General features: G+C 47.8%; 1 protein-coding gene across 5 annotated transcripts; it reads right to left on the bottom strand.

The window, feature by feature from the left end:
• Positions 1 to 15,575: 15,575 nt before the first annotated feature.
• On the bottom strand, positions 15,576 to 108,857 carry CADM3 (cell adhesion molecule 3). Of its 5 annotated transcripts, none has more exons than XM_088659225.1 (9): positions 108,378 to 108,857; positions 38,402 to 38,542; positions 34,737 to 34,889; positions 33,633 to 33,770; positions 33,222 to 33,392; positions 29,521 to 29,611; positions 27,399 to 27,568; positions 23,785 to 23,910; positions 15,576 to 22,530 (listed from the first exon to the last, which is right to left on the bottom strand). In XM_088659225.1, exons 1-9 carry the CDS (start codon positions 108,457 to 108,459, stop codon positions 22,412 to 22,414), a joined length of 1,191 nt encoding a protein of 396 aa, XP_088515351.1. In that variant the 5' UTR covers positions 108,460 to 108,857; the 3' UTR covers positions 15,576 to 22,411. The 5 variants fall into 5 exon arrangements, with proteins under 5 accessions (XP_088515351.1, XP_088515350.1, XP_088515354.1 ...); XM_088659224.1 differs by having other exon boundaries at positions 15,576 to 22,560; positions 108,378 to 108,812; XM_088659228.1 differs by lacking the exon at positions 23,785 to 23,910 and having other exon boundaries at positions 108,378 to 108,812.
• Positions 108,858 to 144,179: the final 35,322 nt, after the last annotated feature.

Consider the following 144,179-nt stretch of genomic DNA (forward strand, 5'->3'; position numbering starts at 1 on the left):
CAGATGGTGTGTTCGGCCTCAGCCTCAGGAGGATAGCAATGTCTTTGCTGTACAAATAGGCACTTAGACAATGCAACTGAGAAGCGTTGACCTTGTTTTGCTTTGGCACGGTCAGCAAAGACGTCTGTGTTCATGAGTTGGAAAATTCACCCTTTCCCACTAGCAAACATGGAGCACAATCTGCAGAAGCCCCATTGAGCTGAGTGGGTGGGGGGTGGGGAATAGCCGGGCTCTTGCACAGCTACCATTTAGTGGTGTGCACAGGGGCGCCCAATCCAGTTCAGGGCCTGATCCAGAGTGACTCCACTTTGATTAGGACATACCCACCTTGAACCAGATCTGAGCCATGAACTGAGTTTAATCAGGGTTAATTAGATATGTGGTTGGGGGAAGTAGCCTGTGTGTGTGTCCTTCTCTCCCCTTTCCTTGCTGCCTAAATCTGCCCCCTACCCTGGATCACTCTGGGTAGATCTGAGGTGAGCCAGAGTCACCCAGGGCTTCCTCATCCTGATGTGGCCAGATCTTAGGTTGACCATGTTGGCCTGATTTGGTTCAGGATCTGGGATTTGGCCAGATCTGATGCACAGCCCTACTACCATTCTTGAGCATGGCGGACTCTTCTTCATTGGGTAGCCACCTATCAGGGATCCTTTAGTTGTGATTCCTGCATTGCAGGCGGTTGGACTAGATGACCCTTGGGGGTACCTTCCAACTTTACAGCTCTATGAGTCTGTGGTTTCACCTTGGATCTGTACAGGATAACTTTCCAGTGCAATGCATTTTTTGTGTGTGCTGAGGAAGGCCTGGAGCTGGAGCTGACCCACAATTTCCCAGGAGACAGTTGTTTTTGCAAAAAAATTCAGACCACGTTCAGTCGTACATTTTGCTAGACGTAATACAGTAACCACTTAACTCAAGTCAACTTAATATTGCTTTTTTACCCGCTCAGTCACAGATTTTATTCCTCCTCCCTTTTTTCTTTTTGTAGGGAAGTCAGAGAATTCCGCTGGAAAAGGAATTGCTGTGGTTTTGCATCTTTGTGGTCAGCTGTGGAAATATAGTCCTGCTGATATGATCAGTATTTGTTCAGGAGGCTTTTAAGTCCGTGGATGATACATAATTAACGACTTTCTTTACATTGTTTCAATGTTTCCTTTACATTGAAATGAATGCAAGCTACTGTACATACTTACGTAATAGCGGGCAGCGAGATGAATAACATAGTATCTGGCCAAAGCTGAACTGCAGCGGAATGGAAACGGCGCCGATTGTGACGAATACGGGATGGAATGGAAATTGCAGCCTTCTCGCATATGGTGCGAGAGATATAGAAATAGCCATTTGCTTATGATCAATTCTTGCACATTCATTATAATCAGTAAAAATCTTGGAGCAGGGGGAGAAATCAACGGGCTTGAGTTGCGGCTATTGAAGAGGACTTACTTGGATGTCATCCGCTGACCCAGTTCCATGGCCAGAGTGACCACCTACTCCAGGCATCCCCAAACTTCGGCCCTCCAGATGTTTTGGACTCCAATTCCCATCATCCCTGACCACTGGTCCTCTTAGCTAGGGATCATGGGAGTTGTAGGCCAAAACATCTGGAGGGCAGCAGTTTGGGGATGCCTGACCTACTCCTTACTCCTTGGTGAGACCCTTTCTACCTCTTTACTCTCTGGAGGCATTTAAGAACAGAATAAGAGTTCCAGTAGGGATAACCTTGCTGTATCAGGTCAGTGGCCCACCTAGTTCAGCATCCTGTTCTCACAGTGGCCAACCAAACACCTGTAGGAAACCTGCAAGCAGGATTCGGGCAAAAGAGCCCTCTCCTCCCCTGTGGTTTCCAGCAACTGGAATTCAGAAGTGTTGCTGTCTCCAGCTGTGGCGACAGAGCTTAGCCATCTGGGGTAGCAGTTGCAATAGTCATCTCTATTGGTCTATTCCTCTTTTAAAGCCATCCGGGTTGGTGGCTCTCACTGTCTCACGTGGGAGCGAGTTCCATAGTTCAGCTATGTGCTATGTGAAGAAGTAATAATAATAATAATAATAATAATAATAATAATAATAATAATTTATTATTTATACCTTGCCCATCTGGCTAGGTTTCCCCAGCCACCCTGGGCGGCTCCCAACAGAATATTAAAACACGATAAAACATTAAAAACTTCCCTAAACAGGGTTGCCTTCATACGTCTTCTAAAAGTCAGATAGTTGTTTATTTCTTTGACATCTGATGGGAGGGTGTTCCACAGGGCGGGTGCCACTACCGAGAAGGCCCTCTGCCTGGTTCCCTGTAACCTCACTTGTAGAGAGGGAACCACCAGAAGGCTCTCGGAGCTGGACCTTAGTGTCCGGGCTGAATGATATGGGTGGAGACGTTCCTTCAGGTATACTGGGCCAAGGCCATTTCTTTTTTTACCTGTCCCGACACTTCCAACGTTCAGCTTCATGGGATGCGCGCGAGTTCTAGTGTTACGCGAGAGGAAGAAAAACTTGTAAGGAAACAAGTTGTCCCGTCACAACTCACTCTGCTGTTTGAGGCAGGGAAAGCACTCAAAGAAGACGGCAGGGTAACATGTATAATCCAGATATATTTATAGGTTTTTATCTTCTGAGATTAGCACAGGATATTTAGAAAGGTTATAAAGTAACATTGACATTTGTTGTAATTCATTTGCTCTCCTCCCCACACCCCTGAAACTTTTATGTACATACAAGATCACAACACAACAATCCAAGACCGCCATCCTCTCTTGTCCCCACTGCCCACCCAGAAGAAGATTTTGTGTGTCGGTGTGTTTTCTTTTCCGTTTTAGCTCAGTACAAATATGGCTTTTCTGTAAATATTGGGAGAGTCTAACTCCAACTAGGAAGCATAGAGAGCCTGTTCCAGTAGGGGGCGCCAGTTGCCACAGGTAGAGGATCAGAAGATGTTTTAACTACGGTAGTCCTGTTTCTCATTTCCACCCTCCAGCCTGCCTCTGGCTCTCTGGGAGAAAAGGGAAGACCTAGATGTGAAGCAGAAGTAAATTATTAGGCTCTTCCTCTGACCCATCTTGCCTCTCATCAGCCCTAAGAAAAATTATTCTATGGTGTGATTTATTTTTTTTAATAGCAATTATAGCACTGCCTCCATACAGATGTCAGCCCTCCCTTTGGACACAACCTGGTGTGAATAAGAAACAGAAACTGGAATGAGATTTATGCAAAAGAGCAGGCCTGATTCTTATCAGCAAGGTCCTCGGGCTGGTAGTCTGTCTGCTCCCCGCAGCAAACCTAACCAAATGGTGTCTTTTTATTCCCCTCTCCCCGGAAAAATAGAAAAAATGGCCTGCTATTTTTTTTGGCCGACGCTAGAAAACAAATGAGGTGGAGATGGTGGAACTTCTGGCATTGACCGACAGGCCTCATGGCAAATGCATCTCTGAGCATAGGTGTGGTGCATACATTGCCCTCCCCCCCACACCCTCCCTTGAAACATGCAAAGATCCCTTCCATGTTTGCTGCATAGAGATGGGCATTCCAGGGTTGGTGCTAGTGCTTGACATGATTGGGTATCCGCTGAGGCCCCAGCCAAAGCAAGGGGTGCCCACTGCCACCTCCATCGCAGAACCTCCCAACCAGTGGCAGAGCTTCATGCTCCACCACTGGGGGCAGAGAGCAGGTGCGCTGCCTCCAGTGACGTGGTGCGCATTCTGGGGGCGGGATAAAGTGTGCGTTTGGGGGGCGGGGCATGCCGTGCGCAGTGGCAGGGCACACGTTTTGGGGCGGGGCACGCCGTGTGCAGGGGCGGGGAGCGCGTTTTGGGGCGGGGCGGGCAGCAGCGATGGCGCCCCTGGGATCGCATCGCTCGGGGCGCACCGCCCCCACCGCCCCTATCTTCCCATGCCCCTGCTCCCAACCCTGCCACTGCCACTTCCTGTCCACTCTCCGAGAAAGAGGAAGAAGAAAATGTGGCATTTCCTTTTGCCTTGCTCCTGCCCCCTGGCCAGAGAGGTGGCCTGGCCTCAGAGTTAAGGATTGCCTCCTGGTGGCATCTTGCCCCCTCCAGAAAACAAACAAACAAACACTGGAGCATGTTTACTGGTCAATCATAAGACACGGTGTGTCTTCCCTTTGCTTTGGGATAGCACACCCTGAAAAATCTCTGGCTGATGCACCTCAGGAATGGGGAACTTGGTGCTGCTGTTGGACTCCCAACTCCCATCAGCCCCAGGAAAGCCTGGCCAGTGGTCAGGGATGATCACAGAGAGTTGTAGTCCAGCAACACCTGAAGGGCCACAAACTCCCCATCTCTGACGTACTTGCTCAAGAGGCGAGTCAAAGACTGCAAAGCATCCTAAGGTGGCCAAGCAAGCTTAGCTTTGGTGCTAAGTCAGGGCGAGAAAAATACCTAGTGTAAAATGACGGGCAGACCTTCAGTCTGAAGAACACACAGATCCACGGGCATTGCTCCCGGGCTCCACTTTGAAATAGGTGGGAGGCATGACTGGGTTCCGAGAGGGAGTCCCTGCTTGTATGTTTTCAAAAAGCAGAGTGCCCCCCCTCAAAGTAATGTACCCCTGCTCCCATCACACCTGGCAATGTTCATAAAATGTACCTGCCTAAGCGCATGCGCAACTGATGGCAAAATCTTTCAGATCATGAAAAAGTTCCAATATCCAAACTTGCAAATATTGCAGGATTCAAGTGAAGGGGATCTTAATAGGGAGGCACAACCTTGGAATCAGACCAACTTTTTTGGTGGGGGCTTGTGGAAGCTACACGATTGGAACAGGGTGCGAGGATTGCCTACCAGGACACCATGGATCTGGAACAAGCATCACAATGGACTTTCACTACCACCCCCTTGCAAATTTCTCTGGTTGATCTCTGTTGAATAAAAAAATGGAGTTGTTCCCCCTCCTCCAACAGGTACCCTTTAACATCCTTCAGCCCCGGCTTTCATGGCCGAGGGTCAGGGGTGGTGGGAGTTGCAGCGCAAAAACTTTGAAAGACACCAAGTTGGGAAAAGCTGAACTGGGTGCACCTTAGGACAATAAGAAGAGTTGTGGCTGGATCGAGCCAAAGGGAGCCCATCTAGACCAGTGTCCTCTTCTCAGTGGCCAATCAGGTAATTCTGGAAAACCTGCAAGCAGTACATGAACACACTGCCCCACTTGTGATCCACAGCAGCTGGCATTCAGAAGTATACTGCCTCTGACAGTGGAGGGAGAACATAGCCATTGTGGCTACTGGTCATTGATAGCCTTCTCCTCCATGAATTTGTCTAACCATCTACGGTAGGTTGATGGCCATCATCACCTCTTCTGGGAACAGATCACTTTGCTGAACCATGCACTGTGTGCCTGTCCTGACTCTCCCAGCAAGGTACCCCCAAGTTCTGGTACTATGTGAAAGAGAGAGAAGGGCCTCCCCATCCATTTAATGTTCTTCTGCGTCCATCCCAATAATCGCCACCCTGTTGCTTAAATAAAACCACCACCCACTGAGCAGAAGAAAATAGAACGCATACCCCGATGCACCGTCAGCCCTACTCAGAGTAGACCCATTGACATTCATGGACCAAAGTTAGTCCTGTCCATTCGTTTTGATGGGTCTACTCTGAGAAGGACTGATGGTGCATGTAGCTTATCTGGCTCGACATCGCTGGGACCGGCTTTCTATTCAACCAAAGTTGGGTTCTCGCCATTTGCCTTCAAGTCACCGAGCCTATGTAGACTTTCTAAAGCTCTTCTAGTTATCCAGCCAGGCTGGGAGGTTTACAGGGAAAAACAACACCCTCAACAATGGGCTTTGAGCAAACAGTGACAAGAGAACCGATGGAAAAAAGCAACAACCACGGTATGGCCGCCAGCCTTCGTTTTCCCCAACCTAAGCATTTCCTTTCTCCTGCTGTCACACGGCGGGTTCCATCTTCCTTGATGATGGGGCCTGTTATCCGTGAAACAGAAGCCTCGCTCCATTGGAGTGTCACTGGCTCCAATTCCCCCTCAGCTGCCCGCCTCCCCTAGTTTTATAACCAAAGTCTGGAATCTCCACTCCTAGCTTGCAAATCTCCCCAGCTGAGAAACTGCAGTGGATATTTTCTCTCTCTCTCTCTCTCTCTCTCTCTCTCTCTCTCTCTCTCTCTCTCTCTCTCTCTGTGTGTGTGTGTGTGTGTGTTGCAGAAATACATACAAACAACAGGCATGCTTGATATAAAATCAATGCACCACAGGCTGGGCCAAAGCAGACTCGACACAAACGAGTTTGTAGCCTCCGGCAGGTTGTGAATGAAGAAAGAAAGACAGCTGTGTCCCCAAAACAGCCTGATTCTCATATCAAAGCCCATGGCTGCAGGCCTTTGCGCATGCCCATGCACACACACACACATCAGCAGCTTGCCCTGTATGGGCTTCCAGTGTTGGCTGGTGCCCTTTGAGACTGGTAGGGCAGAAGGCAGGGAGTACAACAGTAGGGGGAGCCAGAGGGAAGGACTGGCAGAGCCAATTCATTCCAAGTCTTGCCCCCACCTCCTCTCTGCTGAGTTTTGTAAAGGCAACATTGAGACTGAGGAGGAGAAAGGTGACAAGCAGCTCCCACCCACCCCCCACTACCTGTACTGGTTATAAGGAAGAAGGCAGGCAGCTCAGGTCTGGCCAAGGGCAGACTGAGGTTGGTGGAGCAATGCTCCATTAGCTGTAGTGGACCAGCCTCCACTGTGGGCTTCTGGAGGGCTAGTAAAGTGGTTCGAATAGTCTCTCCCTTCTTTGAATAGTTTACAAATGTTTACTGGAAGCTTGAAATCCTACGACACTTCTTATTAGAACTGCAAACACATTCACATGCATCCACCACCTGAATATGGGGAGGGGGCACAAGGCGTCTTGTGTTCATGGGTGTGCAATGATGTGTATATTGAAGTAGCATTGAGGCAGATCATAGAAATTTCAACTCGGAAGGAAGATCCATCATGACGCTTATATCCAACTGAACATGATTTTTTGTTGGGTGGGTTTTGATCTACATGAGGGCTTCCCAAACTTGGGTCTTCCGCTGTTTTGGGACTACAACTCCCATCATCCCTAGCTAGCAGGACCAGTGGTCAGGGATGATGGGAACTGTAGTCCAAAAACAGCAGAAGACCCAAGTTTGGGAAACAACGATCTGCACATGAAGCAACCCTTCCGTGTCCTCCTACTTTCCCAAAAGAGACACCATTAGAAGAGAGAGGTCAACTGCGTACCAAGAGTTCCCACAAAAGACCAGAAGAGAGTAGGAAATGCATTGCCCCTCCCCAAAAAACGGACAAAAGAGGACACCAATTTGCATATGTTAATTTATGTGTACTTATGCAAATTTAGAAAGAATCACTATAATTCAAACAGAAAGTACATCTTAATTTAGTGGATAACAAGAACGGGACCAGCTCAGTTTGCAGCCTAGGTGTTCAGTGTTGAGGGACAACTACAAGACCTTCCCCTTCTTAAATTACTTTGGGTTGTCGCCAATGTTAGCCCTACTCAGAGTAGGCCCACTGACATCAATAGAGACGGCTAACTTAGGTTTCTCAATTCTGATGCCTCTACTCTGAGCAGAACTTCGTTGGCCACCACCTTTTATCTACAAGCTGGACTTAAGACCAGACAGCTGCTCTGCCAGGTGACTCCTTCAAAGAGAGGACCCCCCCCTGTAAAGTAGGACACACGACCACCCTGTAGTAAAGAGGTCAAGGTGAAGAGCCCTGCTCAAGTGACACACCCAAGGAATTCGAGTCATAAGCCAAGGGTGGGCTTCTAGCCTGAGGGCTGCATATCCTTCCAGGTGGTGAGGACCAAATGCCAGTGGTGGGCATGGCCAGAGGCAAAAGTGGCCAGAGCAACAACACGCGCTGTGCATTTTACAGCAGGCAAGTTTCTGCACACGCACAACTCACACATCCCTCTTCTCTATCCTCCTTCCAGGCAAGCAAGAAGCATCATCAGAGTCCATAGACACATCCCAGCCAGGCAAAAACAATCTGGTGTAAAGCAGGGCCAAAGAGGGCTGTGGCCCAGAGAAAAGGGGACATGGCCTGGGATAAGTTCTGGGGGGCTGCAATTGCCCCCTGGGCCTGAGGTTCCCCACCCCTCTGTTAGACGTATGGCATGGACATTGACCATTAAGGTGCAAGAGCAGGCAGATCTCCCCGTTGTGATCCAGAGTTGTGTGTCTCGGCCTACTCCTGTTCACCCATCACTGTGGCTTTGACCATGTGCTCCTAAGCTACTGTCAAAAGTGAAGGATACTGGGGGGCTCCAGTTGGGACACAAAACAGCCAAGTGAGTTTGGGTGAAGCTAATTGAGTTTTGGGGGGCCCTTGGGCAAAAGGTCTTCAGTAGTTTCCCTTCTGGAGTGGCCCAACTCTTCCTCCTTGTAGTCCCCACCTCCAGGTCACCTGCCTTTTTCTACTAAGGCCACATTCGCACCATGTAGTATTTAAAGAACTATGAATACCACTTTAAAGAGTCAGGACTTCAACCCCCGCAGAATTCTGGGAACTGTAGTTTGTTAACGGTGCTCAGAATTGTTAGGAAACACCCCCTAGAGCAGGCACCCCCAAACTGTGGCCCTCCAGATGTTTTGGCCTACAACTCCCATGATCCCTAGCTAAGAGGATCAGTGGTCAGGGATGATGGGAATTGTAGTACAAAACATCTGGAGGGCCGAAGTTTGGGGATACCTGCCCTAGAGCTACAATTCTCAGAGTGGTTTAACTGTCAATCCCTCTTCCCAGGGAACTCTGCAAATTGTAGCCCCGTGAGGGGAATAGGGGTCTCCAAACAACTCTTAGCACCTTCAACAAACTGCAGCTCCCAGAATTCTTTGTGGGTGGAAGCCATGACTGTTGAAAGAGGTAGCATGGGGCTTGAAATGTTTGGTGTGAATGTGGCCTGAGTCCAACCGATTCAGCTCTGTAGACCAGGGATAAGGAACCTGTGGTCCTCCAGCTACTGATATACTCCAACTCCCATCAGCCCCAACTGGGATGACCAAGTCAGGGGTTGTGGTTAATTCTGGTTCAGCAACACCTGAAGGGCTGCAGGTTCCTCACACCTGCCCTAGATGGAGAGGTGAATGGAGGTCCTTCTCCTCACTCCAGATACTGCTTGCTACTTAACAGTGTGGTGTAGCGGTTAGGGTATTGGACCAGGACCCAGAAGACCAGAGTTCCAATCTCCACCTGGCCATGTAACTCGCTGAGTGCCTTGAGCCATTCACAGCCTCTCAGCCTTATCCACTTCACAGGTTTGTCGTGAGGATGAACTTGGTAGGGAGAGAATCTTGAGCCGTTTGGAGGAGATGTGGAACAGGGATGCCGTAATGAAAATGAGGTAGAATAAAGAAAGTGGGTGACTAGGTAACAACAGCCGGTTTTAAGAACAGTAGCAATGTGGGGTGTGGGTTGGGAGTGGGCCCTGCCAATCTCTGATGCCAGCCCTGAGGCCATTGGAATAACTTGGGTGGGTCATTCTACACGTTCCTAGACTGCAAATGTGCCAAAAGCAGATCGGCTCCAGAAAGTGTGATATGCAATGATTGTGAGAGCTAATGGTGGTGTTGGACTAGGACCTGGGAAATCAGGGTTCAAATCCTCACCCAGCCATGAACCTCGCTGTGTGATCTTAAGGGGCCAGTCAGAATCTCTCAGCTTAACCTACCTCACAGGGTTGTTGCGAGGATAAAATGGGGAAGAGGGAGAACCTTGTTTGCCACCTTGAGCTTCTTGGAAGATAGGTAAATGATAAATATAATACTGCTACTGCTACTACTAATTATGCATACTTATTCAGGAAGGGGAAATGTTATTCCGATGACTAGAAAAATAGTACTGTTTTCATAGAACCATAGACTTGTAGGGTTGGAAGGCACTCGGGAGTCGTCTGGTCCAACCCCCTGAAATGCAGGAACCACAGTTTTTTGGACTTTGCGGATCCATCCTATAGAAATGGCAGGATCCTTCCCCATATTTTGTCTTTTTGTCCTGCAAATGTTATTGATCAGTGATTTTCTTCCTCTGAACATTAAAAACAATGGGCTGTATTCAACAAACGTTTACTCAGAGTTAGATGCATTGCAATTAATAAGTCTAAGTTGGCCATGGCCATTAATTTCAACAGGTCTACTCTGAGTAGGCCTGACAACTCAGTATTTAAAAGAGATGAGGTAGGAGAAAACTCCATTCTGCCTTTAGGCTATTCATTCATTGTGGGATGCAATCCAGAGAGCCGTGTCTCGTATTCTTGAAGGCTTGTGCATGACTAGTGAATCATTGTGCTCATTCCCATGAGTGACAGATTCCCAGGCTGATTCCTGATGTTGAGGTTTAAAATTGTGGTCTGGCTTGTAGCACAGGGATTTGACAACCGCCAGGTAAAAGAACCACCTGGTGGCTAAGGATGGAGTTTGTCCCATGGTCCTACAGATGGAGACTGTAGGAAGTAAGTCATTTCACTTTGTTCTTCACTAGCCAGACCTTTCCAGCTGTTTGAAGGTCTCTTTCCAGCTGTTTGAAGGGGAAGATTTCTTGTCTGAAATCACAGAAAGCTGCTACCTGTCAGTGTGGACAATCCTGAGCTAGACAGACCAATTACTTCTCTGGGCACCTCCAAATGTTGCACCACTCTTTAAGAAGGACATACAGTGGTACCTCTACTTACAAATAACTCTACTTACGAATTTTTCTACTTACGAACGGAGCTCCGTCCGCCATCTTGGATGCGGTTTAGATAGGATTTTTTCTACTTACGAATTTTTAGATAGGGTTGCTTCGAATTTTTTCTCCCAATGCATTCCTATGGGATTCGACTTACACATTTTTTCGACTTACAAATGTGTGTTCGGAACGCATTAAATTCGTAAGTAGAGGTACCACTGTATAGAAAAAATGGTTGGCAGGAGGGCCACAAAGAGAGCTCAGCAGGATGGAGAAAATAAGCTGTATGAGGAAAGAGAGAAGAAGCTGGACATGCTTTTCACACAGAGAAGAGAAAATTGAGGTGAGACAGCACTCTTCAAAAAACAGAAGGGCTGGTATGCAGAAGAAGGCAAAGATTTGTTCTCAACTGCTCCAAAGGGCAGAACATGGGCTAATGGGTTTAAGATGCAAGGAGGTAGGTTTCAGATGAACACTTAAGAGAGATCTATTGATGGTAAGAGCAGTTCCACCATGGAACCAATGACCAACGAGCCTCTTGAGAAGTTCTACCATTGGGGTTCCTGCTTAGAACAGGAAGTTGGGCTACTAGACAGCCTGCCAGGCCCTTTTCATCTCTATGGTGGTATTCTACAGTCAAGGCAAGAGCCCACTCTGTCACTGTTGCTTTATGGTTAATCTATGCTCCACAAGTGCAGGGAGGGGCAAAATCTTCAGCAGTCCATCAGCGGGGAGTCCTTTGGTCTGTTTGCTGACTCTGTCTAGCAACGAAACCCAGCCCCATTCAAAATCCAGCAACATCTCCCACACAAGTGTGGAATCTGCCGTTTTCAAGAATTGATACCGGGATTTTAATTTTCGATGGGGATGTGCTTAACCTCAAAATAGTTCAAGAGGGAGTTTAGTGGCTTCCTGGAATCTCCCGTGTATTTCGGTTTGATATAAAATCTCATAAGCCGTCAGCTGCCAAGGACTAAATGCCAACGTGTGTCAGCTATCAAATACTGCCAAACGTCAAATACTGGCAAAATGCTCTGTCATGGATGATGGGTGGAGAATATGAGAATGTTGCAAAGATCCCAGGAGAGAGTTGCGCAAACGTATCTCAACATACAATGGCATTGCCTCCCATTACAAACTGAATCACCCACTGCCAGGGTTTGCCCTCCCTGAAGTCTTGGGTCTGCTACTATCAACATCAGGAATCGGGGAACTTTTTCACTCCAAGGGTCAGGTCCACAACTGGCCCAGTTTGGCAGTGCCACTGACCTGTCAATCATCTTATGTCCTCTGATGGCAGGTTGTTCAAATTTCAAGTCAAGTGCAGGCATAGATTTATCTCTGATCTCACCACCCATCTAGAAAGAAACCAGGCAGAGGGCCTTCTCGGTAGTGGCGCCTGCCCTGTGGAACACCCTCCCACCAGATGTCAAGGAAATAAACAACTATTTGACTTTTAGAAGACATCTGAAGGCGGCCCTTCAGAAAAAGAAATACTGTCAAAGAGCAGGCAGAAGCTTATCTCTGATCCTAGTGCTATGGTGCTTAGTGCTAAGATCAGAGATAACAGATCTTTGTGCCTGGCATCATAAGATGACAGATATCTGACAGGTAGCGATGGGTGAATCTGTCAATTCTGGTTTCTCTCAGATCTCATCCACACTTTTGCTTGTCCCGTACCTAGAAAGCACAGAGTCTGAGCAGTTTCCTCCTTGCTCTGCTCCTCTCCCAGGGAAAACCCACTCTTCAGCTCTAAATCGGAGCAGACATCAATTAGGAGAAAACCCAAATTGCCATTTGCTCTGATTGAGTGCTAAAGAGCAGTATTCCCCAGGGAAAGCAGAGCAAAAGAGAAAGTGTGGGTAAGCCCACAGTTTCTCATTTTCCTGATCTTAAGTTCAGTTTTCCATATTTCCACATCACTTTGCAACTTTTTTTTAATTGAAAAGGTCCTCCTGAAAATTTAACAGCATTTTAATGCAATTTCTCCCTAATATATACGTTTGTATGCAATTTTAAACAACAGGCACATTTTTGTAAAGCAAAGTTCTCTAATAGTATGCATTTGGTATATTATTTTCACTAATATATGTGCATTTTGCACACAGTACTTGGCCAGAAAACTGCGCTGCAAAAATTCAGAGAAGTGTGAATATCAAAGGATGGCTATTTTTCAGTTTCTGCATTATGTGAATGTATTATGCGAATTAGGTAGGTTCCCCTTAAATGCTAATTGAACCAAATTTATCCTATCCCTGCTGACAGCTGGCAGGAGCGAACTTTGGTCTGTCAAATTTCAGCAGTGACCTGTGCGATGCCAAAATCTGGCACTTCCACCTCTCACCTTCCATTCTGCTCAATTCACTATGTCATCCTTGTGACATCCCCCAAGCTCAGTGCCCAGTGCAGTAGATAGGGTTGCCAGATTCAATAGAGAGCAGGACTTCTGTGCCTTTAATTGCCCTGCTCTCTTTTGAGTCTGGAAACCTTAAAGAGAAACCAGCAGACCCTTTGTTTAATTTCCAAGCAAAGGGTCTGCTGGTTTCTCCTTAAGGTTTCCAGACTCAAAAGAGAGCAGGGCAATTAAAGGCACAGAAGTCCTGTCCTCTATTGAGTCTGGCAACCCTAGCGGTAGAACTGGTCACACTGCCCTAAATCAGCCTCTGCAGCTGGTTTTGGATTTCCCCAAATGGCATTGCTAATCAGGCCAACAGGACTGAATTTCCCCATCCCTGATCTACATAATAGCTCCATTTTTTAAAATCTGAACGGCTCCTCTCTGGCTCCATTTCTTGGCCACACCCAACATATAACAAAGGGAAAGGATTTAGGAACTGGATTATAAAAGAAATGATTTTATATACTCCGGAACTAAGTATGAAGCTGAAGAAAATGTTCAGGGGGATAAGCAGATGGGGACTCAAAAAGAAACTTCCGCCATATGTAAAATGCCTGTCCAGTTTCTCCAAAGCAAACCAGATACAGATGTATCTGGCTGGTGGATGGAAACCACTGAATGCCACACCCCTGATCTGAATAGCCCCACCTCTCAGATGGCTTAGCCCTGCCCTCAAATCTGCATAGCTCTGCCCACATTCTGTTTCTAGGTGTGATCCTAGCATATGGTGGAATCTTGGGCTTTAAGGGTGTGTCAGAGTGCATGCTGGGAACTGGAGAAAGTAGGTTAGGTAGATCAGGAATGGGGGACCTTTGGTCCTCCAGATGTTGTTGACCTCTGGCTCTCATCAGCTCCACCCAGCATGGTCAATGGTCAGGGACGATGAGAGTTGTAGACCAGCAACATCGGGAAGGCCACAGGTCTCCTAGCCTTGGGAGACAGCAGGAGAGACCCCCTCAAATCTTGTCAGGTGTCAAGGCCGGTATTTGGTGAATATTCAGAGAATATCCAGTGAATATTCGACACAAGATTATTTGAAGGTGGGCAAATCCATTTCAGCTCCTGGAGAATGAATTGTGTAACTCAAAAAATGACACCAACATAATTTTTTTAAAGTTATTGGACAACAGGCTGGGAAACACCATTGAGCTGAATCTTTCCACGCTCAGCTAATAAAATGGTCAATAAATCTTTGTAGGTTTGCAATTTAACGGCTTGTCTCTAAGGAACGATCTCGTCCCTGTGTTTGAATGATATGTCAAAACAGAGACAATATTGGCATGTCTTTCTTTTGATTATATATATATATATTCTCCTGTGAATGGAATAGTAAGGCCTATCACACCTCACAGAGTTCTTGTGAGGAAATAAATGGGGTGGGGGAGGAATGCATCAAGTCTTGAGTTCCTTGGGGGAATAAAAATGTGATAAATCATAATAATAAAAAGTAAGGTTAGCCATAGCCAGGGCACTTTTAAGTTGTTGCTGCACCCTTGGCGAGAACAACCAAACTTATTATCTATATGCCCTCCTTTTCACCAATAAATATTTCTGTACAGTGATTTGAGGAAGGGCCTGGTTCAATCTCTGGCATCTCAGAGATTGCCTAGGAATGCCTCTAGGCCAGGCATCCCCAAACTGCGCCCCCCCCCCAGATGTTTTGGCCTACAACTCCCATGATCCCTAGCTAATGGGACCAGTGGTCGGGGAAGATGGGAATTGTAGTCCAAAACATCTGGAGGGTCGAAGTTTGGGGATGCCTGCTCTAGGCTAACAGAGATAGGTGGACCAATGGTCTGACTCTGTATAAGGCAGCTTCCTAAGTGATTAAAACGTCTGAAGAAAGAACAAGCATTACCCCACTGCCCACATCAAGGGAAATAATAGGACAACTTTGTTGTTCTCCATTGGTCAGACCCCTTCGGGAGTATTATGCCCAGTTCTGGTCAGCACAGTTTAAGAAGGATATTGACAAGCTGGAATGTGTGCAGAGGAGGGGGACCAAGATAATCAAGGGTTTGGAAAGCAAGCCTTATGAGGAATGGTTGAGGGAGTTGGGCAATGTTTAGCCTGGAGAAGACTGATACGATAGGTGATACGATATCTGAAGGGCTGTCAAATGGAAGATGGAGCAAGCTTGTTTTCTGCTCTTCCAGAGGGTATTAGGACTAAAACCAATGGATTCAAATGGCAAGAAAGGAGATTCCAACGAAACATCAGGAAGAACTTTCTGAAGGTAAGAGCTGTTTGACAGTGGAAGAGACTCCCTCGGAAGGTGGCGGACTCTCTCTCATGGGAGGTTTATAAACAGAGGTTGGCTGTCAGGGGTCCTTTAGCTGCGATTCCTTCATTGAACGGGGTTGGTCCCTTCCAACTCTACAATTATATGACTCTGTGCTATGATCACATGTCAGTTTTGTATTTCAGTTCACTCCTGTAGCTGCTGCATGGATTAGAACCTTTGTTTCTTGCAGGGCAGGACAAATGAATTCCACAGCATCACAGTTCCCCAGAAGCTATATATTTACAAATCTGAAATAACCTTAGTACTAGTTCATATGAGTGCAGTTATAGAAAGGTTTATACAACAGGAGTTACCTGCCCGGTTTCTTTTCATTGGCTCATTCCAATGTTTTCTATTTAAAAGAAACACAAGGCACCTGTGTGTTTTAAAAGTTTAGACAGCACACTTTTCATTTGAACGCTCCTAACAAAAATATTTCTGTTCATTTTGGGAACAGTCTTTTGCCACCTGTTACAAAGACCTGCCTGAGACAAACCTCCCTTGGCAGGTCGGTCTTATCAAAACAAGCTTTGCCAAGCTGGTGCTCTCCAGATACTTTCAACTACAACTCCCATCAGCCCCAGTTCAAAACATCTGCAGGGCACCAGCTTGACAAATGCTGTTGCATTATAAAGCAGCAGCAACAACAGGGTGCCTCCAATCTTACTCAGAGTAGACCCATGGAAACTAATAGACACGGTGTCCATGCATCCCATTATAAATGGTGCACGAGGGGCTGTCGAGTCACCGAGGCTTTGTTGAAATAATATTCCAGTTTGCCTGGCAGGAGGACAGAAATCGAGGCAGCTTAGTCACCCAGGGGAATTGGAAGGGGACAGAAAAGAACATTGGAGGGTTAAACGTGAAGGCATGACTCTGTTGTCAGTTCAAAGGAGGTGACTGCTTGCCAAGTGGCAGGTTAAAAGGGAAAAAATGCTAAAGGTTTTGTCAACATGCATGTTGGCAGGCAAAGCTTCAAACGACAAGTAATTGTTTCGTGCTGGAAGAGACAACACGGGCTTTAAAACTGTTGTTAACCCTGCTGAGCTGAAGATATCACCTTTAATTAGTGCAGTAAGAGCCCCATCTCTCTCTCTCTCTCTCTCTCTCTCTCTCTCTCTTACACACAGAGAGATAAAATTCCTTCTCTCTCTCTTTCTCTCCATCACAGCTCATTGCTACAGCACATGCCTTGCCCCAGGCTCAAACACCCACAGCATCTCCAGGTGGGGCTCAGAATATCCCCTCTGAAACCCTGCCAGTCTGTGTAGGCCAGGGGTCCCCAAACTAGGGCCTGGGGGCCAGATGCGGCCCAATCGCCTTCTCAATCCGGCCCACGGACGATCCGGGAATCAGCATGTTTTTACATGAGTAGAATGTGTCCTTTTATTTAAAATGCATCTCTGGGTTATTTGTGGGGCCTGCCTGGTGTTTTTACATGAATAGAATGTGTCCTTTTATTTTAAATGCATCTCTGGGTTATTTGTGGGGCATAGGAATTCATTCTCTCCCCCCAAAAAATATAGTCTGGGCCCCCACAAGGTCTGAGGGACAGTGAACCGGCCCCCTGCTGAAAAAGTTTGCTGACCCCTGGTGTAGGCAATACTGAGCTTGATGAAGCCAGTATAAGGCAGCTTCCCATGTTTCTATTTAATACAGTCCTTTCTCTGGAAACGCGAGGACTAGAATCTTATTTGGAAAATGGCCGCAGCTCAGGGGCAGAGCATTTGCTTTGCAATCACAATGTCCCCAGTTCAATCTCCAGGCTGGGCTGGGAGAGACATACCTATCTTTAATCCCAGAGAGCTAGCTGCTGCTGCTGCTGCTAGTCAGTATAGACAGCACTGAGTTAGATGCAGACCCGGCTCTAGGGGTAGTCTCGGTGGCGCGGGGTGCCAGGGCGCGGGGCCGGTAGGAGGGCGCTGCGTGCTGCGCCCGCCCACCAGGACGGGGGCGCCGGAGTGATCTCCGCGCCAGGGCGCCTGACCGGCTTGAGACGGCCCTGGTTAGATGCATCAATGGGCTGACTTGGTCAGGTTAGTTACTCTGTTCTCCTTCTCACGTGCACAAGGCAGATTTCCCCCAGCCGGACAAATCTTCTCACATGGATCAACCACATGGGAATCCAACCTAATCCATGATCTACAGGGTGATATCCAACTAAATATTGTCTAGCATAGACCCGTTTGAAATTGATGGGCTTAAGTTAGCCGTGTCCATTAATTTCCATGGGTCTCCTCTGAGTAGGACAAACATCGGCTGCAACCCCAAATAAATAAATGAATGAATAAATAGATCCCACCCCGTGCTGAGAACTCAAGATGCCCAGCAGTTATAGAAAGGCAGACCTTGTGTTAGAACCTCCATGTCCAGGGGCAGTCTAGCTCTAAAGAGCAGATTAGGGGAAGAGAGGGAACAACGGAGGGGAGTCTGCTGTCTTGTGGGCTTGCTGGAGGCCACTGACTGACATTGATACAGCCTTGATTCCATCTGCAGAGGTGCTGATAATCTGTTCAGTCACCAGGCGAAAGAAGGGAGCAGGGGAGATCCCACAGCGCACTATGGCTCTCTGGATGTTGTTGAACTCCTGCTCCCATCATTCCCTGCTGGCTGGGGCTGATGGGAACTGGGAGTCCAACAACATCTGCAGGGATCCGTCCATGGCTGGGGTCCGTCGGAGCGGAGGTAGGGAGGTATCAGTCATTTGCTTGATCAAATCAAAGAGCCAACACTTCCATCAAATTTCCAATCAGTTCAGAGACTGGCCGAGGCAGGAGCAAGATTCTCACCATTTCAAAGTAATGCACTTGCAGGAGGTTGAACTGGGTGACCCTTCCAACTCTACAGGCCTGTGATTCTATGATTCACCGCAGGAACCCTGGGAAGTTCCCACCTGATGTCAGCTTTTGAACAGGTGAAGGTGGACGTGGTCCATAAAAGGTGGGGGGAGGTTGTGCTGTGGACTGTGCTTTGAAGTCCTGATGATCAGCTGATTGCCGGTGCTTCAAAGCACCCACCAGCGCTTGCAGAGCAATGTGTGGTTTTCTTTAAGCCTGCAACAATCAGCTGATAAAGTTTGCTTAGCCTTCCACCCTCCTGCCTTCCTTCTCCCTGAGCCCCACTTTCCATAGGCACTTAAGAAGGTTCTCCTACAACAGCGGAGTAGGGAACTGGATCCAGCTCTTTACCTACCTTCCCTGCCACAGGCCAAGTTTACCACACCTGACATCACAGGTGAGACCCATTTCTGTCTGCAGGGTTTTGAAATCAAACCATGTAAGCGCAAATGCAACCAGCTGATCGCTGGCAACGTCAGAGGATCGCACACAGCTCTCGCTGCAAGCACTGGTGACCAGGGTGCTTTGAAGCCCCGGTGATCAGCTGGTTGCCAGGGTTTTCAAAACACAGCCCATAGCATAAATTCCCCGCCTCCTTCTTGGACCAGGCCCATCTTTACCTGTCCAAAACCTGACATCAGGTGTAGGATGGGCATAGCTGTCAAGTTCTCATTTTTTTAAAAGGGAAATTCCCTTATGCTGAATAGGCTTCCTCGCGAGAAAAGGCAAAACTTGACAGCTATGAGGATGGGTAGGCTTAGTCTGGTCAGAACAGCCTTGCAGGCAAAATGAAGAATGCTTGCAAACTCAAATAGGCCCGTTCTCCCCTCCCCCCATCTACTTCTACCCCCCTCTTTCTTCCCAATGTCTCAACAAATGAAACTGATTAGTAAAAATGTTATGAGAGACATTGCATATATTTCTGTAAATCAAGAAAACCTTTAATAATAATAATAATAATAATAATAATAATAATAATAATAATAAATAGGCCCATAGGGTGAAAGGATCCCATTGCTGCCCAAGACCAAACTGCCTGAGATGCTAGTTCTGACTTCAAGGGACCCTCAGCCAGAGCAGGATCTGGGCCAACCTGCTGACCTCTTTACACCTGACAACAGAACTCTCCTCAAACTGACCACTGGGTCCATCAGCTCCAGCATCCTCTAGTTTCTGTTTCCTGTTTGCCGCAGTGGCCAATCAGGTGCCTCAGTCTGAGAAGCCCACCATCAACCACCAGGGCTTGAAGGCAGCAACCCTCATTTGCCACAGATCCCCAGCAAATGGATATTTAGAGGTAGCCTGCATCCAAAGATGAAGGATCCATTCCTAACCTCTGTGGCCAGTAAGAACAAAAGAGGAGCCCTCTTGAGTCAGGCCAGGTGTGCATCTAGTCCAGAAATCTGTCCCTACAGTGGCCAACCAGGTGTCTTAGGATGGCCAAAAGTGGGTCATGAGGTCAACAGCTCTCTCTTGCTGCTGCTCCCAACCAACACTGACTCCGATCCTAGGAGTAGCCTATAGTCATCAGGACTGGTACCCATTGCTTGTTTTTATCCTCCTTGATTTTTTTTTTCTAATCCCCTCTTTCACTGCCATCATCGCTACACCATGCCAGAAGTTCCGCTGCATTTGGTTTGTCCTGAGTATGTTGCCAGTCAATATTGCCAAGCTAACTCATATGCTCGCTCCACCGGAAGAGTTGCAGTTCCCAGGAATGTCTGCAACGACTCTGACAACAGAAAGTTCTCTGCACATGCTCAGAAGCCCCTTTCTCCAGCCTGCCCAGTTGCCAAGGACAATCACCAGCCACTTAGCCTATCTTAGGTGAAACCTGGAGCAACACAGTATCTTCAAGACACGACATTGCAAGCTGGAAAGCGGCGTTTGGCTCTGTGTTTGAGATGTGCTGTGTGAACGTCACAGAACTACAAAACAAGCAGCAAAAGAAGCCATCGCTGGGACATGCCCTCTGCATGCATGTTCATTGCACTAAATACTTTGAAAAATAGACAGATGTGAACTCACAGAGCTAGGGCAAAAGATTTCACCTATCTATGCCCATTGTTGTGTTAAGTGTTCAGCCGCTACACTATTTCAAAAGAAGAAAAAAGAAAAAAGCAGGCACCTTAAAACTCGAAAGGCCTACCATTTTCATGGCAAGAACAACTGCCCTCCCCTCAAAGCCTGCTTTTGTTTCATTTTACAATCCATCAAATTTCTGGCCCTCCCTGAGGTTTCTGAGGAAATCTCAAAAAACCATGGCAGTAGTTGTGTGTGGCAATCGTGTCTCTGTGTGTGTGTGAGTTGGGAGGGAGGAGAGGCTTTTGTGACAGAAGGCAAAGTGGAAGGAAGAACCAGAGGCGGTTGTTCTTTTAGAGATCACAAAGCAAGATTCCATGATTTGGGGGGTGGGTTGGGGACAGTGGTGGGACCCCCCCCCCAGTTTTTATTGATAGTGGAAAGGCATTAGTTTATCTCTCTGTGGCGGTGGTGAACAGGGCATCTGAATCATTTGCAATGAGTGCAACTTTCAGATGTATGCCTGTGAGGAAGAAACACTGTTTCCGATTGCAGTGTTGGATCCAGGCTTGAATTCATTTGGCAGGGCGTGTATTTGTGTGCACGTTGAAATATCCACAGCTGATGCTCCCCTGGAGATTGGGGAACTGTAATTGCATCACTTAATAAATCTTGCTCATTCAACTCTCCCCACCAATGGGTTGATGGCATTGGGAGCTGCCCTTGAGCTATGGGGCACCCCCCTGGAATGCCTTGCTTCCTCTCTAACCCAAGGAAGACACAGGAGGGTAGCGGGTACCCTTTTGCACTGAGAAACTGGGGCTCCGAATCAAGAGAAAACCCCAGCGATGGGAGTCTTTTCTCTTTGAGCGGCCCCCCCTTAGAGGCATCTGGCTCTCGAACCCGCCCCCCTGTGACTGGGAAGCAGAAAGGACACCAGGGGAGTCTCAAAGCAAACTCCCCCTTTCTTCTGTTTTTTGCCATGGGTTTGGGTCGGGACTGCAACCAGCTAGCTGGCATCCCTTGGTACACGGACCACACAACGACATTCTCCTCTCGAAACAAAGAGACGCAACCGGAGGAACAAAATCTCGTCGAAGGATAAAATCGGCAGAGCTTTTCATAGCGAACCTGTCCCCCCAAATTTGAGCCTGTCCTTCATCAGCCCGGCTCCCAAAACCTTCCTGAAAGAAGACCATCACAGAGGAAGGCCTGAGGAAGTTGGAGGCGGCATGGAGGGAAATTCCCTTTGCTGTGTCCCCCCCTCCTCTTCCAGTAGGAAAGCGGGGGCTTTGCTTGGGGGGCTTTCAAGGCCCTAGAGCCAGCGCCCCAATTTTGATAAGCCCAGCACTCCCTTGCTCAGAGTTCAGCCCGCCTTGCTTGACCCCTAAGATGCAAGATTAAGGGATATCCTTTCCAATGCCCCCACGGCTTCAGTTCTCCCCACCCCAAACACAAGCGGATTTGATCCTTCGACGTCAAAACAGAAAAAGCAGAACAACTCTAAAGGAAAGCAAGAGATACACCATCCGAACCCCCCCCAACAAACCCCTACAGTGCCCCCACTTCAAGACATTCCAAACATAAGGGAACGAGAACAGAGGTTTTTCTCTTTTTTTGTAAAAAAAAAGAAAAAAAGAGTCAAAAACAAGAGTACGCCATCGAAAAAGAAGATAAAACAGCCTCAAAAGGAGCCGGAAGTAAGGAAGGAAGAAGGGAGGGAAAGAAGGAAGGAAGGAAGGAACGAAGAAGGGAGGGAAGGGAGGAAGGAAGGAAGAAAGAAAGGTATCATCACTCACTCTCCAGGTCTGTGTTTAGTGCGATTTTGGCAGCCGCGGATATGTAGGTACAAGCAAGCAGGAACAAGGGGTTTTGAGGGGTTCTCAATGTTCGGGTGCGTGTCCCCCCCCGTTTAGTAACAATGTTTTATACAAGTTCAAAGAAGCATTGTGAGCCAAGCTGATCTTCTTTCTCTCTCTCGTTCCTCCTCTGTCCCATCGCCGATCTCGGTCCCCCACCACCATCCCTCTGTCTGTCCGTCCATTCCTTCCTGGGCGCGAGAGAAATTCCTTTGACATATTGGTTGGGTGGGTTCTGTTGTCATTCAGTCGAGGTTGGGTTCCGATCCGCCACTTCCTCCTCCTCCTCCTCCTCCCCCCTGCTGCCCGGCCGCCAGGCCCCACCCTCCCCACTCAGATGAAATACTCCTTCTTGTCATCCCCACCAGTTTGACCGCCCTCGGCGTTGATAATGGCTGTGTCTGCGTCTGGGGCGTCGTCCGAGCCTTTGGCCTCGTGGGTCAGATAGGTACCTGCATAGGGACACAGAGAAAGAGAGGAAGCTACCAGAGGGGGTCATTTGGCTTGGAGCAACAGTGGAGCTTATTTTGGATGGCTAAGTAAATTGGGAAGGGTCTGTACCATCACGAGGGAACATGGGACTTGGGTTCACCCAATGATGCCTCCAAAAGACATGGCTTACATGCAGAAGATCAGAGGTTCAACACTATGGACATAGTCAGGGGCAGCAGCTGCCCCCCTAAATCAAGTAAGTAAATAAAAAAATACTTAACCCAAATTAGAAATGATCACAATATTTGAAATGGAAATGCTCGCTGAGGTCACTGTGAGGATGTTGTGGCCCATTCTAGTGACCTGACAGAGTGATAGGCGTGGTTTCCATGAACTAACCAATCGCGTTGCAGGTAGCTCGGTTCTGGAACAGGACAGGTGGGTGTCTTGCTGCCCCAACATAAATCCTGGCTACGCCCACGTTCAACGCCCCCTTTTGCAATATCTCCAGCTAGAGCTGGAGCCCAAGGGCCACGTTGCCTTCTGGACAACTCTTTGAGGGCCACATGCAACGGGTGGGCGGGGCCAGAGGCAAAAGCGGGTGGAGCAATGAATGCAATTTTTAAAAATCTTTGTACTGTAAGGTTAAGGGACGCAGGTGGCGCTGTGGGTTAAACCACAGAGCCTAGGGCTTGCCGATCAGAAGGTCGGTGGTTCGAATCCCTGCGACGGGGTGAGCTCCCGTTGCTCGGTCCCAGCTCCTGCCAACCTAGCAGTTCGAAAGCACGTCAAAGTGCAAGTAGATAAATAGGTACCGCTACAGCGGGAAGGTAAATGGTGTTTCCGTGTGCTGCTCTGGTTCGCCAGAAGCGGCTTTGTCATGCTGGCCACATGACCTGGAAGCTGTATGCCGGCTCCCTCGGCCAATAACGCGAGATGAGCGCCGCAACCCCAGAGTCGGTCACGACTGGACCTAATGGTCAGGGGTCCCTTTACCTTTACTGTAGGTTAGTTTCTGCACCAACAAACACACCTCTCAATCGCCTATCCAGGCCAACATTTCAGACATTTCCAAAACCCCTCAAAGAAGGCGTGAAGCAGGGCTGGCGAGGGGAGCAGCCTGAGCAGAGTGTGGATGCAGCTGGAGAAGGGTATGTGGAGTCCCGAGGGCCAGATAAGAGATGCCTGGAGGGCCGCATTCAACCCCTGCGGTCTACCCAGCCCTGGTTTGCAAGACGCAGAAAACATTTGTGCAGGTTTGCATGGAAATCTACCTTTGTGCCGGATCAGGTAGTGTCCCAGAACGATGAGGAGGATAAGGAGCAGGAAGACAATGACAGCCACTATTCCCCCAATGATGGCGTGGTACGTGCTCCCACTGTGGGTCATTGGGCTTGCATCTATCCAGAGGGAAAGAAGAAAAAGTTGGGGGATTAGCAGAGAAGCACCCAAGAAAATCCACACATCTCACGGAGTGGCTTTTCCTTCTAAGCACCCAAACCAGAGCAGCCGAGGCAGAAGAGGGAGAAGGATGAGGCCGGGAGGAAGGAAGGAAGGAAGCAGAATATACAGAGGGGAAGATGAAATATTTGCCATGCTGGCCACAGTGAAACTCCCTGCCCTCCATACCTTCATTACATAGTTTCTGTCTGAGGCTGAAGACGCACCTCTTTAACACCAGAGATACAGTATTGCATGCAGTAACTTTTGTGGGGGTTAAAAAATGAGACACCAATGCAATGCAATTAGTGTCAGTGTGGTGGTTTAGCGCATAAGACTAGGACTTGGGAGAGAAGGGTTCGAATCTCCACTCAGCCATGAAGTTACGTATAACCTTGAAGGTTACATATAACCTTGAAGCTTTTGCATGGTTTTGATCGGACGTTCCGCTCAAATGTTTTTTTCTCTTACTTATCATTACTAATGGTTTTTTCCCCTCTTACTTATCATTACCATGTTGAAGGGCAACTGAAGGCTGTAGTTGAATAATAGGCCCCACATAGGAATAGGTCTCTGTTTTCTCCCAAGTACATGAAAACAGCAGGCTCTGCCAAAATGCCTTGTTTGTGGTGGGCTTGTACTTAAAGAAGGTGAGGTCTGGAGGGTGGCAACATGAGAACGGGCCTTTCCTATAGTGGCTCCCCATTTGTGGAATGCTCTCGCCTGGGAGGCCCACCAGGCAGCTCCATTATATATTTTTAGGCGCCAGGTGAAAATATTCCTCTTCAACCAGGCCTTTGGCTGATAACAACAACAACAACAACAATAATAATAATTTATTATTTATACCCTGCCCATCTTGCTGGGTTTCCCCAGCCACTCTGGGCGGCTTCCAACCGAATATTAAAAACAGTACAGCATCAAACATTAAAAACTTCCCTAAACAGGGCCGCCTTCACTTGTCTTCTAAAAGTAAAATAGTTAATAATAATAATTTATTATTAATTTATTATTAATATCCCACAGGCTTTTAAATGGGAGCAGAGGAGTATTGTTCTGTTGTTTTTGCTTTAATTCTTTATCTTGTATTTTATTCTGTGAAGTGCCCTGAGATCTTGTGACGAAGGGCGGTATACAAATTTAATAAAATAAATATATACAATACATAAGCAACAATAGTTTGTGATATTTCTATAGCAAGCAGTATATAAATTCCCTAAAATAACTCTGATAAAAAAAACAATGACTTGTGATATTTCTGCAGTAGCCAGTAGTATATAAATTGCCCAGATAAAGTAGTACTAGTAACAATGATAAATAAGTAAATAACTATGACTATTTCTGCAGCAACCAAACATCCTGTAGGAGAGAGCAATAAAGTGATCCAAGTGTTAGCAAAGCCATTCTTATTCCTGAATCTGGAAAATCAGCCATGCGAGATATGGATGGATGCAAGATAGGCCAGGCCATGGACCCAAATATAAGACAGCTAAATCCTCTGCCGAGATGCCTCAGCAGGTGGCTCCCTGGTGGCTTCTCCCCGCCCCCCGCACTCCTGCCAATCAAGTGTCCATCCAGAACCCATGGGGGGATTATTTGGGAATGAAGATGCTCACTCAACACAGCAGCCTGAGTGAAGGGGTTAAGTGGTTGCTATGGCGACATAATCGGTGGACCTTTAAAGGTGGAGGACTAACTGTGGGGTGAGCAGGCAGGTGCCGGCAAGGCAAAGAAAGTACATTTGGCCCCAGCATGTGGGGGCCAGCACAGTATGGTGCTTCCATGTGTTCAAAGCACTTCGCACACGGAAATCATGCCATCTTCCTGACAACAATCCTATAAGGTGGGTCAGCATTATGATCCCCGCCCATAACGCAGATGGGGAGACTGAGTCCGAATGGATGCACCTTGCCTTAAGCTACCACAGCAGGATTTGAACCAGGGACTTCCTGATTCTTAGCGCAGCCATTTAGCCACCATGCTACACCAGGGCTGGGGCTGCTGAGAAGTCTGCAATCAGTTCAGAGTCTGATAGTGCAGGAATCGTTTAGGGAGAAAAATCACACACACACACATTTCAGAGAGCATTTGATTGATGCATCCTCGGGAACACAACTGCTTTTGGCCTTCTTACTGATGCCACACTCTCAAGCGGTTATTGTTGCATGCAGCAAAATTGGTCGAGGCACTAAACAAACATGCCAGATGCACAAATCCCTTTGCTCCAAAAAATAAAAAAGGCTTGTCTCATACCCCCCCCCCACCAATAGTGCATTTCAACAGACTTTTTATGTATCCCACCTTCCTCCGAGGAATCAGGCTTTCCTGCCTTTTAAGGAAACTTACAAACAGATTCAACTGTTGCAGTTTAGTTATTTTATTAGGTACTTTTGCATTGGTCCAGATTAATTTTTAATGGCCATTGCATTGTTTCTGGTAAATTTTTAATGAAGCTTATTTCGAGATTATATAATGTCAAATCATATGTGTATGTGTGTACACACACACACACACACACACACACACACACACACACACACACGAGATGCAACACACTCATGCTTTATATTTATCTTATCATGGTATGCGCTATTCATATGGTGTGTACAAGATAAGACAGCAAGGGAATTAAGATTAACATTTTTGTTTGATTCCCTTCAAATTCAACATGTTGGGCAATTGTTGTTGTTGTTTAGTCATTTAGTCATGTCCAATTCTTAGTGACCCCATGGACCATAGCACGCCAGGCACTCCTGTCTTCCACTGCCTCCCACAGTTTGGTTAGAGTCATGTTTGTAGCTTCGAGAAAACTGTCCAACCATCTTGGCCTCTGTTGTCCCCTTCTCCTTGTGACCTCAATCTTTCCCAACGTCAGGGTCTTTTCCAGGGAGTTGGCAATTACTGTGGCATTTTCTTTTCAAAATATGTAGTAGTAGTTGTTAGATCTCAAGAATATTCATGCCCCATGCTTGTATTAATGCTGCATAATACTTCTCCCCACCCCCAATACCCCCCTCTCCCTCTCTCTAATTTTGCCTGTAAATGTTTCATTTTCTTATAGTTTTAAAAGTTCAGTTAAAAAAAAATGGTCCCCCTGACACATAGGCAGTGTTAGAAACTCAGATATATAAGCTAGGCTCACTTGGTAGAGCATGAGACTCTTAATCTCAGGGTCCTGGGTTCAAGCCCCACATTGGGCGAAAGGTTCCTGCATTGCAGGGGGTTGGACTAGATGACCCTCATGGTCCCAACCCTACAATTCTATGATTTAACGCTGTTTCCCATTCTAGGCAAATCAGAGAGGAACAGAGTATTATTACAAAAATATAGTAAGAGCCTCCTGAGACCATTTCGCTCAGCATCCTGTTGACACCCTGGCCAGCCGTCCTGGGAAACACAAAGAATGTAGTCCTCCGACCAGCAGAGGGCGCCATGAAACAATGCTCACCATGAACATTCAGGTTGTATATTGCCGTGGAGATACCCATAATGCTTGAGGCATAGCAGATGTAGGTCCCGCTGTCGCTTTTGTTCAAGCTGTCGAAGACGAGGACGTTGTCTTGGGCCTCGGCTAGGGGTGCCTGAACCCCCTGCTTCTCCCACTTGTATTCCTGAGGGCTGTGAGGGAGGGAAGAGAGTCGGTGAGAGTCAGCAGAGCTTGAGATCAGGGAGATTGCACATCGCCCTTAAATGATCTGGAGGCCCCGGTTTATTGGGGGTCTACAAAGCTGTTCTATGCACACGACAAAACAGCAAGGCCTCTTCTTGCCTTGGTCTGTCTGGGACCGACGGGTGACCAGCCGTGGAGGCGGGTCCATTCGGGCAGATGGGACACTGCCCCACCAACCACAGTTTGCTCTCCACCTGTCTGCTTTCCTGCTTCCAACCAATCAGGAGATGGCACAGCCTGCCAGGTTCCTCCTCCTCCGTTTCCAGGTTGCTCTTGAAAAACTCAGCAGGCAGGAAGAGGATGGAGACAAAACTAGGCTGAGTTGGTGCTGCCTGCCATTGGCTCTGGCTCCACCAATCCCAATGGGCCCCAGAAAAGGACCTTTTCGGAGATAGCTCCCCCAGTGTGGGATGCCCCTTTGAAACAGCCTCACTAGATATCCTCATTTTCAGTGCCATCTTAGCCGTCTTGAGATAATTTAAACATTGCTGGTGTTTTCAGCTCTCCTCGGTGGCTTCCGTACAGTTATCCAGTTTTGTGCTGGGGTCGTTTTTTCATGATTTTATTTTAGAACTTCTCGTTTGCCTTTTAGTAATTTTTTGAATCATTAAAAAGATCAAAAGGACATTGTTAATGGGGTGGCCTGCCAACCTAGCAGTTCGAAAGCACGTCAAAATGCAAGTAGATAAATAGGAACTGCTACAGCGGGAAGGTAAACGGCGTTTCCATGTGCTGCTCTGGTTTGCCAGAAGCAGCTTTGTCATGCTGGCCACATGACCTTGAAGCTATACACTGGCTCCCTCGGCCAATAATGCGAGATGGGTGCGCAACCCCAGAGTCGGTCACGACTGGACCTAATGGTCAGGGGTCCCTTTACCTGTTTATACACAGGATAAGACCATTTAGAGAGCAAGTGTGGTGCAAATGCTGGAGTGGCCCCAGGAGACCAGGGTTCAAATCCTCTACTCAGCCATGGAGCTGACTGGGTGAACCTGGGCCAGTCACTGCTTCTCAGCCTAACCTACCTCACAGGGTTGTTGTGGGGATTAAAAGAGGAGAGAGAGAGAACCATGGATGCCACTTTGAGCTCCTCAAACAAAAAGGTGGGGTATTAAATTCCATAAATAAATAAATTTAAGTGATTGTTTAATGACCAGTGAGCAGAGCACATTTCACCTTGATCTAAACCACCTAGGAGGTGAGCCGGAATAACGTGATCAAGTGAAGAACAGTGGCTAGTGTCCATTGGGACTGGTATGACCGAGAGGTCAACAGTAGGCGGAGCCAGAGCCAAGGAGAGGCAGAGCCAAGTCATCCAAGTTTTGCCCCTATAATCCTTTTCTCTTGCTGAGTCATACCCTCCAACATTTCTCTGATGAAAATAGGGATGTCCTCTTCAACAATAATTATAATTATACCCCACCCACCTGACTGGGTTGCCCCAGCCACTCTGGGCGGCTTCCAACATATATGAAAACATAGTAAGACATTAAACAAACCTCCCTATACAGGGTTGCCTTCAAATGTCTTGTGAAGGTTGTATAGTTATTTATCTCCTTGGCTCGGGGGTTGCATACCTGCCAACTTTTCTCTGATGAAAATAGGGACATCCTAAGGAGAAGGGGGACATTCTGGGATCAAATCAGAAGCTTCTGTAAATCCGGGACTGTCCCTGGAAAATAGGGATGCTTGGAGGGTGTGCTGAGTTCTATAAAAGCAGACTAAGGAGGAGGAAGCTGGCTGGCGAAGCCACCCCCTGGACTGGATGTGAGTCAGGTGGGGGCTGGCTCAGAGCAGACTGAGGTTGGTGGGGCGCTGTCACACAGGCCCCAATGGACCAACCTTCACTGCACGCGAGGCTCCCTGCTGTTTACGCATCAGAGGAGAGAAGGAGACTAACATTGGGTTGCCTCGTCCATCGCAGCGCAGCCTCAGATTTTGTCCTTCTCGTGGGCTGTCAGGATACGATTTGATTTCAGCTGTTGGCTTGTCTAGGGAGAGAGAAACAGAGGAAGGAAGAAGGGAAATTGCTGTCATTGTCACAACCATGAATCGCCTGCAGATCCACCTTTGACCTGGTGGCGGAGCATCTGCTTTGCATGCAGAGGATCCCAAATTCAATCCCCAGGTAGGGCTCTTGTCTGAAATCCTGGAGAGCTGCTGCTAGTCATCATGGATGGGGAATCTGTGGCCCTCCAGATGTTATGGGACCCCCCCCCAGCAACCATCAAAGAACCACAGAGTTGTAGAGTTGCAACGGACCACAAGGGCCATCGAGGCCAACCCCCTGCAATGCAGGAATCTTTTGCCCAATGTGGGGCTTGAAAAGAAGAAGAGGAGGAAGAAGAAGAAGAAGAAGAAGAAGAAGAAGAAGAAGAAGAAGAAGAAGAAGAAGAAGAAGAAGAAGAAGAAGAAGAAGAAGAAGAAGAAGAGTAGTAGTAGTAGTAGTTTGGATTTGATATCCCGCTTTATCACTACCCTAAGGAGTCTCAAAGAAGCGGCTAACATTCTCCTTTCCCTTCCTCCCCCACAACAAACACTCTATGAGGTGAGTAGGGCTGAGAGACTTCAAAGAAGTGTGACTAGCCCAAGGTCACCCAGCAGCTGCATGTGGAGGAGCGGAGACACGAACCCGGTTCACCAGATTACAAGTCTACCGCTCTTAACCACTACACCACACTGGCTCCCATGACCCTGAGTTTTAGCAGCTCATGCTTTGGCAACTGAGCTATCCCAGGTCCTTCATGGCCAGGGATGCTGGGAGTTGCAGTTCAACATCTGGATGGCCACAGGTTCCCCCTCTGTGTTGTAGACAATATCGAGCTGTAGGGACCAGCCGTCTATCTTATTATATGGCAGCTTCCCTTGTTCCTAGGGGATCACTGCCATTACCACTTCCAAATCCTTAGCTCAGCCATTACCAGCCGGTTGCCCTATAATTTTTACCATATTGGTTTGAATATAAGGCTGCATTTCATCCCCCAAATCTGGCTTGTATTAAACCTGAGTGCAACCAACTGGTTGTGCTTTCATAGATAGAGAAGACATATAGTGCGGACGATATTTGAGGGCGGCTTATATCAAGACCAAAATGATATTTATTTATCCCAGGATGCTGCAGTATCTAGCCAGGTGAGCTGAGAAAAGAACCACCCACTTGTCTCTATGGCAACAGAGCAACCACTTTGGATATGGTAAATGGCAGTACTTAACTGGCCAGCCAAAGCCATTACCTTAACAAAGGAACTGGGTTGGCTGGTTCATCAGACTCTTCTGCTAGTTTCTAAACATCACTGGATACAGGATCACAGCTCTGGAAGGGACCCCGGGTATCATCCAGACTGACCCCCAATACATTTTTTAAAAAAACTACTGTTCTTAACATGCACAACAGAGCAGCTCTCAATTCACCAAAGACCAACTGAGGAAATACATGGATGGCCATGAAGGAAGGGTTCTGAGAGAGAGAGAGAAATGTGTTTTGATTAACACTCTAAAAAGAAGAGGCCCGTTGCCTCAACGGCATGACAGCCTTTCCGGCATATGGAGCAGCAAGATAATAAGAACAGAATGGATAACTAGAGCATGAGATTTCAGAAGAAGATGAATATCTGAGGAGCAAAAGGCTAGATAGGAGAAGAAGGCGTTTACAAGGAGAAGAAGGCGTTTACAGCAGAAGCAGAGATGAGGAGTTAGCAAGGGCCTAAATCCACGAAGACACTCAAAAACACAAATAAAAGCTTAGTCATATCCACTAACAGAGAGGACCACAGTGACCCATGAATCAAAATATTTCTGAGGGAAACAATAAATGTATTCATTTACATATATATTATATAGCTCTGTAACCTTAATTGTATTTTATCTTTTCTCCTTTCCTTTTCCTATTTAACTCCCTGTAATACTTTCAATAAAATATGAAAACAACAACAACAACAACAACAACAACAACAACAACAACAACAGGGAGGAGGGGAAAGTTCAGATCTGGGGGCCAGAGGTGGCCCCTGGCGCTTGCGACGCTCCCCAGGCCACACTCCCTTCCCGGTCGCACCCCTCTCTCCAGGCACAATCCTGGCTGGAACACTTCCTTGCACTCTTGTTTGTCACGAAGGAAGACAGAGAGGTGTGTTTGTGTAGAAACTAGCATAGTGTACAAAGGTGGAACTTACAAATTCATTGCTCCGCCTACTTTTCCCTCTGGCCCCGCCCACCACTGGCATGTGACTTCTTGAAGGTTGCCTAGAGGGGAATGTGGCCCTCCCTGCACTAACAGGAGCTGCAACAGTCAATTAAGTAACCCTTCACCCCCGGTACAAGGAGGGCTGATAACCTTTCTGGCTGGCCTGCAAAAGGGGCCCTTTTTACAGAAGGGCATTTGTCCCTCATTATCCTCTTCAATCCTCTCTAGCAGTGCCGTTTTCCCAGAAAAAAAGAGGTGCTGGAACTCACCATGAACACCACCCTCCTTCTCTTAGAGTAGCAATGTCGTGCAGGAACTGAGTTCCGGCAAGTTCCATCTGAAAAAAGCCTCGCGATCTCTAGGTCCACCAAGACTGGTAGCCCAGATCTCGGGTGAGGAAAAAGGCCCTTTCCAGCTCTGCTACTTGACGTCTTTGCAAGTTGGGGGTGAGGAACCCAAAACACCTCCAGATGTTGTTGGACTCCCAAATCCCATCAGTCCCAGCTGCCATGACCAATGCTGAAGAGAGGCAAATGAGCATTGTGGAGTCTAAGAACATCTCTGGAAGTCAAAAGATTTCCCATCTCTGGCAGTGCTTTTTTTTCTGGGGGTACTCCAGGGTATGGGCACCTCTTTGCACCAAATGTTTAAAGTGTGGCGCTTAACTGTAGCAACTTCCTGCTGAGTAACCACACCTTTTTTTCTAAAAGAAAAAGCACTGAATTCTCTGGTAGAGAAGGCAGAACAGAACTCCAGTTCCCACCTGCCCCACCAGCATGGCCAGTGGTCCAGCAATGTAGAAAGGGCCCCAGGTTTCCTACAGTTGCAGCAGGAGAAGCCAGGGCTGGGGGACCTTTGGGCTCCCCAGATATTGCTGGACTCCCATCAGTCCCAGCCAGCAAGGTGAGGATTGATGGTGAAGAATGATGGAAGCTGGAGTCCGACAACTTCTGAAGGACACCAGGTTCCCCATCTCAGCTTGTTGTTATTTATTTATCTATTATTAGCTTTACAGCTCAACTTTTCTCCAAGTGGTGTATACACTCTTCCCCTTCTCCATCAACAACCCTGTGAAGTGGCTTAGGCGAAAAAGGCAGTGACTGGTCCTCAAGATCACCCAGAGTGCTTCACCGCCAAGTGGGGATTTGAACCCTGGTCTCCCAGGTCTTAGCTCAGCACTCTAACCCCTCTAATATCTAATCTTAGCCCAACACTCTAACCGCTGCCCAACACTGTTGAGGTACCAGGGATTGAACTTGGGACATGCTGCTCGCAAAGCAGATCCTCTCCTGCTGAGCTATATCCCCCACTCCTACTTCCTGGGTTCTAGCATCAACCAGGTTCGGCCACCTTCATTCCTTTGGCCCCCACCCACCAACCCACCCACCCACCCACTCCATTGCCCACAGCTCACGTACAAAAGACTGCTAGCTTCTGGGAGGTGGATTTGTCAGAGTTCTGCAGGGACTCATGGTCAACTGTGCAGGTGACCTCCACACCATTGTCCTCTTTCCCAACGGTGAATTCTACGCGGCTGGTGACTGTGAACGTCTTCCCGTTAGCATCTTCTTCCACTTCCGGAGGTTCAGCTGTTTGGGGGGGAGGATGGAGTAAGAAGGGTTGAGTGGCCACAGGGAACTGCGGCAAAGAGAACAGTTTGGATTCTCGACCAAATGAAAGAATCACTCCTTGGTTCATCCAGGCTACGTCGCCTGGAGACAGTTTTCGGCTCACCGCGGGAGATTAACCGCCTTCCTTTTAAGCGATTGATTCAGGGGGCAGGGGACCCCAAAATGTCAGAGGGACAGGGCTGTAACATGGTCTCATACCTGACAGCAGCTTGTCCCCCTTATGCCACCGGAGCTCAGCAGCCGGCTTGCTGCCGGAAGAGAAGCACATCAGCTGGGCCACGTCTCCTTCTTTCAGAGGATCTGAGTAGCCAGAGATCTGGGGTTTTTGTGGGATTCCTGTGAAAAGGGAAAGAAACCTGGGACACTGAGGACTAGTGACTTGGTTGGAGAATCCTCAGCTATGTACCGACCCTTCAAGACGCAGGAGATGGAGGGCAGTAATGCATAGGGTTAGTGTCTAGTTAAAAAAAAACCATAAGCAACTAACGGCCGAAATTCTCTGCAGGAGTGGAGTGGGACCACACTATCCTTCAGCATTTCTATGGTGCAACCCCTCTGTAGTTCCCAGAGTCAGTGCTTTCGGCTTCTACCTCCCAGCAGCCCTCCTAGCCAAGGACCCTTGAGGTTGCACATCAGGTCTAGCCACTGGTCTCTTTCCACTGTCCCTTAGTAAAGGTAAAGGGGACCCCTGACCATTAGGTCCAGTTGCGGACGACTTTGGGGTTGCGGTACTCATCTCGCGTTATTGGCTGAGGGAGCCGGCATACAGCTTCCAGGTCATGTGGCCAGCATGACTAAGCCACTTCTGGCGAACCAGAGCAGCGCACAGAAACGCTGTTTACCTTCCCGCTGGAGCGGTATCTATTTATCTACTTGCACTTTGACATGCTTTCAAACTGCTAGGTTGGCAGGAGCAGGTACCGAGCAATGGGAGCTCACCCCATCGCGGGGATTCAAACCGCCGACCTTCTGATCGGCAAGCTCAGTGGTTTAACCCACAGCGCCACCTGCGTCCCTTAGTAGCTCCATAATTATTATTTTCTTGGTGGTGGTGGGGGGCTTGTACCTAGACATAGCACCCACCCCAGGAGGCCTCCTAACCTGGAAGATATAGAACATGCAAACTCAGAATTCCCTTAGGCTGCCACTGAAATTCCTGGATGCTCTGGGAGAAGTGGAAACAGGAGTGCGGCTAGGGCAGGAGGCCCTCTGCTAGGCTTGGGGGTGCTGGGCCCTACCTGCCTTCACTACCCTCTGGCACTGACTGGCCATGACATCCCCTCCCTGCTCCCCTCGCCTCACCCAGCACAGTGACGATGGCCTTGGCGGTCCGCACAGGCATGGTGAAAATGGAGCAGGTGTACTCGCCCTCGTCTGCCAGAGTCGCATTGTCGATACTGATGGTCAGCTCGTTCGGCGTAGACCTCTCCAGCTGGATGCGGAGATCTCTCAGCGCTAGGGGAGCAGAGGAAAAGGAGCGTTGCAAAACGGGCGAGCGAGGTTGTTCTCGCATTGCAAGGCTACAGGGAACCAGGCAGAGGGCCTTCCCGGTAGTGGCACCCGCCCTGTGGAACGCCCTCCCACCAGATGTCAAAGAAATAAACAACGATATGACATTTAGAAGACATCTGAAGGCAGCCCTGTTTAGGGAAGTTTTTAATGTTTGATGTATTTATTGCGGTTTTAATATTCTATTGGGAGCCGCCCAGAGTGGTCGGGGAATCCCAGCCAGATGGGTGGAGTATAGATAATAAATTATTATTATTAATATTATTAATATTATTATTATTATTATTTTAAGGAAAGCCAAAATAGCAAATGGTAACGGTTTCTACTGCTGAATTGGAGGGTGGCCTGTTGGAGAAATTCACCTTTCTTTTTTCTGCTTTTAAAGCCCAACTTTTATTATCATTATCAGCAATGTAATGCCCCAAATAGGCTTCTATGAAATCCAGAAAAGGCCATAGAGGTGGTTTCTCAGTAACTTCCTTTCTTGGAAATGTTGCAGTCATAATTGTCTAAGGCAGTCTCTAAGTTACTCACCACAGAATTTCATAGCTACCACGATAACATGAGATAACATGAGACAACTCTTTGGAATATGCAGGAAATAGTTTTAAAAAATTAAAAAAATTAAGGAACCACAGAAAGAAGGGGAAGGAAGTCAAGTTTTGAAATGTTAAAATGATGGCAAAATTATTAAAATGTGTAAAACTGAAAATCATAAATATTTTTGCTACAGCTTTTTGGTGCATTCTGATGGTGCGTGCAGTGATAAAGTGAAATGGTAAGAGATGAAAGAGCTCCAACCATTACACCACACTGCTTCTCAATGACAATAATAATAATAATGTGATAGGGAACCTGTGGCCATCAAATATGGTTAGACTCCAACCTCCATCAACCAATGATCACAGGGATGATGGGAGTTGTAGTCCAACTGCACCTGAAGGTTCACTGCTTCCCAATCAGGAAGGTACAGAATCCTCCCTCTTTGCCCTTTTTAAAAAACAAGTCAAAAGATTTCTTTTTTCCAGACAACCTGTTGATCTGCAGATTTTACTCCCTTCTGTTTTCATGGTCCTGACCAGCGGTTTTAAAATTTCGTTTTAACATTGTGAGTTATCAACAGTGTTTTACAATTACTACTAAAATACCATTAACAGCATGTTCATGCATGTGTGCTTGCATGCCCTGCAGTTCACAGAATTAAAATCAATATACTTCCCCCTCAGATATGTAGGACCTGGCTTTTAATCAATAAATCATATTTCAGATGACAGCATCTCTAAAATCCACCAGATTAGCTCCATTGTACTCAGCTCTGGGGCACCCACAGCAAATCCGACTACTTGATCTGTTCCAAATTTATCTTACTTAGATGTTAAATATATAATTTTAGCTTACTCATCACGAGAATCAGATATATGGACCTATTGAGTTTCCTCCTGGCACTCACATTATCATCTTTTAGGTGTTAAGCAAATGCATTTTCATTTTCTCGGTCTTTAAAAAATTGCTCAAAAAGAAACTTTTATTGCAAATGCTGTAGTCTCATGGGGAACAGGTGGGGCACGTTTGTTTATTCAACATTTCGAATACTGTATTTTTGCTTTGTCTGAATTGGTTAGCACAAAATGACTGCCGAAGTTGCAAGGTATAAATTATGGAAAACAATAAACAGCAAACAAATTGTGTTGCGCTTGTGACACATTGACAGCTCGGAAAGGGGGGGGGGAGGCTGATATGTTAAATCTTCTCTTGCTCTTCTTGACTGTTTGTGCTGCTCTTTCGGCTGAGAAATATCCAAATTTTTAACGGATAAATTTATATTCAGTAGTGGCAGGGAGAACCAACTCCCTTCCAGCTGAAAAAAAAAGTGTCTGTGTTGGTCATCTGGAGGAAATCCTGAATCGCCGCGGGTGAGCAGGAGACTGAAAAGACACATGCCTGTTTTATGGATGCTCCCTAGACTTTGAGGGCTTTAGAGGAACACTGTTCTCTGTGCTGTATCATTTACCCGGCCTCACTGAGGTTCCAAGGACATAAGCTAAAATCTTCCCTGCTTATCAAGGACAGTCCTTATTTTCGGCCTCCTGTTTCTGGTAATTCACCAGCTCTGTTTTCGCCTTCAGGGGATGCCTTGCTAAGAGGTTATGAATACAATTTTTGCCTGGCCTGACTACCGAGGCCTCATGCTTGCAAATCTCAGCCTTAAGTGGAAATGACATTTCCAAGCTCGCCTGCTGTTGTGGGAGGGGGAAGGTTTGAAAAGAAGGTATTAGGACCTCACTGGGTTCCTTATGGCATCAGCAGAGTCCAAACTCAGAACTGGGCTGATGATGCAGAGAGTGGGTGCCCATATATATATATATATATATATATATATATATATATATATATATATATATAACAGTTTGATTTGCATAGTCCAATTTCAAATCGAGCCAGTGGGGCATTTGCTCATTACTAATTGTGGTTTCTCAAATTTATTTATTTGAAAGATTTATTTGAAAGGTTGTTTTCTGCTGCTCCAGAGAAGCGGACACAGAGCAATGGATTCAAACTTCAAGAAAGAAGATTCCACCTAAACATTAGGAAGAACTTCCTGACAGTAAGAGCTGTTCGGCAGTGGAATTTGCTACCAAGGAGTGTGGTGGAGTCTCCTTCTTTGGAGGTCTTTAAGCAGAGGCTTGACAGGCATATGTCAAGAATGCTTTGGTGCTGTTTCCTGCTTGGCAGGGGGTTGGACTGGATGGCCCTTGTGGTCTTTTCCAACTCTATGATTCTATGATTTATTACTCGCCCTCTGCCATGAGCTCTCAGGGTAGGTTCCAGAACATAGGAAATACAATTTCAAGGCAGATAAAATAAGTGTAATTGTAAAACCCATAAAACTGCTCCAAAATGGAACACGGTGACGTGAATTCAGCAAGTCACAAAACCCAAAATGTGCATGTTAAAAACGGTACATCTCTGTGGGGAGGTGCAAGAAAAGCCTTGTCCTAGGACCAGGCCAATGGTCCTACTAGGGCATCATCCTGTTCTCCTAGCAGACAACCAGATGCTCATGGCGAGAACATAAGAACCAGAGCACAATAACACTCCGCCCAGCCATTGGTGTTCAAAATGGTCATCCATGTTGATGGGCATCACTGCTTATTGTGGAAGCAAATTTCCAGATCCCTGTTTCCTGCGCTTCTGAGGGTGATGGAACAGCCAAGAGAGTCCTTCACAGAACCTAATGCCCAAGAAGATCAGCAGGGATGGAGAATATTTGTGACCTAAATTGTTATCCATTAGGTAGCCTGTTTTAATACTGTGCAACACTTTGGTGAGGGGAGGATGAAGGGGACTGAGAAAGAGCACAAATCAAGAACAATGAATAAATTCAGCACCCATCGCCAAAGACAGCTCCGGGCACCTTCTGCCCAGCTCAAGACCCTGATGGAATGCCGATTCTCTACCTCGTTTCTCCCCAAAGTAGAGCGTCTGTTGAGCAGGATTCGACCACTGTAGGGAGGAGTCATCAGGGTCTTCCACTTCACACTGGAGGAGCACTTTGGAGCCTGCAACCACGATTTCATCTGACGTCGTCGGCTGGCTCCCTGCAGGAAATCAAGAGGAATGTTGAACATAAGAAGAGAGAAAGAGGGGGGGGGGGAGACGCTGAACAACCTACCAACATAAACCTATGCAAGAGCCTAGTTCTCATTGAGGTGTGTCTGGGGCTCTAACACTTTGGGCTTCAGCAGAAAGTTCACATCACAGAATGTCTCCCCCCCACAAATTAAGTCCCCAGCACAAGTGAAAACTGTCCTGTTAGTGAAAAGCTAAGCTTAAAAAAATCCATCTCCCTTCACATGCCAGTTCCATCCACACCCCACAAATGTGGAGGTATTTTTTTTATATATATATGGAAAGGATGTTGAAATAAATGCATTGAAAAGTGTGGGGTGCACAAATTATTAATGGGAAGTAGTATGGACACCCTGCAAGCAAAACTGGGAGAAATGCGGGAAGAATGTTCATTGCTCCTATAACTTCCCTGCGAAGAAGTCAGAATGAATGCTCACTAAAGCAGCAACCATCCTCCAACCAAGCCCCTCACCACACATGCAAGCTTTGTGTTGGCAAGTCAGGATGAATGCTTAGTAAATAGGTCATTTGGAAGATCCCAAAGGTGCCAAACAGTCAAGAAACACGAAGCAGAGGGAGAACAACAGCCTGTTTTAGAGGCTTTACGCCTCTGGGCTAGTTGCCAGAATAGTGTGCAACAAAGCCAGACTATTCCTCCTCTGCCTTTTCTCCTCTTCCTCCCCCAATCATAGGATTGTAGAGTTGGATGGTACCCCAAGGGTCATCTAGTCCAACCCCCTGCAGTGCAGGCAACCACAGCTCAAAAATCCCAGACAGATGGCAAAAAATTGTGCTCGAGCTTGCTTTCCCCCCATTCCTTCTTCCTTGTGTGCCGTGTCTCTTTTAGATTTGCGATCCTGATGGCTGGGAACTCTTTTAGCCAATTTTTGTAAGCTGCTCGGGGGGCCTTTCTGTAAGCTGCTCTGGGCCAATGGTGCGTAAGTGCTGCAAATAAATAAATAAATAAATAGCAGCCCCTTTCCAATGGAAAGAAACCCCGCTTAGTTCCCAAGATTTCACCAGGCACCGGCCAACCACTCTAAAGCCTTGCCCGACCATCTTAAGGACTAGAAACCTGAAGCGATGTCTGCCTCCAGGTCCAGGTTCTGGCAGTTGCACCATGGCACAACCTGTCTCCCACTGCGCATTCCCCAGTGAAGAACAGCTAAGCAACATACTGTTGGGATTGCTCAGTCAGTAGAGCATGAGACTTTTAATCACAGGGTCGTGGGTTTCAGCCCCACACGGGGCAAAAGATTCCTGCATTGCAGGGGGTTGGACTAGATGACTCTTGTGTTCCCTTCCAATTCTACAATTCTATGATTCTTTGAGGACCCTTCACTGCTGGGTCCTCCCTGGGGGGGGGGGAAGGACATTGAGTCATTTAACTGGAAGCTTCCTTGCTAAGCCATCGGCAGCACCAGTAAAATAAATATATTTTAAGAATGTGCTTTCGTTGCCAGCTCTCCTTCTCAAGTCGTTGACTCTGTTGCCTCGGGGCTCTGTGGGCGTCTCCGCTAAGCACATTCCATCCCGCCTCGTTGGCCGGGGTTACGGCCCCAAGTTCCTCCCCTCCTCTGCTCTGCCCAAAGAACCCATGCAAGAAACAGCTGGAGAATAAAATAGCCCCTGGCCAGCATCCCTAGCACACAGCCTCGGCTGCCTGGCAAAACAGCAGCCCCTTGTCCTGTGTCCCCTTCCCCCACACAGCCAAAGTATGCACACCAGTGGCATTTCAGCGCATGGCTGTGGCACAATCGACCGCAGCATCAAGATCACTTCGGTCAGGGCTGGATTAAGACTTTTGCCCATAGCGCTTAAAAGATTTTGGTGCCCCCATATATATATCTAATTCAAAACATAAACAACAATAAACTGTAAATAAAATTCTATTTTTCAAAATGAAACTTACAGTCAGGTGGGAAACAATGTTTGTTTTTGTATACTTCCACTTTATTTATGTTTGATTCCCCCCCCCCATTGCATAGTCTTTGATCAGATCCTCAAAACTAATCTTATACAATGCATCTGCTTCTATACTTAGTTGTGATAAGGCATCCAGCCCACCTTGTTGCCTAGTTGTTCCGCTGGGATTTTTAAAATATACTTCAATTGAGAAAATGAACACTCAGCTGAGCCATTGGTGACCATCAACGTTAAAAATCTGGCAATGGAAAATGTCTGTGGTGCCTCCCTTCCCTTGATGCCCTGAACACCTGCTTATTTTGCTTAATGGTTAATCCAGCCCTGGGAACAATTCAGAAATGTACCTGAGCAGGTATCCTGATTCGTAAGGATGCATCAAGAGCCCTGCTGAACTGTGCCAAAAAGCCCATGGAGCCCACAGAAAGCTGCCTTGTCCCAAGCCAGGCTATTGGTTTGTCCAGCTCAGTGTTATTGACACTGGCTGGCAGCAGCTCTCCGGGATGTCAGGCAGGGAAAATTCCTGGCCTTGCTTGGGAGATTTTGGCGATTAAACCCAAGACCTTCTGCATGCAAAGCAGATTGCCTACTGAGTTACAGACCCTTCCCAACACGGGAAGGTGCCTTATATTCAGTCAGGCCATTGATCCATTTAGCTTAGTCCTGGCAGCACTGACTGGCAGCAGCTCTCCAGGATTTTAGACGGGGGTCTTTCCCCAGCCCTGTCAAATGATGAGCTGGGGATTGAGTCCAGGACCTTCTGCATGCAAAACAGGTTCTCCTCACCACTAAAGCATTTCCCCATCAAACTGCTTCCCTCAGAAGTTGGCATGGCACACTCCAACAGCCAGCCAGATGCCTCTTTGGAGGCTGGCAAGCAGGACATGAATGCTGCAGCCCTCTCCACACAGCCATCTTCTTCTGCACACATTCCAGCTTGTCAATAGCCTCTTTAAACTGTGGCGGCCAGACCTGGATACAACATGTCTGGGGCTTCTGAAAACCTGGAGCCTGGCCTGCCAGTGTGGACTTCACTGGCTCATGGTCAAGCCACCAGCCAGCATGGCAATGGCCCCAGCAGCAGAACCTCATCAGAGACAAGGTGGAGACAGTCCCTGTCAATTCCACATAACACCGGCCCTAAAGCATCTACACTGACTCCTGGTATGTTTCCAAGCACAATTCAAAGGGTCGGTGCTGACCTTTAAAGCCCTAAACGGCTTCGGCCCTGTATACATAAAGAAGCATCTCCACCCCTTCCATTCAGCTCAAACACTAAGGTCCAGCTCCAAGGGCCTTCTGGCAGCTCCATCACAGCGAGAAGTGAAGTTACAGGGAAACAGGCAGAGGGCCTTCTCGGTAGGTGCCGCCTGCCCTGTGGAACGCCCTCCCATCAGATGTCAAGGAAATAAACAACTGACCTTTAGAAGACATCTGGTGGCAGGCCTGTATCAGGACGTTTTTAATGCTTGATGTTTTTATGTGTTGGAAGCCGCCCAGAGTAGCTGGTGTACCCAGTCAGATGGACAGGGTATAAATAATAAAATAATTGTGGTTGTTTTCTGCTCAAATCAGGACGGTTGAGGAGTATGTGGAAGGAGGCTGGAGGTGTGTGTGTGTGTGTGTGTGTGTGTGTGTAAAAACCTCTGGAATGTCACTTTCTGTACGAAGGTAAGAATCAGATCGATGCCTGTGCCCATCTATGCCTCTGGCCCCGCCCACCCTGGGCAGGTGGCCTCTGGAAGGCTGTCCACTAGGGAAGGTGGCCCTCAGCCCAACAAACGTTCTCTCCCCTGCTGCAACATGTGAGCATACTCTTGGTAGCCTGGTTCATAAACCATGTGTAAATTATGGGAGGCAGGCAAGAGGAACTACAGCGAGACAGAGCACCTAAATCCTGGAAAACAGCCTGCACTAGAAACCATAAACTCGCCTCCCAGTAGGGAAAGGAGAGACAATCAATTCCGTTCACATTTAAAGGCAAAGCTACCTAATCTCCACTTCCCAAAACAGTACATAAACTGAAACACATTCCCCCCCTTTGTAATTCACACTTCTCCAAATTTTGCAATTCACTTCTCCAGCTCAGCACTGTGTACCTGGGCCCATCACAATGCACACATGATGATGATTTATGTTTACTCTTCCTCCAAGGAGCTCTGTGTGGTTTTTGCACAGTTCTCCTCTCCGTTTTATCCTCACAACAACCATGGGAGGTAGGTGAGGCTGAGAGCAAGTGACTAGCCGAAGACCACCCAGTGAGCTTCACGGCTAGGGCTGCCAATTCAAACACTACAGTATTTGAAATACGGCAACCCTATTCATGGCCGAGTGGGGATTAGAACTCTGGTCACCCAGGTCCTAGACTGGCAAACTAACCACCACGCCATGCTTGCTCTCTAGTAAGAAGAATGTACCCAAATGCTTTGTACCAGTGGAACTTCCTTTGCAAAAATGTGTAGATAGGCAAAGTTGGGTACAGCGATGGAGAAATTTGCATGAAAACACTGATGGATTTCCACGAAGACTTTTTTTAAAAATCACAAACTGATGCAGAGAACTAAGCTTAGGACTGTAGAAATGAGAAATGGAGAGAAACTGAAATGGATAGATTTCTCCATCCCTTCCTCCCTGCTGAGTGAATCTTCGCTGCCCAATGTTTAGTCCTCCTTGCCCAAATGCAACCAGGCTCCAGTCTATTTTCTGCTGTCAAATCTCATCCCCTTTTCTCCGCTCTTTGGTTGCCATGGAAAAGAATTGATCTTTATATCATCTTCCGAAGAAAAACAGTGCCTCTCCACCCCCTTTGGAAGACGCCACCAATGCCCCGTGGCTGTCAATCTTCTTGACTTGCGTCTAAAAGGGACAAGGGGGACCCGGGGAGCGTGTTCCGTATGAAACTGGGTCAAGGGGGAGCAAATGAACCAAACCCCAGGTGCATTGTGGGGGGAAAACCTGCGCCATTTGTTTTCAGAGAGAGAGAGCAAAGGAGCAGAGCTCATTCAGGTGCTCTGCCCCAGGATCTGTTTTTATTATTTACGACCAAAAAATGTGCCTGTGCTTTGGATGGAGAATATCTATATATTGCAGGGAGCCCATTAGACCCTCTCCAGTGAGCAGCCTGCCTGAGGGGACCTGGTCTGCTCAGCAATGGGGGCAGCAAGCAGATGGTCTGTTCCAGCATGTTGAATAATGCTGGGCTTTATCTCCCCCAATAGGGCGGAATGGATGCCCCCCTTGGTGGTTTTGGCTGTTCTCCACTGCATCTTAGATGGCAAAGGGAAAAGCTCAGTGACAGCGCATTTGCTTTCCATGCAAGAAGGCCCAGATTCCATCTCCAGGGAGCACATAAACTATGGAACTCTCCCCGACAGGAGGAAGTGGCGGCCACCAAGCAACCGAGATGGCTTGAAAAGAGGATTAGACAAATTCACAGAGGAGAGGGCTATCAAAGGCTACCAAGCCAGGATGACTATGCTGTGCCTCCACAGCTGCTTCCGAATACCAGAAACCACAGGAGCGGAGAGGGCTCTTGTGCTCAGATCTTGCTTGTGAGTTTCCCACAAGTATCTGGTTGGCCACTGTGAAAACAGGATGCTGGACTAGATGGGCCACTGGCCTGATCCAGTAGGCTCATCTCATGTTCTTAGCGGCTGCCAGTCATTGTGTAGACAACCCTGAGCTAGACTCACAAAGGATCTGACTCCATATAAAGCAGATTTTGAGGTTACCCATTGACTCCAGTCCCATAGAATTCATTGGGAGTCACTTCAGTTGGATATCTCAATGGGTTGGAGCATAGTGCTGATAATGCCAAGGTTGCAGGTTCAATGGCCATATGGGACAGGTGCATATTCTTGCATTGTTGAGGGTTGGGCAAGATTTATCCTCAATGGTCCTTCCAACTCTATGATTCTAATACAGTTGTACCTTGGTTCTTGAATGGAATCCATTCTGGAAGTCAGTTTGACTCCCGAAAATGTTCAAAAACCAAGGCACGGCTTCCGATTGACTGCAGGAACTTTCTGCACTCAATCGGAAGCCGCAGAAGCTGCGTCAGACATTCGGTTTCCATCAGACATTCGGGTTTGTGGCGTTCGGGAGCCAAAACGTTCGAGTCGCAAGGCGTTCCAGAACCAAGGAACAACTGTAAATGTTTTTAATGCTTTCCCCCTTATCTTTTTTTGCTGTTATTATTTTTATCTGTAAGCTGCCTTGAGTCCCTGTAGGCCGGGGTAAGCATCCCCAAACTTCGGCCCTCCGGATGTTTTGGACTACAATTCCTATCTTCCCCGACCACTGGTCCTGTTAGCTAGGGATCATGGGAGTTGTAGGCCAAAACATCTGGAGGGCCGCAGTTTGGGGATGCCTGCTGTAGGGAGAAAAGGCAGGTTAACTACTACTACATTGGCTCCCAGTACGTTTCCGAGCACAATTCAAAGTGTTGGTGCTGACCTTTAAAGCCCTAAATGGCCTCGGTCCAGTATACCTGAAGGAGCGTCTCCACCTCCATCATTCTGCCCGGACACTGAGGTCCAGCACCGAGGGCCTTCTGGCGGTTCCCTCGTTGCGAGAAGCCAAGTTGCAGGGAACTAGGCAGAGGGCCTTCTTGGTGGTGGCGCCTGCCCTGTGGAACCCTCCCAACAGATGTCAAAGAGGAAAACAACTACCAGACTTTTAGAAGACATCTGAAGGCAGCCCTGTTCAGGGAGGCTTTTTAATGTTTAATAGATTACTGTGTTTTATTTTTCTGTTGGAAGCCGCCCAGAGTGGCTGGGGAAACCCAGCCAGATGGGCGGGGTATAAATAATAAATTACTACTACTACTACTACTACAACAACAACAACAACTACTACAACAAAAATTATTTCCAACAATAAGGAACATGTGGATCTATACAGGGAAGGCAGAGTGCTCAATGTAACTCTCCCAAAGCAGGATAGCTTGGAGGGGGAGCGAAAATTTATATTATATTGGTACAGATATATATTAATTACACCCACCTTCAGTCCTTGGGACTGGAGAGGATAAGGCTGCTATCAATGGGTACCAGCCAATATGGCTGTGTTCCACCCTGACTGTTGGAGGCAGTACGTGCCCCTGAAGACCAGTTGCTGGGAATCACAAGTGGAGAGAGTTGCTCTTGTGCTCACGATCTGCTTGGGGGGCTTCCCATATAGGGCCCTGGCTGGCCCCTGTGAGAACAGGATGCTGGATGAGATGGGGCCCCCTTGCCCCTGATCCAGCAGGGCTTGCCTTACACATTCTTAAGCTCAGGATGTGAAATAAATAGATGGTGGACTTTGGAATGGCTGGCTGGGGTGGGGGAGAAAGAAGGAGCCTATTTAAAGAAGCCATTCAAAAGAAAAAAAAAGCCCAACAACTTTAAATGGTTTCTTTAAATAAGCTGATTCTTTCTTCCAAAACACACTCCAAGTTTCACCCTCTATTTATTTCACATCCTGAGCTTAAGAACATAAGAACCTAGTGGTTTTTAAATGAGGGTCAGGCATGGAAACAGCATTTCCCCCTTGGAATAAACTTGACCAACTGGAGGTTGGATCAAAAATGTGTCTCATGCACAACAGGGAGAGAGATTTTTTTTTTAAATGATGTTGGGAAGCAGCATAAGACAAGGATGGATCCGGAAGGGCAGAATGTGAAAGAGAAGGAGAGAAGGAGGGGTGGAGGAGTCATAATTGATGTGGAGGAGGGAGGGGCCAAACCAATACAACTGGGGGCTGGTGGGGGCGGGTGGGTTGGGAAAATACCTCCAGAGGAAAAAAAGGAGGCAGCAAATGAGAGGAACATTGCAGCAAATAGCAAAGGAGGAGGAACAATAGCAACTGCAATTTAATTTATTTTTTTTCCCAGGCAGCCAAGAAAATCCCAGGGGTTGATGGTCTGAAACCACGACAAAACACCATTTGTATCGCTGTTATTCTTTGCTATAGCGACATAAAGCAACCAAGCGTGGACAGATAAAACAAAACAAAAGGCAGGATGCCCCCAAAGGGAGGTGAAACTGTCACAGGCAAACAAAGACACATGCGGCAGCCGAGGGCGTAGCCGGGTGGCCTGGGCTCAAGGGTACGCGTGTGTGTCCTGCTCACAGACTCCTCATCGTAGCCTCTGGTCGGCCACTGGGAGAACAGGCTCTCTTGACCTTCTTCTTAAGGAAGTTTCCCATGTTCATTGGTTTCACCTTCTTGCCCTTTCTGCAGGCTGAAGGCCTCCGATTCCTGCAACCAAAATGGCCCTGTCTGCAGGCTTCTCGTGACCAGCTGGTTGTCTATCCTGGCCACTGTTAAGATACCACGGATACAGGATGTGGGTGGCGCTATGGTCTAAACCACTGAGCCTCTTGGGCTTGCCAATTGGAAGGTCGGCGGTTTGAATCCCCGCAACAGAGTGAGCTCCCTTTGCTCTGTCCCAGCTCCTGCCAACCTAGCAGTTCGAAAGCACACCGGTGCAAGTAGATAAATAGGTACTCTTGCGGCGGGAAGGTAAACGGCATTTCCATGCGCTCTGGTTTCCATCATGGTGTCCAGTTGCACCAGAGGTGGTTTAGTCATGCTGGCTACATAACCCAGAAAGTTGTCTGAGGACAAACGCCGGCTCCCTCAGCCTGAAAGCGAGATGAGCGCCGCAACCCCAGTTGCCTTTGACTGGACTTAACCATCCAAGGGTCCTTTACCTACCCTTTCTTCATGGATAGCTCAGTCGGTAGAGCATGAGACTCTTAATCTCAGGGTTGTGGGTTTGAGCACAGGATGCAATCCGTGGTCTCTGAGCCTAAACTACCTCACAGGGTTGTTGTGAGGATAAAATGGAGGTGAGCTAGGAGAACAATTTATGCCACCTTGAACTCCTTGTAGGAAAGGTAGGATATGAATGTGATAAATAAATTCCTGCGTATAAGACTACTTTTTAACCCAGGAAAATCTCAAAAGTCGGGGGTCGTCTTATACGCCAGGTCGTATTTCTTAAACGGCGAGTATATCCCAAACTCTATATTTTAACTGGAAAAGTTGGGGGTCGTCTTATATGCCCAGTCGTCTTATACGCCGGAATATACGGTAGTAGATGGAAGGATAAGAGCATGAGACTTATAATCTCAGGGTTGTGGGTTTGCTTATATTAATTTATAGGTTTTAGTCAGGAGTAGAATATTTTTACTGAAAAAAATGTTTTCCCTGTCAGTGTCATGTGATAATGTTTCTCTCCCTCGCCACCCAATATTATATCTGCAAAAATTAAAACAAAACAAACCCTGCCAGATTACATTTCTCCCAGTTTTGAGATTCCGACTGGGGACCTGTGGAAACTGCCTGCCTGCCTGGCACTGGAGGCATGGAGAGGGGGTGGGGAGAGCGCATACAAAAAATGCCAACGGAATGGAGCTATGGATCACAAAGCATTTGGCTTAAGATGCCGGCAAGGCCCGGAACGGAGTCCTGCTCGAGGCGACGGCCGCCAGGACCTGCTTGCATGTGATAACAGCTGCCCCTGACAAGGAATGCAAGCAGAGCGCTTTGGAGCCCTTCCAACTGCTGTTCCCTGGGGATTGCAAGGCAACTGTGGACACCCTGCAGGCTGTGGGATGCTATGGATTCGCTCCGCTCCAAGGGACAGTTGAGCAGACGCCTGCACCGTGAGACAAAGGAGCAGCAGGGAAGAAGGGGGAGGCTGGAAAATAGGCTGCGTGTCCTACTTAAGAACATAGGTAGCTGCATTATACATACCTTCCAACATTCATCCAATGAAAATTAGGGATGTCCTATTCAATTATTATTATTATTATTGTTATTTCTATGCCCATCTGACAGGGTTGCCCCAGACATTCTGGTGGCTTCCAACATAGAGAAAAATAATAAAACATTAAAAAAGAACCCTATGCTGGGCTGCCTTCATATGTCTTCCAAAGGTTGTATAGTTACTTATCTCCTTGGCTCAGGGGTCGCATAACTCCATCCCCTTCAACATTTCTCCGATGAAAATGGGGACATCCTAAGGAAAAGCGGGACATTCCAGGATCAAATCAGAAACTGGGACAGCTTTTGTAAATCCGGGACTGCCCCTGGAAAATAGGGACATAGGGAGGATCTGATTATACAGACTCAGGCAGTCGGTCCAACTAGCTCAGTATTGTCTGCACTGACTGCCAGCAGCTCTCTAGGGGTTCAGTCTGAGGTCTGTTTCAGCCCCACCTGGAGATACTGGGGGTTGAATCTGGGACCTTCTGCATGGAAGACATATGTCCTGTTCTCTAGAAAACAAAGTAAGAGGCCAGGCCTCAAAGTTCTTAACCATCCCTAAAATAAAAAAGTTATTTTTTAATTAAATTAAAAACTGTCTTTTACCAGCCATTGGGTCCAAGAAGCTCAATATTGTCTGCACTGACTGGAAGCAGCTCTCCAGGGTTTCAGCCTGTGGTTTCTCCTAGCCCTTTCTGGAGTTGCCATTGGGGATTGAATCTGGACCTTTTGCAAGGCAAGCAAATGTTCTACCACTGAGCCACACTTCCTCCTCTCTGTTTCAAAGAGGTTCTAGCCATCCCCTTCCAACCAGGGATGTGTCCTAATTCCTAAAGGACAGTCCTCTCTTTCCGGGGTCCCCGGTGTGCTCCTTGCGTGCACCAGTGGCGTAGCGAGGGTTGCCAGCGTCTAGAGCCACGCGGAGGGCAGAGTGGGTGGTTAGGGAAACAGATAGAGAATGCATGCACATTCAACTGCCTAATGGCATCTGTGTCACATGGAAGATCACAACCACAGTGACAACGTAAGAAGAGTTGTTCTGTTGTCTAGAGAGGTCACTTCCTGGTTCGCATGGAGAAGCTGTTTTCAATGGAGCCCAGCGATGGAAGCATGCAGCTGTATTGAGGTAGCACCGGATGTTGAAATTTTGTGCTCCTAATCATTTTGTTATGGGGGTTGCGCTGTGGTCTACACCACTGAGCCTAGGGCTTGCCGATCGGAAGGTCGGCGGTTCGAATCCCTGTGACGGGGTGAGCTCCCATTGCCCAGTCCCAGCTCCTGTCTACCTAGCAGTTCGAAAGCACATCAAAGTGCAAGTAGATAAATAGGTGGGAAGGTAAACGGCGTTTCCGTGCGCTGCTCTGGTTTTGCCAAAAGTGGCTTAGTCATGCTGGCCACATGACCTGGAAGCTGTCTGCGGACAAACGTAGGCTCCCTTGGCCAGTAAAGCGAGATGAGCGCCACAACCCCAGAGTCGTACACGACTGGACTTAACAGTCAGGGGTCCTTTGCCTTTACCTTTTTAACCATTTTGTGCCCCAGGGAACCACCCCTCTGGTCCCCCGATGCTACGCCACTGTTGTGCACCATGGTCTGTCCTCAGACACCCAACTATTGGCACCCAGCAAAATGAATGGTGTGGAATTCCTACAATCACAAATTGGCTAAAGGAGGAGCAGGAGCAGGAGGAGGGAAATATGCCAGCCTAAAATCCTGGAATTTGCTTCCAGTGAGTTTATTACATTAGGAGGGCCACATACCCTTCTGTGCAACCTTCCAAGGGCCACATGCCAGCAGAGGGCACAGCCAGGGGGGAAGATGGAAGAAGCAACACAGGTGTTTACTTCTGTACCAGTATGTTAGAGTTTCTTTCTCTAGCCTCCATTCTGGCAGGCAAGAAGCATTATCAGAGTTCAAGGACCCAACCCAGCTAGACAATGAGTTAGAAGGACTAATGGTCTGATAAGGCAGCTTTCTGTATTCCTATTAAAATAAGCCCCTCATTCAAAACAATGAGGACTGGGACCTTCATTTAATTTTAGTAGAAAGGTCAAGCATTGTAGTACAGCACATGTAAAATGCATGTAAAATGTCATGGGTTAAATCCTGGGCATCTCCAGTTTGAAAACTTGTAGAGCTGCTGCCAGTCTCTGTAGACAATATGGGGCTAGATGGACCAACATCTTCCTTTGCTCTTGAAACAGGCAGGATAAATGGGGAATGAGCAGGGGGGGGGGAGCTGACAGGATCAGCCGAGAGGCTTCCCTGGGTGAGTGACACAGTTCAGGCAGAAGAAGAGCGTTTTGTCGATTTTCTTCATCAATGTTTCCCTCCACGTACAGAAGAATTTCCCTTTCTGGAACCAAGTTTCCCTCCAGACTCATGTTAGAGTTGTTAGGTGACATTTTATGCCATAATGACACAAAATAAGTTGGGAGGGGGAATACATTTTTTAAAAAAAATCATTGCAACTCATAACACAGGTTAAGAATATCAGGGGCTTGATCTATTTTTGCTCAGAGGTTATTGCTTAGCTATATCAGGTCAAGCTATTTGTCTACTGAGGCCAGTATTGCCAACTCTGATTGGCAGCTGCTGTAACTGGAGATGCTGGGGGGTTGAACCTGTAGCCTTCTGGACGAAGAGCAGGTGGTCTACCATTGAGCTATGGTGCTTCTCCCAAATGGTACTTAATTTGCATGGGCTGGAAGTGGGCAGAGCAACAAATGCAAATGCAAATATTTCCTTTGTATAGTAGATTAGTTTGTGCACACCGTCACTGCTCTCTACCCTCCATTCAGGAAAGCCAGAGGCATTATCAGTTTGTTTGTTTGTTTGTTTTCTATACTGGCCTTCATCAGATGATCACACGGCCGTTTACAACATAAAAACACAAAAACACATACAGTCATACCTCGGTTTAAGTACGCCTCGGTTTGAGTACTTCCAGTTTAAGTACTCCGCGGACTCGTCTGGAACAGATTAATCCACTTTCCATTACTTTCAATGGGAAAGTTTGCTTCAGGTTAAGTACGGACTTCCGGAACCAATTGTGTACTTAAACCAGGCATCCCCAAACTGCGGCCCTCCAGATGTTTTGGCCTACAACTCCCATGATCCCTAGCTAACAGGACCAGTGGTCAGGGATGATGGGAATTGTAGTCCAAAACATCTGGAGGGCCGAAGTTTGGGGATGCCTGACTTAAACCGAGGTACCACTGTACTTTAATCACAAACAATAACAATAACAATAACGTGCCTTGCACACAGTTTAAAAGGCCACATATTATTTAATTAACCAAAGGCCTGGGAGAAGATGTATGTTTTTTCCTGGAGCCTAAAGATATGTAATGAAGGCGCCAGGTGAGCCTCCCTGGGGAGAATTAAAGGAAAACCAAAGAGGGTGAAAAGCAGGGCTGGTGAAGGGTGTGGTCCAAAGAGAGTCTCGAGGGCCAGATAGAGAAGCCTGGAGGGCCACATCCAGACATCTGTCCTAAGATTCCCTACCTATGTTTTATGGCAGGGATGAGGAATCTGTGACCCTTCAAGTGTTGCTGAACTACAACTCCCATCATTCCTGGCTGTTAGCCACACTGGCAGGGCCCGCTGGGAGTTGGAGTCCAGTAATATCCGGAGATATTACTGGAGTGCTCACTGGAAGGACAGATCGTGAAGCTGAGGCTCCAATACTTTGGCCACCTCATCAGAAGAGAAGACTCCCTGGAAAAGACCCTGATGTTGGGAAAGATGGAGGGCACTAGGAGAAGGGGACGACAGAGGATGAGATGGTTGGACAGTGTCCTTGAAGCTACGAACATGAGTCTGACCAAACTGCGGGAGGCAGTGGAAGACAGGAGTGCCTGCCATGCTATGGTCCATGGGGTCACGAAGAGTCGGACACGACTAAACAACAACAACAATATCCGGAGAACCACAAATTCTCCAACTCCCTGGTTTATGGTGTTAAGCACATGTTGGGATGAAACTCCAAGAACTTCCCACAAGAAAAATGTGCAAACACGCACCAGTGCTCTAAATATCTGGACAGGTTTGTCTAAGCCAGCCTTTCTCAAACTTGGGTCCCCGTATATGGTTGGACTACAACTCCCATCATCCCTAGCTAGCAGGACCAGTGGCCAGGGATGATGGGAGTTGTAGTCCAACAACATCTGGGTAGTCTGAGAAAGGCTGGTCTAAATGACGAAAATGTTTTTAGCAGTGTATGAAATAAGTACAGTGAAGGCCCCTGCCTGATATCAATAGGCAGGGAGTTCCAAAGTGGAACACTGAAAGACTGTTTTCTTACAAATGTGGAATGGGTATTACGTGGCACCTGCAATGGGGCCATTTCCTCAGATTGAAGTGATTGGGTGGGCTAAGGAGATCTCACAGGTATACTGGTCCCAAGTTGTTAAAGCAGGCATCCCCAAACTGTGGCCCTCCAGATGTTTTGGCCTACAACTCCCACGATCCCTAGCTAACAGGACCAGTGGTCGGGGAAGATGGGAATTGTAGTCCAAAACATCTGGAGGGCCGAAGTTTGGGGGTGCCTGTGTTAAAGGCTTTACACGTAACCTTGAACTTGGCCCAGTAGCAAATCCAAGCACAGGTGTTCTACGCCGACAAAGGCCTCACTCCTGTCAGCAATCGTGCCGGATCAGAAGCAAGGGTAGCCCCTCTCAGAGTGCACCACTGCAGTAATCCAAATATTATCACTTTCCCTCCCAGTCCTTCAAAGAGGCTTAAAAGTGTTCCATAAAAGCCGCATCAAAAAAGAAAAGGGGAAGGCACAGAAATTAACAGCCTTAAAAACATCGTTCCAAAGTCAAAAGCTCCCAAGGCTGCAAACAACTTGATTGTGGATTATTATTATTTTTCAAAAAATACATTATAAAGGTCTTCAAATGGCTTGATTTCCATAAACTGCCTAGCAGACCACTGCTCTAGCATAACTCAGACATGCCCATTTGTCCATCTTACCCTGACTGCAGCTTTCAAAACAAGCCCATTCAGTAAATCGCAAGTCATCACAGCGTTACGGAATTTATCCCAAACCCTTATGCCTTGTCAGAAATGCTGCACGAGAGCCTTCATTCTGACTGTCAATCAGCGGGACGATCCCCTCTTCCCCCACACCCATTAACCGTCTTCTGCTTGAGCAAATTAATTAATTAACTAATTACTATAAATATTACAGTCTCTCGCTATAGGTGATGGTATCTAAGATGACAGTTTTCCTTGACTAATTAATACAGACAAATCATTTAGTCTTCGGAGGGAGGGGAGCCTTAAATCAAGTTGCTGCTATCGGCTCCACGCAGCCTCTCAGAGGGGTCAGCTCCCAATCACATCCAAGGAGTAATCCGTGTTTTTAAAAACTGTGATTAAATCAGCAGCTCGGTTGTTCCCACTTAACAGCATCCGATGAACGCCTTAATTAGAATCCAGCTGAATCCTCTGTGTTTCAAGCAATAACATTTCACACATATATAGCGCTCGAGCAGGGTTGGTGGGTGGGATCTCTGGTCCTCCAAACGCTGCTAGACTCCAACTCCCATCAGCCCCAGCCAGCATAGGGTGTCGGATTAGGACCTGGGAAAGACCCGGGTTTGAATCCCCACTTGACAATGAGTGTTGTGCTCCAGAAGCATCTGGAGGGCCACAGCTCCCCCCCACCTCTGCTTTCAGATGCTCAAAGCACTTCCCACACATCTGCACAACAACCCTGCGAAGTAGGTCATAAGGCGGAATGAAATCACTCTCCCTGGGGCAATTTGTTGTGGCAATTAGAACACTGAACAAATCAGAATGATGGCAGAATTAGGAGGCAGTGCTAATTCAGCCCAGCACTCTCTAATCATAGTGGATGTTTACAGGCAGGGCTGGCACAAGCCCTACTCTATGGCTCATAAAGGTAAAAGTAAAGGGACCCCTGACCATTAGGTCCAGTCATGGCCGACTCTGGGGTTGCGGCGCTCATCTTGCGTTATTGGCCAAGGGAGCCGGCGTACAGCTTCCAGGTCATGTGGCCAGCATGACTAAGCCTCTTCTGGAGAACCAGAGCAGCACACGGAAATGCCGTTTACCTTCCTGCTGGAGCGGTACCTATTTATCTCCTTGCACTTTGACGTGCTTTTGAACTGCTAGGTTGGCAGGAGCTGGGACCGAGCAATGGGAGCTCACCCCATCGCGGGGATTCAAACCGCCGACTTTCTGATCAGCAAGCCCTAGGCTCTGTGGTTTAACCCACAGTGCCCCCCGCGTCCCAAAAAAACTTCCCTATACAGAGCTGAACACAGGGCTTGTGGAAGAAGATAGATGTGGTTCAGTTCAGGCATCCAAGAGGACGACACCCCCCTCCCAAAAAAGGGAGCCAGCGTACAGCTTCCAGGTCATGTGGCCAGCATGACAAAGCCTCTTCTGGAGAACCAGAGCAGCACACGGAAATGCCGTTTACCTTCCTGCTGGAGCGGTACCTATTTATCTACCTGCACCGGTGTGCTTTCGAACTGCTAGGTTGGCAGGAGCTGGGACTGAGCAACAGGAGCTCACCCCGTCACGGGGATTTGAACTGCCAACCTTCTGATCAGCAAGCCCTAGGCTCTGTGGTTTAACCCACAGCACCACCCGCTAGCACAAGCCCTACTCTATGGCTCATAAGAAGGTGCATATTAGTCAAAGCTGCTTGCAAAAATGGGCTTATTAGCAGAAATAGGCATTAAAACACTGACAAGTTTTTACGATTTTTAAAAAAAGCATTTGCTGCAGAAATGTGAGGAACGGAATTTAAGACAAGAAAAAAAGAGAAATGGGGGAAAGCTGAAATGGACCGATTGCTCCATCTGTTGCGGAGGCTGATATAAGTAGCTTACTTAGGCCACCTAGGGTTTTTATGGTAGAGAGGAAGGATTTGAACCCAGGACATTCTGGTCATAGCTCAAGTTGCAAACCTAGGTGTGCTTGCTGGGAAGTAAGGCTATACCACTTATGTATTCTCACATGAGCGTCAGCCCTATTGGACTCAGTGTGAATTATACCTGTGTGTAAACATGCATAGACTTACACATTACACTGCAATGCTATCCCAGCTCTTAAGCAGCCACAAAAATATTGGATTCTAACAAACCTTGATGAATATTCAAATGTTCCACATACACACACCCCAAAGCAAGCAAATATGCAAATCACATCCACTCACAAATGATTGCTTCTGACCATAGAAATTAATATCTTTTAATTCTAATAAATCAAGTCCAGCACCTCTGGATATTTGGAACAGATGATTCTGGGAACGGATGAGAGTGCAAATGTAAGTCAAGGCAATTAACCCATTTCTTTAGCTTATTTTTCTTCCAAGCCATAGATATAAATTATGACCACAACTGGACACAGTATTCCAAATGCAGGTGGACCATAGATTTGTACAATGACATTAGGATACCAGCAGAATTTATTTACAATTCCTTTCCTAATGATTCCTCGCATGGAATTCTCCCTTTTCACCACTGAAGCCCACTGGGCCAACATATTCACCGACCTAACTACTATGACCCCAAGATCTTGTTCTTGGTCAATCACTGCCAGTTCACACCCCATGCTTCTCCTGTATATATGAAATTAAGATTTTATTTTTCCTCGGCGTGCATCACGCTACACTTACACTGAAATGCATTTGCCATTTTACCGCCCATTCATTCAGTTTGGAGAAGTCATTTTGGAGCTCTTCACAATCCTCTTTTCGTTCCAAGGACCCTGGACACCCCACATCTGCAACCCCGGCCACCTCACTCCAAACTCTAGATCAGGCACCCCTAAACTCGGCCTCCCAGCTGTCTTGGGACTCCAACTCCCATCATCCCTAGCTAGCAGGACCAGTGGTCAGGGATGATGGGAATTGTAGCCCCCAAACAGCTGGAGGGCCGAGTTTGGGGGTGCCTGCTCTAGATTGTTTATGAACAAGTTACAAAGCATGGGTCACAATACTGATCCTTGGAGACTTCCCTTTCTCAGTCTCTCCATTCAGAGAACTGTCCATTTATTCCTACTCTCTGCTTCCTGCTACTTAAGCAATTCCTGATCCAAGGTGTCTCCTCTGCCGCCGCACTAGGACCATGGACTATTCTTTTCAGTACAGTGGAACCTCGGTTTATGAACACCTCGGTTTATGAATTTTCAGTTTATGAACGCCGCGGACCCATCTGGAACGGATTAATTCACTTTCCATTACTTTTAATGGGAAAGTTCGCTTCAGTTTATGAACGCTTCAGTTTATGAACAGACTTCCGGAACCAATTACACCCATGTTTCAGTTTATGAACGCTTCAGTTTAAGTACTTCGCGGACCCGTCTGGAACGGATTAATCCACTTTCCATTACTTTCAATGGAAAAGTTCGCTTCAGTTTATGAACGGTTACTCCGCGGACCGTCTGGAACGGATTAATCCACTTTCCATTACTTTCAATGGGAAAGTTCGCTTCAGTTTATGAACGCTTCAGTTTATGAACAGACTTCCGGAACCAATTGTGTTCATAAACCGAGGTACCACTGTATAGAGCAATTCAGACTCTTGTCGAGCTGATAGGGTTGTCAGAGAGTTCCATCAAAATGGGAAGCAGTCCCGGAAATTGCATCAGCTTGTGTGTCTGTCTGCAAACAGGAACGGAAATCAGGTAGGGAGATGTGATCTGTATCTGCTCTTGTCATCCCCCCCCAAAAAAAATATGCTATTCACTGTCGTTATTTCTTTCGGTACATCATTGATGCCTTTCCCCCTTCACGTAAAAAGAGTGGCGTGGAATCACATAATTCATTATGCTATCAAATTTGGCCACAGTGAACAGTGAGCCGAATAACATTGCTTTTGCAGAATCCAAATTGAAGCAGAACGGAAACGCTGCTGCGTGCGGAACGTATGGGGTGCAATGGAAAGCAATGCCTTTTTACATCCCTGCAAGCTGGTGGCTGAGGAAAGCGAGACACCAGCTTGTTCAGTGGCTTAGTGAAGGTAGCCATCCCGCCAGACTGGTCGAACTTTCCTCTTACCTGCAGCCTAACACAGTAACACATATTTATTCAGTGGGCCAATGGAGAATGAGAATGTAAGAAGATAAGGAGAGCCCCGCCCCACTGGATCATCTGCCTGGGACATCTGGTTGGCCACTGTGAGAACAGGACTAGATGGGCCATGGGCATGATCCAGCAAGCTCTTCTTATGTCTTTACATTCCTCCCAGCACTGATTCTGAAAGTGGAAGGCAAGGCATGCCATTCTGAGCCCTCCTCAGCCAGCGAAATGACAGCACTGCCTTTTGGATCCCAGCATTATTCAGAATAGCAACTGTGTGAATAAGCGGAGTGGGAAAAATGCAAATTGCATTCCTCGAATCTGAAATAATAATGAAAAGAAGAAGAAAAAAAACACACTGGAAAATGCTGTTTGTTTCAGCACTGCTCAGAAAGCCGTTATTGAAATGGTAAATAATATGATTGTCTGGGTGTTTCTCCAGACACTTAATCTACCCTGCTGCCATTCCCTGAAATCACCCCAATTTGTCAATTAGCTGCTGCTGCTGCTTTTTTAGATGCCATGACGGGTGGAAAGCATGGTGCAGCCTTAGATAAGGGCAATCTGCCGATTTACATAATGGCATTGTAATATTTCCTCCACTGTTCTTCTTCACCCATCCACCCACCCACCCTCCCTCCCTCTCTTATGCATCTTAATGTTCCGTTCGCTTTCCTTTTAAAACCATAACCTTATTCTCAGTTAAATCCCCCATTTTGGCTTGGGGTTCTCGAGGCACAAGAAAGACCTTCCAGGGAGGAATAGAATTGGGGGTGGGTGGGTGGGTAATGCAGCCCCCAGAGAGTTTCAAAGGTCTCCAAGCAGGACCATCTTCTAGGGTTGGCATTGTCAGGCAATCACCAAGGCCTGTTGGGCCACTGCCAAATCCCTGGCACCTCCTAGCCCTGTTTCATGGAATCACAGAATTTTAAAGATGGAAGGGACCACAATGCTCATCTAGTCCACCCCCCCCCCCACAATGTAGGAATATTTTGCCCAACATGGGGCTCAAACCCACGACTCAGAGATTAAGCGCCTCATGCTCTTACTGACTGAGCTATCCTTCTGTCTACTATTATCTATCACATTTCTATCCCACCTTTCCTCCAAGGAACTCAAGTTGACATATATGGTTCTCCTGCTCACCTCTCCATTTTATCATCACAACAACCCTGTGGGTTGAAATTAATGGACCTAAGTCATCTTTATTAATTTCGGGGGGGGGGTCTGCTCTGAGATAGGACAGGCACCCCACTCATTATGTGCACTTTCCGGAAACAATGGAAAACCTTTTTATTCCCACAAGCTTTTCCAGGGGGATAAAAAGGTCCCTGCCATGGGTGCCTATTTTGCATTGGTTTTAAATTTATCTGCATTTATTCTTCTGTGTTGCTTTAAATTGTTTTTAAGCTGCTTCTATTGAATTTTGTATATTGCCTTGAGACATGTGTGAATAATAATAATAATAATAATAATAATAATAATAATAATAATAATATGCTCCAGATGGACCCACCATCTGATTTAGCAGAAGGCTGTTTCTTATGACTCAGAGGACTGTCCCACTGAAGTGAAGGTGGGGGTTTGCTTGTAAAGGATTGCCCAGATTAAGTGAAAGAAAACACACACACACACACACACACACACACACACACACACACACACACACAGCACGAAGCCCTGACCTTAATCTGTCCTCTTAATTCCCCAGGCTCCATCCATTTGCACATTTAGGTCAATCTATTCTCAGCATCTCTCTGGGAATCCCCATCCTCAACCCAGATGTTGCTCCAAGAACACAAACGGTACAGTCTCTCTTTGCGGGGAGATTCTGTTGAAGCCTTGTGGGGTGGAAGAGAGTGCTGGGGATCAGGGTTTGGGAGCTGCCCCTTGGAAGTGGTGGGGAAGATGTGGGGTGTGAGGGACCAAAAACAGAGATTTATCCTGCCACACCAGGGTGCCAGGGCCATCTGGAAAGCTACCCTCTCTCTAGATCAGCGTTTCCCAGGCTTGGCTCTCCAGCTGTTTTTTGGACCACAACTCCCATCATCCCTAGCTAGCAAGACCAGTGGTCATTGATGATGAGTGTTATAGTCCAAAAACAGCTGGAGAGACCCAAGTTTTGGAAACACTGATCTAGATCAATGACTCCCCCACTCCCCAAATATACCTTTGACATCCCTAAAACCTTCTGAGGTTCATGCTGTCCATTATATCCTGGACACTCCTGGAATCTGAGGGCATTTGCAGCTGGACCCTGCACACTTTATAGGTAGCCAAGAGTCTGGCCTTTACAATACAGGAAGGATTAAACAGCTCCCCCTATTGGTTGGAGGACCTTTCTTCCTTTGCAACAAATGAAAGTGTCACTTCTACTTGGAGGGAAGATAGAGACGAAATACACAGAAATCTAGGACTCCTGGTTAGAGCTGTTTGCATGATATTTTCACTGTGTGGGCTTTTCTGGAGCCTCCCCCCTCCCAATATATTCTCTCCCCCCCCCACACACATTTTTTTCATTTTTTTAAATTTTTGGCTTAGATTACAGGTGTCTTCTTTTCCTTAGAGTATTATGAACTGACATGCTTTGGTGCTGTGGTTTTCTTTTTCCTACATTGTTCATGTTTGCTCTTTGCAACATAAATGTTGTTGTTGTTGTTGTTGTTGTTGTTGTTGTTGTTGTTGTTAAACACCTCCATTGGCTTGTTGGCTTTTAAGTCAATAGGGAGGGCAGGCTTCTGCAGCTGGTAAATGAAGAATGACATACCAATGTGAGAATAAGAGTCTTCAGCGATGTGGAATAATTGAGAGGGAGGGGCCTTGACTCTTGGCATCAGCACCGGGGTTGGTGGGTTATCAGCCCATCCCTATTTCCATGAGTGAAAGGTTCACAGGCTCCTCCTACTGGTGGCCCTGACACCCTCCACCAACCATCTGGGCCCATGTACTATTTCGGTGATCAGCGTAATGAGGGTTTTCTTGCCCATCCATCCTGCTTCCCACCTCCAGTTATGCGGTCCTGGTTTGTCAGTGAGAAATGCAGCATCAAAAGAGTTCTGGTGCTGACTCCCACAGTCTTGACTATAGACATCTTCCACTCCTGCCAACACACCCACCCACTCACCCACACAGAGGCTGGCGTTTTCTCCCCATCCCCTTTCTTTTGTTTGTTGTTGATAGCCCTGCAGCTAGTCTAGTGCTGATATGACAGCTCCCACATCCCAGCCAATTTGAATTAATTATAAGCACTGGGCACCTGACAGGTGCCATAGTGAATGCGGCGCACAGAATCCCAGCGAGCCCCACATCTATCTCTGTTCCTTTCATCTTCCTTTGGGCTTGTCAACAAAGAGGCAGCATTGTTATTATCCCGAGGAAGAGTTCTGGGGAAGAAGAAAAAACCCACACACCCTTTCATGCTTGTTGGCTTCTTAAGAGTCGTGATGAGATGCAATTTGGCTGGGAAGGGTTGGTCAGGGACTTTGGAGAGGCAGGGTTAGCTCAAAGCCCAGATTATGGGTTGCATCCAGTGATAGTCATCGAATCATCAAATTGTAGAGTTGGAGGGGGATCCCAAGAGTTGTCTAGTCGAACCCCATACAATGCAGGAATCACAGCTAAAGAATCCCTGGCAGATGGCCATCCAACCTCTGCGTAGAAACCATCAATGAAGGAGAGGCTACCACCTTCCAAGTTCGTCCGTTCCACTGCCAAACAGCTCTTACTCTCCGGTAAGTTCTTTCTGATGTTGGAATCTCCTTTCTTGCAATTTAAATCCATAGGTTGGGACCCTCCCCTCTGGAGCAGCAGAAAACAAGCTTGTCCCATCTTCCACACGAGAGACCTCCAGATATTTAAAGGTGGCTATCATATCACCTCTCAGTCTCCTCTTGCCCAGTCTCCTCTTGCCCTCTGCGTAAAAACCTCCCAGGAAGGAGAGTTTGTTGCCTTTTGTCAGTCATGATGCAGCCCCCCTGCTCTCCGGAGACTCTAATGCAGGGGTTCCCAAACTAAGGCCCGGGGGCCAGATGCGGCCCAGTCACCTTCTAAATCCGGCCCGCGAACGGTCCGGGAATCAGCATGTTTTTACATGAGTAAAATGTGTCCTTTTATTTAAAATGCATCTCTGGGTTATTTGTGGGGCATAGGAATTCGTTCATATTTTTTTTCAAAATATAGTCCGGCTCCCCACAAGGTCTGAGGGACAGTGGACCGGCCCCCTGCTGAAAAAGTTTGCTGACCCCTGCTCTAATGCAACCTTAGCTACATGTTGAAATAAAAAATTAAAAAATAGTCCAGTAGCACCTTAGAGACCAACTAAGTTTTTTCTAGGTATAAGCTAGGCTGGAAACCCAGCCAGATGGGCAGGGTATAAATAATAAATAATTATTATTATTATTATTATTATTATTATTATTATTATTATTACTTTCATGTGCATGCACACTTCTTCAGATACACTGAAACAGAAGTCACCAGACCCTTATGTATAGTGGGAGGGTGGGAAGGGGTATTACTCAGAAGGGTGATTGGCTCAATGGGTATGATAAACCTGTTGACTACCGTACTAGTTACAGGTAGGTAGCTGTGTTGGTTTGCTGTAGTTGAAACAAAATTTAAAAAATTCCTTCCAGTAGCACATCAACATGAACAAAACTGATTACATCCAGGAGGCTCACAGACAACCTTCCAATACCGCCTTTTACATAAAATCGGACTCAGACCCCACACAAGAATACAAAAAAGAACTGAACAAGATTGTTAAGGAGCTACCCCCACACATCCAAGGACAGATCCTCACAAACACACCAGCAGAACCTCGACCAGGAACTTTCTATCTTCTACCTAAAATACACAAGCCCCATCATCTCAGGTGGTATCTGAAGAAGTGTGCATGCACACGAAAGCTCATACCAATGACAAACTTAGTTGGTCTCTAAGGTGCTGCTGGAAGGAATTTTTTTTAATTCTGTTGACGACTGTTAACGACTGCAATTAGTCCTACAGGAAAAAGCAAGGGATAGTATGCAGATGACCAAAAATAGCTTTAGCATGTGTAGCTATAAGTGTTTTGCATTCACCAGCTCTCTGCTAGAATGGCTGACTGCTCGCCTTGCAGGGCCCTTTTTTGGCAGGTTCGGGAACTTGGCAACCCCCCCCCCCCCAAGCCCTTCTTGAGAGGACTTGGCCTCCCTGAATAAAGAACTCTGAGCTAATTGCCATGAGATCACCGCTTTCTGACCTGAGGTCTCCTCCGCCCCTTCGGTATGATCCTACCCACTGCCTCCCACTCCGCTGAGTCACACACACTCCCTTCGCAGTCCTCCCAGCCACTCCGAAGCGGTTCACACGTCGAGATCAAACGAGCCCAGTGGAGACAATCCATTCAGGCACCAACGGGAGGGAGGCGGAAGTGCCGCCGCGCCATCCACAATGGCAAAGCTTTTCACAGCGCCAGGCAGTGTTAGAGGACCAGAGATGCCTCCCTTTCGAGCACACGGCTTAATCGCCACAGCTGCCCGAGGTGCTGAAGTTAGCACTACAAGGTGCAAAGCGACGAAGTGGGAGGTGTTTGTTGAGAGCTGCTTAACTCTCATAGAATCATAGAACTGCAGAGCTGGAAGGGACACTAAGGGTCATCTAGTTTAGTACAATGCTGTGCAATGCAGGAATCGCAGCTACAGAATCCCTGACAGGAGCCACCCCACCTCTGCAATAATAATAATAATAATAATAATAATCCATCACCTTCTAGGGGAGTCTGTTCCATTGTCAAACAGCTCTCAGTGCCAGAAAGTGCTTCCTAATGTGTCATTGGGACGCAGGTGGTGCTGTAGGTTAAACCACAGAGCCTAGGGCAGGCATCCCCAAACTGCGGCCCTCCAGATGTTTTGGCCTACAACTCCCATGATCCCTAGCTAACAGGACAAGTGGTTGGGGAAGATGGGAATTAAAATCCAAAACATCCGGAAGGCCGAAGTTTGGGGATGCCTGGCCTAGGGCTTGTCGATCAGAAGGTTGGTGGTTCGAATCCCCACGACGGGGTGAGCTCCCGTTGCTCGGTCCCTGCTCCTGCCAACCTAGCAGTTTGAAAGCACGTCAAAGTGCAAGTAGATTAATAGGTACCGCTCCGGCAGGAATGTAAACAGCGTTTCCGTGCGCTGCTCTGGTTCGCCAGAAGTGGCTTAGTCATGCTGGCCACATGACCCGGAAGTGTACGCCGGCTCCCTCGGCCAATAAAGTGAGATGAGCGCCGCAACCCCAGAGTCGTCCATGACTGGACCTAATGGTCAGGGGTCCCTTTACCTTTAATGTGTCATCAGAATCTCCTTTCTCGCAACTTGAATCCCTTGGCTTGAGTCCTACCCTCCCGGAGCAGCAGAAAACAAGCTTGCTCCATCTTCCATGTGACAGCCCTTGAGAAATTTGAAGATGGCTATCATATCACTGGTCCCATCACCTCCTGGCAAATAGAAGGGGAAGAAATGGAGGCAGTGAGAGATTTTACTTTCTTGGGTTCCATGATCACTGCAGATGGTGACAGCAGCCACGAAATTAAAAGATGCCTGCCTCTTGGGAGAAAATCAATGAGTAACCTAGACAGCATCTTAAAAAGCAGAGACATCACCTTGCCAACAAAGATCCGTATAGTTAAAGCTATGGTTTTCCCAGTAGTGATGTATGGAAGTGAGAGCTGGGCCATCAAGAAGGCTGATCGCTGAAGAATTGATGCTTTTGAATTATGGTGCTGGAGGAGACTCTTGAGAGTCCCATGGACTGCAAGAAGATAAAACCTATCCATTCTTAAGGAAAACAGCCCTGAGGGCTCACTGGAAGGACAGATCCTGAAGCTGAGGCTCCAACACTTTAGCCACCTCATGAGAAGAGAAGACTCCCTGGAAAAGACCCTGATGTTGGGAAAGATTAATGCAAGCATTAATGCAGGATTGATGCAAGCATGGAGCATGAATATTCTTGAGATCTAACAACTACTTCTACATATTTTTTTGGGGGGGGGAAATGCCACAGTAATTGCCAACTCCCTGGAAAAGACCCTGATGTTGGGAAAGATTGAGGACACAAGGAGAAAGGGACGACGGAGGATGAGATGGTTGGACAATGTTCTCGAAACTACCAACAGGAGTGCCTGGCGTGCTCTGGTCCATGGGGTCATGAAAAGTTGGACACGACTAAACGACTAAACAACAACAACAACAATCATATCACCTCTCAGTCTCCTCTTCTCCAGGCTAATCATATGCAACTCCCTCAACCGTTCCTCATCAGGCTTGCTTTCCAGACCCTTCCTCATCCTCATCCAAAGCTCAGGCAGTAAAGCAGAAGGCTCTTAAATTCAGGGTTGTGTGTCTGAGCCCCAAGATGGGTGAAAGTTTCCTGCCTTGCAGGAGGTTGAATTAGATGGAGCTTGTGGTCCCTTCCAAGTCTATGATTCTATCCCGGTCACTTTCCTCTGAACATGTTCCAGCTTGTCAATATCCTTCTTAACCTGAGGTGCCCAGCACTGTGATGCAGTGCTCTAAGTTGGTTCTATCCAAGGCAGAATCATAGAATCATAGATACAATTACTTCCCTTGAGCTGGAAGCTATACTCTGCCCCCGTCCACTTCCTGGTTTACCCCTCGGCAATCCCTTCCCTACAGCTGCATCATACCAAGGCCAGACAGGATGGCGGCATGTAAGACGATGTATGGTTTGAAGGAAGTGGATGAAGAAAAGTATTCTCTCTCTCTCATTCAGCACCAGAATGCAAGGGCTTCCAACAAAGCTGAATGGTGGAAGATTCAGGACAGACATTCAGCTCATAGCTAAACTACGAAATTCACCAACACAAAAGATGGAATGACAGCCACAAATTTGGATGGCCTTACAGGAGGCTTAGACATATCGATGGAGGAGAAAGCTATGTTCCCCCTCCACGGTCAGAGGCAGTAATGCTTTTGAATATCAGTTGCTGGAAACCACAGAAGCAAGGAGGGCTCTTGTGCTCAGATCCTGCTTGCAGGCTTTCTATGGGCATCTAGTTGGCCATGCAGCAAACAGGATGCTGATCTAGAGAGGCCACTGGCCTGGTCCAGCAGGTGCTTCTTTTATCTTTTTATGGGTCCACCTGTCCCAGCATCGTGTATTCCAAGGCTAGCTCACCTGTGGCCCTCCAAATGTTCTTGGGACTCCAAGTCCTATCAGCTCCAGCTGGGTGACCTTGGGCCAGTCACAGCCTCTCAGCCTAACCTACTCCCAGGGTGGTTGTGAGGAGAAAATGGGGAGCGTGGGGGGGTCAATGCCTTGAGCCCTTTGGAGGAAAAGGTGGTGTTTCAAAAAGGTGGCATACAAAAAATTCTGCACGAGTAGAAAAGAATTCTGGCCATGTTCAGAAATGCTGGTGGTTGCCTCTTCTTCCCTAAGCACAAGCCCACCCTTTAAAAGGGTATTCCCGTTTGAAGGAGAATGCACTGGGGACTTTACAATGTCACTGTAATAAATGAGTGAGTTGTTTACCAACGTATTGTTTGAGCAGCCATTAAAACGGGTGCAGAGGCAAGCACACAGTGGCTCACATCACAGCACTGACATATTGATTTATTTTGAATATTTCTACCCTCTTCATCTTGGCAATTCCCGAGGCAGCTAACAAAATATAGCATCACAATGAAAGCTTAACAATAACAAATCAAGTGATCAATACGTGCAGTTCAGAAACAGCAGCTCCAGCATATCCCTCGAAAAGCAGGAGGAGAAGCTCCGCCATTGTTAGATTCACCCCCCTCACCAAAGGAGGAGGAGGAGGAGGAGGAGAGGAAGCAGGCTCATCTAGTCCAACCCCCTTCAATGCAGGAATCTTCAAAAGGCTTCATTCATTCTTGCCCTCAGCTCACTTTGGAAGGTGGAGGGAAAGCGATGAGCAAGACCTTGGACCAAGCTCTTAGGAGGTTGAGGAGGGTTCATATGGGATTAGATGGTCCTTCACGAACCCTCAGGGCAGAATAAAAAAAATTCCTTCAGTAGCACCTTAAAGACCAACTAAGTTTTTATTTTGGTATGAGCTTTCGTGTGCATGCACACTTCTTCAGATACAGTGAAATGGAAGTTTCCAGGCACTTATGTAGAGAAGGGGTGGGGAGGGGTGGGGATGGGGAGGGGGGATCACTCAGAAGGGTGGTGGAAATGGGTGATTGACTGACTGATAGCTGTTGATGACCGCAAACGACTGCAAATGGTTTTGCATGAAAAAGCAAGGTTTGAGATGGCTGAAGATCGCTTATCATGTATAATGAGATAAGAATCCGATATCTCTGTTCAAACCAGGTCCCTCCATGGTTTTGAGCTTGGTGATAAGTTGCAATTCAGCAACTTCTCTTTCCAGTCTATTTCTGAAATTCTTTTGTAGTAAGACAGCTACTTTGAGATCTTGTATAGAATGTCCTGGGAGATTGAAGTGTTCTCCTACTGGTTTTTCTGTCTTCTGGTTCCTGATGTCAGATTTATGTCCATTTATCCTTTGGCGTAGGGTTTGGCCTGTTTGTCCAATATAGAGAGCTGAAGGGCACTGTTGGCATTTGATGGCATACACAATGTTAGAAGATGAGCAATTAAATAGTCCTGAGATGGTATGTTGGATGTTGTTGGGGCCAGTAATGGTGTTGTCTGGGTGTATGTGGCAGCAAAGTTGGCATCTGGGTTTATTGCAGGCTCTGGTACCAGTGTCCATGTTAAGTCTGGTGGTTGTATTATTGTGGGTGAGGAGTTGTTTAAGATTGGGTGGCTGTCTGTAGGCAATGAAAGGTCTTCCTCCCACAGCTTGAGAAAGGGAGCTGTCATTGTCCAGGAGAGGCTGTAGATCTCTGATGATGCGTTGTACTGTTTTAGCTTGGGAGCTGTATGTGATGACTAGTGGTGTTCTGTTATTTTCTTTTTTGGGTCTGTCTTGCAGCAGGTTCTCTCTAGGTATCTGTCTGGCTCTGTTGATCTGTTGTTTAACTTCATCAGGTGGATATTTTAGTTCTAAAAAGGTTTGCTGTAGATCTCTTAGGTGAGATTCTCTGTCTGTAGAGTTGGAACAGATGCGGTTGTAACGTAAGGCCTGGCTGTATACGATGGATTGTTTGGTATGTTTGGGATGGTAGCTAGAAGCATGTAGATATGTTTGTCGGTCAGTTGGTTTTCTGTATAAGGTGGTGTCTATATGTCCATCCTGTATTTTTATAGTAGTGTCCAAAAAATGTATTTCTTGCAGAGTTTCCCAAACTTTTTATGTTGGTGACACACTTTTTAGTCGTGCATCATTTTGCAGCACCATAGGTTCAGTTTTACTAGCAGCCCAGAGGTTAAACCAGACTTCCTCAACCTCGGCCCTCCAGATGTTTTGAGACCACAATTCCCACCATCCCTGACCACTGGTCCTGCTAGCTAAGGATCATGGGAGTTGTAGGCCAAAAACACCTGGAGGGCCGAGGTTGAGGAAGTCTGGGTTAAACTAACCCCTTTCCAGCCCTGGGAAGAGCACAGGGAGCGTTACACACTGCAGCCGTTTGGAAAGCCCTGCCTTAGGGGCTTTTGAGCAGGGGTGGACATACTTGCATTCCCAGCTCTTAGCCTTATTTAAAAAACCCTACGAAAGTTATCAGTTCAGGCTTCTGGCAAAGGTGATCTATCTATTCAACAGCCTGGTGGGGGTGGGAGGAAGGGAAGGGATGTCAGAAAGAAAGGGGGATCCTGTCCCACTTCGCCACCTGAAGATAAACAGGACAGTGACACACCACCCTGCAGAAGCCTCCTTTACATGGGCTATGTGGCAGCACCCACAAAACTGGCAGCAAGGATGGCGTATTTCTCTTCCAATAGGCATTTGGCTGATTAACATCCTGTGGCCTTTTAAATGTGCCTTTAGGAAGGGGTTTTGTTTTTTGTTTTGCTTGTTTTGTTCTGGTTTTCTTGTGTATTTTGTGTTTTCCTTTTTTATTTTTATGTTTCTGAGCTGCCCTGTGGTCTTTGGATGAGTGTGGTATACAAATTTAATAACTAATAGTAATGATTAAAATATATATTTTCAGGGGGACTCCTTGGGGTGGCGGAAGAAGTCCTTACTACTGCAATTTTCATGTCTTTTTGAAACTATTTGCATCCAGCATCTCTCATTTGCCACACACCCTTGCCTGTCTTTTCACTCTCCTCTATTTCATCCCTTGTCAAATGATCCCAGTCGATCAGGGACAACAGACCGGATATGATGGAGTTCCAACAGTTACAGACATGTAGCCAGACATATTTGCTGTGTGCTGATGTTAAAGACATGTCCCCAGCCTCCCCCTACCCAGGAAATGAGGGATTGGGACCTGCTTTCGGAGGGGAAGGGATCGACCCCACCCCCCTGCTTTTTAATGAGCTGGCTTCCTGGACGAAGTGGCTGAACACCCCATTTTTTTGTAGTGTAGGGGGAAAAAGCTACGTACTGTAGTGTTCTTCCCATGGCACTCTGTGCCAAGAAACTTAGCTTGGAGGCTGCCTCACAAATGCTACAGTCAAAACCCGGATGATTTCAAAGCGCAAAACAAAACACATCCTCTTGGCCATTTGGGCCTGCTTTAAAACCAAGGTAAAGCAAAACACAAAGACCCCCCACAAAACTTCAGGGAAATTCAATTTCTCTCCACCACGGAAATAAAGCTGGGAAAATTAAGCCCAGCAGAGGAAAGACACTGCTTCCTGCTTGGCGCGCGGGTGATCATAGCTACAGAGAATCGAGCAATTCCTCAGTTTGCAATGCTATTTCCTCCCACCCCCAAAAAATACCATCGGAAGGGACACAAGCCCTTTGTATTCTGATGAAACGGATAAAACCGGAGCGCGTTGGATGCTCCAAGAAGAAACCACTGCAGGGCATTTTGGAGCAGCAAATACATTTCAGCTCGGGTGCAGGGATCCCCCCTTGTCCCCTATTTTGTGCAGGGAGATCCTGAGGTTTCCACACACTGATGTGTGGGGTGGGGAGAGGCAGCCTCTGCTCACAACCTCCCTCCACCCGCTCCTCATCTTCACTGAGCGCGCCCAACTGCCTGCCACCCTCAGGCGTGACCCAAATCCGCTGTTCGGCCTGGAGCAGCTCGCAAGGCTGACAGCTTTAACTAACAGATGGGAGCGCTGAAGCTCCCTTCCCCACTCGCCAGCTAGATTTAATTAAAAGAGCTCCCCGGCTGTAACCCACTGGCCCTTGACAGAATGGGGTCACGGCAGCGACAGGGATGTGAGCTCGTCTCCTAATGCAACGCGGGCTTCAGCCACGCTGGGATTCCAGCGCCGAAGGAGCAGAAGGGGCACAGAGAAGGTGGGGAAACGCAGACCCAAGACCCTCAGCAACAAAGCGAGACCTGCTGTTGGAGCCAAAGTTCCCCCCTTTATATATTTGTAGAAGTATTCCTACGCCGCCTTGTCAAATAAATATTGGGGTGATGTACAAAGTTAAAACATAAAATACAATTAAAGAGAAACAAAAAAACCGTCCAGAGAATCATTAAGGTGACTTGCTAATGAAAAATGAACAGCTGCCAAGGTCTGTTGGCATTTTTTTTAAAGGCCCCAAGCAATGCCTTCTCTTCAGACGTTGAGTACCAGTTACTGGGAATCACAAGAGCAGTGTGATGCAGCAGCTAAAAAAGCCAATGCAATTCTGGGCTGCATCAATAGGAGTATAGCATCTAGATCAAGGGAAGTAATAGTACCACTGTATTCTGCTCTGGTCAGACCTCACCTGGAGTACTGTGTCCACTTCTGGGCACCACAGTTCAAGAAGGATACTGACAAGCTGGAACGTGTCCAGAGGAGGGCAACCAAAATGGTCAAAGGCCTGGAAACGATGCCTTATGAGGAACGGCTTAGGGAGCTGGGTATGTTTAGCCTGGAGAAGAGAAGGTTAAGGGGTGATATGATAGCCATGTTCAAATATATAAAAGGATGTCATATAGAGGAGGGAGAAAGGTTGTTTTCTGCTGCTCCAGAGAAGCGGACACGGAGCAATGGATTCAAACTACAAGAAAGAAGATTCCACCTAAACATTAGGAAGAACCTCCTGACAGTAAGAGCTGTTCGACAGTGGAATTTGCTACCAAGGAGTGTGGTGGAGTCTCCTTCTTTGGAGGTCTTTAAGCAGAGGCTTGACAGGCATATGTCAAGAATGCTTTGATGGTGTTTCCTGCTTGGCAGGGGGTTGGACTGGATGGCCCTTGTGGTCTCTTCCAACTCTACGATTCTATAATTCTATGATTCCTGCTTGCAGGCTTCCCACAGGTATGTGTTTGGCCACTGTAAGAATATGATGCTAGACTAGATGGGCCATTGGCTTGATTCAACAGAGCTCTTCTCAGGATACCTGCCAAATCTCTGCAGAGGCCAAGGGCAAAATGGCACCCTTTCCGCTTCAAATGTCTGCAGACACGAAGGCTGGCAACATCAACCCCAGAAACATCAACCCTGCCATGTGGGGATCCCTTGCAGACGGCCAAAGTGCCTGGAGATAGGCAGTCAAGTTGTGCATCCATAGCGTGATCAGAGGAGGAATGGCTGCTGGGAGGAGTGCAGAATCCCAGAAGAAATGCCCGGGTGCATCTGCAGCAGCACAACCAGTTGCCTTCATCTGCCCCAGCTGCAACAAAACATGTCTCTCCTGCATCGGTCTCTACAGCTGCAGCAGGTGCTGCAAGCATCCAAAAGCTTGACCTCACCCCCCCAAAGGTCTCCATTGTCTCCTGAGACAGACAGACACCACCACCAACAAAAGCCATCCAGACTGGCCATTGAATCAAACTTCAACTCTAGCAATTGGATAACATCTCTGTCCCATCAGAGGGCAGGCTGCATGACACCCACAGTTCCATCGCCCATAGCACCTGCCCCACGAGGCAGCCCCCTTCACTGCCTACAGTGGTAGGGCCAGTCCTCCTTAACCCACCTACGATTTGTAGCAACTCAACCCCTGTTGAAAGCAGTCATGACTAATTCCAGTCTAGCAAAGGCTTTTTTGGAAATCAACAGCACGTCTGTGAATCTTGATCCTCATCACAAACAAACAAACAAACAAACAAACAAACAAACAGGTCACACCTGGAACAAGAACTCAGGAGGTGTGGGTCAGTGTTCAGAACAACGCTAACCAATAATAAAAGAGCAGGATGGGGGCAACTGACATAACCCTTCCCCCAGTTCCCATGAGGAACAGGGTGTGGGTGGGTGGAAATCAGATTGTGATGTAACCTCTGGAAGCTCTAGAGATGCGCTGAAAAAAACAAGTCAGGGAAACAACCATCACTGTTTTGCCAGCAACTGTTGCCAGGGATGAGCTGCTGGCACCTGCTTGCCATCTCCTGGGGATGGGGAAACATCTGCCAGACTGAGTTGTGTACCAACCAAACCATGGATTGTTCAGCTGGAGGGCAGCCCTCCTTGCCAAGCAGCCAACATGCCAGTGATGGGCAAGACCAGAGGCTAAAGTGGATGGAGCAAGTAATGTAACTGTTACTTGTTGTACAGTCTACACCAGGCATCCTCAAACTTCAGCCCTCCAGATGTTTTGGACTACATTTCCCATCTTCCCTGACCTCTGGTCCTGTTAGTTAGGGATCATGGGAATTGTAGGCCAAAACATCTGGAGGGCCACAGTTTGGGGATGCCTGGTCTACACACACACACACACCCCTCCTCCACCCAGGCAAGGAAGCAGCTCAAGGGCACATCCCAGCCAAACAAAAACACCCAGGGTGTGAAGCAAGTCCAGTAGGGTGTGGCCCGGGGAGAGGGCCAGATGGAAAGGATGGAGGGGCCACATCCAGCCTCCATGTCTGAGGTTCCCTATCCCAGTCTATATCAAGGTCAGAAGAGCAGCCTAAGACTGGGCCAAAATCTCACCTATAAGAACATAAGAAGAACTTGCTGGATCAGGCTAGTGGCCCATCTAGTCCAGCATCCAGTTCTTATGGTGGCCAACTAGATGCCTGTTGGAAGCCCACAAGCAGAACTCGAGCACAAGGGCCCTCCTGTGGTTTCCAGGAATTGAGGTTTCTGCCAACCCTCCCAGTTTCCCCAAAATATTCTCCCCTCTGCAAAAAGGGGTATTTTTTTCAGGAGGGGAAATGCAGTAGGCAGGGAGCTGTGGGGAGAGTTTTACATCACTTTCCCACTTTGCCCTTTAAATCTACGATCTGGAAACCTGAAATTTTATCCCGCTGGTTGTGCGGAAATTGTAATAATGCAATTGTGTGTGTGTGCATCGTATTTATGAACAAATAGCAAAACAACTTAATTAAAACTCACACTACTAATCTGAGTGGCATTCCTAGATGAAGAACATTTACATGTTTTTAGAGGCTCTTAATATTTTTAGATGCTTTGAGTTGTTTTAAAGGTCTTAAATATGTTTTTGTTTTATTTTTAATGGCATTGTTTAACCACTTTGGCATTTGTCTCCCTGGGCTCCATTGGGAGGAAGGTCAGATTAGAAATTTGAATACAAATGCTGACAACATCAACAACTTTTAAAAAAACAAAAACACAGGTGCTGGTACTCGTATAGTGATAAAATTGTCATGGGTGCCACAAATAATGGCTGCCATAGGTGGCAAAAAACCATGGATGGTACACTGTACGGGTGAGCACCATCACAAAAGCACTGGTGTATGTGTGTGTGTGTGTGTGTGTGTGTGTGTGTGTGTGTGTGTGTGTGTATATATATATATATATATATATATATATATATATATATATATATACCGGTATATCTCCTATCATTGCCTTAGTACGCTCTGGTTTAAATCCATCCAGTTGTCTGAATGGTGCTTCTCCTGTGTCCTGGTTCTCAACCCATAATACTGTTCTGCTGGTGAATTTCACTAGGGTACCCAGCACACCTTTGCTGAAGGATGGAACACACTGCTAAGATGGACCATGGCTTTGACCCAACATGGCAGCTCTTATGTTCTTCACCATCAGGTGTCCAACAGAGGGAGAAGGTCATGGACCGACAGAGGTTACAAATCAGAGCTGTCAATGGAGATGACAAAGAAGTGGAGGGAGAAGAACCTGAAAAATGGCTTCATTAGTTCTCCAATGAGCGGCCTCTAACAGCATTGCAGAGAAATGGGACACGCCGGTTTGCGAGCAGCAGCCAAGTGATGAAAAGATTGGAACAAAAAAAAAAAAAAAGGAAAGGAAAGATGGAGCACGGGGAGATGGAGGGAGAGAAGCAGCAAGGCTGGCAGGCAGCTGCTTGAGGTGGCTGAGACTGTCAGGACCATGGACAGCTCCTTTCATCTGGGAGTGCCAAATGCAAAGACCTCACACAGAGACGGCGGAACCTGTGGCCACTCAGATGCTGTTGGGACTCCCAACCCCCAGCCAGCATGCCCAATGATCAGGGATAATGGAGGCTGAAATCCAACAACATCTGGCAGGCCACTGCTTTCCATAAGTGGTATGCACCCTAAAAGGCGGGCTAGAAGTGGTGGAGGTGAAAAAGACGACCCACCACTCCCTTTGATATATTCCACATATAATTGCATAAATAATAATTCTAACAGCATGTTGTTGTTGATGATGGCATTTATATACAGTACCGTCCTATACCCAGAGGTCTCAGGATGGTTCACAGATATTTTTGCAACTCAAAATAACTCACTGTTACCAGTCCTAGCAACAAAGGCCCAACAGACCAGATATTTATTCAGCAAATGCACATGTGGAATTGGCTGCATATATAGAGCTCCACCCACCCACCATAAACTCTTCAGGGTTGCTGGTGATGTTGCCACCACGGCAAGTCTAGGCTAGTAGGAAGGGAGCAGTAGGACAGGAACGTGGTCTCACCAGTCTCTCTCTCTCCCCCCCCCCCTCTCTCTGTGTGTGTGTAAACAGAAGCATTCAGATTCCACCGGGCTCCTGACAATGTTGTTGCGAGCACAGCAGAATCCAAATATTTGGAACGGGGCTTGCGAGAGGAGGGTGTGTGTGAAATGAGCTGTTGTCTCATTTTGTTTTCAAAACAGGCTCAAATTTGCCAATTCGAAAGTGAGCCAAAGAGAGCTCACGCAAGCCTAATCTTTGTTTTAAAAAGCTGTGTCTCTGCACTCAGGGAGGCTTTTAATGTTTAATAGATTACTGTGTTTTATTTTTCTGTTGGAAGCTGCCCAGAGTGGCTGGGGAAGCCCAGCCAGATGGGTGGGGTATAAATAAATTATTATTATTATTAATTATTATTATTATTACTAGGATTAGTCATTCTAGCCAATAAGGGAGCATGTTGCGAAGAGGATAGCACCACACTGCCATGCATCCAATCAAATTTGGCTATGTGATGACATCGCAGAAGGCATTCCATTGGGACTGAGGGTAATGATTCCTAGATCAGGAGCCAAACATTTTTGACCCCTTTAGGAGGATGCCTGAGGTGTGGGGCACTGCAGAAAACACATATGCATACATACCAGTCTTGTTACAGGTAGGTAGCCGTGTTAGTCTGACGTAGTTGAAACAAAATAAAAAAATTCCTTCCAGTAGCACCTTAGAGACCAACTAAGTTTGTCATTGGTATGAGCTTTCGTGTGCATGCACACTTCTTCAGATACCAATGGCAAACTTAGTTGGTCTCTAAGGTGTTACTGGAAGGAATTTTTATTTTATACCAGTCTTGGTTCAACTTCATTTTTGACATGTTACGGCTCTGTTTTGAGTCATGGTGGGGCGGGGGTTTCAGGCTTGGGTAAGCAGGGCAAGAGGCAAGGCCTTGCATCCACCTTGGATAGCTCCATGCAGGGCTCCAGCTTGAGACTCCATGAGAGCTGAGCTAAAATGTTGTTTCAGCACTAGCAATCCCCAGAGTGAGCCTTAAAACAGGAGGCGATGTTCTCCTGAGCAGCTAACGCTGTTTTCCACAATCAAAGCATCTTCCTTTAAAAGGGGCTCGGCCTGCTTTAGCAGTCAGTCTCTGATGCAGCAGAGGAAACCTCACTAGGGCTTCTGAGCTGGGTACTGGCACAATGGGATTCTCTGCTGCAAGTGCTTCTGTATTGGAATGGACACCTGGGACTGGACCCAAGGGCAGTTCTATAGATTCATAGAACTGGAAGGAACCCAAAGGGTCATCTAGTCCAACCCCCTACAATGCATCTCCCACTCCAAATCCACAGCTCATTCCCCAAAGAGGGGAGTTCAATGCCTGGATCGTGACAGTTACAACAAACTTCTTCTCCCTCTCAACATTAATTTGGAAGTCAGTCAATAGGCACCATACTAGTAAGAGATACAGAACCCACATGATAGGTTATTCCATATCATTAAATTTCATGCGAGTATTGTTTGGGAATTTGAGAAATAAGGTTCAAAACTTCTGCTGGAATCTTAGGGTGATATTCAACTTAGTTTTACCCCAGAGCACACCCACTGATATTGAATGAACACTACTAGGTTTGTTAACTTCAGTAGGAATTGTCTACGGCTGCTAGCAACAACATGGTGATCTGCTCAATTTCCCACCAAAAGAGGACAGTTTAACAAGGTGTGGACTGTTGCAAAGATGGAGAAATTTCTACAGTTAGTGGAATTAAGAGGTGCAGGACAAATAAAAAAGCAATTTGAAGAAACACGGTTCCCCTTTGTCAGTTCCTGGAAGCAAATGTTTAAACTGGAATTATTTGACACAGAGATAATATAATTTTACATCAATAATTTGTTATTTGATATAGATCTTATCAAAAGGTTTAACAATTTATTCATCCATTTAAAGTCACTTTTTTACAGATTTAATAGAAATGTATATAGATGGGACAAAAGGAACATAATTGTATAGATAAAAATAAAGTATAAATAAAAATTACATTATTTTATGGAGATTTTATCAAAGGCTCTATATATTTATCCATTTAAAATGATTTATTACAGATTTAATATCAATTTATGTGCTTACAACTGAAAGAACATTTTCTTAGTCTGTGTGTGGTTGCCTCAATTAATAGCTACCCAGAGCAGGCCCATTGAAATGAACAATTTTGGGCTCTTTGGGGTGGTGGTGGTGGTGGTTTACTTGAAATATGGCAACCCTATCCTAGAGAGCTGTGTAGACAATCCTGAGATAGATGGAGCCCGATTATTTGATCCTGTATAACGCAGCTTCCTGTGTTTTAGTAACCACCTGGCGGCATTCCAGAGCACGCTTCCTCAACCTCGGCCCTCCAGATGTTCTGAGACTGCAATTCCCATCACCCCTGACCACTGATCCTGCCAGCTAGGGATCATGGGAGTTGTAGGCTAAAAACATCTGGAGGGTCAAGGTTGAGGAAGCCTGTTCCAGAGCATCGTGACGGTGGTTGTCGTGGAGGAAATGGTGGTCACGAGGAGGGGGAAGGGTGGGGAATATTTGGAGGGAATTCTGCTAAGTGACGTTCTGCTACTCTGTATGCATGTGAGAGAAAATTATATACCTGGAAGGGTTTCTCAGAAAAATGCCCCCCCCCCCCGAGAAAATTCAGCTGTGCTTTGGAAAATACCCAGAGGGAAGTGTGTGAGAGAAGGCGGTTGGAGATAAGGAAGCTCACAGCAAATCTCTTTTTGGTGGCCCCATTCTGGAAGGCTTCACCTCGTCACCATCCCCACTGCTCCTGGTCTCCGCAGTCATGCTCAAGAGACGATGCATCAGTGTATCAGTCTGAAGCGAGGTGAGCATTAGCACACTGCCTGCTTCCCTCATGAATATTCAGAGGGTGGGGGAATGATGCAAAGGAGCGCCAGGGGTTTAATTAAGAAGACATTGATTCTTATTTTCCGTCTTTTAATTTTTGCAAAGCACAAAGGAGGGTGAGGGAGAGGCTGCTTTAATTTGACTGTGCCGGGTGACCTCTGAAACGGACACACTGCTTCCTTGTAGTGTGAGGCCCAGAAAACTGATTCAGGAAGAAGGCTGGAAGCAAGGCCCAGGAGCCAGCAGTGAGAGGACTTTGTCTTGCCACCCCCCTCTCCTTGAAAGAGGAACATAAATGCAGGTTCTCCACCCCCCAAAAAATCTTATTTCACATAATAAGCATGCATGAGCAAACATGCAACCTATTACACATCAAAAACAAAATTCTCTCTCTGTGTATGTGTTTGTGTGGGTATTTCGATAAATATAGATATTTAGATACGTATATTGAATCTCTAATAAATCACTTTATGGATGTATTTGAAACATTTTATAAAACCTACCTAAAATATAACAATAATGAATTAAATTTGTTAGCCGCTGTTAGCTGAGGGTAGCGCCAAGCAAGCTACAAACACAGACAAATAATAAACCCCACATAGATACATTAAAACAGAGGGGAAAGAGAAACATTAAAAACATATTGCCCATTTCTAAAAGGCCACAGATCGTTTATTATGTTTTTATATGTGCTGGAAGTCAACCAAGAGTGGCTGGGGAAACCCAGACAGGTGGGCTTGGTATAAACATAAACATAAACATAAACATAATATAAATATAAATATAATAGGCCAAAGGCCTGGGGGAAGAGGAAATTTTTTGCCTGTTGCCTGAAGACATAAAATTATGGCACCAGGTGAATCACCTTGGGGAGAGCATTCCACAAATGAGGAGCCATCACAGAAAAGGCCTGTTCTTGTGTTTCTACCCTCCAGACCTCTCCTGGAGGAGGCACATGATGATCTCAGGGTCGAGGTCATTTCATATAGGGAGAGGCAGTCCTTGAGGTATTGCTGTCCTGAGCCGATTAAGGCTTTATAGGTCAAAAACAACACTTTGAATTGGGCCCAGAAACTAATGGACAGCCAGTGCTGTCTGGCCAGGCTTGGCGTTTGTCCCGTGCACACCTGGCCAAGGAGGACAAATAGCCAATAGTTTAATTCTTTATTGACAAAATCACACCCTTCCAGCAGCTCCTAAGGTGCACAGATGTGATTCAATATAAGGCGGCTTCCTATGCTCCTGTATGGAAAAGGCCCTTGTTTAGTGGTTAGAGCATCTGCTCTGCATGCAGAAGGCCCCGGATTCAATCCCCATTAGTCTCTCCAGATAAGAAAAGACTCCCTGCCTCAAACCCTTCCAGTCAGTTTTTTTCCTAGGTAAATAGCAGGACAGGCTCTCAAGTCAATGTACAAATCAGGGGCTCCCCTCCTCTCTCTCTCTCTCTCTCTCTCTCTCTCTCTCCTGGCATTCCCAGGTTCATGCCCGGCAGAGCAGTTGAAGCAATAGGGGAACCATGCTCCAATCTACCTGGCTTATGTACCCTCATCTGACAAAGTGCACACACTTCTCCTACACAAAAGATGCCATTGCACCTGCCTCTTCAAACCCCTCCTGGTCCTAGGAGAAAGCAGGGAGGGGGTGGCAGAGATCCAACTGGCCCACCCCTCACCTGAAAGCCTCTTCCTCTGCTTCTGACACATCCTGTGCCCCTTCCCCTCTCTCTCTCTGACTGCTTGGGCTCCTCCCCTTCTTCCTGCCTTGCGGGTGGCACAAAACACCATAAATTGCTGGCCCCCTCACCTCTGCCACACACTCGCCAGAGCCCTGACAGAGTTATATGCTCAAACCGCCTTGCCCTAGTGATGGTGCAGCCTCCTATCTATGCCCCAACGTTATCAGCCAACAACATCCCATTCTATTCCAGGGTCCTTCAACCTTGCACTCCCAGATTATTATTGGACTCCAACTCCCATCATCTCCAGCCAGCCTGGTCAGGGGTGATGGGAGCTGTCAATCCATCAACGCCTGGAAACCAAGGTTGGAAGAGACAGTGTTCCATGCCTTAATCTTGGCCCAGCCATGTCTACAAACAACTGCCAGGCTCTCGGAGCGCACTGTGGCATCTCTGTCTCGTTTTTACAAAGTGCAATCCCCTCTGGGGAGGATGCCAACGGCGATGTGGAAAAGAAACACGTATCACCTTCTGAAAAACACACACACATGTTGTCCAGTGGGAGACACCTTCCCCTGTAACATCAGCAAGCCCTTGCTTGGAGCCACTTTGGTATGACACAGCAGCCCAGCAGGCTTATGGCGCCAGGACATAAAGCCAGGGAGCTGGGGGAGCTGGAAAGCACGGTCACATGTGCATATTTCGCCACAGAATTAGTCTTTGGCCTTCCCCTTCCTCCTGGATCTTCCAGCATGACTCACCAGCTGCTTCTCCTGCAAGAGCTGACAGGTCCAGCCACATCACCGCCTGATGATTCAAAGTGGCTTGGCAGCGGCAGCACTGCGCATCGGCCCATGAGGCAGCTGGAGCAGAGCATCGCCCAGATTAAACAGATCTCCAGGCACCTTCATCCCAAACTGGCCCAGATGTTGATCTTTGGTCATTTTCAGTGCTTAAGAAGCTTTATGTACATAAGGCGTGGTGACCCTTGTTTTCTTTCTGCTCTAGGGCCACTTTTCCTCAGGGTGTAATCTGCCTGGGGCCGTACAACTCCACTGCCAGATGCAGTCTTCTTCTGAGTACTAGCTGCTAGAAACCACAGGAGGGGAGACTTGCTGTTGCCCATTAGGGATGCTGGCCAGGTCTAGCAGGCTCTTTAAGTTCTTAACAGTAGTGGGGCAAGTTAGAGCCCAGGGGAGCCAGTGCTACCCCTTTCTGTCTCTTTTGGACACCTCTCCCCCCCCCAATTTATTTATTTGTGGGATTTCTAAACCTTGTCCTTTATATCCTGCCTTTCCCCCGAGGAGCTCAAGACAGCATACATCAGGCATCCCCAAACTTCGGCCCTCCAGATGTTTTGGACTACAATTCCCATCTCCCCCGACCATTGGTCCTGTTAGCTAGGGATGATGGGAGTTGTAGGCCAAAACATCTGGAGGGCCTCAGTTTGGGGATGCCTGGCATACATGGTTCACATCTCTCCATTTTAACCTCACAACAACCACGAGAGGTAGGTTAGGCTGAGAGACTGGCTTAAGGTCACTCCTTGATCTTCATGGCTGAGGGGGGGGGGATTTGATCCCGTTACCTACAGTGACACTGCCAGATGCATCTGGAAAGCCCACAGAGCTTGAAAGGTGGTAAACCAGTGGCCATTAGTGGCCAGAATTCAGAGGCAGACTGCCCCTGAACCTAGAGCTTCTATAAAGACACTGAGGCTATAACCTCTCCTCCTTCATCAATTTATCTAAAGCCCTTCTTAAAATATTCTGAAGTAGGAGCCACTTCGCCGCTTGCGTCCCAAGCACTGGAGTTCTATGGACCTAGCAAGCCTACAGAAGTGGAGGTAGAGGGACATGGAGCAGGACTTCAGTAGATTATCTAAATAACAGGTGGAAAACGTCAGGTCCTACAGGCCTCTCTACCTGGCCCTTGGGACTATCCACAGGCCACACCCTCTTATTGGACCTGCCTCACACCCTCCTTTTGCCTGGTTGAATTCTGATCATGGATCTTCCTTACCTGGATGTGTGACAAAGGAGTGCAGTGTCTGTAGAACCTATAATACTGTACACAGGTCCAATCCGCATTAATTGCTCCACCCACTTGTGCCTCTGGCCCCGCCCACTATGGGCATGTGGCCCTCGGAAACCTGCCCAGAAGGGAACTTGGCCCTTGGGCTGGAAAAGCTATGATCAAACATTCTCAGTATGCCCAAGAGAAAGCCCAGCAGCTATGGCTACGGTGAAGAGGCAGAGCGAAGAGCATCATGCTGGTCTCCCTGGCAACAGGGACAAGAGCAAGGAGACACATGGGAATTCGGGACAGCAAAAGGAGGTGTGTGTGACTTTAAGAGCTGCCTATAAGGACAAGGGGAAATGAAAAGAGGAGGAATCCCCTGAGGTCCCACTATGAATGGAGAGGAGGACTCAGAAGTAAAAGAGAGGCAGACTTGCTTTGGAGCCTTCTCCCCAACAGCTGAGGCCTACATGGTTGGTCAGGGAGGTCAACAGGGCCCTTGTCAAAAAGCCCCTGTACCTATTTGTCTGCAATTTGACAGGCTTAATTCACTCCGGAGGGATTCCTCTGCTTGCAAATTTAATTCGCTTCTGCCAGAAGGGGGGAAAGTTATAGCTGTTTTTAGAGTCCCCATAAGTGTGCTTTGTTTTCCATAGAGCAGCTCAAAATCTGAATTACAGAATGGCTCAGAAATGGATCAGATAAAAGGAGGGGGGAGATATAAGGCAAATCTCGGGGCTTGTGCACAAACCCCTACTACCTGATGCACCCTGGACCCCTTTAGAATGAAAAGTGGGATATTAATTTAATGAATAAATCATATGCAAAGTGAACTCCAGCTCTCCTTTGAAATTCACATTTCTCCTAATCTTGTGACGCAGTGCTTAAAAACCTCAAATGCATATATTAAAAGAAAGTGTGTGCAAAAAAATGCATCAGTGGAAACAACATGCAGAAGTGTGTGTACTGGGAAAATTGCATACAAAAAGACATAAATTTGGAAAAATAGACATGCAATTGCATGCAAAATTTCACGTGGGCTTAAAAATAAATAAATAAATCACAAACTAATGCAAAAATGAGAAACTGAAAAAAAAATCAAAATTGAAAGGTTTGCCCACACATACTCCAGCCTCCTGCTGTTGCCTATAGACGCACCCCCCAATAGAAAACCTTCGAGAAAGGAGAGTTGACCACCCTCCAAATTTGCCTGTATCTGCTTTCTAAGGCAAGGGGTGAGGAACCACAGCCCTGTGGCCCAACTGTGACCCCTCTAGGTCTCTCAGAACCCTCTCCAAGCCACATCCCTCAAAAGAAGAGAACATGGGCCTTGGGGTAAACATCTTGCCACAGCTTCCTATCCCTTCCCCAAAAATGTCACCTGGGGCAGCTGCCCCACTCTGCCCAATGTCCAAGCCGGCAACGAGTCTCAATGTTGTAGTCCAGGGGTCAGCAACCTTTTTCAGCCATGGGCCGGTCCACCGTCCCTCAGACCATGCAGTGGGCCGGACAATTTTTTTGGGGGGGGGGGGAATGAACGAATTCCTGTGCCCCACAAATAACCCAGAGATGCATTTTAAATAAAAGCACACATTCTACTCATGTAAAAACCACCAGGCAGGCCCCACAAATAACCCAGAGATGCATTTTAAATAAAAGCACACATTCTACTCATCTAAAAACACGCTGATTCCCAGACCATCCGCGGGCCGGGGCCGCATCCGGCCCACGGGCCTTAGTTTCCCTACCCCTGTTGTAGGCCTTAACCTCTTCCCTCCACACATCTCTTGACATTTCAGTTTCTCCGTAAATGTTTGTTGTTGTTTAGTTGTGTCCGACTCTTCGTGACCCATGGACCAGAGCACGCCAGCACTCCTGTCTTGCACTGCCTCCCACAGTTTGGTCAAACTCATGTTGGTAGCTTCAAAAACACTGTCCAACCATCTCGTCCTCTGTCGTCCCCTTCTCCTAGTGCCCTCCATCTTTCCCAACATCAGGGTCTTTTCCAGGAAGTCTTCTCTTCTCAAGAGGTGGCCAAAGTCTTGGAGCCTCAGCTTCAGGATCTGTCCTTCCAGTGAGCACTCAGGGCTGTTTTCCTTAAGAATGGAGAGGTTTGATCTTCTTGCAGTCCATGGGATTCTCAAGAGTCTCCTCCAGCACCATAATTCAAAATCATCAATTCTTCGGCGATCAGCCTTCTTTATGGTCCAGCTCTCACTTCCATACATCACTACTGGGAAAACCATAGCTTTAACTATACAGACCTTTGTCGGCAAGGTGATGTCTCTGCTTTTTAAGATGCTGTCGAGGTTTGTCATTGCTTTTCTCCCAAGAGGCAGGCGTCTTTTAATTTCGTGACTGATGTCACCATCTGCAGTGATCATGGAACCCAAGAAGGTAAAATCTCTCACTGCCTCCATTTCTTCCCCTTCTATTTGCCAGGAGGTGATGGAACCAGTGGCCATGATCTTAGTTTTTTTGATGTTGTGCTTCTTTTAAATGATTTTTAAAAAGAGCCTTCTGTACACCCGTCCCCTATTTGTAGCTCTGTATGCATAGCAAAGAGATGAACAAATTACCGGGGAAGCCTGGCATGTGGCCATCACAAAAGTTGCCTGGAAGGAAATGTAGCTTTCGAGCTCAAAAAGGTTCTTGTAAGCTGCCCCTCCTGGTTCAGTTTCATTTGCAGATTTGAGGCGCATTGCCTCTACTCCACCATCCAGGTCATTATTAGAGAGCTCCTAATTGCAGCACCTTAAAATCACTGCTTTGGCCACCTCCTGCAAGTTCGTGAAAATGTTCACTGCCAAGGCTTGTGCATGATGACCAAGGCAGAGGAGAGGAGCCAAGCTGCTCTCTCCGGAACACTGCAGTATCAGCTGATTTTGTGGTTCAGCGATATTCAAATTGCTCGTTGCCATCCGTTCTCTTATTTTTTTGCTGGCGGGCCCTTCATCAGATGATCTCCAGAGACAGCATCAGATGCTGCGGGGAGAGGAGAGCAACTGGGAGCTTGTGCGAGGGGAGAGCTGGAGGATTTGTAAGGTTTACTGCAAAGGGGGGGGGCAAGTCTCCTCCAGACCTAATTGAAAGGGTTCCAATTACGAGAAAGGTGGATTTCTTGACTGCGCATACGAAAGAACGTCTTGACACAACAAGCTAGGGCCATTCAAGCCCTCCAATACATTTTGGGGGCTAATTGGGCACCTCAGATGGGGCACCTCAGTTCTTTGAAAAGAGCAAAGCTTATCTCCTTTACATCTACAGAATGTTGTATTCTCAAACTCCAGTTAAACATGTAGTCAGCATTTCCCCCTCCTCCTGGGTGCATAGAATCACAAAATTGTATTGGAATTGACCATGAGGATCATCTAGTCCACTGATGGCCCTCCAGCTGTTTTGGGACTACAACTCCCATCATCCCTAGCTAGATGACCAGAGGTCAGGGATTATGGGAGTTGTAGTCCAAAAACCAAGATCATGGCCACTGGTCCAATCACCTCCTGGCAAATAGAAGGGGAAGAAATGGAGGCAGTGAGAGATTTTACTTTCTTGGGCTCCTTGATCACTGCAGATGGTGACAGCAGTCACGAAATTAAAAGACGCCTGCTTCTTGGGAGAAAAGCAATGACAAACCTAGACAGCATCTTAAAAAGCAGAGACATCACTTTGCCGACAAAGGTCCGTATAGTTAAAGCTATGGTTTTCCCAGTAGTGATGTATGGAAGTGAGAGCTGGACCATAAAGAAGGCTGATCGTCGAAGAATTGATGCTTTTGAATTATGGTGCTGGAGGAGACTCTTGAGAGTCCCATGGACTGCTAGAAGATCAAACCTATCCATTCTTAAGGAAATCAGCCCTGAGTGCTCCCTGGAAGGACAGATCGTGAAGCTGAGGCTCCAATACTTTGGCCACCTCATGAGAAGAGAAGAATCTTTGGAAAAGACCCTGATGTTGGGAAAGATTGAGGGCACTAGGAGAAGGGGACGACAGAGGACAAGATGGTTGGACAGTGTTCTCGAAGCTACGAACATGAGTTTGACCAAACTGCGGGAGGCAGTGCAAGACAGGAGTGCCTGGCGTGCTATGGTCCATGGGGTCACGAAGAGTCGGACACGACTAAACGACTAAACAACAAAAGTCCAAAAACCGCTGGAGACCCAGGTTTTGGAAACATTATCTAGATCAATGACCCCCCCCCCACTCTCCAGATATACCTTTGACATCCCTAAATTTGGCCATCATTGATCTAGTCCAGGCATCCCCAAACTTCGGCCTTCCAGGTGTTTTGGACTACAATTCCCATCTTCCCCGACCACTGGTCCTGTCAGCTAGGGATCATGGGAGTTGTAGGCCAAAACATCTGGAGGGCCACAGTTTGGGGACACCTGATCTAGTCCAACCACCCTGCAGTGCAGGAATATTTCACCCAACATGGGACTCGAACCCACAACCCTGAGATTAAGAGTCTCATGCTCTACCAACTAAGATATACCTGAACCATTTCAAACAGGGTTTAAAACCTTGATTAAACATGTGGTCGATGGCTGGGATGGGTGGGCAGAAGATTGGCAAGAGTCTCTTCCTCTTCTCTCCCCCTCCTCACCACCACTGACCACATGCTTAATTTCAGCTGCTCTCTCCTCCAAATGTGCAACTGAAATAAAAAATAAAACCATCTGTAGCCATAAGGACTAGAAACATTACTCTTTTCAAAGAACTGAAATTGGGTGAGCCTTTTTTTGTGGGGGCATGTTTAAATAGGAAGCACTGAGCCAATTCGCAGATGAATCACTTCAGCCAAGGATCTCCTGCTGTAACTTCAGCATGAAAGACTGGAGTTAGTAGGGCCTTTTTTAAAAAAATTTTTTTAGAAAGCACAGCAAGGGGGGTGTTTAAAGGCAGTCTTTCCTACAAATAAAAGGCGGTGTCCCTCTGAGACATGCTTATTTGATTGTCCCTGCACATACAGAGAGAAAACACATGCCCCCTCTCCATCCACAATATAAAAGACAGGCAAGAGCTGCAAGATTCAAGACAGGGAGCTAAATCTTTGCACACCCCATGAGTTAAGAGCAGGGAGCCCAGGAGCAAGCTGGCATTTGGTCTGGGCCGCCGGGCGGGAGGAGAAATGTTCCAGGAGAGCAGTCAAGCTGGCAGATCCGTGCCACGCCTAACAAGAACTAAACGATTGGAAAATGGCTAGTAATTAGCAATCGATAGGCAATTAACAGGAGCAGAGAGATAGCAGGTGTTGGAAGGAGAAAGCGGGGGGGGGGGGAGTGGGAAAAGGCCCCAGCACCACTCTGCAGTCCTTCCCTTGTCGATTCAGCCCAAAAGCTCTGCTACGTCCAGGAAACGGGAAAGAGAAAAACCCTCCTCAGCTGTTAATTCATGGAATTGACTGCAGCAGTACAAGGAAATTGACGGCCACCGGCTTACATGGCTATTAAAGAGGATTTGGCAAATATGCCACTACGCTACCAGCAGCCGGGCTTGCTTTTAGTATTTAGAGCCTTAAACAACTTGGGACTAGTTTATCTAGAGCAGGCACGTCCAACAGGTAGATTGTGATCTACTGGTAGATCACTGGCTCCCCCCAAAGAAGCCCTGCACCCCCCAAAACGGGGCTTCCTTCCTTCCTTAAAAAAGCTCAAAAACTCTGCTCAAAAACAGGGCTTCCCTCTCTAAAAAAAAGACCGGAACCCCAAAAACCAGGGATTTCCTTCCTAAAAAAAACTCAACAACTTTGACCTGAAGGGGTAGATCACTGCCAGTTTTCAACTCTGTAGATCGCAGTCTCTTTGGGAATTGGCCACCCCGCCCTGATCAGAGGACCACCTCATCCCATATATCCCTGCCCACCAACTGCGCTCCTGAGATGGGTCATGGCTGAGAGCACCATGAGATCCCAAGGCATACTTCAGTTTGTACTAAAAGGGGGGCTTTTAGTGTTTCAGCTCCAGCCCTCTGGAATCAGTTGAAATTAAATAGGTGACCAGGATCTTGATGTTTAAGCAACTACTGAAGTGTGTGTGTGTGTGTGTGTGTGTGTGTGTGTGTGTGTGTGTGTGTTAAGGCTTCCCCTGAAGTGTGACCCAGTCATTTTCAGAAATAAAAAACTGCCCAGTTGCAGAAATTGGTTTTTTAAAAATCCCGTCTCTTAGGTATTTCACCGCATTTTATTTTATTGCAACCCCCTTTGATAGCTATTGGCTCTGAAGTGGTTTCTAAATCTATAAAATAAATAGACGCCTGGAGGAGGTGAGGTCCATTGATGGGTATTAACTATAATAGCTACAAGGAACCTGCAGTTTTATAGGTGGTCTACCATTGAATATCACTTGAGGGTGGGGGCATTAAAAAGCGAGAGAGATGTTGCCTTTGCACAACACTTATGGGTTTTGAAGGAGCAGGGGCTGGCCACCGTTGGAAATCAGAGGTGAGGCTTTTATTTCCATTTGTTCCAGAATGGCTCTTCTTGTATTTAATTTATTCCTTTTTAGAAGGAAGGAAGGACAGAAAGAAAAGTTATTTTTCACAAGTTACTTTCATCTTTACTCTCAGCCAAAGAAGAAAGAGCGCTATCCAGGGTACTGAAGTCTCCAGTCCATCACAGGAAATGTTCTGCCACCTCCGATTTGCACAATAATATGGGTTAGAAACTTGAGGGTCTGATACGTGAGTGTGTGTGGGAGAGAGAGACCTCTAGAGCAGGGATAGGCAAACCTTTCCATCCTGAGGGCTGCATTCCTCTTTGGGCATAACTGTGTTGTGGCTATAAGCATTGCAGTTACACTTACACACACACACACACACACACACACACACACACAATATATCAGAATAAGTTAAACACACACAGTATTTGAATTGCTGAAGCATGGGTTGTTGGGGTGCCAAAATAAAATAATAATAAAAAACAAATTGGTATGAAGCATATTCTTAAGGATGCCATGCTAAATAGGGGGAGGGTCCGGAGCTCAGGGGGAAAGAACTGAAGTTTCTGTTTCTTTCTTTAAAAGAAAAGAAAAGAATCAGATAGAACAGGGGTACCCAACACTCCCAACGTTGTTGGGCTCCAATTCCCAACAGCCCCAAACAGTGCAGCCATTGGACAGGGATGGGAGTTGTTCTCCAGCAAATCTGGAAGGTCCTGGGTGCTCCACTCTTCTCGTAAATGCATGTCCCAGCCAATCCGGTTTCACATATTACATGTAAAGCAGGGAAGGCAATGCCTATGGCTGCCCTGTGTTGCTGGACTTCAACTCCCATCAGCCCCAGCAAGCATGACCAATGGACAGGGATGATGGGAGTTGTGGTCCAACATCATCTGGAGGACACTGCATGGGCTACCCCTGAGACAGGAGGTAGCAGAAAAGGCTATTTTTCTGCCCAAGACCCTGGAGAACCACTGTTGTAACAGTGCTGGGATAGATGGGCATCTGGTCTCCCTTAGTGGAAGACAAACTCCTGGGTTCCAAATGAGAGGCAGTAGCTCAGTGGTAGAGCATCTGCTTTGCATGCAGAAGGTCCCAGGTTCAAGCCCCACCAGCATCTCCATAAAAAGGGGGCTCACAAGTAGCAGGTAACGTAGGGTTTCCCAAACTTGGGTCTCCAGCTGTTTATGGGCTACAATTCCCATCATCCCCAACCACTCATCCTGCTAGCTAGGGATAATGGGAGCTGTGGTCCAAAAACAGCTGGCGTGAAGAAGCTTTCTCTTCCTGAGAACACAGAGTTGCTGCCAGTCAGAGTAGACAATGCCGAGCTAGATGGGCAAATGATCTGACTCATCTCCACAACAGCTCCTGAGAAGATCTCCACCTTGCCTCTTTCTGGATTTCGAGAGAGCATGTTAAAACCTGATCTGCTTCCCTCGTCATCAGCAACACTTCCCTGCCAGTGGCTTGGCAGATAGACATCCTGGCGGACAGTCCCTATTGTGTTTACACTTCTTTTTACACCAATTAGCTGAACAAAACACAGCAGCGTTGCAAGCTGATCCAAGGGAAGGAGCCAGCCATGGCGGCGATGGTGCTGGAAGCCAGCACCACCTGCGGCAAATGCACTCAGGCCAAGGCCAGGGCTTGGCCTGGCAAGTGGGAAGCTCTGCCTGCAACCCTGCACCACCCACTTCCTCTTCTGTCTCAATGTTGTCCTCGTGTAACTCATCGTAGCATGTGTAGTCACTGCCTGCCATTGACTCAACTTACTGCTGGGGCTCCCAGCTTGATGCCCCACCAGTCCCAACGGGCACCAGCCACCACTGGATGATAGGAGATTGAGTCCAGCAATATCTGGAGGCCCATAAGTTTCCCATTCCCTGCTGCATTCCCTCGCTAGCTTCAGAAAGTAGCAAGCCAGCCCTCTGACCCTGCTCAGCACGGACGTGTGGCCCCCAGAAGCTTCCCCAGCTTGGAATGCAACTCTCAGGCTGAAAAAGGTTCTCTACCTCTACCCTGATCACAGAAGAATTGATGCTTTTGAATTATGGTGCTGGAGGAGACTCTTGAGAGTCCCATGGACTGCAAGAAGATCAAACCTCTCCATTCTGAAGGAAATCAGCCCTGAGTGCTCACTGGAAGGACAGATCCTGAGGCTGAGGCTCCAGTACTTTGGCCACCTCATGAGAAGAGAAGACTCCCTGGAAAAGACCCTGATGCTGGGAAAGATGGAGGGCACAAGGAGAAGGGGACGACAGAGGACGAGATGGTTGGACAGTGTCCATGGGGTCACAAAGAGTCAGACACGACTAAACGACTAAACAACAACAACCTGTTTTATTGAATTTGTAGGCAATGCCTATACTTTGGACAACTGAAGCGTTCTCTCTCTCTCTCTGTGTGTGTGTGTGTGTGTGTGTTTGTTGGTATATTTGGGTAGTGATGAGGGGTGCCTCCAAGCACAATTTTCAAGCAGCACCGGGGCTTAACAAAATCAGAGCGGTTGTGCAGAAGAACTTCCTTCCATGCATCATTATAATCTGATTTTGCTGACACTCCCCCAGATAAGTGCTGGATTGTGAGTCTCATTACCGCAAACCAGATGCAGCACCGCCATCCATCTCGGGTGGCTGAAATTGACTGGAGATTGGGAAACCTGTTTCAGCTCATGCACCTTTCTGCTGGCAAACCAAGACGAGATGGGTCCCTATCTGAATCCAAATGGAACCATTCACTCTCCCCCCCCCCCCCAGCATAGCTGTCAAGTTTTCTCTTTTCTCGTGAGGAAGCCTATTCAGCATAAAGGAATTTCCCTTTTTTTAAAAAAAGGGAGAACTTGACAGCTATGCCCCAGAATGAATTAGAAAGGGTGGGGGAGAGAGAGAAGGAATGAGTTAGAAAGGGTGGGGGAGAGAGAGAGGGATAATTTCCTCTTTTGTTGTTTGAAAGCTTAGAGTACAAGCTTAGGAATGTCTATTCAGAAGCAAGTCCCACCGAGGAACACAGAAGGCTACCTAATACAGAGTCAAACCATTAGTCCATCTAAATCAGCATTGTCCACACTGAAGTGGCATGATATTGCTTTCAGCAGCCATGGATTCACCCAAAGAATTCTGGGAACTGTAGTTTGTTCAGAGTGCTCAAGAGTTGTTAGGAGAACCCTATTCACCGCACAGGCCTACAATTCTCAGAGTTCCCGGGGAAGAGAAACTACGTACAGTTCTTTAGGGGACGCCATGACTATTTAAAACAGTGCTGTTTTTTTCTAGAAAAAGAGGTGCCAGAGTTTACCACGAAATTCTCTCTTGTTGTCTTAGAAGGGCAATGGCACCCACCGCAGAGGTGCAGGAGCTGAGCTCTGGTGAGCTCCGGCTGAAAAAAGAAGAAGTCCGGGTTCAAAGTGATATGAGACCGCTATTGATGTACAGTGCAGACAGGGCCTGACTGGAAGTGGCTCCCTTGGGTTTCAGAAGGTGGAAGATGTTCTCAGATACCGGGGATTGAACCTAGAACCTCCTGCCTACAGAGCAGATACTCTGTCACTGAGCCATAGCCCTTAAAGGCGCTTCCTACCAGATAAATGTGTATAGGAAGGGTTGGGAATCTCTGATCTGTGGGCCAAATGTGACCCTCTTAGCTGGCCTATGGGAACCCACCCCTGCCCCTAGCTCTGTAGGCCATAGATTTCCCATACATAATGAGGAGTTGCTCAACACCCAAGATTGGGATGCTGGTGAGGTCATTGTATGATACACCCCTTCACACACAAAATGCAGGGAGGGTTTTTTCTAGTGTTATGAGAGGGATAGGGAGAGAGAAATAGGAACCATTATCTGTTAAATTATTATTTATTGCATTCGTATCCCATCTTTTTCTTCAAGGTGGCATACATTGGTTCTCCCCCCCCCCGTCCTCATTTAATCCTCACAACAAAGCTTTACATTTAGAGCACCATTTCTAACACAGCTGCAAGGTGGCAGCTGCAAGTTATTTCCAACACCTTATTAAGGTATAAGACTTTTTTTTTTTTACAATACATATTTATAAGCTTAGGTAGGTCAGGCTGAGAGACAGCAACTGGCCCATGGTCACCCAATGAGCTTCATGGCCAAATAGAGATTTGAACCCTAGTCTCCCAGGTCTTAGTCCAGCACTCTAACCACTACACCATACTGGCTCTTGCTATGCAGCAGCCATCACTTTCTACACCACAATATTCAGGCTTCTTTTCCACTAAACTGCAATGCCCCACATTTTTCTTAAAAAAAACTTATGTGGCATATTTATACCATGCCTGCCAACTGAACTTCTCGAGGCACCTGGGTTGCATCCCATGCTGGTCCTACTCAGAGGAGACCCGCTCCCCACCCATTGCTCCCAACGGATCTACTCAGAGCAAACCTTGGCTGGAGTCAGCCCAACACATTTTACACACCATAAAATATACAAGAGGGATTAAGACAGGGCAAAGGCGCACGTTTCCTCCCCATACTTTCCAATGCTGCAATAGCTGAATCTCCTGGCCTGGAACTGGCCATTGAAGTAGCTGAAACATTAGGTCCTCGGAGGTCGGAGCTTACTCACTGGGTTGCTACCACTTCTGTCCCTCACAGCTCAGAAGCTCAGAAGTAGCACATGCAAGAGGCACAGGAGCAGCAAATGTATTAGTCAGAAGGCCCCACCCCACCCTGCCCTCAGATTTTACACACACACTTCGACACCATCAATTGGGGCCATAACCTCACCATACATTTAAAGCACTATGAGACCACATTTAAAGCACTCTGATACCAATTTAAACTGTGTATCTGAAGAAGTGTGCATGCACACGAAAGCTCATACCAAAATTAAAACTTAGTTGGTCTTTAAGGTGCTACTGAAGGAATTTTTTTATTTTGTTTCGACTCAGACCAACACAGCTACCTACCTGTAACCAATTTAAACAGTCATGGCTTCCCCCAAATAATTCTGGGAACTGTCATTTATTAAGGGTACTGGGAGTTATTAAGGAGACCTTTATTCACCTCATAGAGCTACAGTTCCCAGAGTTCCCTGTGAATAGGGATTCACTCTGGAAATTGTAGCCCTTGCAGGGGAACGGGGGGGACTTCTCACAACGCTCAGCACCTTTAACAAACTGCGGCTCCCAGGATCCTTTGGGGAGAAGCCACAACTGTTTAAAGTGGCACAATTGTGCTTTAAACATACAGTGCAAAAGGCGGCTTAGATACCGCTTTTCCTGGCTCTACAATATTCTGGAGGCGACATCTGAAATCTTTGAGTAGAGACCAAGCGTGGTGCAATAAATCCATTCTTAGTGGCAGTCTGCGGACTCTTTGTTTTGTTTTCTCCTGCTACCCACACTGGTCAAATAACTGTTTTTGTAAAGTTTGTTTTGTTTTGTTTTTAAAAAAGAAACCTTCACACATATATATTTTGACCACAGGCGATAAATATGTGTGTGTACTCCACAGACGACAACAACTCTATCATAGCACCTGCCATGCCACTGGAAAAAAGCAATCCAGCACCCAGCCTCTCTTGCCTGTGGTGGCGCTTGATCCCTGAAGTTCAGGGGAGTGGATTGCAGATCAGCAGGAGAGTATTTGGTTTGCAGGCAGGAGATCCCAAGTTCAATCCCTTGCATCTCCTGGTAGGACCCCCCAACCCTGCCTCCAGGGTTGGAGAGCTGCTGTCAGTCAGCATAGGCCATACTGAACCATATGGACCAATGGTGTGACTCAGTAGAAGGCAGTTCCCTACATTCTGCCAGGCACTGGCTGGACAATGGGGAACAGTGGGAGGCTCTGGCCGGAGATTCCCCTAGGGAAGCCCCGGCAGAGGAAGGCTCTGAGCCCGGGTGGTGGTGGTGGGTGGGACATGGAAGACAGGTCAGGGAATGAAGGGGAAGCAGAATAGTTGGATCCTGAAGAAAGCAACAGGCTTGGGTGAGAGAGAGGAACAAGGGGCAGAGAGCACTGCAGACACAGGACAGGCTGCTGAGGAGGAGGTGGGGACTGAGGCTGCAACAGATTCATAGGAGTCTGCTGGTCCTATGGTATTCAGCTCCCACCCACCCTTGTCTCCAAGGACTCAGACTTTTGCATGTAGCAGAACAAGCCCAGAGGGGGCCCTACCTGGTGGAGTTTAAAACTACAGGGAAAACAGTTGGAGTCTTAGAGGGAAGTGGGAGGCCTAGACCATAAGTTCTGGCAACTTCTTCATCAGGGCCAGTCTCGCCTTGAGTTTCTCTGTTTGTATTCCATTTCCCTGCATAAAGAATAAACTTTGCTGCTCATTTCTGAGTCTCCGTGCTGACTTGCAACTGAACCAGCCCTGACACATTCCTATTTAATACAGTCCCTTATTCAGAACCATGAGGGCCAGAAACATATTTGGGGAATGGTCTTAGCTGGGTGGAAGAGCCTCTGCCTTCCATGCAGAAGGTCCCAGGATCAAATTCAACCCCTGGCATCTCCAGGTAGAGCTGGGAATGGCCTCTATCGCAAACCTTGGAGAGCTGCTGCCAGTCAGTGTAGACCATACTGCGCCAAATGGACCAATGGTCCAACTCTGCACAAAGCAGCTTCCTATGTTGCTACACCACCATGCATTTGCAAATGGAGTCCAAAAGTTAAGTCACAACTAAAAAAGACTGGAAAATATATTTCAGTGCAATCACTCGATCATGGAGGGATTTCAATTTTTTTGTAGGGGGGAGACAGGCTGGAAATAAAAGCAGCTGCTTCATCCACCCGCCTATCCATCTAGGGGGGAATGTGAACGTCAGCAGAGCTATGAATGGCAGAGCGTGTAGGTTCTGCCGCTACAAAACTCAATCTCTTCAGCAAACAAGTTCTGCTGGGAAACTGATGACTCCAGGGAAAGGGCAGGGGGGGGGGGAGAGATCTCAGCGGACTGTCATTACTCCAAGCTAGGATAGGGAAGCAATGCCGGGAGCCAGCAAAATTGCACTTCCACTTGGAATGAGCCATGTCTGAGTGAAGCAGGCTATGCCCCCAGGTTTAGAGCCCAGGTGTGCTTAGACACATGCCAAACATCCGAAAGCACGTATGTTTTCACACACACACACACACACACACACACACACACACCACTCCCTACAAATTTGCCTTGGATTTTGCTTTTAGCTACATTGGTTCATCTCAGGCTAGGCTGAGAAGGAGAGGCTGTGACCAGCCGAAGGTCACCCAGTGCGACAAATGAACGAGTGGAAATCAAAACCCTGGCCTCCAAGATCCTAATCGAAGCATTCTAACCACTTCACCACACATTAGGTCTCTCTCCCCTCACCCCACCCCCGGGCAGGTCAGTTGTTGGGTTTTTGCATAGTAGAAACAGCAACTGTGTTGGCCGAGGACTGGCTGCCATTTTGCATCCCCCACAATGCTCTGGGCCTAGCAGCATTCCAAGGCACTGTAGGGGATAGGGGGAACCAGTCCCCACCAGGGCTGGCTCTAGGTAGAGTACCAGTGGTGCAGGGTGCGCGGAAGCAATGCTGCGCCCTGCGAGGGCGGGGGCGCCGGAGCGATCTCCGCCCCTCAGCGCCAGGGCGCCTGACCTGCTCGAGACTGCCCTGGTCCCCACAAAGAATGATGGAGAACATTCGGAGAAAATTTGGCAAAGAAAATTGCAGAAATTGTTTCAATAATTTTTTGGCTCTAGTAGGAATCCTCTATTGTCTTCCACTGCCTTGTTTATTTAAATTCTGGATTTTGTGCAGAGAGTTTTACAGGTGTAGCCTGATACAGGATTTGGTTCTGGCATGTATTGCTGCACACACACACACACACACACACACACACACACACACTAATTTCAAAAGAAAACCAGCCCTGGTGTGATGGCCTGCATGACTGCATCCAGATTCTTTTTGTGTGCGTGGTGTGCAGGAAGTGAATGAAGTGGGAGCTGAAGCCAACTGCGCATGCTCAATTTCTGGAATTACAGGGCCAAAACTCTCCTCGTTCAAATGGGCATTCCACAAAGGAGTGGCACACATAGCACAGTGTACCGGAGAAACATTAAAATAAACAGGGTGGAAGTAATCCACTTGTCCCTAGTGCACCATAAACCACAGGCAAAACAACGCAGTCACCTGAGACACAATGATATCAATTCGCTTGTGTGCTGCTCAGCATCAAGCAAACCCACAAATGCTTGTACGCTAGCTCTCTCAACCCCACCCTGTCTCTCCTCCGGCACGCACCACACTACGAGCCAGAGAACCTTGCCTTTCATTACCACCCAAAATATCTCAGTGCTTCCCAAAGACCCCAAATCCAGAGCGATGCCTAGACTCTGGCAGAAGAAGGCAGACATACCCCGTGAACACGGTTGGGGAGAGATTGTTTTCCTTTCCAGAACATGGTGATTTCCCGTTGATGCTAATGAGACTTACCAAGATAGCTGACTGGTCGCTTTCAGCTAGCTTGGGCCTGCTATTTAGCAAAAAATAAATAAAAATGCTTCTCGGTGGCCTCCCGCACGTCGTTCTCAAGCACTGCAGCTAGGAATGCCATTATAAGCTTACTGTGGAGCCCAGAGGTCCTGGGAACTGTTCTCCAAGGCCTCAGCCAGTTCTGCTGTGTACCCACAAGGAACGAAGGACCCCTTTCCTGTGTATTTTATGCCCTACCCAACTGCAGAATGTTGGACAGAGCGGTGGGCAACAAGGAAGGCAGTGTTTGCTGTGCAAACGCCCCTGTCGAAGACTGTGGATGGTGACTCATAACGATGATGTCACGGGGATGGTGACAAGGCCATTGCAAGGTCTACAGACCCAACCCAGGGTTTGGATCAATTTTCTAAACAGTAGCCACTGATAGTCCGCCCCTCCGTGATTTTGTCTAATGCTTTTTTGAAGCCATCCGAGTTTACGGCCATCGCTGCCTTTTGTGGGAGCAGAGTCCACCCTTTAACTCTGCCCAGGTTGAAAGATTGGAGGTCAAGGAGATAAACTACCTGACATTTAGAAAACACCTAAAGGCAGCCCTGTTTAGGGAAGTTTTTAATCTGTGATATTTTAATGTATTTTGGTATTTGTTGGAAGCCGCCCAGAGTGGCCGGGGAAACCCAGGGTATAAATAATAATAATAATAAACAGCAAAGTAACACGCTCTGCCGTTTAATGGCAGCAAGAATACCAACAGCTTGTGAGTAGCTTTATACAATAATCTTTTCCCTGGCAGATCGGCAGGTTGAGCAGGTATGGGGGAAGGCACAGAAGCCAGCCCCCAGGCAGCACAAAATTCACCATCACCATTCGCCTAACCACTAAATGAGTCTACCATTTTCCCTTTTTTGAGCAAGAGAACACAATGTATGAATTTGTGGGGTGCGGTTGTGGGAGATTCTATCACAGCAGGCCCACCCAAGCACAAGGAGAGAGCAAAACATACACCACATAGGCCTCTCGTCCCAGAAAACCATTTCTTAGAAACGTCTACAGGGATGCTCTCCATCCTTGCTCCAGAGATCTACCCATGCTGCTGTGTTGTTGATGGAATAACAGCTCTTTTGCAAAAGCCTCAATATGAGCAGCTAACTGCATGTCAGGCTCCCCACGGTGGCTGCCAGCCAGCCACATAGAGATTTGCTGCTACTGAAAAAGAGGGTGGTGGTGGTGGTGGGGGAATAGACAGAAGATTGGCCATAATCTGCTGAGCCAAAATTGGAGAAGCTTGGGGGTTTTTTTGCCCCTGTGTAAAAGTTAAAAGAAAAAAAGTTGGTGTCCTTCCCAGAAGCCATGAAGAATATGCTGTTTGGTGCAGAACGCTTGGTGCAGAATTCTTTTCCTTAGCCTTTTTTTTTAAGCTTCTAGATCTCATGATTCTAGAGAGGCTTGCACAGTATCAAGAATGCTCCAGGACACTCTCCTGTGAGCATCCCCCCCCCCCCGGCATGTGGGTGCGAGTGGAGGAGGAAGTGACGCAACAGGGCAGCTGGTAAGGACCTAGGAAGCTGTCTTATACAGAGTCAGAGCATTGCTCCATCTAGCTGCTCAGTACTGTCTACACGGACTGGCAGCAGCAGCTCTCCAGGCACGATGCCTTTCCAGCTCTACCTGGAGATGGCAGGGATTGAACCCGGAACCTTCCGCATAAGCAGATGCTCTGCCCCTGAGCTACGGGGTGATGCAGCGGCCAAAGCGTTTAGTTTGCCCGCAGGAAACTCAAGTTTAAATGTTCCCCTTGGCCATAAAGCTGATGGGAGATAGCATTAAACAGCTGCTTTGTGAGGCTTGCCAGAGAACTGCTGCATAAGTACCTTAAAATAAAATAGATATATAGTGTAGAATGCTGCAGCGTGATTGCTGACGGAAGGGAGACTGTGGCAGCATACTCCACTTGCGCCCAGAGATCTGCGCTGGCTGCCAATTTGTTGCCTGGCCATATTCAAAGTGTCACTATTAAATATACAAAACCCACAACAGCTTAGGGCCAGTTTACTTGAACAATCATCTTTCCCTACATGCACCCACTTGGAGCGCTTCTTCATTCACTCTGTGGAACTGGCCCTTTCACAAGCACCATATAATGTTCATTTTGCATTAAAGCGCAAATAAAACGTAGCCGCCCCGTGGCTAGTAGCTGTTGATGGCCCAGACCTCCAACAAATTGGCACAGCCCCCTTTTAAAGCCATCTCGTGGGAACAAACCATGCAGTTTCCTCTTTGCAACGTGTGAAGAAAATTCTCCTCCGTCAGTCCTGAATCTTCAAACGTTCAGCTTCATTGCATGGCCCCGAGGTTCTAGCATGACGACAGAAAGCAGAAGAAACTTTCCCCTGTTTGTTTGCCTTCTCTCTAAACTGAAAAACCCGCAGAGAGCCAGCCATACAACTCACAGTCCGCTCTCTCTCTCTCTCTCTCTCCTTCGCTTGCCTGATGCAGGCTGATGCCCCTGGAGGAACGTGGTTTAGGGGCCGGTGAGGGAGCTGCCCGCCCCCCTCACCTCATCTCCTTTGCCCATTCCGGTTTGCAAAACTGACAGCTTAAATCTCATCAAGAGCAGAAAATACATTAGCCAGCAAGAGGGCCGTGATGGGGAGAGGAGGGGGTGTACCTGGGAATTCAAAGTCTTGATTTAATCCACTGCCCTCTCTCTGCCTTATAGTAATGAAGTCTAAGCCACAGGTCTGCATTTAAAGGGGAATTGGGCAGTGTTTTCCTCTCTCGGAGGACTGTGGAGCGACCCTACACACAGTACAGCTGTTAAGAGATCGGCGGGCAGTGCTGGGCAGTGGAACGGACTCCCTCAAAAGGTGCTGGACTCTCCTTTACTGGAGGTTCATAAGCAGAGGTTGGATGGCCATCTCTCAGGGTCTGTAAGAATGTAAGGAGGACCTGGCAATGGATTTGGATGAGTTCACCCTCCACTACAAATAAGATGATTAAGAAGAGCCTGGCTGATGGATCAGTCCAAAGGCCCATTTAGTCCAGCATCCTGCTCTCGCAGTGGCCAAGTAGATGCCCCAATGGGAAACCCACAAGCAGGGCCTAAGCCCAACAGCCACTCTCCCCATAATTCCCAGCAAGTGATATTCAGAGCCATGCTGCCTCTGACAGTGAAGGCAAAGCATAGCTTCACTCTCCATGAATTGGTCGAATCCTCCAAATTAGTAGCCATCATACGTGCCAAGTTCCTCTCTGAAAAATATGGGACCGGACCGGAAGTAGCATACCGGAAGTAGCGCTGCTGGGCGGAGCATGCTCAGAAGTGACTTTTGATGCTGCTGTGCCCAGTTCCAAACTGGCCACCGAACCAGAAGTCGTGCTGCAGCCATTTTGGAACTGGGCAGAGCAGCATCAAAAGTCACTTCTGAGCATGCTCCGCCCAGTTCCAAAATGGCCGTCGTGCCAGAATAAACCGGGGAGAAACAAAAAAAATCCACTTTTTCGGCTGGGGACAGCTGGAAAAACGGGGGTTTCCCGGGGAATACGGGAGACTTGGCAGCTATGGTAGCCATCAGCATACCTTGTGGGACCACATTCCATAGTTTAACTTTGTGAAGAAGGACTTTCTTTTCTTTGTCCTAATGCTTCGGGCACACAACACAATGGCTATACTCGGCCTCCATGGTTGAAGGCAGCAGGCCTCAGACCAGATCTGCCAAGTGTCCCTATTTTCCAGGGACAGTCCCGGATTTACAGAGGCCCTCCCGGTTTCTGATTTGATCCTGGAATATCTGGCTTTTGCTTAGGACATCCCTCTTTTAATCAGAGAAATAAAAGTTGGAGAGTATGGGGTTATGCGACTCCTGAGCCAAGGAAATGAGTAACTTCTAAACCAGTGTTTCCCAACCTTGTGCCTCCAGCTGTTTTCGGACTACAATTCCCATCATTCCTGACCACTGGTCTTGCTAGCTAGGGATGATGGGAATTGTTGTCTCAAAACATCTGGAGGCATAAGGTTGGGAAACACTGTTCTAAACAACCTTTAGAAGATATCTGAAGGCAGCCCTGTATAGGGGAGGTTTTTTTTATAAAAATAATAATGTTTAATTATGTTTTTATATATGTTGGAAGCCACTCAGAGCGGCTGGGGCAACCCATCCAGATGGATGGGGCATAAATAATAAAATTATCACTACTACTACTATTGTTATTAGGGAATAGGACGTTCCTATTTTCATTGGAGAAATGTTGGAGGGTATGCTCTGGTATGCACTTGCTGGAGGGGAGAGTTGCTGTTGCATCCTGTTGTGGGCTTCTCAAATAGGCATCTGGTTGGCCACTGTGAGAACAGGATGCTGGACTAGATGGGCCCCCTTTGGCCTGATCCAGCAGGGATTCTCTTCCTACTTTCTCACTTGGAATTCGGAGGGAATTTTTAAAAAGGGAGCAAGACTATCTGAAACCTTCTTAAGAAATGTCACCACTCCCAGGCGTTCAGAACCAGCAGGCTCCGAGCCAGACTGTCACTGCCAAACAGCAACTTTGCTTTGCAATGGTTTGTGGAAAGGCGGGGTGGGGTGGAAAGCCGGATAGAAGAGAGGGCTGTCGTTGCAGATTCCTTGATCCCAGTGATATTTGCTCTGCATCGTTTCATTAAAGGTTGGCTTGTTGTGTGGCATGTGGCTTGACATTGTCATGCAATTGCAGAAAAAACACTCTTCTGTCTGGAGGGTTAAGTGGGTAACAGAGCAGCCGACCGTTTTCAAACCCACCTGCTAAACCACGCTGAATATTGAAGCGCCGGACGGGTGGGGTTGATAAGTAATTTGGCCGCTGCAAGATGCCCAAATCCCAGCTACATTCGCAGCAGGAAGAAAGGGGCATGTTTGCTAAGGCTCATCAGCAGGGATAGGACTCTGCAAGGATACAAATTTTTGGACAATCAAAAGAGCAAATGTATTGACTTTCGGGAGTGGGGGAATTTAAAGACAGTTCTTTTTACCTAATGGCTGATAGATACCGGCTGTAGCTACCTTGAAATTAGGAGCTGCAAGGGTATGGCAATTGGTTTTACATGTTTTGGGATGTGCTGCAATTCCTGCATTGCAGGGGGTTGGACTACATGACTCTTGAGGTCCCCTTCCAGCTCCTATGATTCTGTGTTCTAAATCACGTACGGGGAATCTTCAGGCCTCCGGGCATTGCTGAACTACAACTTCCAGCAAGTGTGGCAGACTTCTCAAAGTTGACCCCTGAAAGGGGAAGGAGGAGGGGTCTGCTTTCTGAAGCACCTAAAGGTCTAGAAACTGGAAGGAAGGAAGGAAGGAAGCTAAATACTGGGAAGGGGCCAGGAGCAGCCCGGGATTGGAGCCCTAGCGGCACAGGCATTGGCAAAAGGAAAACTTGGCTGCTCCTTCCTCTGGGCTCCCTTTACAGCCTTCTGCTGCTCCTCTTGCAACTTTGGTAGCTCGTCTTAATTGAGGCACTCTCTGTACTGACTTAATGGGAAAGGCAGATGGAATCAAGAGAAGGAGCAAAGAGAGAGACAAATGAAGCGATATGGGTTGGGAGGCAAATAAGGAGTCATCGGAAGCCTGATAAGCAAGCCTGGCAGAGAGTAAAAGAGATGTCCTGAAAGCACCTCTTAGCTGCAAAGTCCACAGCCTTTATCCTTACCTGAGACGAGACAAGAGCTGGGCTATATATGCCATGAAAAGTAACCCCTGTTTAGCAATTTTTTTCAAGGGGTGCTGTGGAAAGCAGTAAGCGCTGGCCCATTCAGATTAAGGGCAATGTTAACCCAGGGAGAAACACTTCCTCTCTCCCTCTCTCTCAACTGGCTACGTGACTTCATCACATAGCCAAAGTCAATTGGTAGTCCCACATCATTTTATTTTATTTTGAATATTTACAGATAGCTTGAATCCACTTGGTCTCTAAGTGGTGTGTGAAATATACTGAACGTTAGTCCTGCTCCAAGTGCACTCATTGCCTTTCAAAAAGTTGGCCAGCTTCAATCCACCATTTTCAACAAATCTACTCTGAGCTTAATTAGATACAACCTACCCCAGCTGGAAACAAACCCCCACAAACCAATTAAAAATAAATCTGCAAAAAACCACCATCATTAAATACAGCAGCAGCATCAATAAAAACTTTGAAACAAGTCAAGGCAGCTAAATTGTGTGTCCTCTGAACAGGCTTGTTGAAAATGCTGCCTCCTGAAAACTTTTCTAAAACAATTTTTGGTGGGCTGCCTAGTGTCAGTAAGCAGGGCATTGCAGAGCACAGGTGCTGCCCATGTGGCCCCTGATTGGTTGAGATCACACTGTGATCCCTGATTGGCTGGAATCACAGTACCTGGAAGATGCACACACCATCAAAATAAAATGGTGAGGAAGCAGCAGTTAGTGTGGCCCCTGATTGGCTGAAATCACACTGCGATCCTCGATTGGCTGGAATCACACTACCTGGAAGATGCACACACCCCTCCAAGTAAAATGGTACGGAAGCAGCAGTCGGCATGGCCCCCGATTGGCTAGAATCACACTGTGATCCCTGATTGGCTGGAAGAGGCACACACCCCTCAAAACAACAACAACAACAACAACAACAACAACAACAAAGGTGCAAAAGCAGCAGTCATGAACGAAAGAGGAAAAGGGTTAGGACACCACCACCACCAAAAAAATTAGCATTCACTGCAGACTGATTTAGAAAGCATGGCCCCAGCATATAGATATAGAGGTGGAAGAGACAGCCCTCTTTGGGAGGACAGAGCTATCCTGGAGCTCAAGCTGACCCCTAGGCCTGTCCCATCCACAAGTGCCCTCAACCTCAGGACCTAGCCAAGAAACAAGCCCATGTCACCGCTATTCTCTCCCTCATTGCAGATCCTTCTCCTAGAATCAATACAGACTGAAATGTGACCTTGCTCTTTCTCCCACAGAAAGGACAAGAGCCCTTCAGAATCCCATTGGCTCCAGTGCTTTGTTTTCTGCCTCTGTGGTTTAGATGTTTTGTTCTGGGTGCCCCCCCTTTTTTTGAAGGCTTTTGGAGACGTGCCAAGAAGAACTCGCTGGAACATTCCACAGTACAGAATGGCTACAGAGGGTGGGGAGAGACACCGTGTGACAGAAGTCTACACCCTCCTATCTAGCCTGGAAAAGCTACCGTATGTGGAACAGGAGAGGCAATCTGATGGCCTCAAGGTGCGGTTGGACTCCAGTTACCATGATGCCTGGCCACTGGCCATGCTGACCAGGGATGATGGGATTTGTAGTCCAACCACTCCTGGAGAGCACCAGCCTCTTCCACCCCAAATAGCAACGAGGGGAAATACAATTCCGTTGGCAGTTAAAAGTCAATCCTGTCTCATTTTTCAGTTCCCAAAAGGATATTAGGACTGAAACCCAGGCACCCCCTGAAATTTGTGCTTCTGCGAATAATGCGGTGTTGCTCTATGGCTAGGTGCAAAAGTAAGGCGTGCATTACAGTGCATATATTAATGAAGACAACGACATGGAAATGTTTTATATTGGGGAAAACATGCTTTGCAAAAACTGTGCATATTAGGCACAATTGCATACAAATAAATAAAGGTGTCCCTTAGGAGAAATTCACACTAAAATGCTAAATGTTCACAACTAACTTTTTAAAAGAAAAAAAATCACAACCCGATGTGGAAATGACTGAACTGCAGCAAAATGAAAAACCAAAACTGATGGATTCACCCAGCTCTCTGCTTTGTTACAGAAAGGGAGGCAGGTTGCTATTGCACTTGTGTCTTCCCTGGGGGGTTGCCAGAGGCATCTTGTTGGCCACTGGGGATAAACAGGAGACTCGGCTAGAAAGATCTTTGGCCCAACCCAGCAGTCCTCCTTCATTGTGCTTAAGAACAGAACTAAGCCCAGCGGCCTTGATGCAAGAGGGATTCGAGAGCTCTAAGACATTTAAGCCACCTTTCCACCAAGGTGCTCAGGTTGGTTCACATGGTCCTCCCAACAACCCTGCAAGGTAGGCTAGGCTGAAAAGGCAGAAACAACTTTCCTATGTGTAGAAATTAAACAAGTGATGTTGCCAGGTTGTCTTCCTGTCTCAAGCTCCTTCAGCTTAGATGACAGGAAACAATAACTGCACAACAGGCAGAAAATCAACAGGTGACATTCTGTTACAGTCCCACATCACAGAAAGCCAGGTCTGTTTAACTTTTGCTTGTTCAATGACTGCTAAGGGCAACATGCTGGGAAGGAATGACAAAGGGCGATCTATTTTGAATAACCAATAACATTTGGGGGGTTGGACTAGATCCCTTCCAACTCTACAGTTCTATGATTTTATATAAATGCATTTCATGCACTGGTAGCGTTTAACCAAACTAGTCCAGTAAGGAGTGTCCCTGAGCCCCTTCCTAGTATTCCCACTAATGAGGAAAAAGAAATGGGTGATTGATATATACTTGGGCAAATATTTCATTCTTCTTTAGTCAACTGCTTTAAATATGTTAAAGCTATAAAACGATTCCCAGTTGGTTTAGGAGTTAAGTCCCACTAGGCCCAGCATGGCTTACTCATGAGTAGGCATGTATAGATCATACTGAAGGTAGCCTTAAAATTATTGGGTCGACCTACATTTTGTGTATTGCACTTTCACGCCTGCAGTGGATTAAGTGGTACTCCTACTCAGAGTAGACCTATTGAAAATAATGGAAATGATTAACGTGGCTCCACTCATTTCAGTGGGTCTACTCTGTGCAAATGCAGATTGCAGCCCTCAGACTTCCACAAACATATGCAACACAAAATTCCCAGTGGCCACGTTGTACATTCTGCATGTTCCAAAAATAGTGAGGATTAAAAGACTGATACAATCACTGTATATTTTTGAATGCAACAACATGTGCCCAGATAAACTACCTGTGATCATGTTATTATTATTATTATTATTATTATTATTATTATTATTATTATTATTATTTTCTACCCATCCTTTCCTCTGTATCAGGGGCAGGGACCTGTCGCCCTTCATGTGTGGACTTCAGCTCCCATCAGCCTCAGCCAGTATGGATGATGGGAGTTGGAGTCTAACCACATCAGGAGGGCAACCCTTGTCATAAAGCACCATGAGTCAATCATGTCAGGAGACAGATTCTGACGCTGGTGTTAGATCCCCCACCTCCACTTGCAACCTCTGTGTGTGATGGGAGAGCAAGTCTTGAGGGCTGCAGCTCAGTAGGAGGGCATGTGCCTTGCACACAGAAGGTCCTGAGTTCAATCCATGGCATTCCACAAGTCTGGAATCCTGGAGAGCTGCAGCTTGTCGGTGTAGACCAAACTCAGGTCTCCTGGTGTTTTTGGACTACAGTCCCCATCATCCCTGACCACTGGGTCCTGCTAGCTAGGGATGATGGGAGTTGTGGTCCAAAAACAGCTGGAGATCATGTCCTATGCATAAAAAGGAACCCACCCATGATAAATGGAGTCCACCAACAACACATTGATTCTTGCCAGATGTTCCTCTCTCACACACACCTTTTCCTTGTCCCAGACTAGCTTCCCAAAACAGTTTTATTCAGCTACTGGTGGGCCACCCCTGTGTTCTGTGTTGGGTTGGTTCCTCATTGTGCAAACCTAATTCAGCGAAGTGGACTCAGCTGCACTCACAGCAGTTTGTCCTGACAATCTTAAACAAGACGGACCAGTGGTCTGACTCATTAGCTTCCTGGATAGCTCAGTCAGTAGAGCATGAGACTCTTATTCTCAGGGTTGTGGGTTTGAGCCCCATGTTGGGCAAAAGATGCCTGCATTGCAGGGGGATGGACTAGATAACTCTCGGGTTTCCTTCCAACTACAATTCTATGATTCCATAAAGCAGCTTCCTATGCTGGCAGGCCAAAAATGCTTAGAGATGGACCAGTTTGGGCTAACAGGTAGGCACATAGTTATTATCTATTATGGAATTTGCTACAACAAGTTGTGGCAACGGCCACAACAGGCCTGGGTGGCTTTAAAAGATGGTTAGATGCATGCATGGAGGATAAAGCTCACAGTGGCTACTAGCCATGGTGGGGCAGTGTCCTGTCTCCAGGACCAGAACCAGCGATGCCTCTGAAGACCAGTCCCTGGGGAAGAACAGCAGGAGACGGTTGGTGGCAGGCATCTCAGAGGGATCTGATAGGCTACCATGGGTCAATAGTTTGCAGGACTAGATAGGCCTTGGGTCCAATCCAGCAGGGCTCTTATTAGGTACTTAGGAGGAGGATGGGGGAAGCAAAAACAAGGAACAATTCTAAGAGCCCTGCACTGCCAGGAAATCTTGGTCTGCATCCCAAAGAGGACATTGTAGGCTTGCTAGCTGCCCCATCAAACACGACACCCCTCCCTTAAAAAATGGATTTTTGAAGGCCATCAGCATTTCTAGCATACTGCTGGGCAGATGATGGATGGCAATCCATCCCAACCAGCTGGAGAGAGAAGGGGACAGTTGGCATCGAACGGGCACTCTGCATCACCTAAATCAGTCAACGGCAGAAGCAGGCTGTTCTCTTCTGCAGTCCCAGAGTGCAGGCTGGCCAGATGCTCCCGCTTTTAGCAACCTAACCCCCCCCACCTGCCCCCCCACAGTCCAATCCAGTAGGGAGCTATTAAGGATGTACTCAGAGGTGGGGGGGAGGCCCTCCCTCTCTGACCTACATAACAGCAACACCCTCCGCTCAGCTCAGCAGCATCACAAATGAAGCGCCTTCTCCCCTCCCATATCTGGGGTGGGGGTGTGCAGCTAGCAGCCCCTCCTAAAGACCACCCCCTGGAACACTTCATCCCCCGCCACCCGACCCACACAGTCAGTAAAGAACCTGCAGAAATAGCTCTTCATCTTTGTGCAGGCAGCTTTTCCAAGTTGGTCAAGCTCAGAATCCAACAGGGGAAGCTCAGTTCTCTCCTCCTCTCCAGCTGCCTAGTTGTTGCAATGTGGAATATTATTATTTTTTCCTCCAACCTTCCGTACTGTTCTGCCTCGGCCTTCATTGCCAGTGTATTTGTGTGTGTGCGTGTGTGTGCTTTTTATATACTGTATATATATATAATGCTTGTAATGTTACAAAACAACAAACCGCCCAACTGAAGCCATATGCACCTTTGTAAAGGAGACTCCTACATCCCACTGTTACGGTCATTGTCTCTGCTCCTACTTTTGCAACATGCTATCGCTGCCCTTGCCCAGAACGGCAACAAGACAATAGATAGACGCCCTTGTTAGCGCCCCGCGCCCCCGCCCCGTCAAGACCGACTGCCTTTCCGGGAGCTTCCAAAGGCAACGACTCTACTTTGCCAGATGCACGGATGAGGCAAAGCAGCGGCTGGCGCGATCGATGCCTGGGTGGGATGGAAGCCATGTGCTCTTATTTATTATTGCCTGGCCCCTCCCAGGCCGGTCCCCCCGCCCTACTGTCACCTGTCACTGCAACATCCGAGCTTCCAACTCCTTGGACGCCACTGCGGCCAGACTTCAAGGAGGGGGCAGAGTAGTTGTTGTGATTTTAAAAAAATGATGGAAGAAATTGACCCAGCCACCTCCTTGTACAAGAATCTGCTGCTCGCCCACCCAAACAAAGCCAGCGACGCGACCCGCAGGCGGCCCTGCCGGGTGCCAAGCCCACGTCGCCTTGGCAAGAGGCGGCTAGCGGAGCCGGTGCCATCGCCCTCTGCCCCTCGCCTTGCCAGCCTTGCGTCTGTTGCTGCGGCAGCGTCCCTAGCCAGCCAGGCAGCCAGCCCCACTCGGCTTGTTGATGTTGCTGGCAAGGCGAAGTACCCACCCACCCAGCATCGCCTCCTTTCTTCCGCCACCCACCTGCCCCTCCCCGCTCTTAAGCGCCTGCTCGCTCCCAATGTGGGTGTGTTTGCATACATTAGATCTGGCAGCGTTCCTGCAGCTTTGCCACCCCACCCCAGACACATCAACACAGCAGTCTGGGCGGCTGCCATCCCCTCTTATTCCTCACCCAGCACCCAGCCACCATTCTCTCTCCCCCCCCACCCCCGAAAAACAGAGTAGGGAGGGACCCCCTTTGGCTTCCAGGGTGTCCCGGCCAGCCGCCTTGCCCCGTTATCGGACAAGGATGGGGACATCCCTTCCAACGCCCTTTTAAAACAGGTGGGCCGCCTATTTAAATGGGCCATCCGTTCATCCCAGGAGATTGGCTTTTATGGTGCGAGAATATCCCTTTTACAGAGGGGAGGGAGGGAGGAAAGCAGGCAGGTTGCATTCGAGGGGGGGGCACCCCTTCTCTCGAAAGAGCCAGGCGATTGGCACATTTTGGCACACTGGAGTCGGGAGACTGGCACATTTTATCTAACGCTCCCAGAAAAGGACGAGGGACCGTCTTTTGTGGGATAGCGAAAACCAGCACCCTCGATTGTCTTAAACGCGGAAACCCACCTTGACAAAAAATAAATAAACATTCCGCAGCCCCACAAGCCACAAACAGACGGTGCGGTGCTTTCGCGATAAATAAATAAAAATATCCCGCACATATGATGCGCATCTATAGGTTCCCACCGCAGCCCCGAGCCACGGAACGCGATCCCCAAACACCCTCTTGGCTGTTTAACCCTTGCCATCCCGGCCCTTCCTTTGTTTCTCTCCCCGAGCCTTAAAAAAAAAATCCAACACAATAATACACATCGATGCCTTATCGCCCACTACCACATCCTCAATCCCTTCCCCCCTTTTTATAATAAAAATGATGCCTCTTGCTAGGCAGAAACTCACGATCATGAGACAGGTTCCCTTGGCTGGCGGCGATCAGGAAAGACCCCAGGAGGATTAAGACGTTGCAAGCCGGAGAGAGCATCTTGGGGATGGTGGGGGGTCCGGTGGTTGCCTTCGGGGGGAGGGAGGGGGAGGAAGAGGGAAGAGGAAAGAGGAGGAAGGCAGGAAGGCGAAGGGGGAGAGGAGGGGAAACAGTCCTCTTCCTGGGTTTCTAGCAAACTTAAAGTCCTTCCCCCTCCCCACTAGGGGAAAAAGGGGGGAAATCAACGCTGGCGCGCTGCCTCTTTAATTCTCCCCGGTGGATCTCTCTGTCTCGCTCTCTCTCTCTGGGTCCAAACCGCAGTGGCACAAACCCCAGGCGCGGAGAGAGGCGAGTGAGCGAGCGAGGGTCCAGGCAAAATAGATGCTGCTGTATTGACTAAAGAGGGAGAGAAGGGATGCGGCAGTAGCTGGGATTAAATAGAGCACCAGGGCGAGACCATTCGGCCTCGGAGGAGGGGGGAGGACGAGGAAAGACGGGAGGGAGAGAGAGGAGAGGTAGGAAAGAGGGGAGGGGAGGGGAGTCTCCTCTCCCTTACCCCAACCCCTGTACCAGTACAAATTCAGGAAGGGGTTTTTTTTGGGGGGGGGCTTGGAATGGAACTGGAGAGAGGGGTCGGGAGCTTGCAATGTTTTGCACCGATTCCACACACACCCCATCGCAGTTTCAGAGCTTCATCCCTGCAGGCAGGTCTAGCTGGGTACCCACATTCTCTCTTGTTGTCCTCCCCGCTCCCCTTCCCCCCATTTTAGAGGAGAGTTGGTGCAGTCCAGCTGGCTCCGTTCCCCCGAGGGAGTGGAATGCTGTTGCTGATATCGGGGCTGCAGCTGATGATGATGATGATGACCCCCCCCCCCAGGGTTGGATATTGGAAGAGCAGCCCTCCCCGTCGTCCAAAAAGGGGGGGGGGAGCCCGAGGGGAGATCTTGTCCTGACCGCTGGGCGGCTGGCCACCTTGATAGCAAAGGACAAACAAAGCCACTTCGATCTGACCATAGGAACCAACTCCTAGGGGCCGAGGGGTCTTCGCCCCCTAATAAAATTTGTGAGGGGGGCCCGGGCCCCCAAAGTTGATAGTGTGAGTGCGTGCACCGTGCCATGTAATCGATTATGCAGTGTGGGGTTTGCCTCCCCCCCAATATTTTGTTCAGGTTGGCACCCTGGATCCGACCCTCTCCAGGCTGGAAGGTGCGACATGTGACCAGATTGAACCCACTCATCTGAAGCCAAGATGGACTACAGCTCCCATCATCCCTGACCATTGGCCATGCTGGTTGGGGCTGCTGGGAGTTGGAGTTCAGCAGAATCTGACGGACCACAGCAGGCATCCCCAAACTGCGGCCCTCCAGGTGTTTTGGCCTACAACTCCCATGATCTCTAGCTAACAGGACGAATGGTCAGGGATGATGGGAATTGTAGTCCAAAACATCTGGAGGGCCGAAGTTTGGGGATGCCTGGACCACAGGTTTCCCATTCCCTGGGTGCAGAAAACTTTGCCTTCAGGAGCAGGGCCGTGCTTGCCTTAGGGCAAGGAGGTTATTTGTCCCAGGTGTCAAAACAAAGAGTCAAGTAGGGCTTGTTGCCAGATTAGCTGCAGCTGGACTCAGTCTGGAATTGGGCTGAGAGGCCTGGATTCAGCCCTTGAACACCGAAAGCCTGACCCTGAGTGCGTTTGCTGGAAAGTAAGCTCCCACTGTGTGGGTACATGGCATACATCAGAGGTAGTAGGGCTGGAGGCGAAAGACATCAGTCTGAAACTCTGAACAGCTGCTGCTCATCAATGTAGACAATGTTGAACTCAATCGGACCGGTGGTCTGGCTCAATATAAGGCAGCTTGCAGTTTTCCTAAGTGTGTTCTAGTTCCATCCTTCTCCTACCGGTACACTGGAGATGCAGGCCAAGAAATAGGAACCAGGGCAGGGCTATGGGAAAATCAGGAAGGAGGTGCCTCTACTATATGCAGACCTTAAGAGTTCAGGGGTTTCCACGGAGCTGTATAATAATAATTCTACTACTACTACTTTGACTATTTATTTATATGCCGCCCATCTGACTGGGTTGCTCCAGCCGCTCTGGGTGGCTTCTAGAAAATCAAAACATCAAACACAGTAAAACATCCAACATTAAAAACTTCCCTAGGTAAAGGGCACCCCTGACCATTAGTTCCAGTTGTGACCAACTCTGGGGTTGCGGCGCTCATCTCGTGTTATTGGCCGAGGGAGCCGGCGTACAGCTTCCAGGTCATATGGCCAGCATGACAAAGCCGCATCTGGCGAACCAGAGCAGCACATGGAAACGCTGTTTACCTTCCTGCTGTAGCGGTACCTATTTATCTACTTGCACTTTGACGTGCTTTCGAACTGCTAGGTTGGCAGGAGCTGGGACCGAGCAACGGGAGCTCACCCCATCGCGGGGATTCAAACCGCCGACTTTCTGATCAGCAAGCCCTAGGCTCTGTGGTTTAACCCACAGTGCCCCCCGCGTCCCAAAAAAACTTCCCTATACAGAGCTGAACACAGGGCTTGTGGAAGAAAATAGATGTGGTTGAGTTCAGGCATCCAAGAGGACGACACCCCCCTCCCAAAAAAATCTGGTCCTAAAGAGTCATGCCAAAAGATAAACAAGGATGAATACTCACAACAACCAGCTCAGAATGCATAGCTTTTAGATTTAGATTAATTAATGAATTATAGGTTGAGGATAGTCAATGTTTTTTTTTCCTTTGTGTAGATTAGAATTGGTTGTGAAATAATGGAAAAACTGTGTTAGAATGATTTAAGATGATAAAGGAAAATTGCTTAATTTAGATTTAATAAATGGACCCAGTGTGGGGGGAATCGAGGAAGTCCACAATGTCAAGTTAATGTAAGAATTGATATGTTTCCCCCCCCTTATTATGTTTTATTTTTGCTTTTTTGTTATAGTTTTAGTGTTGAAATGTTTGAAAATCAATAAATATTATTGGGGGGGGGGAAACAAACAGAATGCATAGCAGTATTATTCACCACCATATTTGCCAGAGCTAATGCCCGGATGGATGAAAGGAATATTCTGAGCATGTGCAAAGTGCTTTCCTCTTACTGCTGAGTTGTAATGTTCACTCTCAATTGTTCATGCACACTTGAGCAAAAGAGCTTCCTGGCATGGGTGTAGCTAAGGAGAGGCAGGGGGGCAGCTGCCCCCACCCTAGATCAAGTAAAACAATAGAATTCTGCCCCCCAACAAATGTCCTGTCCCACCCTAACAAAAATCCTGGCTATGCCCATGCTTCCTGGATGCTCCTACTTTCTGCTTGCCCACATGCCTCACACCAAGCAACAGCGACCCAGAGAAGCTGGCATAGTAGCTCCGTCCCAGTCAGTGAGCCACTTCTGTTATTAACAATTAGACCTATGCACTGGGAGTTTGTCCATGGAGTCTGTCCAACATGAGTCTGACCAAACTGCGGGAGGCAGTGGAAGACAGGAGTGCCTGGCGTGCTCTGGTCCATGGGGTCACAAAGAGTCAGACACGACTAAACAACAACTGAGTAGTCATTACAACATAGAGTGGCAGTCAGTTCCGTAAGCTCATTAGACAACAGCTTCCTGTCTTAGACCTAGGTAAAGGCAAAGGTAAAGCGGAGGCTTGACAGCCATATGTCAAGAATGCTTTGATGGTGTTTCCTGCTTGGCAGGGGGTTGGACTGGATGGCCCTTGTGGTATCTTCCAACTCTATGATTCTATGATTCTATGACCCCTGACCGTTAGGTCCACTCGCGGACGACTCTGGGGTTGTGCCACTAATATATCTTTATTGGCTGAGGGAGCCAACGCACAGCTTCCGGGTCATGTGGCCAGCATGACTAAGCCACTTCTGGCAAACCAGAGCAGCACACGGGAACGCTGTTTACCTTCCCGCCAGAGCGATACCTATTTATCTACGTGCACTTTGACGTGCTTTCAAACTGCTAGGTTGGCAGGAGCAGGGACCGAACCACTGACCTTCCAATTGGCAAGCCCTAGGCTCTGTGGTTTAGACCACAGCGCCACCCGTCTGCCCATCAAATTCACTGGGTTATTCTTACCTGGAGTGTTATGGGAGAGGGAGAAAACAAATTTGTTGCCTATCTGGGTTCTCCATCTTGTTACAAACCTCATCATGTCCCCCATCAACTGAATTTCTCTCCCTGAGAAAATCACTGGAGAAATTTAAGGGAGGCAACAAAAAAAGGAAATGTGTAAGACTCGCAAAATTTGGAGGGCGGGATTCACACCTCCCTAATATAGCTAAGCGCTGTTCTGCACCACAAGTGGAAGCCTTTTATAAACAGCTTTTTATGTTCCCTAAAAACAACAACACTGTTTCCTCTTTTCCTTTTCCTACAAGGTCACAGGAAAGAGGATTTCCCCCTCTAGATCTTCCTTGCTGGTCTCTACACCTGCAAATCCACACCGTTACTCTAAAAGCAGCAGGGGGGGCAGGGGGGGAGAGCAGCACACCCAGTGGTTGCTGAAGACGATCTTACTGCAACAAACCTCTGCGATTCAGCCCTAGAGCATCTGGAGCTGTGGGAGGAGGTGGCGAGTGAGGATATAACAAACAACAATAAATAGCAGGAGATCTTCCAGCATGCAGAAACGCACACACACCAGTGCCTATCAGTCTTCAAAAGATGCAGGGATGCTCTCCTCCAGGCAAACCCCAGACGACAGGGAGAAAGCAAACACAGATATTGCCACTATGGAGCAGAGAAAACTGCCTGGAAGTTTGCTCAGGAGTAAAGAAGGGACCTGTTGCATGGAATTTCCCCAGGGAGAGGAGAAATTCTCTGAGCAGTTTATTGGGGTGGGGGCAGCTGTGGCAACAGAACAGCTTCTTTATCCCCCAGTCCTCTGACTGACAGCTTGGCCAACACGTTCTGCATCCTCTGGAACAAAGATGGGGAATCTCAGGCCCAGAGACCCTTGAAACTCCCCCCCCATGCCATGCCCCCTCATGGGCCCTGCTTCATACCCACCTGGCTGTGTGTGCCCTTGAACTCAAGACAGTGCCTTTTTCTTCCCTGGATGGGGAACACAGAAAGGGTGTGTGCGTGTTGTGTAAAAACTGTTGGCATCCATCTGTCTTGAGAGACAATGGAGTGTGCCTCAAGGGGTGAGGTCAAATCACCACATTAGCATCACCACAGTGACCTCTGCAGGGCGCAAGCCTGGGCAGTGTGTATGGGGGGGGGGCTGGGATGCCTAGATGACAAGACCCTCCTCTTGACCTCACTGATGTGGTCCAAAGGAAAGCAGAGCAAGGCGGTTGGCACCGGCTGGGGTGCAGGAGTTTCTGGAAAGAGGTGTGTATACAAGGCGCCATCCAACCATCTTAGGGACTCCACTCCAGATTTGTGGAAGGTTTACCTCTTTAGTCTTTTCTGCTTCCACAAGGCAGCAGAGGTTTAGGATCAGAGCTTTCCTTCTCCTAGATGGGCTTCCTTCCCAGGTTGACAAGCCCCATCTGCCTCTCACTTCCTTCTACAGCACATGCAGAAACCACCTTCTTGACCCGGACCCAGTATTGGCACATTTGTGGGTAGAGCGGGGCTGTTGATGTATGCAGTAGAGCTGGAGGAAATTAAATGCTGGAAAGTGCCAATGGTGACGATTCTTTTAAGAGCTAGGGCGTATGCAAAATAAGAGAATTTCACAGGCAGGCTCCAGTATGAAACTGCTGGATGAGAGTTCATCAAGAAATTCAATGGTATTCATTTGGGCCTTAAGAGAGACGTGGGTTTCCTTTCACACTACAGATGCTAAACTCAACATTGTCAGGCCGATTGTTTGGTTATTACTGTGTGGATAAATGATATGATATGCACGATATAAATTCGATAAAGGGTTGCTTTAGTTATTCCTTCTCTATTCTTTTTTCTCTTTCTCATATAATTGTGTTTTGTAAGGATATATATAAAGGTAAAGGCACATCTGACCATTAGGTCCAGTTGCGGATGACTCTGGGGTTGCGGTGCTCATCTTGCTTTATTGGCCAAGGGAGTTGGCGTACAGCTTCCAGGTCATGTGGCCAGCATGACCAAGCTGCTTCTGGCAAACCAGAGCAGCACATGGAAACGCCATTTACCTTCCTGCTGGAGCAGCACCTGCTAGGTTGGCAGGAGCTGGGACCAAGCAATGGGAGCTCACCGCCGACCTTCTGATTGGCAAGCCCTAGGCTCTGTGGTTTAACCCACAGTGCCACCCGCATCCCAGTCAAGGATATGGACTTTTCCCCTTTTGATATATTGCTTTTTATTATTTTCTTATAAATGAATTTGAATTTTAGTGTTTAATATGTTAAAAAAACTTTCAATAAGAATGTTGTTTTTTAAAAAGGAGACACAGGTTTCCTTTCCCGCTACAGATGCTAAACTTAACCTTGTCAGGCTGATTGTTTTGTTATTACCTGTCACTGCCGTTGCAATGGGTCACTGTGTTTATTTTGCATATGTATTCCCTCTATGTGAATTGCTCCTCTCTTCTCTGGGCATGTCATTTTCCTCTGACCCTGATCCTTACAACTGGCCCTCCAAGTGTCAACTCCCATCAGCACCACCAATAGTCAAGTATGATGGAAGTTGTAGTCCAACAAAATATAGAGGGTGCTGCTCCTGCCAGGTGTCTATAAACCTATATATCACATGCCTATTGAAGTTGTGGCGGCCAACACGTTCATTTAAATTCAATCAATTAATTACTTCCATTCCCCAACTAAGGAGCTGATGATTTATCAACTCAACATTCTTTAAGAGCAGTTGACGGCTCTAATGTTTTTCCTATTGTGTCTGGCCCTGATGAAATCAGTAAATGTTTTGCCTTGGAAGCAGGAACCCACATATATCAATTCATCTCGGCAATTCTCATCCAATATTTTGCATATAGGATTCTAGCAATCGGGTGGGGAGGGGGCTGTCTTGGGGGAAGGCTTGACAATATTTCGGAATTTGAAATATGTTTTGCCTGGCCTGGTTAATCCAAGATAACTTACCCACCCCACTTCCCTACACACATCATTTATAATAATAGCAACCTCAGTTTCTCGAGTATGGATCTCTACAAAGCAAAAACAGCCCAATGAGGACTGAGCATGCTCAGTGAGCACAGAATGCTGGCTGGGGGCTGCATCCAATGCTAACTCTGCATTCAAAGCATCATCATGCCCCCAAAGAATCCTGGGAGTTGTAGTTTGTTAAGAGTTGTCAGGAGATCCTTGCTCCCCTCACAGAGGTACAATTCCCCGAGTTCCCTGGAAAGGTAAATGAAATGTTAAGCCACTCTGGGAATTGTGGGGCCCTGAATCACAGAATCAGAAAAGTTGGAACGGGCCGCAAGGGTCTAGTCCAAGCCCCTGCAACGTACGAATCTTTTTGCCCAACGTGGGGCTCGAACTCACAACCCTGAGACTAAGAGTTTCATGTTTTGTGCATGTCCAGCTGTTAGTCATTGGAGAGGCAGAAAAGAGGGCCTTGGCTAGCAGCAGCAGCACAACGGGATCTTAACAACTGTCCAATAACGCTGTCTGCCGACATCAGGCTTGCTTTAACCAGTGGCTGCAAGTCCAGCCAGGTGATTGATGGGAGAACTGCTCCCCGTGGAGTGGATTCAGATGTGCACGCAATATCCCCTTCCAAAGGCCAGACCTTGGGGGGAAATAGGCTGTAGAATCAGGTTAAATAGAAGTTACACTAGGTACAATCACAGGAAAAAAGGGCAGTTGGGCTTGGGGTGTGTGTGTGCATTTTTCAGCCTGCAAAGCTCCAAAGGGCAGGAGAGGAAGTGAGTTGAGGATAGAAGTGTATGAATCTCTTGAGGTTGCTTTCTTTCGGCTTCTCATTTTTACCAATCTTCAGTTTCTCACCTTTCCACAGCAATTAGCAGTTTTTTTTTAAAAAATAATAATAAAAATCCTCATGAAAATTCATCGGCATTTTAGAGCAAACATCTCCTAATACATACCTATGTGCGTAAACTGGGCACTGTAGTTTGAGAACAAGCTGAGACATGTACAGAGGAGGGTGACCAAGATGATCAAGGGCCTGGAAACTACGGTAAGCCCTCGAGGAACAGTGGAGGGAGTTTGGTGTGTTTAGCTTGAAGAAGAGAAGACTCAGACGTGATATAACTGCTATCTTCAAATATCTGAGGAGCTGGTCTGGCTAGCGCCCCCTACTGCTGCGCCCCCTAGTAGTATAGGACACTGCCCCACTACCAAGGCTGACGTTTAGATTTAAATGCCATTCTACCCTATTTCTATACAAGGGAATATATATTTGCTGGAAAAGTACTGACATGCCTATGAACTTCAGACCCGACTTGTGGACTTCTATGGTGGCTGCTATCTTAGCACTGATTCTTCTTAGGACGCTGGACAAGATAGGCTTTTTGCTTGGTGGATCCCAACAGGGGTGTAGCAAGGGGGGGCGATAGGGGCGGTCCGCCCCAGGTTCCACTCTGGGGGGGGGGGTGACAGTTGGCGCCCCAGCCTGCGACTCCCAAGCCGAGCACCTCCAGCCTCCCGGTAAAAAGGCTGCTTGGTGCGTCGCGCCGTGCCGCGCTGAGCGGGCTTTTTACTTGGAGGCTGGAGGCTCGGCTTGGGAGTCGGGGGAACCAACTGTCACCCCCCCCTCCAGCTCCAGGGTGGTACCCGCCCACCAAGCCGAGTAAGGGTTTCTACCAAGAGTCTGGAGGCGCCGTTTTGAATTCACGGGGGGGGGGAGCGCGGTCCTCCTCTACATATCACGCATGCGCAGCATCGTGCTGCACATGCATGATACGTAGAGGGGGATCGCCCCCCCGTGACTTCAAAGCGGAGCCTCCAGCTCTAGCCTCCCAGTACAAAGCATCTCTCGGCGCGGTTTTTCCCAGGAGGCGAGAGGCTCCGTTTTGAAGTCACGGGGGGTAATAATAATAATAATAATAATAATAATAATAATAATAATAATATATTATTATTATTATTATTATTATTATTATTATTATTTATACCCTGCCCATCTGGCCGGGTTCCCCCAGCCACTCTGGGCGGCTTCCAACAAAACATTAAAACACAGAAATCAAACATTAAAAGCTTCCCTAAACAGTGCTGCCTTGAGATGCCTTCTAAAGGTCTGGTAATTGTTGTTCTCTTTGACCTCTGGTGGGAGGGCATTCCACAGGGTGGGTGCCACTACTGAGAAGGCCCTCTGCCTGGTTCCCTGTAACTTGGCTTTTCGTAGCGAGGGAACCGCCAGAAGGCCCTCAGTGCTGGACCTCAGTGTCCGGGCAGAACGATGGGGGTGGAGACGCTCCTTCAGGTATACTGGACCCCCTCTACATAGTGCACATGTGCAGCTTCGTTACGTAGCGACGCATGCATCATTACGTAGTGAAGCACGCGCGCTACGAGCGACGCACACCCACCCGGTGCACGGCAATTTGCCGCCCCGGGTGACGCAGCGGCTTCCTCTGCCACTGGATCCCAACAGTGGGGTAGTTTTGCCTTTCCTAGGTTTTGCCATGGGTGGCCAGGGGGCTCCATAGCCATCTTATTCCGAACAGTTTTACTAGTCACGTGGCTATGCTCTGCCTCTGCAGATGGAGGCAGCGATGCTTCTGAATACCAGTTGTTGGAAGCCACAGGAGGGGAGAGTTGCTCCGGTGCTCGAATCCTGCTTGCAGGTTTCCCATAGGCATCTGGTTGGCCACTGTGAGAACAGGATGCTGGACTAGATGGGCCATTGGCCTGACCCAGCATTATGAGAAAGGGGAACGGGAAAGCCACAGAAGGTGGCTGGAGAATCTGCATCCTTTCATGCAGAAGAAAACCTTTGTCCTTGTTGTTTTCCACTTCCCTCGTTTCAGATTTTGACTTCAATTTATGTGCCATTCCACAGATAGTAAAAATTGCAGTGCTAGGTATAATCTGGAGCAGAGAAATGATGGCACTTGGGAAGGGACATGTCCACTGGTTAAGAAGCTAACTACTTGAAATGCTTTATGGATTGAAAACTATAAATACATTTCTTCCCCCTACATTCAGCCTTCCCTTAGAAGGAGGATGCTCTAATCCATATCACAATTGTTACCCTGCACACTACCAGCTCTGGAAAGCTAACCCACTCATTAAGAATACCGAGAGACAAACCTAAACCTACATACCTTCCAACATGTCTCTGATGAAAATAGGAGTGTCCTATTCCATCATCACCATCATTTCATTCTTTATACCCCACCCATCTGACTGGGTTGCCCCAGCAACTTGGGTTGGGTTCCAACATATACACAAAATAACTGAACATTTAAAAACTTCCCTACACAGGGCTGCCTTGAGATTGTATATTCTAAAGGTTGTATATTCACTTATCTCCTTGGCTCAGGGGGTCGCATAACTCCATACCCTCCAACACTTCTCAGATGAAAATAGGGATATCCTAAGGAAAAGTGGGACATTCATGGATCAAATCAGAAACCGGAATGATGGCTTCTGCAAATCTGGGTCTGTCCCTGGAAAACAGGGGCACTTGGAGGATCTGAACCTATGGACTATGCAGCCATGTTATTGCCATTCTTGACTTATATCAAGAAATAGAACCATGGCTGGCAGGTCAGCACTAAGTCTGATTTTACTTGGTATTGATCATGTAAGGTAAAGGTAAAGGGACCCCTGTCCATTAGGTCCAGTCGTGACCGACTCTGGTGTTGCAACACTCATCTCGCATTATTGACCGAGGGAGCCGGCGTACAGCTTCCAGGTCATGTAGCCAGCATGACAAAGCCACTTCTGGCGATTCAGAGCAGGACACGGAAATGCCATTTACCTTCCCGCTTGGAGCAGTACCTATTTATCTACTTGCACTTTGACATGCTTTCGAACTGCTAGGTTGGCAGGAGCTGGGACCGAGCAACGGGAGCTCACCCCATCGCGGGGATTCGAACTGCTGACCTTCTGATCGGCAAGCCCTAGGCTCAGTGGTTTAACCCACAGCGCCACCTGCGTCCCACCTGCAGTGATCATGTATGGACATTCAATTCTACTTCCCTCCCACTCTCACATTGTGTATGCTTCTACTCTGGGTGGACAATATTATATAGTGTTTGTTCACCAGTCATAAGTCCCAATTGAGGTATGTCTTATGAAGAAATAGTGAATGTAGAGTCGTCTGCTATATTCTATTGGAGTTTGATTTGAACCATCAGTGAAAGATTTTTTTTTATTTTTATTTTTAAAAGTTATCATTTTCTGCACCTTTTCTGGCTACCTACCAGTTTTGAGGTGGGTGGATGAAATGTACCCTGAGTGCTCACTGGAAGGACAGATCCTGAAGCTGAGGCTCCAACACTTTGGCCACCTCATGAGAAGTGAAGACTCCCTGGAAAAGACCCTGATGTTGGGAAAGATTGAGGGCACAAGGAGAAGGGGATGACAGAGGATGAGATGGTTGGACATGGTTCTCGAAGCTACGAACATGAGTTTGACCAAACTGCGGGAGGCAGTGGAAGACAGGAGTGCCTGGCATGCTATGGTCCATGGGGTCACGAAGAGTCGGACACAACTAAACGATGAAACAACAACAAGATGAAATGTATACATCATTTGAAGCAGAGCAAGATGATCATGAGTATTATTTTGTTTCTATCCCATGTTTCCTTCAAGGAGCTCAATGCAAAATATATGGTTCTCCCTGCTCATCATTGTAACCTCACAACAACCCTGTGAGGTAGGTTAAGCCGAGAGTGAGTGTCTGGCCCAAGGTCACCCCATGAACTTAATGGTTGAGTGGGGATTTGAACCCTGGCCTCCCTGGCCTTAGCCCATCACTCTAACCACAACACACTGGCTCTCTCGCAAGTGGAATGAGAAAGGGCACCATCTTTTCCTTCACCTCAGGGAACAAAGCATTTTGTGCCAGCCCTGTGAAGTGTGCAATCACATACCCAAAAACCTTCAGCTGAGCCCAAACAAATGCAAAGGGGCTTCCTCCTGAGTCAACATGGCTGGGGATTGTGCTGCTCATTGACTCATTGATTAGAAGTATTTGAACCGAGTTTTTTAAAATGTGCTTGATTAAATCTGCTGGCAGATTTTACATTTTTGAAAATTTAATTTGAATGCAGGCCGTTACTTTAGTGCACCCAATTAAATCCGTTGGCAGATTTTAAGTTTCTCTTTTTTAAAAAAAAAAAAGGAAAGGAAAAATTGGTTGGATTACGTTACTGGAAACTGCATTTAGCGAGCACCACCGTAGAAGAAGCATTACGGAGTATTGCTATCTATTCATCTCGATTGTAAATAATGAGCCATTGGTTAAATGTTTTCCTAAGAGACGTATGTCATTCCCATCAGATATCTTTGCAGGGTAAGTAACTTAAGCCCTATTATAATGATATACTGAGTCTGGGTTTCCCCTACCATGTTTCAGTTGTTATATTTTAGAACATTTTTCTTTCCTATAAAGGTTATAGGAAAATGCTTTTCAATAAAAAAGCTATTGTGTGTGTTTTTTTAAAGCAAGCTGCAAAGCAGATGGAGAGGAGAGAAGCATAGCTGTCAAGTTTTCCCTTTTCTTGCGAGGAAGCCTATTCAGCATAAGGGAATTTCCCTTAAAAAAAGAGGGAGAACTTGACAGCTATGGAGGGAAGCAGGACCTCTCCTTTGGCTCTGCTGAGACACCAGCTGCCTTTGGTCTCCCTCGACAGTCAACATAGTAGCAGCCATTCCACTAGCTGGTTGTTATAAGAACTGTAACTTTAAGGGCAGGGCCTGAGCTTTCATGTTTCCTCCTCCCTCCCCACTCTTTTTTCCTTGTGTGCCATCTCTCTTACAGAGTCAGGAAAGATAAGACCATCAAAGGCTGCTAGCCACAATGGTTATGCTCTACCTCCACTGCCAAAGGGAGCATGATTCTGAAACTGCAGGAGGGGATAGTTGCTGTTGCACTCAGGCCCTGCTTGTGGGCTTCTGAGAGGCATCTGGTTGGCCATGGAGAAAACTAGAAAGGCCATTGGCCTGATCCAGCAGAGCTGTTCTTACGCACACCATCGTGGAGCTATCTGTGTACTTACCAAGGTGAAGAGCTTGTTAGGAGAAGAGCAGCTGGCTGCTGGATCAGCCAGGTGTGTTTAGGAAGTGGCTGTGTCTCTCCACCCTCCTTTGAAGCAGCCGCAGTGGAGAGGAAGGCTAAGGCTTAGTCTTTCCAGAGGAGAGGGGGAGGCAAACAGAAGCAGTCCGCTTGGCACAGTCAAAGAGAGTGTTTGCTGCCTCTGCCGTGGCTGTCCTGGTAAATATGTGCACAGTTCCTCCGCTAGGAGAGCACACTAAATAACATTCCTCGGGAGCTGTCATTTTTGAAAGTTGCTGGATTAGCCGGCACAGCTCACAGGCCATACATCACGGCGCGACTGAAAGCTCCTGGTGCAATGGGGGTCCAGTGATGTCAACCCACCCCACCCCATAAAAATCCAAAGGCCTCTGATCCCACAAGGCAATGCTTGTGGCTTTCTCCGCTGGTGATAGGTCATCGGCTGAACATCTTTAGCTAACCTAGTGCCTCTTGAAGATATCCAACTCAGAATGAGGGCCACATTCTCATCTGGGCAAGCGAGGGCCGCATGACTGTGATGTGCAGGGCCACAGGCAAAAGGAGATGGAGCAACAGATATAAATGTTACCTTTGTATGGTAGGCTAGTTTCGATGCACGCTAGCAGAACCCTGACAATCTTTCATCTAGGCAAGCCAGCAAGAGTCGTCATTGACATTCAAGGCTGTATTCCAGCCAGTCGAAAGGACCTGAGGAGGGCAAGGAGTGGGGCTAGTTAGGACTGTGCTCTGGTAGGAGGTGTAACCAAGGACCAGCTACAGAGTCCTGGGGTGTGTGTGTCCCATTTGGCTGCTGAGCCTGAGGTTTCTCCACCCCTGCCCTAAACCTATCTCAGTTTTCTTAAGTATTGAAGGAACCTTGTATGCAGGCATCACAACTGGACCACAGGCAGCAACCCTTTATAGTTCTCCTGGGTCAGGGAAAGGCAATTCCAGCCCGCACATCTGGACTCCCTCTGGAGCCTTGTTGTTGTTGTTGTTGTTGTTGTTGTTGTTGTTGTTGCTGCTGCTGCTGCTGCTGCTGCTGCTGTTTAGTCATTTAGTCGTGTCCGACTCTTCGTGACCCCATGGAACATAGCACGCCAGGCACTCCTGTCTTCTACTGCCTCCCGCAGTTTGGTCAAACTCATGTTCGTAACTTCGATAACACTGTCCAACCATCTCGTCCTCTGTCGTCCCCTTCTCCTTGTGCCCTCAATCTTTCCCAGCATCAGGGTCTTCTCCAGGGAGTCTTCTCTTCTCCTGAGGTGGCCAAAGTACTGGACCCTCAGCTTCAGGATCTGGCCTTCCAGTGAGCTCTCAGGGCTGATTTCCTGAAGAGTGGATAAGGTTTGATTTTCTTGCAGTCCATGGGAATCTCAAGAGTCTCCTCCAGCACCATAATTCAAAAGCATCAATTCTTTGGCGATCAGCCTTCTCTTTATGGTCCAGCTCTCACTTCCATACATCACTACTGGGAAAACCATAGCTTTAACTATACGGACCTTTGTAGGCAAGGTGATGTCTCTGCTTTGCTTTTTAAGATGCTGCCCCTGGAGCCTAGGAATCATTTACTGTCTGATACATGCTCCAATCTGTATGCTGAGAGGCAGCATGCAGCTCTGTGGTTCTACCCCTGGAGCTCCTGCAAGGGGTTGGTTTGCAGGTGTGTGCAATGCCCCTTTACTGGATCACAATGCAAAAATGTCACCTCCGACCCCCATGCTAAAATCTGCATTGAGGAAAGTATTGCGAGGCTGTCACAAGACAAAACCGCAGCTCCTCTCGGATTCCTCTCTCGCCAAAACATGCTGTGATGATGGGCAGTGGAGACACCTGGAGGAGGTTGATCCAGGATGCGAGTTCACCAGCAGCCAGGAGCAGGTAATGATGTGCAGGACCACGGACAGTTCTTGTGGTGCGCAGGCTGGTGATGTTCAGGACCACAGACAGCTCCCAAGGAAGAAGGTTGTTGCTCTGTGTTTGATTGAGTGGGGAAGCAGTTGAACACCCCAAGTCTGTCAGGTAGCTGGAATTAAAAGGGGCAGGTTCTGCTTTGCTGAGTCATCTTTAGATTTCCCCTTTTTCTGGAAGCTCCAAGTCGAGTGAAGGGTGAGGAAGCAGTGAATAGTGTCCTCCTTTGAGAAATGTGAAGGTACAACCTCAGGGACATTGCCGTCTTCTGGTGGGGGGTGGATCTCAGAGATTGCTGTTCCTCAGACAATCCCAAGGCAGAGATCTGCTAAGCTACATTCTTGAATGCTTCATTTCCCTTGTGGATCCAAGACATGCCAAGAAGAGTCTTCAGGCAGGAAGGCACCAAGCCCACCCCCTTTCCTGGCAGGCAGGGAGAGGAAACCCCCCCCCCCCCCGCGCCCAGCTCCTGGACCTATTATTCTCTCTTTCCACCCCAGCATGTATTTCCAGAGTGCTTAACTTGGCAGATTTCACGTCGGGGATCTCTCAGTGACGCGACGGGAGAAACATATAATAAAATAATCATCATGTGTTCATAGCCGTATCTCAAATATTGTTGCTTGGAAACTGGTGCCAGGGAGTTTGCAGGGGGAGGGAGGGAGGGAGAGCTGGCAGGAAGCCCAGTTAGGGAAGCCCAGTGGGGAGGGGAGAGAGAGAGAGGAAGACAGAGCTCTGCAGGTGGCTTTGATTGAAACTGTTTTTAATTTTCCCTCCATCCCAGCCCGAATGGCTGTTGGTGATAATCATTCCCTGGGCAGGCATCTATGACAGGAGGATGAAGGAGTCAGATCCGCACAGCGTCAAAGCCCCAAGCATGCCTTTTGAGTGATGGGACCTTGTTCTAAGCTGGCATGCCCATTACCAAGCCGCATGTCCTCTCCACGATAAGACCTCAAGCTCTCTCTTCTGATTGAAGTGCTGCAAAGTGGACTCTCAGCATCAGGGGCTGGGAAGCTCAGGCCCAGGGGCATATTGTGGCCCCCAGGTATCATTAACTGGCCCTCAGAACTGTCCCCTCCTCACTGGCCTCACTTTAAACAGCTGAGAGGGGTGGGTTTTTTTTACTCCCTGAGCTGGAATTTGTTCTTGAACTCTTGGCCATGTGTTTTGGTTGCCTGGATGGAGGCTAGAGAGGGGTGTGTGAGCCAGGGTAGAAACTAGCCTACTGTACAAAGAGCACCAATGCAACCTCGCTCCCCCACCATCACTGCCACCCTTAGAAATTCCCATTGGGGTCTTTCTGTTGGTCCACTCAGCCACAGGTTTGGTGGTCAGAAAGGGCAGCTTGAAACCAAACTCCATTGGCAACTAGATACGTCAGGAGAGCTGGGTAGAGGGATATCTCTGGCTAATCCACACCCACTTACTAGCCTGGCAAAAGTGTGGAGCGCTTGTTCTGTAAACAATCATACAAGGTGAAAAAATAGTTCTCGGAAGAGAAGATGCGGATAAAGTTTAGGAATGAAACAACCCAGAAATCAGGACAAGAGACGTTCCCTCTCCCCTGTTTCTTCATTGTTCCTCTGGCTTGCTCTGATATGCATTCTGCTCCCTCCTGAATTCCAGTTTAACAGAGAAATTCTAAAATTAATTCTGGGATTTGGAGCATGCACAGTTTGCCGTGGGGTGTCGGTTCCTTGCATCTCCCTCCCCCACTATGTTACAAAGACATGTATAAGAGCATAGGAAGCTGCCTTAGACTATTGGGTCCATCTTGCTCGGTACTGACTACGCCAGGCATCCCCAAACTGCGGCCCTCCAGATGTTTTGACCTACAACTCCCATGATCCCTAGCTAATGGGACCAGTGGTCGGGGAAGATGGGAATTGTAGTCCAAAACATCTGGAGGGCCGAAGTTTGGGGATGCCTGGACTACACTGACTGACGGAGGCTCTCCAAAGGTTTCAGATCAGGGGCCGTTTCCAGCCTGGCAGTACCAGGTATTGAACCGGGGAACTTCTACATGGAAATGATGTGCTCTGCCGCTGAATGGCAGCCTTTCCTTCAGAAATGATGTAAGATGACAGTCCCCGAACGCTCTAAATTTAGGGATGGTTTAAATAGGAATGCAGGAAGCTGCCTTATACTGCCCCAGAGTACCGGTCCATCTAGCTTGTATGGTCCATTCTGACTGGCAGGTTTCAGGCCAGGGCTTTTCCTGGGGACACCAAGGATTGGACCCAGGACCATGTCCATGCGGGGCAAATCCTCTGCAAAGGAGCCCCATGTAGTTAAGTATTCTGTGCCCCTTCAAGCAGTAGCCATCTGGCACCAGTCAACCCCCCCCCCCTAGGCTTTACACACAACACCCGAACAACGTTCTGACTCTTATCAGCTCAAATTGAGACTTCTTCAAGCTACTCTCTGGCAAAATGAGCAAACAAACCTGAAGCATATTGGGAGCGGAGGAAAGGTCATAGCCACATCCTCACATTTGGAGGATATATAAAAAATGCTAAAATTCATGGATGAAACACTGCAATTATTATGATGATGCCACTCATCTGACTGGGACATACCCTCTAACATTTCTCCGAAGAAAATAGGGGCGTGTTATTCAATATTATTATTATTATTATTATTATTATTATTATTATTATTATCCCGCCCATCTGACTTTGTTGGCTTCTAACAAGTTAAAACACAGTAAGAAGACATCAAACATTATAAACTTCCCTTTACAGGGCTGCCTTCAGATGTCTTCTAAAAGTCAAATAGCTGTTCCTCTGTTTGACATCTGATGGGAGTGCGTTCCACAGGGTGGGTGCCACTACCGAGAAGGCCCTATGCCTGGTTCCCTGTAACTTCACTTCTCGCAGTGAAGGAACCACCAGAAGGCCCTTGGAGGTGGATCTCTGTGTCCAGGCTGAACGATGGGGATGGAGATGCTCCTTCAGGTATGCAGGGCCAAAGCCATTGAAAAGCTGTTTAGATGTGATGCTATGTATGAGTTGCATCCAGCTTGATTTTGGTGGTGAGTTTTTTTCTTCATGTACACATGCGCACTCTTCAACCCTAAGAGTTCTCTTTCTTTGGGTGCACATGCATTCTTTAATACCAGCGAGACATGTATCAGAGCTGGGCATGGGGTGAACCCAGGAAAAGGGTTGCCAGACTCAATAGTGGACAGGACCTCTGTGCCTTTAATTGCCCTGCTCTCTTTTGAGTCTGGAAACCTTAAAGAGAAACCAGCAGACCCTTTGTTTAATTTCCAAGCAAGGGGTCTGCTGGTTTCTCCTTAAGGTTTCCAGACTCAAAAGAGAGCAGGGCAATTAAAGGCACAGAAGTCCTGTCCACTATTGAGTCTGGCAACCCTACCCAGGAATCATGGCTGAGGTGCGAGGCAGGAAATGAAAGAGAAACCCAGAGGCAAGAATCAAGCCAGCAAACCAGCAGGACCGAGAGAGCGAGAGCGAGAGAGAGCGCATAAGGATGCAGGAGCACACCAGAGCTCAGGAAGAACATGCTGCTTAAGGAAGGCTCAGTTGGCAAAAGAAGCCCTGACTAGTAACATCTAATAATCAACCTTGGCAGGTGGAGTCAATCTGGATGGCTCTTTGCACTAAGAAGGCTGCCATTTGCAGTTCTGTGATTCACCACATGGGGCAGCCAGACACAGATTCTGATGGTGATGGACACCAATTTAGATGGCTTTAAACTACGGATTGGACCAGGCACCCCCAAACTCGGCCCTCCAGATGTTTTGGGACCACAACTCCCATCATCCCTAGCTAACAGGACCAGTGGTCAGGGATGATGGGAATTGTAGTCCCAAAACATCTGGAAGGCCGAGTTTGGGGGTGCCTGGATTGGACAAATTCATGGAGGTTAAGGCTATCGGTGACTATAGCCAAAATAGCTACCATGTTCTCCCGCCACTGTCAGAGGCAGGAGGCCCCTGAATCCCAATCGCTGGGAATCAGAAGTGGGTAGAATGTTCTGGCACCCAAGTTCTGCCTGTGAGCTTCCCTTGGGCATGTGGTTGACCATGTTCTTAACATGACCCCTACAAACAACGCCTGCTTCAGCCCCTCACAGCTTAGAACATCCTGAAGGAAGGTGTAGCTAACTGGAATCCCGAACAGCATCACTCCTATTTGGAATGAATGTACAATGCAATGTTTTGTTACATGCACCCTTTTGTTCTGAAGGTGAATTTGGAGCGGAAATGTGTGGGAGACTTAGTTATCTCATTGTGCCTTTGCTACAATACCCATTGCAGCATTGTGCTCTCTCTCTCTCTCTCCCCCCAGTCTGAGTGATCATGTAGGACCCTTTTGCCATAAGAAAGTGGAGGAGAGAGCCCTGGGTCTGAGCTGGAGAAGAAGTCAGGGGCATTAATTGTCAACTTTTATATTTAAGGTGAGCATCATGAACTGCCAGAGTCGGTCTTCTGAGCATGGAACATTTCTGTAGCATCCCACTAGCATAAAGGGGATGGGTGAGGATGAAGTGGTCCAGGGATCCATTCAAGATTGAAGAACTTCTCAAAGGAAAGAGGTGAGTCCTAGCAGAGGAGGTTAATCCCATCCCTAGCAGTAAGGCACTGCAGGAAAAGGAAGTGGGGGAAAGCAATCCTGCTGCTGCAGCAAAAGTGCTGTTCACCCCCAAAGGTGCCATCTAGGCAGCCTTCCTTGTGGCAAAGGAGGAGTTCAGTGGAAATAGAGCAGGCATAGGCAACCTTGACTCTCCAGGTGTTTTGGAATTACAATTCCCATGATCCCTGACCACTGGCCCTGTTAGCTAGGGATCATGGGAGCTGTAGTTCCAAGACATCTGGAGAGCCAAGGTTGCCTATGCCTGATATAGAGCAAGGGGTGGGGAACCTCTTGTAGCCCAGGGGTGGCATCCCTTATGGGAAACCTGCTGGGAGCCACATGCCAGTGCGGGGGGTGGGTGGGCAGAAGCAAAGAGCAATGGATGCCACAGTCAGCTAGTTCCTACACATACTCACCCCACCTCTCTATCACATACCTGGACACAGAAGAATCATAATCAGAGTTCAAGGCCAGGCAAAAGCACTCAAGGAGGATGCAAAGAGGGTCAGTAGTGAGTGTGGCCTGTGGAGGAGAAGGGGATCATCAGAGTCTTGGGGGCCAGGCAGAGAGGTTCCAAGGGCCACATTCTCTCCCGCCTCCCCCAGTGAGGCCTGAGGTTTCTGCTGTCGCCGCAGAGTTGTGACTCCTTATGGACTGCATGGGAAGCCTCCCCCGGGATTCGAGAAGATGCTGCAAAGGAGGCATCAGATCTGCAGTGGGAGGACTTGGCACAGCCTCAGCCATGTCTGATCAATAATTCCCCATCTCTTGCTTTTACAGCAGGGCTTGGCCACTTAATTGGGGATGCAGAGAATTATGGATGCAGGGCTGCCAGGCTGGGCAGGGACGTCGTCCCATAAACTGGCTGTTCCACTCTTGGCAGAGGAACAGCAACAAGGGAGACTGTGGGCAAGGAAACCGTTCCTGCACCAAGGCTTATCTATAGTGCCCAGAAGTGGGTGGCAGGCAGGGCTGGAGTAGGTGGGGAAGAGAAAAGCTGGCTTGATGTTGAATTCAATCCAGAGGGTGTCCCGGCCTGCCAGTTTCCTCCTCCTTAGTCCCAGTGTTGCCCTTTGTAGAACTCAGCAAGGATTAGGAGGAGGATGGGGACAAAACTTGAATGGCTTGGGCTCTGCTCTCACTCCACCTACTGGTGAGCTCCCTGTCTTCAGTCCTACCAGCCCCAAAGGGTAGCAGCCACTCAGTGGTGTAGCGTGGCTTGCCAGCACCCGGGGCCACATGGAAAGAGGGAAACAGAAGGAGTACGCATGCACATTCAACTTCCTAACAGTACCCATGTGATTCCAGCCACAGAGATAAGAAAAGAAGAGTTGTTCTGTTGTCTGGAGAAGTCACTTCCTGGTTCACATGGAGAAGCTGTTTTCAACAGAGCCCAGCAATGGAAGTGGACAGCTGTACTGAGGCAGCAATGGGTGATGAAATTTTGCACCCTGAACAATTTTGTGCCCAGGGCAACCGTCCCTGTGCCCCCACGCTATGCCACTGTAGCTGGTTACACTACTCACGAAGTAAGAGATCACCTTCCTTCTCCATGTGCTGTCTTCATGCGCTGGCTGAAAAAGCAGGATCCTGTTTTGCGGCTGTGGGTGGGTGGCTTACATGGATGAATTTGTATGGATTCCACTGGTGACCGTGGATGATGCATTGGTGACCCTGGAGAAATAATTTCTGCAGAATTTGAGTGGACAGGTTCAGTCTGCCCCGATGACACAACACACTTGAAGTAGTATTACACTGCTTTGAGCAGCCACAGCTCTCCCCAAACAAACCTGGGAACTGTAATTCCCTGGGAAGAGGGAATTACAGTGGTACCTCAGTTTTCGAACATAATCCATTCCAGAAGACCATTCGGCTTCCGAAACGTTCGAAAACTGAGGCACAAGGGGTGGCCTGCAGTCTCAATGGAGAAAATTGGGGGGGGGAACGCAGTGGAAGCCGTTCGACTTCCGAGGCACGTTCAAAAACAGAAGCATTCACTTCTGGGTTTTCGGCGTTCGAAAACCGAAACATTCAGCTTCCGAGACACTCGAAAACTGAGGTACCATTGTATTGTTAAGCCCCTCTGCAATTGTAGCTCTGTGAGGGGGGTGTCTCCTAACAAAACTTAGCACCTTTAAGAAACTACCATTTGCATGATTCTCCGAGGGAAACCACCATACTTTGCAACTGTCCTGGGAAAACTGGGACATGGTTTTTCCATGTGAGAGCATGGCAGCCATTTTGGGTGGCATGAGCTTGTGCGATCTCACATGGGGCGGGGAATCCCGTTTCCCCCCCTTGGACATGTTGGAGTTTATGAACCATGACTATTGTGCAGGGTGGCATGACATCGCTTTAAACATATGGTGCACACGGGCCCCCATGTTGCACATGCCATATCCGCAGAGGCCTACTTTCTCTTCCTAAAAGCCCCTCTCCCCTGCCCAAGGAGAACAGACAGGCATCAGCCTTTCCTGTTTCCGCTTAAGTTCCCCCCACAACTCTCTCTGTCTCTCTTCCTGCCATCTTCCGGATGAAAGGCAAAACCATCCGAAGGGAGCTAAGCTGCCGGCTTTGAAGGCATCTCTCCGGAGGCTTCCCCGGAGCAGCCTTATCAAAGAACCCCCAGGCTCGCTTCACGCCACGCTTGTCTAGAATTGTGCTCCAGAGGAACCGCAATACGGGAGCAGAGTCAAACGGCAGGGCTCCCACAGGAAATCTTGTTCCGCGGGTCTTCTGGCCTCCCCCCACCCCCACACACTCCACCTTCTGGCACGGTGATGGCTTCAAGCAGCTGCTCTAGACAAGCCATATTGCAGCAGTCAGGGCCTGAAAAACACCAGAAGCCAGCAGGAAGTGGAGAGATTGTGGGGAGTCGAGTCCAGTCACCACCCTTTCGTGATGAATAATATCCGATACTTTATTTAAAGTGTGTACATGTGCATTTATTTCATTTAGTGCCCGTCTACCCCACTTTTTCTCATAGGAGCTCAAGGTGGCATGCATGGTTTTCTGCATTTCATCCCAACGACACCGTGAGGGTAGGTTAGGCTGAGAGAGGGAGCGACTGACCCAAGGCCACCCAATGAGCTTCATGGCTGTGCAGGGATTTGAACTCTTTCTCTCATTGATTACTGTGAAACAACCACATGATTGCATCAGCTGACCTTCTTTGCAGGAAGAGCGTAGAATTGTAGTGTTGGAAGGTATCCCCGAGAGTCACCAATGACCGATGGCCATCCAACCTCTGCTTAAAAACCTCCCATGAAGGAGAGTCTGCCACCTTCCAAATAGGGTTGCCGGACTCAATAGAGGACAGGACTCCTGTGCCTTTAATTGCCCTGCTCTCTTTTGAGTCTGGAAACCTTAAAGAGAAACCAGCAGACACTTTGCTTGGAAATTAAACAAAGCGCCTGCTGGTTTCTCTTTAAGGTTTCCAGACTCAAAAGAGAGCAGGGCAATTAAAGGCACAGAAGTTCTGTCCTCTATTGAGTCCGGCAACCCTACTTCCAAAGCAGTCTGTTCCACTGTCGAACAGCTCTTACTCTCAGAAAGCTCTTCCTAATGTTTAGTCGGAATCTCCTTTCTTGTCATCCATTGGTTCAGCTTTTATGTTCTGGAGCAGCAGAAAACAAGCTTGCGCCATCTTCCATGTGATGACATCACCCCACCTCTCAGGCTTCCCTTGTCCCCATACCCATCTCCCTCAACTGTTCCTCATATGGCTTGGTTTTCCACTTGTTTAATCAATCCACTGGATTCTTTCAGTGGATCAGGGATTGCTTGCTCATGATGAGACACACACACCCCTTACTCATGAGCCATGGGATTACTCTGGGTGCAGAGATGCATGCTACAGCCTCACTCTTCGGCAGAGAACTTTTGAGGGTGCTGCTCTCATGGACTGGGAGGTGGTGGCTCCACCTTATCCTCTGAGAGGTCAAAGGCCCTTTAGCAAGTTTCCTGCACAGAAGGCCTCTCAGCAGGATCCTCATCCCCAGTTCCAGTGTACTCTGCCTGCTCCCCAAGCTTTGAGGAGGGAGATCTGGCTCTTCTCCTGAAGACTCTGCTTCTGATCCAAGTCAGGGCTAGACACGGCAGTAGCTCTCTGTCACAGCTGGCACTACGGGGTGGGTACAACTAAAAAGGGGAAAATCTGCCACCCTTCATGTTGTTCTTCAGTTTATCTGCTGTGAATTTCTGTATCACTTTTCAACAGCCTTTTTTTGTAGGCTGCTTTCATTGTACTGTTAAACACACATCTCCGAGTGCTGATAGACTCCAGGGCTTCCAGGTGCTTTGCTGGGTTCAGATTCCTTGGAATAAAGGTTGGTGTTGTTGTTAGGAGAGTTGAAAAAAGAGGATGCTGCCCAGGCAGGAAGGAAGTACAGTGGTACCTCGATTTATGAACACAATTGGTTCCGGAAGTCTGTTCATAAACTGAAGCGTTCATAAACTGAAGCGAACTTTCCCATTGAAAGTAATGGAAAGTGGATTAATCTGTTCCAGACGGGTCCGCGGAGTACTCAACCTGAAGTGTACTTAGCCCGAAGCAAGGGTGTAATTGGTTCCAGAAGTCTGTTCACGAACTGAAGCGTTCATAAACTGAAGCGAACTTTCCCATTGAAAGTAATGGAAAGTGAATTAATCCGTTCCAGATGGGTCCGCGGCATTCGTAAACCAAAAATTCGTCAACCGAAGTGTTCACAGGGCCGTCTTAAGCCCACCCAGAACCCTGGCACTAGGTCCCTCCAGCGCCCCCTCCAGCGCCTCTCCAAGGGCCCGGGAGTGCCAAGTGGACCGCGGCAGCAGCGGGAGGCCACCTCCAAGGACTCCGCGCTGTGCCTCCTTCTCGTTTCCCCAGCGCTAGGTTCCGCTCAGTCAAGCTTTGCCACCAGCGCACGCACCGCGGGACCCCCAAGAGCTGCTTGGGCGCTGTGCGCGCGCTGGTGGCAAAGCTCGACTGAGCGGAACCCAGCACTGGGGAAACTAGAAGGAGGCGCAGCGCGGAGTTCTCGAAGAAGGAGCGCAGTCCTGGCCAGATCGCCGGAACTCTACGCTCACTTGGCGCCCTTCCAGCGCCCTCCAGCGCCCGGCACCGTGGTTCTCCGCGCCACTAGCCTCTATGGCTAGGACGGGCCTGGGTGTTCATAAACCGGGGTTCCACTGTATGTAGCGTTGCAGTTCCCTGCCAGGGCAGACAGAGGAAGTGATCTCACAGAGTTCTCTCTAGCAAATTTTACAGGAAAGCTCTGTGAGCCTCAGCCCCTTCATGTGCCTATCTGGGAAAGCAAAGCATGACTTGTTGGTTTGACTGCAATAATGCCCCACAAGATCCAGTCCAGAATTAGTTCGGGGTAGGTATTTGGGGTAAAGAAAGCACCTGATAAAACTTAAGGTTAGGGGGGGGGCAGGGGAAGGAGATACTGTGTTTCCTTTCCTCACCCCACTCCAAGCAACAGTAGGGGGTTCGATCCTGCAGGGTTTTCCTTCGCAAGTGGCTTCTCTGTGGAGAAACCAACAGCAGGGCACCAACCAGCAAAACCAAGGGGGATAGAAGTGCTGCAAGCTATTTATTAAAATCCCAATGCATTTCAGAGAAATTCCTTCATCGGGCATATCTTAAAAAGAGCTATATATACAGAATGTTAAAAATAATATTTCAAACAATTTAACTGTAGCATAACAACACATGCAGAAGTACTAACAGGCTCTTAAAGTCTATGCAAAATGAAACAAACTTCTTGAAAACGCATAGATACAGGCATGGTTACATTACCCTATTCACCTCCATACGTGAAACTAACCCTCCTAGGGCATCACACACACACCCCAAAAATATATTTTTGTTTGAAATATTATTTTTTAAATTCCATATACCGTACCTGTTTCTTTTTAAAATGCCCCTGATGAAGAAATTTCTCCAAAATGCACTGGGCTTTTCATAGGCTATTGGAGAGAAACATTGAATCATAGAGTTGGAAGGGACTCCCAAGGGTCATCTAATCCAACCCCCTGCGCAATGCAGGAACTTTTCTCTCTCTCTTGGTTTTGCTTCTCTGCAGGGAAACTGGTTGAAAGTAAGAGCCTGCCCTGGCATGATTGTGCAGGGTTTGGGCGTTGGGCAGGAAGGAGGGCCAGGCGGTGGTGGGTTCCTAGCTTCTGGGAAGATGCAGATGGTGGTCAGGTCAGTGCCAGCATTTTTGGTGGGCTTTCCCACATGATGCCCTGCCCCTTGATGGCCCTGGGTCACTCTGGGACTTCCATCTCAACTCATAGAGATTTGTGGCCGTTCCCCAATGCCTGAAATCCCTGCAAATAGGCCTGGTGGGCTCACGAAATCCAGTGCCCAGCTTTAGCATGCCCATGGTGCCCTCACCGCACAGCCGGCAACACTGCGAGGCAGGAGAGAGCTCTCGGCTCTCCCTAAGGCTCCTCCGAGAAAGGCCAGAAATACCAAGCGGATTCTGAATCAAGCTTAAGCGAGTGCTCTCATCACTCACGTTTTGGAGACTTTCCTCCGAAAGAAGAAGAAGAAGAAGAAGAAGAAGAAGAAGAAGAAGAAGAAGAAGAAGAAGAAGAAGAAGAAGAAGAAGAAGAGGAGGAGGAGTAGTAGTAGTAGTAGTAGTTTGGATTTGATATCCCACTTCATCACTACCCAAAGGCGTCTCAAAGCGGCTAACAGTCTCCTTTCCCTTCCTCCCCCACAACAAACACTCTGTGAGGTGAGTGGGGATGAGAGACTTCAAGAAGTGTGACTAGCCCAAGGTCACCCAGCAGCTTAGCTGCCAAGTATCCCGTTTTTCACAGGAAAGCCCTGGATTTTAATCCGTTTCCCGCGTTTCTCCTGAATGGAGAAAAATCCCGGAAATCCCCTGGATTTCCCACCTACCAGGGAGCCTCCAATTTGGGTGCTGCTCTGACCATGTGTGGGCACCGGAAATAGGGCAGAGCGGCACCGGAAGTCGCTTCTACGCATGCCCGGTGGCCATCTTGGTGGTGGCCGCATGGCGGCCACCACGAAGATGGCCGTCGCCATGTGACCACCACGAAGATGGCCGCCAGGCATGTGTAGAAGAAGCGAGTTTCAGTGCCACTCTGCCCTATTTCCGGTGCCCACACATGGTCAGAGCGGCCCCGGAAGTTGCTTCTATGCAACTTCCGGTGCCGCGCCGCTGCTGATCCCGCATTTTTCAGCGGGAGACTTGGCAGATATGCCTAGCAGCTGCATGTGGAGGAGCAGAGACTCGAACCCAATTCACCAGATTACGAGTCTACCACTCTTAACCACCACACCACACTGGCTCTCAAAGGCTGTCATCCTTGAGGGAAAGAAACAGCCACAATTCCACTGTGCTTAGATCCTGCTCCTTGCCCTGCTGAATTTTGCAACACAGAAATGGTGTCTGGGTTTGCTCTTTCTTTCTCCTCCTCCCTCCCAACCCACTTTTCTTCTAACGCCGTGACTTAGTTTCCATTTGAAAGCCTGAGGGCAGAAAATATATCGGGTTGTATCCCATGTCAGATGATTACTCCAGGTCCGTTAATTTCAATGGGTTAACTCTGAGTAGAACTTAGTTGGCTACAACCCCCTATTTCCGATCTTTCTATATCGCTATGGGAGCTTTTTCCAAGCCAAAGGGTGAGATTAAAATGATATGTAATGAAGCACATTTTTTTAAAAAAAATAATCCACCCAAACTAAGTGGTGTACAAAACTCCTGCCCCACAGACCTGTAATGAGAAACAAAACTAAAAATAAATGGGAGAGCTGCAAGAGGAAGGGAAGGTGAAAAACAATTAGACAAAGGCCAGCTGAAATAAATGAGTCTTAGAGGGATTTTTTCTGTTTTGTTTTGTGTGCTTATTTTTAAAGAGGAAGAGAATCAATTGAACGGAGATTGGCTGGTATAAGCAGGCTGTAGGTCAGGAACAATAAAAGAAAGGGAATTCAAAGATAGGAAATCAGAGGGAAAGATCCAGCGGTTTCTAACAAGCAACAAAGAGCTAGGAGAACAAAAAGACTGGGGGCAGCCAAAGAGCCACATTCCCTCCTTCCGGGGGCCGCATGCCAGTGGTGGGCAGAGCCAGAGGAAAGGGGGCGGAGCAACCAAAGTTTATTTATTTATTTAATGTATTTCTATCTCGCCTTTCTCTCAAGCTGGGATTCAAGGTAGCCTTCCAACACTTAAAAATGCCACTGCAAAATGCAAAGTAATAAAAAAACAACCTACGGCAGTTCCCCCCAAAAGCTAAAATAGATCAGAGCACGCTTAGAACGAGCAAATAAAATTGAGTTTGTCCTGACAGCAACCTAGCGACCAGCATCATTTGCATCTTAGTTTCCACAAGAGGTCTGGAATAGAGATGTAAAATTTCTGGAAATTTTGAAGCTATGAGGAAGAAAAAAAATGGAAATTTTGGAAAAATTGAAAAAAAAAGTTCAGTGTGGATTAGTTTTACAAATTGCATGAAATGCAGGGTATATACTGTAAAAGAATTGTGCTTGCGATAAAACAGGTAGCCACCCCCCTTTCCCTCAAAAGCAACAAAAGAAGCAAGAAACCATCAATATAAAAATAATCTGATTTGCCCCTTAGCACCAACAGCAAATAAAGTTAAGGTCCACCTAAATATTTAAGCTCCATAGAAGGTCTACCCTTTGAGTAGTGCTTTAAAAAGCAAAAACAAAACGCAACATACAGTATTCAGTAACTGGATGTTGGTTCCTTCTGGGCCTGGCATGCAAAACAAATTGCCTTATGCTTTGCCCCCGGCTGTCCTCAAGTAGAGATGTGAAGGCCTGAAGAAAAAAACCAGAAAAATGGGGGGGACAGGTTTCCCCCCAGGTTTTTTCCAAAGCCATTTTTTAGAAGTCCATGAGAAAAATGACAAAGAGGAAGAAGAAATGAAAAATGATAGTAGTAGTTCAGAAAATGAGATCGAATAAACTGCATGTACAGTATACAGTGGGACCTCGACTTACGAATTTAATCTGTTCCGAATGCACACTCGTAGGTCGAAAACTTCGTAAGTCGAGTTTCCCATAGGAAATGCAGTTTCCCATAGGAATGCATTGGAAACGGAAAAATTTGTTAAGTCGAGGAAACTGCATCTAAAAACTCGTAAGTCGAGGAAACCGCATCTAGCCGCGGACGGGTTTTCCATTCAGATGTCGAAAAATTGTAAGTGCACGGCCACTTTTTCCGCTCGTAACTCGAAAACGTCGGATGTCGAATAGCTCGTAAGTCGAGGTCCCACTGTATTTAAGAGAATTCAAAAGATGATTAAAGTCAGCAGTGGTTAAAAGGAAGCAAATGGTATGCAGCTTCTATGGGTTCAGATGGGCTGGCCCTAACAAAAATGTTTTTTAGCAGTTGCCAGAAAGAGTACAGAGAGAGTACCTCCCTCGACAGGGAGCTCCAAAGTGGAGGCTGCTTGGGGGGGGGGGTAATGGGGGGCAGGTTTTTTTCTGTGTTTTTTCCAAAGCCTTTTTTCCAGGGGGGGAAAGTGTGTGGAATATTAAACTAGATCAAACTATTTTTTTTATTAAATTTTCTGGGGGGAAAACGGCTTTGGGGGGGGGAAACGGGAGGGGACCTGGTTCCCCCCCCAAAAAAAATTTCTGGTTTTTTCCCCAGGCCTTCCCATCTCTAGGGTTGCAACACAAGAATGGGCCTTTTCTGCAGTGGCTCTGTTTGTGGAATGCTCTCCCCAGGAAGGCTTGCCTGGTGCCTTCATTATAGATGCAAGGCAAAAACTTTCCTCCGTTAAGGAGGCCTTTAACTATCTGTGGCCTTTTAGAAGTGATCGAGATGTTTTTAATGTAAAGTGGTATTCCGGTTTTAGAACAAAACCCGATTCCAGAAGTCCATTCGAGTTCCAAAATGTTTGAAAACTGAAAGTGGAAGCCTCAAAACGCAAGCCTCAATAAGGAAAACTCAAACAGAAGAAATGTTTCCTGTTCAAGTTCCAGGGCACGTTTGAAGACCAAGGCACTTACTGCCGGGTTTTCGGCGTTCGAGTTCTGAAACGTTCAACTACAGAGGTGATCAAAAACCAAGGTACCAGTGTATTGATTCCCCCCTTTTAATGTATCTGTGGTCTTGCTGGTTGGAGCTGATGAGAGTTGGCATCCAGTGGCAGCTAAAGGATGCCATATTGACTGCCCCTGTTTTGGACTACAACCCCCACCATTCCTGTCCATCAGCCATGCTGACTGGGGCTGATGGGAGTTGGAGTCCAACAACATCTGGAAGGCTGCAAGTTCACCCTCCTTGTTTTAGATCAGTGTTTCCCAAACTTGGGTCTCCAGCTGTTTTTGGACTGCAACTCCCCATCATCCCTAGCTAGCAGGAACAGTGGTCGAGGATCTGTAGAACTGTAGTCCAAACGCAGCTGGAGAACCCAAGTTTGGGGAACACTCTTTTAGATTAAAGTATGTTTAGAAATCCTTGCCTTGAGGTAAATGTGCAGTTTTATGTGAAAATTGAGCTCCGCTTTTGAGGTCCTGCCATGTGTGCCTCCACGTTCCTGGGAATCACAAATGGGAAGAGAGCTGTGGCACTCACGACTTGCTTGGAAGCTTCCCCCTAGATGCAAAGATGCTTCCCTGCTTGCAATCCCCAGTGCCTTATATTTAGAGATAGACTGTTCCTGTCAGTGGAGGCTCTATGTGTGGACAACTCTGGGGTTGCGGCGCTCATCTCGCTTTACTGACCGAGGGAGCCAGTGTACAGCTTCTGGGTCATGTGGCCAGCATGACTAAGCTGCTTCTGGCAAACCAGAGCAGCGCACGGAAATGCCATTTACCTTCCCACCAGGTAGGAAGGTACCTATTTATCTACTTGCACTTTGACGTGCTTTTGAACCGCTAGGTTGGCAGGAGCTGGGACCGAGCAACGGGAGTTCACCCCGTCGTGGGGATTCGAACTGCTGACCTTCTGATTGGCAAGCCCTAGGCTCTGTGGTTTAACCCACAGCGCCACCCGCATCCCGTTTGTGCACTGGTAGTACAGTACTGTGGAAATAATAGCTCATCATATTATGAGCAAGCTCCACCGTTGTTGTTGTTGTTGCTGTTGTTCAGCTCGGCACAAACACCGAAGCTCAAACCACATCGCAGCAAGATGTGAGGCTCCTCCTTTGAATGGTGCCACCCCCTTTCCCCACTTTGTTCCTGCAGCCTTCAAAAGAGGGCCCATTACGAAGCCAAGCAAGCTATTAGCTTAATCAAACCATTTAATCCCATCAAAGTTGAGCAGTTTCTCCCACCAGAATCCGCTTCGGGAGGTTCTGAGGGTTCCCTGCACTGCACAGCTCCGCTTTCATCTCGGAGCAGAGGGGCCCTTTCAAGATCTCCACCTCCACCCTTATCTCCTCCTTCATCACCCCTCCTTGTTCCACTTAAAGCTCCTTCTCTTACCAGCTCAAACTGGAACAAATCTGGGGTTGGTGGGTGGGTGGGTGGGTAGGTGGGTGGGTGGGAGGGGGATTCACAAGTTAAGTTTTCCTAACTCAGATTTGAGTAGCAGGAAATAACCAGTTGAGGTTGATAGGCGTATCCCTGGTGTGGAGAAAGGATTGGAAAGCTCAGACCCAGGGTGAGAATGTGGCCCTCCAGTCCTCTCCACCTGGCCCATGGGACACTCCCCAGGCCACATGCCTCGCCAGCCCCCATGGAGGGATAATGATCCTTGCTTGTTTGGGTGGAGGGCATTTCTTACTCCCCCTATGACCGACCATCCTCCATCTCCCGTTTTTCGTCCCCAACATTTCCTATCAGAAGAAGGCTGACCGCACCGAGGGGGCACAGCACACACCCTGAATCCTGATTTTATTTTATTTTATTTCTTTGATAGATTTACAAAAAGAAAAAGGCGAACGAATAAATTTTAGAAAGGTGCAAGGTTAGACACAGAAGCACAAAGCATTAGACAAAAAAGAAAAAAGAAATCGAGACTCCTTGCGCTCTGCTCTGTTCCACTCCCCCTTTCTTCCTGCCCAGGGCAGCTCTGCCCCCTGCCTGCCCCCCAGAGGTAGGGTTGCCATATTTCAAAAAGTGGAAATTTAAGGAAATTCGCCAACATCTATACTTCCGACATGGGTTGCCATACATCCGGGCATTGTTACAAACAGCCAAATCCTGGCTATGTCCAGGAAATCCTGGACGTATAGCTACTCTATTCAGAGCCAGCTGCGAAAATAGGGACATTCTGGGATCAAATCAGAAGCTGGGGTGGCTTTTGTAATTCCGGGACTGTCCCTGGAAAATATGGACATTTGGAGGGTATGTAACCCCCCACAACAACCCTGTGAGGTAGGTGAGGCTGAGAGGGAAGGACTTGCCTGTAAGCTTCATGGCCGAGTGGGGATTTGAACCCTGCTCTGCCAGGTCCTAGTCTGGCACTCTAAGCCAGGCATCCCCAAACTGCGGCCCTCCAGATGTTTTGGCCTACAACTCCCATGATCCCTAGCTAACAGGACCAGTGGTTGGGGAAGATGGGAATTGTAGTCCAAAACATCTGGAGGGCTGAAGGATAGGAGTGCCTGCTCTAAGCACTACACCACACTGGCACTTAAGTCTTTCCGGATGGTGTCTTTCTATTGTCCCAGATCCTTAATTTGCACAATTTATGCCAGGGGGTCATCAAACTTTTTTTTAGCAGGGGGCCAGTCCGCCGTCCCTCAGACCATGTGGTGGGCCAGACTATATTTTTTTGGGGGGGGGGAAATGAACGAATTCCTATGCCCCACAAATAACCCAGAGATGCATTTTAAATGAAAGCACACATTCTACTCATGTAAAAACACCAGGAGGCCCCACAAATAACGCAGAGATGCATTTTAAATGAAAGGACACATTCTACTGATGTAAAAACGCACTGATTCCCGGACCATCCATGGGCCAGATTTAGAAGGCGACTGGGCCAGATCCGGCCCCCAGGCCTTAGTTTGCCTACCCATGATGTATGCACATTGCAGAATCCCTTTCCACTTGGTGCGGAATTTGTGTGCAATCTTGGTGGCTGAGTCTACACAGGGTCATCCCTATAGCAAAGGAGGGGCAGCGTGAGGAAATAAATGGCTGGGCCTTTTCCTAGGATGACATCCCCTTGCGGTTGAACTAATCTGACATTTATGCAACCGGGGCCAAGCGGAGATTTTTTTTGCACTCTGCCCCCCCCCCAAAAGAGTGTTCTGATGCCAAAACCAAGAGATCTCACTGAGAGACATGGCATCTCTTTCAAAAGAGCTGAAACAAAAGAGACACAGCAGAGGTTAGATGTCCCAGAGAGAGAGGGGGGGAGAGAGAGAGAGAGGGAGGGAGGGAGAGAGGGAGAGAGAGAGAGAGAGAGAGAGAGAGAGAGAGAGAGAGAGAGAGAGAGAGAGAGAGAGAGAATGACGCACAGGCTGCAGAGCAAGAAGTGAAGTGCGGGGCGATGGATGCAAACGGAGCGAGGAAAGATTGGGGGGGGGAACTTGATTTGAATTTGACAAACGAACCCAATTTAACGTTAATTGATTACTGCTCAGAATGCACAAGTGTTTCGGAAGCCACAAACAACAGCTTTCTCCTTTGTCCACAAAGACAGCGGGGCGGAAGGGAGAGGAGAAGACAGGAACGTTCAGATGCCACTGCTGCTACCAAGGTAACTTCAAGTAGGGACGTGCGAATCCTGCCCTTTATATTTCCATGGATATTTTATTAGCAAATTGTCTTTTCGAAAAGCAGCTGGCTGACATTCCCTCACATTCTGGCCTAAGGAAGGATTGCCAGAGGCAGGGAGATGGAGAGACAAGTGATGGGGCTGAGATGGGGCTGGCAAGGGGCCGATCCGGGGAAGAGGGCACGGCTTCATCATAACCCAGGGATGGGCAATGTGGTGCCCTCCAGATGTCGCTGGGCTCCAACTCCCATCATCCTCCACAATAGTTTGGGCTGTCAGGAACTGGGCAGAGGAGGAATGGCGGAGACTGCCTCCCCAGCCTGACCCTTCCAGAGGAGAAGAAGAGAGTTCAGAATTACAACAGGGGTTTGAGGGAGGCCACAGCTCAGAAGCAGATGAGGAAAAAAGTTGGGAATTAATGGGAAAGGAGGAGGAGGAGGAGGAGGAGGAGGAGGAGGAGGAGGAGGAGGAGAAGAAGAAGAAGAAGAAGAAGAAGAAGAAGAAGAAGAAGAAGAAGAAGAAGAAGGGGAGAGACAGCTCATGGCCTCAGTGTCTTTAGAGAGCATTCCAGACCCGACCCTCCCAGAACCTGGCGGGCATTGAAAGTAGGAGAGCAAAGAGCTCAAAGGCAGAGGGCACCCATAGTGATGACTCATGAGGAAGGGAGTGGAGATTCACTCGGAGCAACACTTTTATTCCGAAAGGCCACATTCCCAAGCCTCTCTCTGTGGATATTGAATAAAAGCAGATGCTAAGGACTGCTCCCTGTCTAATGTCCATTCCTGGCAACCTGCCTTGGAGGTTGGTTCCTCTGCTGCCTGACACTGGGGCAGATTGGAGTTCCTGGAGGGTGCCCCACTCGCTAACACCTTAGCCTTCAGGTGCCAGAGTCCCTTAAACCCTTCCTCCAGAGAGGACACTACTCTTGAGCTCAGATCCTGCTTGCAGGCTTCCGATGGGGATCTGGTTGACCATTGTGAGATGCTGGACTAAATGGACCATTGCCCTCATCCAGCAGATGGACTCTCCTTCCTTGGGTTTTTAAGCAGAGGTTGGATGGCCATCTGTCAAGGATGCTTTAGCCAAGATTCCTGCCTTGCAGGGGGTTGGACTAGATGACCCTTGGTACCCTTTCCAACTTTACAGTTCTATGATCATATGTTCTTAAGGTTTCCCACCAGAAAGGATACATTCCAAAAGATGGTCCAGCGCCAACCCAGAAAGCCAACAGCACCAACATACAGACGGTTTCCAGGTCCCCTGTATGCTGTTGTTCGCTCCATTGTTTTTGCCTGGCCTTGTTTATGCAGAGGGGAATTGTTTGGCGAAGGTGGGGGGGGGATAATGTTAGCAAGTGTGTCTCAGGCAAGGACACTAAACAAAGTGGCTGCATCACTCCATGTAAATTCCTTTTGCAACCCACGGCACTCAGACACACAAGATTTCCTACTTGGTGTTCACTTTTGCAAGGTCAATGATTCCAGAAAAGGCACCCAAGTGCCATTTCTGATGTGCTCATCTTGCCACAAGAGTTTGGACAGGTGTGGCTAGAGTGAGGTTGTGAGAAATGTTTGACGATTTCTCTGGAAATGTGGAAGGTCTGATCCACACTTTCAAAGGAACCAACCTGAGTCACACTGCCCGGATTCCTACGTGGATCGGGATAATTATTCCTCAAGTTTTGTATTCCTCTGAATCTTGCAATACCGTTCTCGGCTCAATAACATAGAATCACACAATTGTCGAGTTGGAAGTGACACCAAAGGCCAGGGGTCCCCAAACTAAGGCCCGGGCGCCGGATGCGACCCAATCGCCTTCTAAATCTGGCCCGCGGATGGTCCAGGAATCAGCATGTTTTTTACATAAGTAGAATGTGTTCTTTTATTTAAAATGCATCTCTGGGTTATTTGTGGGGCATAGGAATTCATTCATTCCCCCCCCCCAAAAAAAATATAGGCCGGCCCCCAACAAGGTCTGAGGACAGTGGACCGGTCCCCTGCTGAAAAAGTTTGCTGACCCCTGCCATAGGCCATCTAGACTAATGCAGGAATCACAGCTAAAGAATCATGTGCGGGGGCCGGGGGGGCACCCAATGGTGAGCATCAGTCGCAGAGCCAGGGACTGGATGTGGCCCCCCATGCCTCTCTATCTGGCCCTTGGAACTCTCTCCATGCCACACCCCTCTGTGTTTTTGCCTGGTTGCTATGTTTTCCTCCACTGCTGGAGACAGTATGCTTCTGAAAGAGCTGCTGTTGTACTCAAGTCCTTTTATCAGGCTTCCCAAAGGTATCTGCTTGGCCACTATGAGAATAAGGTGCTGGACTAGAAGAGCCTTTGGCCTGATCCAGCTGCCAGGCTCTCCTTAATGTTCTCAGGAACAGACGCCTGCAGAATATATGAATAAAGAAAGCCGAGTTTGGAAAATGCAGGGGCTTACTTAGCAATCCTCAATGTGAAAACAGAGATTGCCAAATATATCCAGATTCCCATCCGTGAA

The sequence above is a fragment of the Zootoca vivipara genome, chromosome 16, assembly GCF_965207765.1.
Source record: "Zootoca vivipara chromosome 16, rZooViv2.hap1.1, whole genome shotgun sequence".
Classification (NCBI taxonomy): domain Eukaryota; kingdom Metazoa; phylum Chordata; class Lepidosauria; order Squamata; family Lacertidae; genus Zootoca; species Zootoca vivipara.

Excerpts from the sequence above, each read along its gene's own strand:
- CADM3 (XM_088659224.1), bottom strand. The coding sequence starts at position 108,459 with ATGCTCTCTCCGGCTTGCAACGTCTTAATCCTCCTGGGGTCTTTCCTG. Across the intron at positions 33,393-33,632 it reads GGGGGACAAGCTGCTGTCAG|CTGAACCTCCGGAAGTGGAA; the intron begins GTATGAGACCAT and ends CCCCCCAAACAG. Across the intron at positions 22,561-23,784 it reads CTACCTGATCCGGCACAAAG|CTTCCTCTCTTTCTCTGTGT; the intron begins GTAGATTTCCAT and ends CCCCTCTGGTAG.